At 43.7% G+C, this 144,179-nt stretch overlaps 2 protein-coding genes across 2 annotated transcripts; one reads left to right on the top strand and one right to left on the bottom strand.

Moving 5' to 3' along the window:
* The first annotated feature begins 2,535 nt into the window (after positions 1-2,535).
* Positions 2,536-47,799, top strand: CIB4 (calcium and integrin binding family member 4). Its single transcript, XM_030195124.1, has 5 exons — positions 2,536-2,631; positions 29,182-29,326; positions 37,645-37,754; positions 41,681-41,769; positions 47,453-47,799. Exons 1-5 carry the CDS (start codon positions 2,536-2,538, stop codon positions 47,472-47,474), a joined length of 462 nt encoding a protein of 153 aa, XP_030050984.1. The 3' UTR covers positions 47,475-47,799.
* Positions 47,800-59,557: 11,758 nt separating this feature from the next.
* FAM166C (family with sequence similarity 166 member C) lies at positions 59,558-119,487 on the bottom strand. The gene is made up of 5 exons (XM_030195543.1): positions 119,252-119,487; positions 101,924-102,197; positions 94,954-95,066; positions 69,159-69,213; positions 59,558-59,685 (listed from the first exon to the last, which is right to left on the bottom strand). Exons 1-5 carry the CDS (start codon positions 119,323-119,325, stop codon positions 59,680-59,682), a joined length of 522 nt encoding a protein of 173 aa, XP_030051403.1. The 5' UTR covers positions 119,326-119,487; the 3' UTR covers positions 59,558-59,679.
* Between the last annotated feature and the right edge of the window lie 24,692 nt (positions 119,488-144,179).

The raw sequence follows: 144,179 nt of genomic DNA, 5'->3' as shown, positions 1-144,179 counted from the left end.
GCTGCCTCTTCTTGCCTGAGCTTGCCCTTCTCAGACCATGCTTTCAACCTTCTCTCTTTGCCCAGGCTTGCCTTTCTCCTTCCCAGGTTGCCTCTGGGCTTGCGTTGCTATCTTTTTCCTGCTGTTCCACCCCTCCTGTCCCCTAGATTGGCTTGAAATTCACGCCAATCCATGGGTCAGGCTGCCTTCTGCCACCTCATTGGTCCAAATTCATGCCTTTTACCAGATCCTGGCTCCTATTGGCCACCTTCCACACTGCCCCTCAGGCTTGCCTCACATGCCCCTCAGGCTCCCAGCTCCCCCTGGGGCCTCAGACAGCCAATCTGGAGCCTTGTAACAGACTTCACTGCACACCACCACCCCCCCCCCCCCCCCCAGTTACAAACTCATAAAATTTAAATACACCTCTGGCATCTATGGACACCTGAGTTCTTAGTTTTATAACAGTGCTGGAGCATTTTAAACACTTTAAACATTTTAACTAAAAGGTGTCAGTGCAGTTTCTGGGCTGCCCTGAGACCTCTGTACCTCCCTGTCCTCTGCAAGATGCCCCCCTCTCAGGGAAAGGGGGGCAAGGTAAAGGCTTCTTTTTTTCTATATTTACAATAGTCTCTATTACCTGCGGGCAGCGGCGTACCAAGGGTGGGGGCGGTCCGCCCTGGGTGCACGCTGCTGGAGGGGTGCAGAGAGCAGCTGCATGCCTGTCGGCTCCGCTGGTTCCCTGCTCCCTCTGCCCCGGAACAGGTTACTTCCTGTTCTGGGGCAGAGGGAGCAGGGAGCCAGCGGAGCCAAGAGCCATGCGGCTGCTCCCTGCAGCTAAGAATGCACCTGGGGGGAGGTGTTGATGCGCTGGGGGGTGTCGTGCTGCACCCGGGAGGGGGTGCACATCAGCGATCCACCCCAGGTGGCAGCCGACCTAGGATCATCAGTGCCTGCGGGGAGAAAACACAGGAGAGATTAGTCAGTGTGTCCCCATATCAAAAACTCCTTAAAGTTTAAGGATTATGAGGAAATTGTCAGGCTCAAAGAGAAAGACGCCCATCTTTCGACACAAATTGGAAGATGGATGTCCTTCTCACAGGGTCGTCAAAATCAGTATAATCGAAAGCCGACACCAACTGCTTTCCATTGCAGGGTCGGCCAAAGTTCAAGGGGGCGTATCGGAGGCATAGCGAAGGCGGGACTTGGGCATGCCTAACCAGGATGTCCTCGACCCATAATGGAAAAAAAGGACGTCTCTGACGAACACTTGGACGACTTTACCTGGTCGTGTTTTTCTGACGACCAAGGCACAAAAAGGTGCCCGAAATGACCAGATGACCACCGGAGGGAATCAGGGATGACCTCCCATTAGTCCCCCAGTGCTCACTAACCCACTCCCACCCTCAAAAAATATCTTTCAAAATATTTTTTGCCAGTCTATATGCCAGCCTCAGATGTCATACTCAGGTCCATGACAGCAGTATGCAGGTCCCTGGAGCAGTTTTACTGGGTGCAGTGCACTTCAGGCAGGCGGACCCAGGCCCATCCCCCCACCTTTACATTTGTGGAGGAAACAGCGAGCCCTCCAAAACCCACCAGAAACCCACTGTACCCTCATCTAGGTGCACCCCTTCACCTATAAGGGCTATGGTAGTGGTGTACAGTAGTGGGTTTTAGGGGGGGGGGGTTGGGGGGCTCAGCACACAAGGTAAGGGAGCTATGTACCTGGGAGCAATTTCTGAAGTCCACTGCAGTGCCCCCTAGGTTGCCCGGTTTGTGTCCTGGTATGTCAGGGGGACCAGTGCACTACAAATGCTGGCTCCTCCCATGACCAAAGGGCTTGCATTTGGTCGTTTTTGAGATGGATGTCCTTGGTTTCCATTATTGCTGAAAATCAGAAACAACCAAGTCTAGGGACGAACATCTCTAAGGACGACCAAAATTTCAAGATTTGGATGTCCCTGACCATATTATCGAAACGAAAGATGGACGTCCATCTTGTTTCGATAATACAGGTTTCCTCGCCCCTCCATCGGGATGTTTTGCAAGGATGTCCTCAACAAAACATGGATGTCCCTTTCGATTATGTACCTCCACATTTTCTTATTTGATCTTTTATATATTGCATGCTTCTCTTTTTTATTATTGTTTTCTATGATCTAGGGTATGGGTGGTCAACTCTGGATGTCAGGGACCCCAAACTGCTCAGATATGCAGGGTATCCTTAATGAAAATGCATGAATTTGCATGCACACTGCCTCGATAGTATGCAAATTGATTTCATGCCTATGCACTAGAGTTATACAGAAAACCTGACCAGTTAGGTCTCCGAGGCTCATTCTTCTACGAGGGTATTAATATCCTGTCTTATTTTTGCCAACAGTAGACGTACTCCAGTTTGATTTTAAAAATCCAGAAACTCAAAAGTTCTGGTGATCCAGGCTTTTCATTAGAACTCTTTAGTAAAGTTAATCTTATTATAAGTACTTGACTAGATCTGATCCTGAATGAATTTTTTAAGTCATATGCAGTATTTTCTTCCATTTTTACAGCATGCATGAACTTTTTCTGAATTTATGTCCCATCGGTATAAATCCTAGGCATGCCAAACTGTCTACCAAGCAAGTGTGCTCTCTGCCAGCACTACAAGTAAGCTCAGCAATTTATTTATTTTTCTTTTACATATTACACTCAATTAGCATTTACTTGTTAATCTTAAATAATATAACTACTACTACTACTACTTATCATTTCTATAGCAATACTAGACATATGCAGTGATGTACACTTGAACATGAAGAGACAGTCCCTGCTCGACAGAGCTTACAATCTAATTAGGACAGACAAACAGGCCAAATAAGGGATAAGGTAATTACTAAGGTAGGAATGATAAAACATGGGTACTGAATAAGTGAGTAAGGGTTAAAAGCAGCATCAAAAAGGTGGGCTTTTAGCCTAGATCTGAAGACGGCCAGAAATGGAGCTTGATGTACCGGCTCGGAAGTGTATTCCAGGCATATGGTGCAGCAAGATAAAAGGAATGGAGTCTGAAGCTAGCAGTGCAGAAGAAGGGTGCAGATAAAAGAGATTTACCTAGTGAATGAAGTTTATGGGGAGGAGTGTAGGGAGAGATAAGAGTGGAGAGGTACTGAGGAGCTGCAGAGCGAATGCACGTGTAAGTCAATAAGAGGAGTTTGAACTGTATGTGGAAACAGATAGGGAGCCAATGAAGTGACTTGAGGAGAGGGCTAATAAGAGCATAGTGACACTGGCAGAATATAAGTTGTGCAGCAGAATTTTGAACAGATTGAAGGGAAGTGAAATGGCTTAGTGGGAGACCTGGGAGAAGCAAGTTGCAATAATCTAAGTGAGGGGTGATGAGAGTGTAGATAAGGGTGGTGTGCTCAGAAAGGAAAGGACGAATTCTGGTGATATTATAGAGAAAGAAACAACAGGTTTTAGCAGTCTGTTAAATATGTGCAGAGAAGGAGAGAGAGGAGTCAAAGATGACCCCAAGGTTATGAGCTGATGAGACAGGGAGGATGTTATCCACAGAGATAAAGAATGGGGGAAGAGGAGATGTTGGTTTAGGGGGAAAGATAAGAAGCTCGATCTTGGTCATGTTTAGTTTCAGATGGTGCTGAGACATCCAGGCAGCAATGTCAGACAGGCAGGCTAATACTTTGGCCTGGATTCCTACTGAAATTTCTGGTGTGGAGAGGTAGATCTCTTGGCTCAAACCCTCTACGTCTCTTTGCCACACTGAACTCTCTCCTCAAAGTACCTTCATCTCCAACTCCCCCTTCATTTTCTCCCCAGACTCTGGCTGAGTACTTTCATGATAAGGTTCACAAGATTAAACTTGAATTCTCAACCAAGTCACCTCCACCTCTCCTTCCCTTAGCCTTCACTCCTGCCTCCTTTTCTCCCTTTTCTGAAATCACTGAAAAGGAAACTGCACATTTTCATTCCTTGAAACTAACTACTTATTCCTCTGATCCTATTCCCACCCATCTACTTAGCACTATCTCTCCTACTGTCATCCTTTCTATCTGTCATATCCTCAATCTTTCACTTTCTACTGCGACTGTTCCTGATGCCTTCAACCCTGCCATAGTCACACCACTCCTTAAAAACCTTCATTGGACCCTACCTGTTCTTCCAACTGTCGCCCCATCTCCCTCCTCCCTTTCCTATCCAATATACTTGAACGTGCTGTTCACCGCCGTTGTCTTGACTTTCTTTCATCTCAATCTATTCTTGATCCAATTCAATCTGCCTTTTGCCCTCATCATTCAACCGAAACACCACTTTAGCAAGTCTCCAATGACCTGTTCCTGGCCAGATCCAAAGGTCTCTATTCTATCCTCATCCTTCTCGATCTATCTGCTGCTTTTGACACAGTTGATCACCACCTACTCCTTGATACGTAGTCCTCACTTGGATTTCTGGGCTCTGTTCTTTTCTGGTTTTCTTCTTATCTCTCCCATCATACTTTTAGTGTATATTCTGGTGGATCCTCCTCCACTTCTATCCCACTATCAGTTGGTGTACCTCAGGGATCTGTCCGGGGACCTCTTTTTTTCTCCATCTATAATTCTTCCCTTTGTACTCTGATCTCATCCCATGGTTTTCAGTATCACCTTTATGCTGATGACTCTGCTGCTACTACTACAACTTATCATTTCTATAGTGCAACTAGACGTACCCAGCGCTGTACACTGGACATAAAAAAGACAGTCCCTGCTCAACAGAGCTTACAATCTAATTAGGACAAGCAGGACAAATAAGAGGTAAGGGAATTACTAAGGTGGAAATGATAAAACATGGGTACTGAACAAATAAGTAAGGGTTAGTAGTTAAAAGCAGCATCGAAAAGGTGGGTTTTTAGCCTAGATTTGAAGGCAGCTAGAGATGGAGTTTGACATATGGTGCAGCAAGATAAAAGGAATGGAGTATGGAGTTAGCGGTGGAGGAGAAGGTCGTCCTGGTTCCAGTGTCCTCCATAGCCTCTGCTTCCAACTTTGGTTCCAGCTTCCTGCTTAGCTTTCTGACGTTTGTGAGCCCTTGGCCCAGAGGTGGAAGTGCGAGAATCACTCTACCACATCTGGGTAGACGGAGTCCCACAGAGTATCCCAAAGAACTGGACTGGACTGCAAGTGGAGGTGAACTAAGGTAGCTTTATTGGCAGCAAAAGAAACGCAAGACAAAAGGGCAAACAAACAGCTCGGAAAGACATGAAAGGGAAGAGAACTAAAGCAGCGTAGCTGCACATCCTAACACTAGCTAACGCAAAGCAAAATATACAGCATACAATAATGGCAACACAAGCGCACAAGAGACTAAGCAAGGACCCGCCCCGGCGGGACAATGGAAAACAAAAGGCACTTAGCTGGAATGACCACTAGCAGTCAGATAAAGGTTCATTCGGTTAGGACTCTCATGTAAGCCATGGGTAGGGAATTTGAGCGGACCACTCCGCTCGCGGGAGGCAAAAGAACAGCATAAAACAAACAGTCACTGAGGCGCCCGAGCTGCATGCTCCCAGGGCAAGCAGGGTTTAAATAATCAATGCCTGAGCCACAGCTACCAGGGCTAGAGGTCAATAACAATCTCTGAAGTGCCCAAGCCGAGTGCTCCCAAGGCAAGCAAGTTTTAAATAAGCAATGCCCGAGCCAAGGCTCCCAAGGCAAGCAGGTTTAAACAAAGCAATGCCCAAGCCACTGCTCCCAGGGCAAAATGTTTAAGCAAAGCAATGCCCGAGCTAAGGCTCCAAGGGCAAGCAGGTTTAAACAAAGCAATGCCAGAGCCACTGCTCCCAGGGCAAACAGGTTTAAGCAAAGCGATGCCCGAGCAAAGGCTCCCAAAGCAAGCAGGTTTATACAAAGCAATGCCCGAGCCACTGCTCCCAGGGCAAACAAGGTTGAAGCAAGCAATACTCGAGCCAATACTCTCAGGGCAAACAAGGTTTAATCACGCAATGCCCGAGCTAATGCTCCCAGGGCAAAAGGTCAAAACAATCTCTGAAGCGCCCGGGCCGAATGCTCCCAGGGCAAGCAAGGTTTAAGAAAGCGACGTCCGAGCCAAGGCTCCTAGGGCAAAAGGACACACACAGGCACAGGGCAGCAAACAGGAACCAGGAACAGCCCACACAGATCCCTCCGCGCTCCGAGCATAGCCACCTCATCCAGAGATACTTCGAGGTGCGGCCTTGGCCCCAGTACCTACAGCACTCCATGTCATCCCAGCACACGCAGTCCAGAACTCAGCACAGAGCCTACTCACTGCAACCAGCGACCTAGGACTCACTGCGGACGACTGGAATCTCAGCTGGAGTACAAGTAGAGTTACCATATGGCTCCAGGAAAAGGAATACAGACTGAGCCAGTCTGGGATTTACTTGCATTGCTTTCGATGGAAGCAAAACCTGGACTGGATCAATGTGTCCTCCTTTTTCTGGAGCCATATGGTAACCCTAAGTACAAGAAGCTCTCGGGACTTCAAGGCTTGGAAGCAGGCTATACTGAAACAGAGCAAGAAGGTGAAAGCTCTAACAAAGCTTCAGGCCACGGCCTGACAAGGAGACAACAGTTGGAACTAGCAGAGCCTCAGGCAGGCCTGAGCTCAATCAGGAATTATTGCCAGAACAGTGAGTGTGAGAACACAGAGACCAATTTAAGAAGGGCTCAGCACCAGTGGCGTAGCAAGGGGGGCTGCCACCCGGGGCGGTTCGCCATTGCGCCCCCCCCCCCCGGGTGCAGGACGATGACATCCCCCGCTTCCCCCCCCCCCGACCCAGTGCCTACCCTGAACTCCGTCTAAGCTCCCGCACCCTACCTTTAAAAAAGCTCAGAAACCGAGGCGAGGCATAGCACCTCGCGCCTGCAAGTAAAAGAAGTATGGAGGATCATCTCATCGTCGATCGGGCCTTCCCTCGCTCTGTCTGTCCCACCCTCCGCTGACGCAACTTCCTATTTCCGCAAGGGTGGGACAGACAGAGCGAGGGAAGGCCCAATTGACGATGAGACGATCCATCCATACTTCTTTTACTTGCAGGCGCGAGGCGCTGCTCCTCGCCTCGGTTTCTGAGCATTTTTAAAGGTAGGGTGCGGGAACTTAGACGGAGTTCAGGGTAGGCACTGGGTCTGGGGGGGTGTCATCGTGGTGCACCCGGGGGGGGGGGGGGAGCTGGCAAGAAGCACCCCCCCCCTTGAGTTCACACCCGGGGCGGACCGCCCCTCCCTCCCCCCCTTGCTATGCCAGTGCTCAGCACTGATGACATCACCAGCTTGGCCACCACCAAGAAGGTTTAATAAACAGGAGTGGAAGTGAGCCTATCTAGTCCATTGTAAGCAATGAAGCCAATTAGGACAGTCTGAGTTTCTCCTCAGCACAGCTGTCATCCCTGTTTACTCAAAACAAAGCAAGCAAACCTATGAACTGCTGCATCCATCCACATTGTAATTTTTTAATTGTTGGTCCATCTGTAACAAGTCTAAAGCTTTCAATTGGATAGGCAGTGCCTTAAAAGGTGAAGGTCAATGGTTTGGGGTTTTTTTTTTTTTTTTACTTATTAGACAGCTTTTTAATTTATTTGAAAGTTTCCCATATGTAGACATAAATATAGTGAAATAAGAATTGAATATCACTAAAACAGCTTAAAAAATTATTATAGCTGCTAGAAACAGTAGTTTTAAACTCTGTATTTTGTGCTAATTTTTCTACATTAAAAACTAAATAAATACACTGTATACAATACAGATGGCCAAATTTCATTGAGGATATCCTGTTTCCTGATGGGTTCATCTTAAATGTTGTTGTAATCTGCCTTGGGAAGCCTGGTGTTATAAAGATGATGGAATATATTGAAATGAAATGGAAGTTGAATTAAACTCGCCTTTCATTGGGGCACATGTAATCACATCTTCATCTGTTTTGTAGAACGTTACCTTTTAGATACACAAACGGATTATTCTGTTGTTTGAGCATGTTTCAGGGACAAGTGGTTTATAAGTCAAAACGATAAAAAAACAAACCTCTCATTTGTGAAAACATAACTAAATGGGCTATAAGCCCCTAATGCAGCCCATTAGTTTTCTTATATTTTGTTCTTGTGATGGCTCATACTGTGCCAAAACTGGAAATACAGTGAGACAGAATAATAGAATTTAGTAACATCCAAAACTTATTTTTTATGTTTTAATGATGTTTATTAAAAGCAAAACATGTTGGTTGATAAGCTTCATACAGATCAAGAAAAAGAACAGTAAACCATCCATGGCACAATAAAAACTTTTTTTTTTACCCCAAGAACCCTTCCCCTCCAATACTCCCCTCCCTCCCTATAAGCCCACCTGACTGTTTCCACCTGCCAAAATAACACAACAGATGTACAAATCAGCAGGAATCAAAGTATTTCATAACAAGTTAAGCCATATACAACACAGTTTATACCAAATTGTTTAACTACACTTTGGTTTTGCCTTCGGGTTTAATAAGCAATACCATGTGCATGTAAGGTCTAGATAAACAAATTACTGCTACCAAGTTTTACATATTTAGGGCATATGCCTTAAACATAGGTTGTTTACATTTGTTTAACAATCCATGTTTAAGGCATATGCCCCAAATTTGTAATACTTGGTAGCAGTAATTAAACAGTGATGGAATATTCACATAGCAGGCAGCCAACAGATTTATTTTCCACTGAAAATAATCAACTTTGTATAAACTTGGCGACTAATACTGTGCTGCTTGCTATTTTGTATTTTGGCAGTGCATTGTTTGCTTGCATAATAAAATCTACTTGCAAATATTTTTCTGACATGGCTTTAATTAACAAAAGCTACCATGAGAGGCAGACACGGTCATATAATTAACATTATAATTTTATTTGTATTTGGGTAATGACTGAGAAAAATGCTATTAAAAATTATATAACAAGGCATGAAGTTGATTTGGTTAATTTCTGCTGTATATCAACCAGTAGTAAATATTAATAATAAACAATATTAAGTGCATTTTTATAATATACTACTGCATTCTTCAAAATAGAAGAAGCAAGTTCCTACAAATCATCTAGGCACAGGTAAAAAAAAAAAAAAAAAAAAAAAAGCTTTCAAATGCTCCCAGGTTTCAACCTAATACATGTTAAATGTGGGATATGACTGTCATAAATAAATAAATAGATAGAATGTTAAGCACCTGATTCTCATACTATGATGTCTGTTTTAGTGGTTCGTTATCAGGAGAAAAAAAAATCTCTGCACAAAAATAACACATGCTAGGGTGTTCCTGTAACCAGCCCCTTCGACTGACCACTGATTAAGATTTATAACAAATTTCCACTCTACCTATGAAAAGTTATCCCGTTTTTATGCTTCCTCTGTGTACATCCGTATGCTGCACAAGCTGGCATGTTTGAAAATATAAGTGAGATTTAATAAAAATGCTGCCAACAGTAAAGAATGACAACATAGATGCAGCAGCTCATAGGTTTGCTTGCTTTGTTTTGAGTATACGGGGATGACAGCGCCGCGGGTAAACTCAGACTTACCTAATTGGTTTCAGCGTTTTGACGTCATTTAATCTCCTGTCTATTAAACCTCCTTGGCCTCCACCACTCTACAGTGACCTCACAGGTCACTGACTAGAACTGCAGGTAAATTTAATGAGTCTAGATGGAGCAGGGTACTGACAAGCAAGACACAGACGACAACAACCATGACAAGCTTCAGCTCCCAGCCCTGGTCCCAACTTCCAGTTTAGCTTCAGCTTCCAGCCCTAGTTCCATCTCCCAGCACAAGTTTCAGCTTCCAGCACAAGCTTGAGCTTCCTGTCCTGGTGCCAGCCTCCAGCTCAGCTCCTGCTTCCAGCACAGCTCCTGCTTACAGTTCTGGTTCCAGTTCCAGCACACCTCCTATTTCCAGTCCTGGTTCCAGCATCAGCATAGCTGCTGCTTCAAGCACAACTTCAGATTCCAGTTCTGGGTACAGCTTCCTGCTTCCCTCGATGCCTCTACTGAAGCAGTCTCTTCTGAAAGGACTCATCTACTGCTTGCTATAGTCTGCCTGTCCACTGTCAGGCAGGCAGTACTGTTCCACTGTAGTCCATGGGGTTACTCATCCTGAACTATGACAGTTTGCAAGGCCATGAGTTGGGCAAGTCACCTGCACTGCGGCTGCTTCAACAGTTGGCTCTGTAACCCCAGCAACTGTCCAGAAACTATCTGTTTGTATGGACCGGCTACAGGAATCAGCAGTTCCCAAGGGGCTACTGCTCCTGTTCCAGAATCTGCCTATCCAGTAGGATACACCACTCCCCTGGTATCTGGCTCCCCCGCCTAGGTACGATAGCAACCCCAAGAGTTGTAGAGAGTGCATTAATCAATGTGTTATCATCTTTGAACTTCAGTCTAGACACTTTCTGATGGATCAAGTTCGAGTGGCTTACATTATCTCTCTACTGATGGGCCAAGCACTTGCATGGGCCTCCCCATTGTGGGAGTGGAATGACCCAGTGCTCAACAGTCTCCATGCTTTTCTAGAACAATTCCATCAGATCTTTGCTGAACCTGGGAAGGCTTCTTCAGCAGCTGCGGAGCTCCTGCGTCTTAGGCAGGGGACCACACATTGGTCTCTGAAGTAGAGTGGAACAACAAAAGTCTGATAGTAGTTTGGCACAGATTAGCTCCGATTTCAGGAGCAAGCCCAAGAACGTTGCTCTGTCCACCAGATGGGCCCGGCTCCCAACAGCCATCCCTCTCTTCCAAAGAATCTGCATCACTAGATCCTGGAGAACCTATGCAGGTGGGCCACTCTTCTATTTTGGAGCAAGAAAGGCAGATGCTGAACTTTGAATTTGTGATGATATTGTGGAGAGAAGAGTCACTATGTCCTCAAATGCCCCAAGAAGTTGGGAAACTTTCAGGCCTAGCCCTGGCCAGGGAAACAGCACTAGGTCCACTCTCCAGGATTCCCCTTATTCAATTTCTGGTCCCAACATCATTGGACCTGGGTCAGTATGTCAAGAGCACTGAGACCTTTATTGACTCAGGAGCCAGTGGGAACTTTATCGATGAAGCTATAGTGCGTCATTTCAAGATTCCTGTTCAAGAATTAACAAAGGCTGTTCCGGTCTTCCCCATCTATGGGAACATCCAGAGGCATCTCAGATCCAAAACTGTACCTCTCTGCCTAAGAATCGGGGCTCTTCACAGAGAGGTCATTATTTTCTACATCCTTCAGACCTCTGTCAATCCCATTGTCTCAGGTCTACCCTGGCTGTAGAAACATAGTGCTAGTATAGATTAGGAGAATGGGGAACTGACTACTTGGAGTGATACCTATCATCAACACTGCTTAGATTTATTTATTTGTTGCATTTGTATCCCACATTTTCCCACCTATTTGCAGGCTCAATGTGGCTTACAATTTTCCATCATGACTTATTGTACAGCCCACTGTTACTCTAGCCATGACTGACATAACTTCCTCAGGTACACTCTCGTCAGCACATGCAGCCTATGCTGATGTATTTTCCAAAACAATACACTGAAAAGCTTCCTCCTCACCGGGAGTACAATTGACCTATTGATCTCCTCCCGGGCAAGATGCCGACTTGTTTTGATTACCGGGTTGTCTTTCGCCCAGCTAAGAAGAACCTCTGGGTTGACACTCTCTCTTGGTCATTTCCACATTCTGAAGATACTCCTGAGTTCCAGCATGTCATAGATTTATTTATTTATTTATTTTTGTTACATTTGTACCCCTCACTTTCCCACTCATGGCAGGCTCAATCCCACTAAACCTCTTGCTATAGCATCTGCACTAATTCCACCTGGCAAGAAGGTTGTTCCTAAGTGCCTCTGGGACACGGTACTGACATGGAGACTTGAGTCCAAGGTGACTGGACATCCTAGTATTTGGAAGACACTGGAGCTCATTTCTCAGACATACTGGTGACCAACCATAAAGAAGGATGTGGATGATTTTGTAGGTTCTTGTCTTGTCTGTGCCCACCACAAGCCCTCTCGCTCTCGGCCTTGGGGCCTTCAACCCCTCCCAGTCCTGAAAAACCTTGGACCCACATAGCTATGGATTTCGTAACAGACCTCCCTGATTCTGATGGATTTTCCACTATTTGGGTGGTCATTGACTGATTCTTGAAGATGGCACATTTCATTCCATTACCTGGGTTACCGACAGCTCCTGCTTTGGCATGCCATTTTCTCAAGGAAATCTTCCGTCTCCATGTGTTACCTACTTCTATTGAGTCTGATGGTAGAGAACAGTTTACATCCAAGTTTTGGAAGAGTTCATGTAAATCCCTTCCTATTACCATGAACATTTCATCTGGCTACCATCTGCAAACTAATGGCCAAAGTGAACGAGTCAACCAGATCCTAAAGACTTTCCTAGGTAGCAACATATCTGTTCATCTAAATGATTGGTCTCAATTATTACCCTGGACCAAGTTCAGCTATAATAATCACGTAAGCGAGTCCTTCAGAATGTCTCTATTCCAAGGTTGTTTTTGGACAACACCCTAAGATACCTCTGCCTATAGCTGATACAGTTGTGGTACCAGTGCCAAAGCAGCTGCCATATCCTATATAATAAAAAGCACCTCCAACATTCTGAAGCGGACTCCATGGCACTGTGGTAGTGTAGGGTTCGTAAGTCTGTAGTTCAGCGTTTCATTGGCTCTCACTGTCCCCGCCCTCACCAATCAGACAGAACGGAACTTGGAGGAGGGAAGTGGAGTGGATTGAATCTCTAACAAACAATACAGGGAGGTATGAACATCAGTGGAGGCAAGTGCACAGAACGGAAGGGAAGACAAACATTTAATCACTTTGTCACTCACACACACAACATCACACACACACACACTCTCAATCATTCTGTGTATCTCTCTCTTACACTGTCTGTAAAACAAACTGTCACTCTCAGTCTCTCACATGGGCAACTGTATGTTGCATTCTCACGAGTAAGGAGCTCTTCTGATGTGATTGTTAAACTGATTGAAGGGCCTGAACAAGGAAAACTTTTACCACATTGTAACACAGTTTACACAAAAAATATTGTATATAAAGAAATCGTACACATGTAAACAACAATTATATTCAGAATACAACCGTGGAAACATTAATGGCAGGAACTCATTACATTGCTAGCGCCCGTTTCATTGTGTTAAGAAACGGGCCTTTTTTACTAGTCTTTAAATGAACAGAGGAAGAAGACAAAGAGACTTTTGGCACTAGTTCGTGGAATGTTACTAAAGGCAGGCCAATAAGAAGAGACATCTTGTTCCTCGATTTCAGCCCAGAGATCTGGTTTGGCTATCCACTCAGAATTTAGGACTAAAAGTTCCCTCTACTAAGAGGCATATTTTCAAAGCACTTAGCCTTCCAAAGTTCCATAGGTTTCTATGGAACTTTGGAAGGCTAAGTGCTTTGAAAATATGCCTCTTATAAGTTTGCACAGGCCAGTTATATTCAACATATTTAAAAAGGAGAAAAGAAGGCCAAACAGCTGGCATGGTTAAAAAGTGAGGTGAAGGAAGTTATTAAAGCTAAAAGAAAATCTTTCAGAAAATGGAAGAAGGATCTGACTGAAAATAATAAGAAACGGCATAAGGAATGGCAATTAAAATGCAAAGCACTGATAAGGACGGCAAAGAGACTTTGAAAAAAAGATTGCATTGGAGGCAAAAACATATAGTAAAAACTTATTTAGGTATATTAGAAGCAAGAAGCTGGCAAAAGAATCAGTTGGACTGCTAGATGACTGAGGGGTAAAAGGGGCACTCAAGGAAGACAAAACCATAGCAGGCAGATTAAATGAAATCTTTGCTTCGGTCTTCACTGAGGAAGATTTGGGACAGATACCGGTGACAGAAATGGTATTCAAAGCTGACAAGCTTGGAGAAGAGACGGCTGAGGGGAGATATGATAGAAGTGTATAAAATAATGAGTGGAATGGATCGGGTGGATGTGAAGCGACTGTTCACGCTATCCAAAAATACTAGGACTAGAGGGCATGAGTTGAAGCTACAGTGTGGTAAATTTAAAACGAATCGGAGAAAATGTTTCTTCACCCAACGTGTAATTAGACTCTGGAATTCGTTGCTGGAGAACGTGGTACGGGCGGTTAGCTTGACGGAGTTTAAAAAGGGGTTAGATAGATTCCTAAAGGACAAGTCCATAGACCGCTATTAAATGGACTTGGAAAAATTCCGCATTTTTAGGTATAACTTGTCTGGAATGTTTTTACGTTTGGAGAGCATGCCAGGTGCCCTTGACCTGGATTGGCCACTGTCGGTGACAGGATGCTGGGCTAGATGGACCTTTGGTCTTTCCCAGTATGGCACTACTTATGTACTTATGTACTTATGTACTAAATCTCTGTAAACCTGGAAGATGTAATGGGGCAATATGACAAATTGAAGAGTAGAAAATTGCTTGGATTGAATGGTATTCATCCCAGAGTACTGATAGAATTGAAAAATGAACTTGCGGAACTATTGTTAGTAATATGTAAGTTATCTTTAAAATCCAGCATGGTACCAGAACATTGGAGGGTGGACAATGTAACGCCAATTAAAAAAAAATGTTCCAGAGGTGGTCCAGGAAATTATAGACCAGTAAGCCTGATGTTTGTGCCGGACAAAATGGTAGAGACTATTATTATTATAAAGAACAAAATTATAGAGCATGCTCAAAAGCATAGATTAATGAGGCAAAGTCAACATGGATTTAGAGAAGGGAAATCTTGCCTCACCAATCTACTGTGTTTCTTTGAAGGGGTGAACAAGCATATGGATAAAGGTAAGCTGGTTGATATTGTGTATCTGGATTTTCAAAAGGCATTTGACAAAGTGACTCATGAACAACTCCAAAGGAAATTGGAGAGTCATGGGATAGGAGGTAGTGCTCTATTGTGGATTAAAAACTGGTTAAAAGATAGAAAACAGAGAGTAGGGTTAAATGATCAGTATTCTCAGTGGAGAAGAGTAGATAGTTGGGTTCCACAGGGGTCTGTGCTAGGGCCGCTGCTTTTTAACATACTTATAAATAATCTAGAGATTGGAGTAACTAGTGAAGTAATTAAATTTACGGACAGCACAAAGTTATTCAAAGTTGTTAACATTTCCGAGAGGATTGTGAAAAATTACAAGAGGACCTTATGAGACTGGGAGACTGAGCATCTAAATGGCAGATGACGTTTAATGTAAGCAAGTGCAAAGTGAGGCGTGTGGGAAAGAGGTGCATGTATGTCGGTTCCACATTAGAAGTCACCAATCAGGAAAGGGATCTAGGTGTCACTGTTAATGATACATTGAAACCCTCTGCTCAGTGTGTGGCAGTGGCTAAGAAAGCAATTAGAATGTTAGGTATTAATAGGAAAGGAATGGAAAACAAAAATGAGAGCGTTATAATGGCTTTGTATTGCTCCATGTTGTGACCACACCTCGAATACTGTGTGCAATTCTGGTCACTGCATCTCAAGAAAGATATAGTGGAATTAGAAAAGGTAGAGTAATGGGCAACCAAAAATGATAAAGGGGATGGGATGATTTCCCTATGAGGAATGGCTAAAGCGGCCTGGGCTCTTCAGTTTCAAGAAAAGACAGCTGAGGGGAGATATGACAGAAGTCTATATAATAATGAGTGGAGTGGAACAGATAGACATGAATCACTTGTTTACTGTTTCCAAAAATAGTAGGACTAGGGGGCACGCAATGAAGCTACAAAGTAGTAAATTTAAAGCAAATCAGAGAAAATATTTCTTCACTCAAAGTGTAATTAAACTCTGGATTTCATTGACAGAGAATGTTGTAAAAGCAGTTAGCTTAGCGGGGTTTATGTTTTAATGATTTTTATTGAAAACAAATTTAAGCTACCAACAGAGCTATGCAACACAGTTACATATTATTCGTGCGCTAACAAACATTATGTAATTTAATTAATCCCTACCCTCCCTCCCACGACCCCCCTCCCCCCTCCCCTACCCCACCCACCTCCATGGTAACTAATTAACGAATTAACTGATATTTTTATTGAAAACAAATTCAAGCTACCAACAGAGCTATGCAACACAGTTACATATTATTCGTGCGCTAACAAACATTATGTAATTTAATTAATCCCTACCCTCCCTCCCACGACCCCCCTCCCCCCTCCCCTACCCCACCCACCTCCATGGTAACTAATTAACGAATTAACTGATATTGCCTTCTCGCTGATGGGTGTAAAGTGGTCCAGAAGGTACTCCATGTCTGTTGTAAACGTCTCCCTTCCTCCGAGTCCAACGCTCGGACTCCGCATTGCTCCAGCTTTGACAAATCAATCATAAGGATTCTCCATTGGGTGAAAGTGGGGCCTGTCTGATCCATCCAAGTATTCAAGATCACTTTCTTGCCCATCAGAACTGCTCGTTGCAAAAACCTCCGGTAACCCGGCAATGCAGGTTTAGCATATTTATACACATCAAATAGCATCAGCGGCTGTAACGCAGTCTTTCTTTTCCATTGTATCCAAACTGCTTCAAGTATCTGTCTCCAGAAGTTCTGTGCTCTAGAACAGGACCAAAACATGTGCCCCAGCGTGGCTCGCGCAGAAGCACATCTTGGGCAGCGTCCTGTGGATCCCAAACCCACTCTCTGGGCTCTGTATGGCGATATATACAGGTGAAGCACAAATTTATATTGTAGTTCCCAATGTCTGGTGAAAGGAAAACTGTGTAGGATAGTTAACAAAAAGCTTTGTATCACGTTGTCCGATATTTCTACATCCAGATCTGCCGACCAGTCCCGTGCTCGCTTTTTATAGTCTATGTCCTCTGTCGTGTCTAACAAGTGTCTATGATGATACTTTAAGTGGACTTCATTTTGAGATCCCAGCGTCAAGGCTGAACTGAGAATGTCTTGTACATCCTCACTTAGGTTAATCCAGCCTACCGATGTTGCATAATGTTTCACCTGCATGTAGGCAAACCAATCTGAAGCTGGTAATGAGTATTCTCTATGCATGTCCATGAAAGACTGAAGTTGTCCTTCTTCTGTTACCAGTTGATATAAAAAACATATGCCTTTACTACGCCAACGAGTAAACACTCCTGAGGTCGTACCGACCGGAAAGTCTGGGTTATGATATAGTGACAAAAAAGGTGAAGAACTTGCTGAGAATCCATGTCATTTACAGAGCCATTTCCAGGCTGCCCGAGCTGAAAACACAAACGGGTTGTCAGAAATCTTGATGTCTGTCCTATGTTGAGTGGAGTGTAACAGCCAGCTAAGGTGGATCTTCAGGAATGCAGAAGACTCTATTGAGGTTGCTGAAAAGTCCTGGCAACATGACAGCCAATCTCGTATGTGCCTCATAGAGCTAGAGATGGTAAGGTATCTAACACTCAACAAACCCATTCCCCCGTGTAGTTTAGGCTTTTGAAGGACACTAATGGGTAATCTAGGCCTATGCCCCCGCCATAAAAACCTCTGAATTGCTTTATGTAGTAATTTCTCCTCCCTCTGTTTCAAATATAATGGCAGCATCTGAAAGGTGTAAAGCCACTGAGGAGCCACTATCATGTTAAACAGAGCAATGCGTCCAGCCAGAGAAAGCGGGGACTGCTCCCACAATTGTAGCTTACGCCTAGTCTCTATGAGCAGCGGTAGGACATTGATCGCATAAAGCTGCGAAAGATCTGTAGGTATCAGAACTCCCAAATATTTTAGCTGCCCAGCCACCCATTTCAATGGGAAGTGTCCCCGCCATGTGGTTTGAACTGCCTCTCTCATCGGTAATGCCAAGGACTTTGCTCGGTTTAGTCTGAATCCTGAGAGCACCCCATACTCTCCCACCACCTGAAGTAGTTTGTTCAATGAATTTTGTGGATCATCCAAAATTAGCACAAGATCGTCGGCATATGCCAAGAGTTTAACCACATGTGCCGACAGGTGTGCGCCCCTTATAGCTTCAGTTTTCCGTATTACACACAACAGTGGCTCCAGTGCTATCACAAACAACAGGGGTGAAAGGGGGCAACCCTGACGGGTTCCTCTTTGTATCTCAAACTCCCCTGTCCGTATGTCATTAAGTAGAACCGCTGTCCGTGGTGACGCGTACAATGTTTTAATAGCATCGAGGTACCAGCCCTGTATTCCCACCCAGCGCAGTGCCTCAAACATGAACGGCCACTGCACCGCATCAAAGGCTCATTCTGCATCTAAGCTGACTAATAACCTGTCTGCGCCTGAGTCTCTAGCGTGCATCAATGCTGCCAACAATTTCCGCACATTAAGCACAGACTTTCGCCCCCTGACAAACCCCACTTGATCTTCGTGTACAATAGAAGGCAACCCTGGGGCTAGTCTATCTGCCAATATTCGGGATAGGATTTTAATGTCCACATTGATTAGCGAGATTGGCCAAAACGAACTCGTCTGTAAGGGGTCCCTCCCCGGTTTAGGGATCAGACTGATCAATGCCGAGTTCGCGTGGCGGGGCAGGTGACCTTGTGTGACTGCTGCATTGTATACGTCTATTAACGGCCTCCCCCCACCTGTTTTTTGAGTATCTTATAAAACTCTGCGGAATATCCGTCAGGACTAGGTGCAGAGTGGAGTCGGAGCGCTTTAATGCTGTGCAGAACGTCTTTCGCCGTTAACGGGGCGTTTAGGGCCTCTGCAACATGTGGTGTTAATTTAGGCAGACCTGAGTTATTTAAATAGTCTACCAATGTGTTCCCCGGTGTCTCCCCAGTCTCTGTCTCTGTGTATAAAGTTGCAAAATGGTCTTTAAATACTGCCGCTACCTCTTCCATGTTAGTAGTGACCCTGCCCGACTGGGTTCATACCGCAGGAACAAATCGCAATTTCCTAGAATGTTTCACCACCTTAGCCAAATATCCACCCGGTTTATCCCCAAATTTCTGGAGCCTGTATTTTTGATAAAGAAGGGAGCGGGTCATTCGTTCGTGTAAAAGACTGTTCAGAGCAGCTCCGTCGTCATCAGAGAGTCATACCGGGTAGACGTGGGAAGTTTAGTGTACGCGCTCTTCAACTGTCTAAGCTTACGCTCTAGGGTGACAATTTGTTGATTAATCTGACGATTACGCTTGCAGATGTACGCAATTATATCGCCCCGCAGCACTACCTTGGCCGCGGACCAAAAAAGACCTGGGTCATCTAAATGCTGCTCATTGTGTGTCAAGTATTCATCCCACCTCTCTTGTAGATATTTGTTAAATTCAGGGGAGGAATATAGATATGCGGGAATCTCCAGCCTGTAGATTGTTGAAAAAAGGATTGCGCTGCCAGGTCTACCCAGATTAGCGAGTGATCGGAGATTTCCTCCGGGCCTATCTGAGCATCTAATATCTGAGGGAACAGAATTTGGGATGTTAAGATGTAGTCTAATCGCGACTGCGTACGGTGTACTCGGGATGTGTGCGTGTAATCTCTTTCATCCTGATGGAGTAGTCTCCATTGATCTATGAGCCCAGCAAGGTTACAAAAGGACTCTAGTATGGTCTCTCCCTCTGCTCTACCCTGAGACCGCCCACTTGATCTACCTACCTGTTCATCATATACTTGATTCAGATCCCCAGCTATGATCCGTTTAATACCCAAAACATTCAGCTGATGAAAAACAAGAACCCTCAAATTCAGGGAAACAAACCGTGCATTATTTTCCCTCAGTCCCCTTCAGGACTAATTGGTTGTTTTCCTGAGTCATTCTCCAGCTTCAAGACATAATCCTTAGCTGCTTGTAAGGAGTCACAGATCTTCCAGTTGTTACCTTGCCGGATCTTCAATATGGCAGGGTAGAGGAGCATAAACTTGATCTTAAGTTCAGCCAGCCGTCTGCAAACTGGTGTAAACTGCCTCCTCCTGTCTTGCAGCTGGGCTGAGTAATCCTGAAATATTCGGATAAGATGCCCTTCATATTTCGTCTCTTCTCGCTTTAACCGGTAGCCACAACGTATTTCTGCTTTGTGCAGATAATTATGGACTTTCAAGATCACGACCCGAGGCGTTTGGCGGCCATCTTGTGTGCGTCCCATGCGGTGCGCTCTTTCCAAGCAGAGCGGCCCTGCTGAATCCAACAATGCGAACTTGGAGGACAGCCAACGTTCCAGCGCTGTGGTCAGCATCTGATCTCCGATGGTTTCTGGTAGGCCAACGATCCGCAAATTGGACTGTCTAGACCTATTTTCCAGGTCATCCAGCTTCGCGGACAATGTTTCAACTGTGGCCGAAAGTTTTTGTACCTCCTCCTTCAACGGGGTGTTAGAATCTTCAAGGTCGGATACCTGCCGTTCCAGTTCATCAGTCCTTTCTGTAATCTCGGTAAGCCGCGCCTTATAGGTCTCAAGTTGATTCGATAATTTATCAATCTGAGGCTGCATGGCCTTCATAACTGCCTCCGTAAGCTGTGCCAGTTGCTCCGCCGAGAACGTCTGCTCTGCGTGCGGTGGCGATTTCTCTGCTCCTACCTCCGACGCTCTCGGCTTATCTTTGTCTCGTTTCGCCCCTCTACTCGCCATTCCTTTAGCTGGCGTTTCCAAAGATCTGTCCATGAGCAAACAGCTGCTAAATACTGCCCGAGGGGTATCGAAAAGTTAGCTGAAGCGGGTTATTTTAGATTTAAAGCGTGTCGGGGCCTCGGAGAGAGTAAAAACGCGTCTCACTCTCTCATCGCACCACGTGATCCCCAGCTTAGCGGGGTTTAAAAAAGGTTTGGATAGCTTCCTAAAAGAAAAGTCCATAAGCCATTATTAAGATGGACTTGGGGAAAATCCACTGCTTATTTCTAGTATAATCAGCATAAAATGTACAGTTTTGGCATCTTACCAGGTACTTGTAACCTGGATTTCCACTTTTGGAAACAGGATTCTGGGCTTGATGGACCTTTGGTCTGTCCCAGTATGGCAATGCTTATGTTCTTATGTTATGTTTTGTTTACTGGGCCATATCCGATTCTTCACTAAGTGGGCCAAGTGTCCTATGAATTAAGATTGCCACTTACATTACAGGTGCATAATGTCTTCCACGTATATCTCCTCAAGCCTGTATACATAATCTGAGGAGGAAAAAGTCACCTATTCCTTCTGCAGTATCTGTGGATCTTGATGATTAGTATGAGGTTCAGGACATTTTGTACTCTAGGAAAGTCCACAGCAGACTTCAATATCTCATCGCATGTGAAAGGCTATGGGCCTGAAAAGAATTCTTGGGAACCAGCATGCAGTGTTTATGCTCCCTTGCTGGTTAGAAGATTTCATCACTTCTTTCCCCATAGACCCAAACCGACAGCAGGTAGTAGGGGCCCTTTGGGGAGGGGGGTACTCGGCTCCTGCTTCCACATCTGGTTTCAGTTCCAGCACAGTTCCTGCTTCCAGCCCTGGTTCCAGCTCCAGCATAGCTCCAGCTTCCAGTCTTGGTTCCAGCTCCAGCACAGCTTCTGCTTCAAGCATAGCTTCAGCTTCCAGTTCTGGGTACAGCCTCCTGCTTCCCTAGATGTCTCTGCTGGTGCAATCCCTTCTGCAGCAACTCGCCCACTGCTTGCTACAGTCTATCTGCCCCTGTTCCATCATGATCCAAGGGCTCACTCATCCTGAAACGTGACAAGAGCATAGTCATTTTTCTGATTGCTCTAAGGAGACACTCTACCTCTTAGTGCCAGAGACTTAGCCTTCTCGTACACACTTGTTGCAGGAAAGAAAGCTAATAATCAGGGCTAATTACCAGCTAAGGACTCAGGCCCTCATAATCAAAAGCAAATGCCGGCGGCTGTTAGCACCATACTAGCGCCGGCGTTTGCTACCGCCCCATGATTATAGCCCTCGAGCAAGTGAAACAACGGCTCGAGGGCTCTTTGCGCAAGTAGCATGCAAATGCATACTGAACAGGGCTCAGCACATTCATCCCCAATGATCAGCAACCAGCACACCAAAGATTGGGTCGCTGGCCGCGGCAAACCCTACGCCAACTCCGAGCTGGCATTAGGGTTTGCCGATCATTGGGGAGGAATGGTGAGCCCTGTCCAGCATGCAGTTGCATGCTGGCAGGCCCCCCCCCCCCCCCAAGCAAACCTGCCAGGCTGCCAACAGGGGGCCGGAGGTCCAGCGGACCTCCGGTCCCCCCCTCCAACGATCCCACTCCCCCAGGTTCAGGGAGGCCTGGAGATCCGGTGGGTCTCCAGCCCCCCAAAACCCCCAGAAAATGTCAAGTGGCCACCGTCCAAACCCTCTCCCACCCTCCCACCCAGCGAGCGACGGGTGGGGGGGGGGGCTGGAGGTCCGGTGGACCTCCAGCCCACCCCAACTCCCCCCCCCAGCATTGTCTGACCAATCCTTGGTGGTCCAGCGTGAGGATAAGTAGTAGTGGTAGTGGTAGTAAGAACAACCCCCCTCCCGGCCCGCCTACCTTTAGTTGGAGGAGGGACGCAGCCTGCCTCCCTCCTTTTCCTTCTGTTGATGCGGCCGCAAAATGGCAGCGCCCAGCCTCGCCCATTGCATCCTGGGATGCGCTGGGCGGGGCTACAGACCATGTAAGGGAATCATTCCCTTACATGGTCTGTAGCCCTGCCCAGCGCATCCCAGGATGCAGTGGGTGGGGCTGGGCACCGCCATTTTGCGGCGCCGTCAACAGAAAGAAGAGGAGGGAGGCATTCTGCGTCCGTCCTCGAAATAAAGGTAGATGCTCCACAGAATATTGGAAAGGCTGCAATGCTAAGTACCACCGCATTAGTCTCCCATTATTATTCTTCATCACATTCAACCATTTCAAGGGAGCATGGTCCGTTACCAACTTAAATTTTCTCCCTTCTAAATAGACACTACACTCCTGCACTGCCCATCGTATGGCTAAACACTCCTTTTCTATGGTGGAGTAATGTTCCTCATGAGGCAGGAGCTTCCGGCTTAAATAAAGGACCGGGTGTTCCTCCCCTTCATGCTCTTGGGACAGCACTGCGCCTAACCCCCTCCCCGAAGCATCTGTTTGAAGGACAAAGGGCTTTCCAAAATCAACTGCCTTCAGCACAGGTTCCTGGCACAGGGCCCTCTGCTTCTGTTCAAATGCCCTCAACTCCTCCCCTCCCCACCTCAAGTGGTCCGGATTCTTCCCTCTCAGCATGTCAGTTAAGGGAGTGGCCATTGCGGAAAAATGAGGGATGAACCTGCGGTAATACCCTACCATCCCCAGGAATCTACGCAATTGTTTCTTAGTGTTTGGTCTGGGAAACTCTTGGATGCTTTTAACCTTATTCAATAAGGGCCGGACCTCTCCCCTTCCCACATTATACCCTAAATACTTCACCCGGTACTGTGCAAAATAACATTTTTTTGGGTTCAGGGTGAGACCTGCATCCCTAAAAGCCTGCAGCACTGCCTCTACCTGGTTTAAATGGGTGTTCCAGTCTCCACTATGTATTACCACATCATCCATATAGGCGGCGGCATATGCCTGATGTGGTCGGAGCACCCTGTCCAGCAACCTCTGGCAGCTTGCAGCTGCTGAATTAAGGCCAAAGGGCAATCTTTTGAACTGGTACAGGCCTATGGGCGTACTAAAGGCGGTCTTAGCTTGCGCCCCGGGCGTAAGGGGAATCTGCCAGTACCCTTTTGTCAAGTCTAGGGTGGTGAGATATTGGGCAGATCCTAACCTGTCCACCAGCTCCTCAATATAGGGCATAGGATATGCATCTGCTTGAGAGATATTATTAAACTGGCGGAAATCTATGCAGAATCTCCACTCCCCTTCGGGTTTTGGTACTAACACCACTGGGCTGGACCAGGGGCTATTTGACTCTTCGATCACCCCGAAGTCTAACATTTCCTGGACCTGTTTTATCACCTCCCTCCTTTTCATGGGGGACAGCCTATATGGTTTTTGCCGAACTACTTTCCCCCTTTCTGTTATGATGTCATGCTCCACTAGGTGAGTATTTCCAGGGCAGGCCGTCAACACATCATCAAACCCTTTTAAGAGCCTTCCTATTTCTTTCTTTTGTACTTATGTCAACCGGGGATTAACCCCTGGTTCACCGGGCTTGAAAATATCTCTTATTTGCGGTCCCAACTCCTCTCCCTCCTTTTCCTCCCCTCGGGTCTGAAAGCCTACCCTTGCTACCCAGGGTTTCATCAGGTTAACATGGAAAGTTTGGAGCCTCCCCTTTTCGTTCGCCACCTCATATGTAAGAGGCCCAAGTCTCTTCCTCACCACCCAGGGACCCTTCCACCTAGAGGCAAACTTATGAGGATCCTCTGAGATTAGGATAAGGACCCTATCTCCTATTACAAACTCCCTCTCACGAGTACCCTTATCATAATGTTCCTTTTGACGATTTTGGCTCTGTTCCAGCCTATCCTGGGAATATTCCTGTAACTTATCTAACCTGGCCCTCAGATCCTGTAGGTATTCGACCACTGACTGATCGGAGGTGTCCGGGGGTACCCAGTGTTCCTGTAAAATATCTAAAATTCCCCTGGGCCTCCGTCCAAACATCAATTCATAAGGCGCAACTCCTAATGAGTCTTGCACCTTCTCCCTGTAGGCATATAGCACGAAGGGCAACAGTTGGTCCCAACCTGTCCTATCCTCGCCTAATGCTTTTTTCAACATACCCTTTAAAGTTCTATTAAAACGTTCCACCATCCCATTAGTTTGAGGATGGTAGGCCGCTGTACGGATATGTTATATTCCAAAAGCCTCCCACACTTGCCTTAAGGTACTTGACATAAAGTTGGACCCCCTGTCAGTCAAAACTTCTTGGGGGAATCCCACCTCACAAAAGATTTTTATCAGTTCCCTGGCAATGCCCTTCGCTGATATGCTTCTCAAAGGTATGGCCCAGGGGTACCTAGTGGCCATATCCATAACCACTAAAACATAGAGGAAGCCTCTTCGAGATTTTGTTACCGGGCCAATAATATCCATTGCGATTCTCCTCCCCGGTTGTTCCACTCTAGGAAGGGGTGTTAAAGGTGCCCTAGGCGGTAGCCGGTCTGCCACCTTCTGACAGTTGGGACAGGACTTGCAATACCTCTCCACCTCCCCATAAACTCCTGGCCAATAAAACCGGCCCAATATCTGAGTCAGGGTAGCTTGGGAGCCCTTATGCCCCCCCAAAGGGTGATCATGCGCGAGCCTTACTACTAGGGGACGGAAAGCTTGGGGGACTACTAGCTGTCTCCCCGCTTCAGAGTTCTCCCAATTGGGTACCCTGCGATATAGAATGTCCCCCTCTATCATGAACCCCGGGGCTTCCTGGCCCTCGCCCTGTCGGGCCCGTTCCCAGGCATATTCTAAAGTAGGGTCCGTGGCCTGCTCCCTATGAAACTGGGGAAACTGCTCGCTCAATTCTTTCGGGGCTACTGGCAGATAACTTTCTCTTCTTGCCTGCTCCAAGGCCTCCCGTCTGCCCCTCTGCTCCTTTTTTTTCAAAGCTTTCCCCTTTCTCTCTTTTCCCGGCTCCCCTAAGACCTCCCCTTGAAAAGGAAAAATACCTCCTATTCCCTCTTCCTCAGCCTCAGGGACTCGCCGAGCCTGAGAGCGGGTAGTGACCAACACTCTTTTTTCACTAATACACTCGGTAAAGGGGGGCCAGTCCCTTCCCAAAATCATCTCCTGTGGCAGTCTGGGCAGAACGGCCATGGCTATCTCTATCTCCCCTGTGGGCCCCTTCACGTGAACCCTATGGAGGGTATAACGAGTACTGGCCCCATGTATACATTGAATAGCCACTGCTCCCTCATAGGTATCCTTACCTCCTGTCCTCCTCTTTCTTATTTGTTCCCATAACCTCCTAGAGATCATGGACTGGTCTGCCCCGGAGTCTAACATGGCTACAATAGGTAAACCCTCCACCTCCACCTTGGCGGTATACCGAGGCCTAAACCCTTGGGCAACCTGCGAGGTCCATCCCTCTCGACCTGGGCAATCCCTCCTGAAGTGCCCAGTCTTCCCACACTTATAACAGATTTTTCCTTCATACGAGGGGGCCTTTTTTCCAGGGCCTGAGGGCACTACGGGCTTTTTACCACCCCAGCCCTCATCGGGTTTCCCCCCCTGGGGATCTGTCTTAAAGAAGGAACTTTTGGACCCCCAGCCTCCCTCAGGTCGGGGTTTCCCAGCCTCCAGGTCGGGTCCTCCCCAATGTTGGGCTTCCAAATAACACTCCAACCCGGCTGTCACGGCCTCCACCGTCTTACAGCCCCTTTGGACCAATCCTGCCCTAATCTCCCTGGGGAGGCCCTGCAGGAACTGCTCCACTACTAATTCTTGAAGAATCTCTCCCGTGGTGTGGCGATCCGGTTCCAACCATTTTTTTACCAAGTCCATCAGTCTAGTGGCCACCGCTTTAGGGGTTTCCCCCTTTTCCCATTTAGTGGACCGAAACTTACGCCTATAAGCCTGGGTACTTAGTCCATATCTGTCCTTAATGGCCTCTCTCAACCTCCCATAGTTGGCAGCGTCCCCAGGAGCCAAGTCTCTAAAGGCTCCTAGAGCCTCCCCAGATAATGAAGGCACTAACCGCATGGCCCACTGCTCTTGTGGCCATCCCGCGGCCACTGCCCCCCTCTCGAATGCGGTCAGGAAATCATCTACATTATCCTGCTCAGACAACTTTCCCCAAGTAAGTGAGTTCATGAAAAAAGGGCCTACCGCACCGCCTCCTCCGGGCCCCTGTCCAGTTGCGCCGGCTCCACCGCCTCTTGGAGCCTCGATCCCTCTCTGAAAAAAGTCCTGGAGCATATTCAGCACCGGTTGTTGCTGCTCTCGTGCTGCCGTCAAGGAGTCTTCCACCATCTTCCCCGTCAGTTCTTGCTGTTTCTGGAACTGCATCGTCATCCACGCGAAGATCTCCTTGGGGTCCATCCTTGCTCTGGAACAGCGACTCCTGGTGGGGAAAAAAACAGAGGACACCTCCAAGTTCGGTTTCACTACTTATGTTTCCCCTTTTTCTAGGATCCCTTTTATTTCCCCCAATCTAGGCCCCGCTTACCGGAACCGCAGACGGGTCTGCGCCTTTCTCAGCGTTGGCCCCTCCGTCGGGCTTTTCTGTCCTGCTGGTCTTGGCCTCCTCGAGCGACAGGTTCGCGAAGCGATCCCACTCCTGACACCAATTGTAAAGTGGATCCTCTTTTCTCCTGGGTTGCAGTTCTTCAAAAAAAAAAAAACCAAACAAAAAAAACACACACACCTGTCTGGTTCCCCTTTTTTCAAAGAAAAAACAAAAATAATGATCTCTCCTGGTCCCCTGGAGAGTAGCAGAAAAAAGAAAAACAAACCCAGGGCTCAATTCCACCCTGGTTTCCAAACACAGTTCAATTTTTAGCCAGGCTTCAAAATACAGCTCAGTTTAGTCAGGCTTTCAAAACACAGTTCAGTTCTAGCCAAGCTTTCAAAAACACAGCTCAGTTTAGCCAGGCTTTCCAAAACACAGTTCAGTTCTAGCCAAGCTTTCAAAACACAGCTCAGTTTAGCCAGGCTTTCAAAACACAGTTCAGTTCTAGCCAAGCTTTCAAAACACAGCTCAGTTTAGCCAGGCTTTCAAAACACAGTTCAGTTCTAGCCAAGCTTTCAAAACACAGCTCAGTTTAGCCAGGCTTTCAAACACAGTTCAGTTCTAGCCAAGCTTTCAAAACACAGTGGCTCTGCGCGGGCTCAAAGCCTAGGGTCCCACCCTCTTGGTCAGTCATACTCCTACCTGACCTCCTCCCGCATGACCCGGCTTGGCCCCGCTACTTCCTTGGCTTTCGCTGAGCCAGAGCTGAAAAGTCCATCGGCTCTTCCAGGGTGTTCTCCGGTTCAGTCAACTCCATAGGGCAAGGCTCACTCTCCTCCTCCCTCTCCTCAGGAGCCCAATCCATATTCTCCTCACCCCGCCCCTCTCCCAGCTGCCCACCCTTTTCTTCATTAAAGTTCTGTGGAGTCCCTTCTTTCTCCACCCACTTGTTCCACCACCTCTTCCACCAGGTTGGAGAATCAGCCTTACTCCTTCCCCTGCGGCCCTCCTCTGGTGACTCCTGGGAATGCACATAGTTTCTCTTATCCCCAGGCTCCCTTGGGGCATGCTGGGAGCTGTAGTTCTTTATTTCTAGTTTTTTCCTGGGGAATGCCTGCCTATAACGGGGGTATTCTGGCCTATCCCCGGGTTCCTTTGGGGCCTTTCCTACATACTCTTTACAATATATATATATATATATATATATATACACACATACACACAAAATTTTTAAGTAATTAAATAATTTACCCTTTGTGTAATCACATAGTAATTATCATATGTGTGTTTGCTTGCTGTTTCCACTTAGTATTATATTTTATTACTATCTATATAATAAATAATATATTTCACATCTTGGCATTGTCTTTCTTGGAAAGTACCAGCAGAAAATGAACTTGGTTAGGTGCTGTTTTCCTACTGAATTGAATAATCCCTTAGACAATGACAAACCTATATAATCTCTGTGAATGTGGTCACTGAGCTTTGTTTGCCAATACAGTGATTAGCAGACAGCATACTACTACAAATCCATTAAAGGATACTAGCATATACCAGTAACAGCACACCTAACATTTAGGCACTCACACTTACACACATAAATTATGTTATTTTTTAAGTTACAGGTGTAAGTGGGAGCTCTGTCTATGTCCTGCACATAATCCACCCTTATTACACTTTTTTTACAAATATGTATTAAGGGCCTCTTTTTCAAAAGCACATTAGCAGTCCCTAAAAATAAGTGTACACAAAATGCTAGAGACGCCCCCTATGGGTGTCTCTAGCGTTTAGCATGCACTAATCATTAGTACACACTAACAACGCTACCGCATCTTTGTAAAAGACCCTCCCTAAGTATAGTAAGTTAAGCAGGTATTTGCAGATTAGTGCTTCAACACCCTGCTAGCACTTAACTTAAGTACTGGTATTCTAAAAACTTGTGCACGTAAATATGAGCACCTGGGTTATAGAATTGCCTTAGAGAATGATAATCCTGTGCACGGGTATAGTGACTAGTGGATCACATAGCATGAATAGTGTGTGAATTATTTGATTCTTTGGTTATTTTGATGATGCTATTAACTGGTTGGTTATTATTTTATTTTACTTTATTTTCATTTTGCAGTGCTTCTAAGTAATAGAAAGTCAGCAGACTTCAATAGCTTTTTCTTTACATTCAGGTAAACCCTTTCCGTGATAGAATTTGTAAAGTATTCTCTGGAGACGATGGAACTTTTTCTTTTGAACATTTTCTAGAAATGGCTTCAGTCTTGAGTGACCAAGCTCCTTTCAAAATAAAAATAAAATATGCTTTTCGTGTTTATGGTAAGTCTTCCTAATGAAAATGTTCTACATTATTCTTCAGAGCAAGATTTCTTTATTACTTCTTAAAAAGTCATAATTGATCATTTTTTCAAGTAGTCAAATCAACTTGATTGCATAATAAAAAGAGACTTTAACAAGCACATTTTGAAATAAAAATACTTTGTATTTTTTAAATTATTTATCTTTTTATTTGGTAAGTTTATTGGTACTCATTGATAAAACAGCACCATTGCATTGTGGCTAGAAAATATGCTCACTATGATGACTTCAAAAACAGTTCAAAGACTGAAGTGAACAACTGTTGAAGAAGGAAAAATGAGTAGTATTAAAATGTCCAATACCCAGTGAAATGTTTAGTAGGGTAACGTGACAATTTAAAAATGAGAATAGATGTAATAAAAAGATATTTAATATAGTTCATTTCTGATATGTATATTGTATAAAGACTAAAAATACTACACTTAGCTAAAGCATCTGCCTGTACTATATGCATAAAACTCTGGCTAAGATATTCAGATTCCTGCATGGTTTTTCAACCTTTCATCTTTTCAGGGTAGATAAAAGTTTTACTAATTTGAACAGAGTAATAATAATAACACTTGGGACCATTCTCTTGTTGTGTATAGCCTATGGAATAAAAGATTAAAGAATCGGGCTCTTTGGTGTTAATTATATAGAAGGGTGCTTTGGTTAAGTGAGTAGGAACTATTTGGTACTAGTTTATAGTAGGGTTGCCAACTAGCCAGTTTTTCAATGGCCAGGTCAGCTGCCAGCAGACCTCTAAAACCGTCAATACAAAAGCCAGTTTCTCTGTTCCTAACCATGGTCCCTCTCTCTCCCACTCCTAGTATATCTCTCCTCTTCCCACCCTCTGCTCCTGTCAAGTCCAGAGTTTTTCTCTCTTTCTCTCACCCCCACCCCTACGCCACAAGTTCAGCATCTGTACCTCATCTCCCCCCCCCCCCCCCCCACACCATTCCTCCAAGTTTTGTGTGGGGATATGATACTGACAGACCAGTATCTCAGCAATGAAGTTGTCTTCTGCCCCATAATCTATGAACACTTCAGTGAAGAACTCGGGTTCCAAATCAATAGCAGCTGGAACCAAAAACTGGGTGTTTGGAGCTCGTCGAGAGGGTTCCAGTCCTGCTTCCCCTGCCAGAACTAGACTTGCGGGTTTCCTGACTTCTTAGGGCAGTGGTAGGGGTAGTGCCCTTTCTCACCGCAGTACGAGCACAAATCCTGTGCCTGTCTCTTCTGCTTCTCTTGATCCAAAAGCCCCAGCTGATCCACCTGCATAGGTTCCCCATTGCTGGCAGGTGAAGCAGACTGAGAAGGGGGAGGTGCAGGTTTATGCTGTAATATTGGAGCCACCAAAAAGGCCTAAGACCAGCCATGCATTCTAATGCTCACTCACAGAAGCGGATATCCACTCGTGTACATAGTAGAATGAGATCATCAAGATTTGTAGGGAGCTCACGCTTGGCCAGTTGTCTTTAATCTGGGAAGACACACCTTGCCAGAACAGGGTGGCTAAGATCTTGTTATTCTATTCCACCTCAGCAGCTACGGTCCAGAACTGAATAGCATAGTTGCCTAGGTTCTGCGCCCCCTGTCGTAAGTTCAGTAGCATCATAGCCGCCGAGATAGCTTTGCCAGGTTCCACGAAAATTCTTCGCAAATGGACAAGAAATTCGACCAGGTTATTCAGTAAAGGGTCATTCCTCTCCAAAATAGGGGAAGCCCAGGTAAGGGCAGGACTAGAAAGAAGGGATATGAGAGAGGCCACTTTGGCCATATCAGAAATGAAGTCTCTTGCATCTAATTCAAATACAATTTGACATCAATTCAAGAACCCCCGGCAGGTCTTTGGGTTCTCATTGAAGCGAGGAGGTGGCATGACATGGATCCCCATGCCACTGGGAACAGCCAGCAGTCCAGGTTCCATGATAGAAAGTGGGGCTGCTGTTAGAGCTACCTCTTGCCCTTGGATATTGTCCATCCGATGGATCAACATTTGTACGGCCCCAGATATTTGTTGCAGCTGGAGCACAAACTGCTGCAACAGCTGCAGAGCAGGTGACTTTGTCATTATCATGGCCTTCACAAGCAGTCATGATCCTGGGTGGTGAGCCCTGGAACCATAGCCGGGTTCCTGACCATGGCAGAAAAGTCATCTCTGAAGGAAGAGAAAAGGTAAGCCAGAAGCTGGAGACAAGGCAGAAACTTGGCAGTGTAGGAACCAGGAGACCAGTGGGCTTGGCAGCAGGAACCAAGAGACAAGCGGACTTGGCAGCAGGAACCAGAAACAAGCAAACTTGGCAGCAGAAACCAGGAGACCTGTGGACTTGGCCGCAGGAATCAGGATATAAACGGACTTGGCAGCAGGAACCAGGAGAACAGTGGACTTGGCCGCAGGAACCAGGAAACAAATGGACTTGGCAACAGCAACCAGGAGACCAGTGGACTTGGCAGCAAGAACCAGGAGACAAGCAGATTTCACAGCAGCAACCAGTTGCGAAGGCACTCAAGGTGGGCCTTGGCTTCCCTATAAGCACCCAGGCCCCTGACTCCTGCATGTCCCACTGTTGTCCTGCCACTGGCCCAATAACAGGTGGGCTGCCAGGCACATGCATGCGCTAGAGGGGTGCACTCAACAGCAGGACAATGAAGGACGTTGTCCACCAGGCCACTACCAGAGCGGTCAGTATCAAGGTTTGGGGCTGGGATCACGGCAGCTCCATGACAACCTGAGGACCCTGAACAAAGTTCTTACCAGGCAAAGGGTTAGGATGGGTTTCCTAGGCTCCCTAAGTTCTCTTCTCCAAAAATGGGACTTGCTATGTTCTTGGGGCTTAAAAGATACATATACCTATACACAGATACATCCAAGTCACAGGAATTATCTAAGATTTGTCATATGGAAACAACATTGCCAGTATTGCATTCTGCCTTTCTTTATCAAGTCAGCTACGTTTATCTTCACAAAATGCCTAGGAGTTGAAGCAGTATCTCCACACAAACTGGGGGTGCACATGTTTCCCTATTTGGACAACTTTCTAATGAAGCCCACTTCTTGAGAAGGAACAAAGAAATCAGCGCAAGTAACCATTCAGGGGTTGCAGTGCTAGGGTTTGTCTTAAATTTTCCCAAGTCTCATTTAAGCCACACACATGAACCAGTGGCGTTCCTAGGGGCGCTGACACCCAGGGCGGATCGCCGATGCGCCCGGCCCCCCCCCCCGGGTGCAGCGCCCCTCTCCCCAGCGAAATAACCCCAGGGTGCAGCGCGACTCCCCGGCGAAAGAACCCCCCGGTTGCACGCCGCTGGGGGGGGGAGTGCCGCGCGCCTCTCGGCTTTTCGTTTCCATGCTCCTTCTGCCCCGGAACAGGTTACTTCCGGGGCGGAGCAGGGAGCATGAAAACGAAGAGCCGACAGGCGCGCGGCACCCCCCCAGCGGCGTGCACCCGGGGCGGACCGCCCCCACCGCCCCCCCCCCCCCTTGGTACGCCACTGACAGGAACCTTGCTGGACACAACTCAAATGACTACCTTAATTCCACATTAAAATGTCACAATTTTGGTATTCATTGTGAAAGAAATTCAGCAGTGTCAAGTATCAGCTTATCAAATGGAGGAGTGGCCTAGTGGTTAGGGTGGTGGACTTTTGTCCTGGGGAACTGAGGAACTGAATTTGATTCCCACTTCAGGCACAAGCACTTAACCCTCCATTGCCCCGTGTAAGCCGCATTGAGCCTGCCATGAGTGGGAAAGCGCGGGGTACAAATGTAACAAAAACAAAATGTTGAGGATGCTGGGCTATATGACATTCAAGTTCATGTAACACTTCTGGCATGCTTTAATTTGAAGCAGACTCAATGGCCCTTACCACTCAAAGGAACCTTTGAGACGTGGTATCTGTCAGCAGTCCTTGGCGGGACTCATTTCCTAGTAGATTTCCCATTCCTATCTGGCAAAAGGATTGCCCTTCTAAACTCCTCAACCATTCTCAACCAAGCAACTCTAATGGCAGATGCATCCAAACTGGGATGCTATTGTATTTATTTTAATTTATTTATTTAGTATGATTTATTTACCGCTTTTTTTACAGAATTCACTCAAGGCGGTGTACAGCAAGAATAAGCCAAAGAAAAGCAATAGACAATTGCAGCAGTAAAAAATATTAAAATAGCAATACAAAGCATGGCATAGTATACTACTTACAATGTCAAAACAATGCGTAATAAAACATATTAACAGACAGCGTAGAGTATAATCAAAGATGAAACATATAGATATGTAAGAGAGTAAGAGGAGTTAGAAAATAAGGGGACTAATTTAAAGAAAGTTGCACATGAAGTCAGAGAGGTGCTTAAATATGATCTCAGCTAGAGTAGGGGTGGATAAACGTGTCCTGTAAGTGCACAGTATGTGCAGCCGGTGCCACCATTAAGTAGAGGTAGTCTTGTGTTAAGCAAAGCCTTTCAGGAAGTACATTCCAGAATGCGGGGCCTACTCCAGAGAAGGCTCGCTTGTGAGTATCACATTGTGTAATGTCCTTTGGAGGACCTTAGTATCATTGGAGATATGTAGAGTAGAAGGTGATCCTGTTCTTCAAGTACTCTGGTGTAGGTGAGTTTCACACCCAGGGGGTATGGTTTGCTCAGAAACAATGTCATCAGGTAAAATTTGTAGAGCTAAGGGCAATATGGAACACTCTAAAGGTTATCCTGGTTCAAATGGACAACCAGGTAATCATATACATGTGAATAAGCAGGGAGGAACAGGATTGTACCTTCTTTGTTCTGAAGCTATCAGACTGTGGAAAGGGGCCATTTTGCACCAAATGTTCCTCAGAACTACATATCTGGCAGGGGAGAAAAACATCCTGGTGGACAAATTAAGTTGAGTGTTTTCCCCTCATGAGTGGTTCCTGGATGACAAAGTTGCCTGCAAGATCTTTAAAGAGTGGGGCACCCCTCTAATTGGCCTTTTTGCCACTCTATTCAACAAGAAAGTATCTCAGTTCTGCTGTAGAACTGGGATGCATAGCAAATAAGCCTCAGATTCATTTCTCCTGCTTTGGGGCCAGGGCCTTGAATGTGCATCTTCCAATTCCCCTCATAGCAAAAAATGTTCTGAAACTCAGGCAAGGCCAAGGAACTATGATGCTAATAGATCCTTATTGGCCAAGACACATTTGGTTCCTGTTTCAGCTGGAAATTTCCAAAAGAAGTCCAATAAAACTGGAATGTTTTCCAACAATAATCATGCACAGAGAATGTTGTTGCATCCTGGCATTGTTGCAAGGTTAACGGTAGCTTCTCTGAACTTCCCTGATAGCTTCTCTCGGGTTTTGTTTGCTTCCAAAAGAGATTCAGCTAGAAAGGCATACAAGTTTAAATGGATGAGGTTTTCTGTCTAGTGTGTTGGCAGGGCCCTAGATTCTTTTCATGCCCCCCACAAACACTACTTGAATACATCTACCTCTCTCAGAAACACATCTCAAGACTAACTGTGTTAGGATTCATCTTAATGCAATTGGAGCCATCTCTGTACATCCTATAGTTCAATTTATGCTGGGCTTGCTTCTGTTGAAGGCTCTTATCAAGCCACTTGCAGCGTCATGGAACCCTCAAGGTTGTTCTTACTCAGCTGATGAAAGCTCCATTTGAGCCACTGAATACCTACAGTCTGAAGTTCTTGATCTAGAAGGTCTTGTTTTTTGGTAGTGGTTACTTTAGCTCACAGAGTAAGTGCATTGCAGACTCTAGTGTGTGATCTATCTTACACTAATTTTTGAATAATAGAGTAGTTCTGCACCTCCATCTGGAATTTCCATCTTAGCCAATCAATAGTCCTACCAACCATTTTTTCCCCTAAATCTCATTGGTGAGAGCTATAACAACAAAATAGTTGAAAGTTAGGAGGTAGCCTAGGCAAAGTTAGCATTTCTGAGTTACTGTCTTTCTAAGCTGCATACCCTATTCCTCTTGCACTGTGAGAGGCCTCTAACATTCCTTGTTATCTGATAAGCACAGAGAGGCCAAGATTCACAGTACTAGAATACTAGAGGCTTGTAAAGTCCATAGAAAGTCCACCCAGGATGGGGGGCTGCCGACAGCAAACACACTCTCTCTAATTGGGTAGAAGATTGCATTTTCTTTATTTATGCCTATACAGGTCTGACTCTGTTCATGTTATTGGCTCATAAGATTAGAGCTATAGCAGCGTCAGTAGCCCACTTGAGATCAGTCTCCTCTGATGTGATTTGCAGGGCTGCAACGTAGACCTCTGTCCACACATTCATAACCCATTATTGTCTAGAACAAGGCTCCCAATGGCAATGTGGCCATTAGAATATATTTTGGATTTAGAATCCAACTCTATCCCCCCATCCCCCACAGGCCCCAGCTGCAAAGGACTTAAATATAAGCAGGCATACGCCACCACCTTCTCCTACAGAAGTACACAGTTATGGAATGGGTTACCCCCAGCCCTAAAAACTATGGACAATCTAAGCAACTTTCGCAAATCTCTGAAGACGCATCTCTTCAATAGAGCCTACAAAAAGAACCCATAAAGACACAAATCACCTCCTAAACTATCCAACCTAACACCATCTTCCCTAACCCCTCATCCATCTTCTGTTTACTTTTGATTGTATCCAATATCCTGTCATGACTTTGTCAAAACTATACTCTGTAAGCCACATTGAGCTTGCAAATAGGTGGGAAAATGTGGGGTACAAATGCAATAAATAATAATAATAAATAATAATTATATTCACTTCTAGGCTGCCTTCTAAAATTTTTAGTTATTAATTTTTTTAAGAAGAAGGAAAAGTTATAGATGTTGTAAGACATGGCTTGTTTCTGTCAAAAACAGTTTTGGTGTTTGCTCACTGCAGCACCTCTGGGTCTGATTTTTTCTTCTTTCTATTGAAGGAAACCTGTTGCTAGTGTGTCCCATAAGTAAAGTTTCATCTATCTTACTTGCTTGTCTCCAGAGAAAACTGTTACTTAGCTCTAGCAGATGTTCTCCAAAGATAGCAGGTTATGAGTTCATACAATCCTCCCTCTTCCATGAGGAGTTGAATTCTAAGAGCTTGCAATGAACTGATGGGTTTACATGTTACAGCTGCAGTCAGGAACAGGTGAACATGTGCAGTGAGACATTCTCAAAAGCTCTGTAAAAGTGCTGGAGAATTGTTTCAAGTGCAGGCTTAGTCATATGATGTCATTCAAATTTAAGGATTCCTATCTGCTGTTCTTGTAGAACACCTGGTATAGGTAACTGTTTTTTATAAAGCACATCAAAATGTAATAAAAATGTTTAAATTAAAAAATGTTATACGCTCATCCATTTATTGATACTGAAAGACATAGGATTATGTGAGGATCTTTTCTATCTGAACTTCATGGAGAGGAAAATAGGAAGGGAAGGGGGATGATCTTAGTAAAGGGCTATGTGGGTGGGGGAAGCCCATATGGAGTTCTGATTATTTAGTGAAATGTGAGGAAACAATTAAAAGGAAAGGAAGTTTAAAGGTAATAGAGAAAGAAGAAAAATAAAACCAACATCAGGATATTGCAGAGTCTGCTTTTCTGAAAGAGAGGATGCATCAGAGCAATATGATAAGATGGAGGAGTCTGCTTGCAAAAAAGAGGGGGAAAGAAGACCTAAAAGGAAAGGGATCAATAGGGTCAGTACTTGAGACAAGTCACAGTGTAGGTCACTGAAGATAGCTCTTGACTGGATAGAATAACAGGCATCTGTCAATTCTTCAGTTATCATAGAGGATCATATGCAGGGGTTGACCTATCAGATCACAGATTGTAAGATCAATCAGGAAGTGACAGTGAAGAAATGAAAGACCTAGGCTCTGCGGAGAGGGAGGAAGAGGTCACATGCAATGAAATGACTACTAGGAGAAATGATTACACACTAAGCAGGAAGTAACTACAGTCACATGCTGAATTATAATACACACAATACACTACACAAACACTCTGGGGACAGAACAATGGCAGTATTAGGGAAAATTGCTGTGTGTATAAAGCTCCACATATTCATTCAATTCTGTGCCTCCAGATATTTGAAGAATGAAACCTTTTGTCTTTGTCACCAGTTCATGGTGTCTTACCAGAAGAAGGAAAAGAATAGAACGAGATATGAAAAATTGTAGTAAATGCATAGATTCCAAATATTAGTCTGTTCGCCAGCTTGATCTGTTTGTCAGATAAGGTAGATTAGCAAATTTTAAATAAATGATAATAAACAACATTCCTCTCATTGACTTCTGTATTTTTAAAACAGATTTTAATGAAAATGATTATATAGATGAAGAAGATATTAAAACTATTGTCCATCGTTTGACACACAGTGAAGATATTGAAGAGAATGACATAATACAACTGATTGACCATGTATGTTTTATTTTGGGTTTTTTTTTTTTTACAATCCTTTAAAGTACATAGATAGTATGAATGTGCATCCGGAAAATGGTATGTTGTTCCTTGTTTTATTCTATTTTGTTTCCTAACTTTTTTTTTTTTAATTAATTTCTGTCATTCTGATATTTCTGCAGTGGCTTCACTGGGGTTTGTTTAGATCATGGGGGTCACACACACATGTTACCGAGCATATTTTGGATCTGTTTTTTTTTCCAGGCCATACAGTAAATTTGGGTGCAGTAAATCTATGTGAATTTATGTCCATACCCTGGTCAGACCATAGATTGATTGTTCTCAGATTAAGGGTACCAGATTGGTTTTTATCAAGTGGCTAATTTTGAAGTGCTGAACCCTGCTTCCCTTGTTGACAAATGAAACATTTCCATTATGACTGCCTTGGATATTGTTGCCCCTTTTCAGGAACAAAGATTTAATGGAAGGAATATTTGCTTTCTATGGTACTCTGGTCAATTATCCAGAGTATAAACTGCAGATGTAAAGAGCTAAGATGTAAAGAGCTAAGCGGTAGTGGAAGAGTAGTCAGCTGCATGAAGATGTTATTTTTTCAGAGGATAAGCAGGACACTATCACATATGGGTGACATCATCTGATGGAGCTGGGTGTGGATGCTGCCCAGCATAATATCTCTAAGAGGTCTTTAGCATGTATGGGTGCCTTCCCGCCCAATGCGCAAGTGCGGGACTAACAGTCTTTTGTTTTCCACAGAACAAAGAGGTCACCTCTGTGATCTGTCCTCAGAGTATCAAATGTTTCTTTTTGTGGTGTCTTTCCTTGTGGGTTTTTGCACTCCTTTTTCACATCTCTTTTATTTTCTCTACTTCAGTGTATGCTCTAGCAGGTTTTATGCATTTCTGACCTTTATTTAAAATTTTCAACCCTAGGACCTGAGTTGGACTGAGCTGTTTTGATGGTTTTCGCGCTCAGTTTAACTTTACTCCCCTCAACCACTGAGCCTTTTGATTTGGGACATTTCCCCCTACATGTCCAAGAAGGTATCGAACAGCTGTAACAAGGTTTCTTTTTTCAGGTACTGACCCCCATAACTGGTGAATCCAGTGCTTGGGATAAGACTGCAGGGGTCTTAATTATGTTCTCTGTCAGCCTAAAAAGCCCTGGAAGCTCAGCATGAAAAACTTTTTGGCACTCAGTCCGGTCCTTCAATGTCAGCATTGGTAACATTGGGCCCCAATAGCAGTTAGGTCTGCTCCAGACATGGGTTATCTTAATAACTGAATATGATGTCTAAGTTTGATTTTGGCGCTTTGGAAAAAATGTCCAAAAATCCAGTAGTGAACAATGGTTATTTCCAAATCAGAAAAATGTCCAGCTTTTTGTTTTGAAATGGCCATTTGCTAGAAGTTTTTGTGCTTAGTGCGTCCATCTCTTAGGACCATTAAAAAAAATCCATGGGAAATACGCACAAAAACAAGCCATTGGGATGTATTGGGGGGGGGGGGGGAAGAGGCCAGCATTCTTAGTAGATTGACCACACAGACATCCCAGCAGAGCAGTTGGGCACCCTAAGGGGCACTGTAGTGGACTTCACATAAAAAGTCCTAGGTACACATCTCACTGTTACCCCATTATAATATATGGTGAGTCTTCCATAGCCCACCAGAAACCTACTGTACACCACTACAATAGCCTTTATGCCTGCAGGTGTCACCTATGTGTAGGTATAGGTAACACCTAGGTGACGGTAGGTATTTAGTATTTTTTGGAGGGATCACATGTTCCGCCACAAGTGTACCAGTTACAGTGGGTTATGGGCCTGTGTCCCCTTCTCTACAGTCCTCTATACTGACCTCCAGGCTACTCCTAGGACCTGCTTGCTGCTCTAAAAGGAATGACCATCATATCTGAAGCTGTCATAGAGCCTGGTATGTACTGTCATTGTCACATTTTAGGGGGCTGGGAGGGGGTCAGTGACTACTGGTAGAATAAGCGAGTTATGCTTTAATCCCTCCAGTGGTCATTTGGTCATTTAGGCACCTTTTGGTCACTTAGTCATGATTGAAATAGGTCAAGCCAAAAACATCTTATTCCTTAGCAACAGCAGCAGATGAATCCAGAGACTAATGGGTTGTGTCCATATACCAGCAGGTGGAGATAGAGAGTGCTGAAGTACTATATAGGACAACATGCCCAGTCAGTATTCTCTATCTCCAGTAGGCGGATAGATGTTCCCATGTGCTGCTGGCTCCTGTGCTAAGCTTAGTTCAGTGCAGCCTTGGGATGAGTGGCTGTGCGATGCTGCCTTTAGGGGGTACACCTAGTCACCCCAGGTCCCTCCCCCACCCATCTCCCCTCTCTTGCTCTTCCTCCCTTCTCCTTTCCCATGAGGCAAAAAAAAGAGCCTTAGCAGGCTTAGTAGTCAGGATTTGATTTCCGTCTGAATCCCTGACTTGCTCTGGAGGATTGCTGTTTGGCAGTTATTGAGGGCATAAGAGAGTGGTGTGAGTACTGCAGCAACTGTCTGATCTTCAGAGCTTTAGTCTTCAGCTGGGTGAGTTTCTGTGCTAAGCTTCTCTCTGTAAGCTTCGTTGAAAAAAAATGGTGTCATGGTGGCAGAGCTCATTAAGTACTGAAGAAACTGCAATTTAGGGTTTATGTTTAATGTTCTTTGTGGGATTTACATCTGGCACCTGCATAACTTCCAGGGCCATTGAAAATCTGGACATTCAATGCCAGTGTCCAGAGATAGACCAGTATTGAATGACTGATTGATTAATTGTCATCAAGTCAAAGTCAACTCTAGGTGACCATAGATTGATTTTATCCAGAACAACCTGCCTTCTATTTGTGCGCAGAACCTTTTAATAGAGCTTTCATTGATTTTGTGATCGTGTTAATTCATCGTATTGCTGGTCTTCCACACCCTCTATTTCCAGGGACTTTGGCCATCAAGTAATATGAACAACAAACAGCATTTAGAGCCAACACCCATATAACTAATTGGGCAAAGCTAGAACTGAATATCTCCTGTGACTGCATGCCTTTATGTTTTCTCCAGACTTCCCTTGCACTGACCAGAGACTGCTGCAACAGTCACACCGGAGACACTGAATATCAACCCCTATAGGGGTGCATTGCAATTCAATTCCATATCATGCCATCATGAAGGTGATGCTCTATATAGGGAAAGGGACAATGAGGATTATATATTATATATTGCAGTGACACTGATAAAAATCATGCTATTTTGAGTTCAGGCCATCTCAATGTCCTATGCAATTAAGATTTACTTGCATATGTGTAATGAATATGTTAGTAAGCTCTCTAAACTTCAAGAGCTATTCACTCAATTATATCATGCTGCTACCATCATCTGTCAGTAAGGATTTGATATCATGCTTACCCTCAGAGAAAACAACATTGCTTATATGTAAGGTATTCTTTGAAGTCAGCAGGATATATCTTCACTTTACCTACCTGCCCCTCCCCCTAGGAGTTGGATTCCTTTGTATTTCAACTGCTATTTGCTTGCTATAAAATTGAGTGGGCTGTGTGCAGCATCATAAGAACTCCAAAAATATATCATTGAACATAGTAAAAAGCTCTCTAAGTTTAAAGAACTAGTTATTCATTTTACTACATTAGGCTCTATCAGATAATATCACCAATTAATGAGAGATTATATCATGCTACCCTTGGACAACACACATTACAGGTATTCAACTTTGTTTTACTCAAGTATAGAAACTGTTTTTATGCATGTAACCTCTGTTTATGCATGCAAATATGTTTTAAAATTACCAGCATAATGAGAATGTTTATTCATGTGTTTAGAAGTAAGATAACTATTCAAGGAAATACAGTTGATTTAACTATTTCCTTTGGTTCTTATTTTTATTTCCTTCCCTCTCATTTACTTACAGGTGCTGGATGAAGCTGACCTAGATAATGACAGTATGCTGAGTTTTGAAGATTTTGAAAATGCCATGTCCAAAACCCCTGATTTCTTAAAGTAAGAACTGTTATACTCGTATCTTGAATCTAGGTTCTTGATTGGTTAACTAGAGGCATAAGCAGAATCCATTTTATGATGTTGGTAGGTTAGACAATGCAGTAAATGTACCACAAATATTTAGAAGCTGATGTACCAAACTGTAATAATGTTTGAAAGATACCTCAGGCCAAGGACAAAAATCATAAGAACAGAAGAATAGCCATATTGGGGCAGACCGATGGTCCTTCTAGCCAAGTTTCCTGCTTCCATCAGTGGCCAGTCCAGGTCACAAGTACCTGGCAGAATCTCAAATAGTAGCAAGATTCCATGCTATCAATCCCAGGAACAGCAGTGGCTTTCCACATTTCCAGCTCAATAGCAGAATATGGACTTTTTCACCAAGAACTTGTCCAAACCTTTTTCAAATTCTGATACCCTAACCTTTGGTAATGAGTTCCACAGTTTAACTATTCGTTGAGTAAAAAAATATTTCATCTTATTTGTTTTAAAAGCATTACCATGTAACTTCATTGAGAGGCCCCTAGTCAGTTCTTTTCGAAAGAATAAACAGTCTTCATGTTTACCCATTCCATACCACTCAGGATTTTGTAGACATCTATCATATCCCCCCTCAGTTGTCTCTTTTCCAAGCTGAAGAACCCTAACCTATCAAGCCTTTCCTCATATGAGAGCAGTTCCAACCCCTTAATCATTGTGGTCGCCCTTTTTTGAACCTTTTCTAATTCCACTATATATTTTTTGAGATACACCAACCAGAATTGCATACAATACTCGAGGTTGCACTATGAAGTGATACAGAGGCATTATAATATTATTTTTCTTATTTTCTTTCCCTTTCCTAATAATTCCAAGCATTTCTGTTTGCTTCTTTTGGCTGCCATCACACACTGGGCAGAAGATTTCAGTGTATAGTCCAAGATGACACCTAGATCTTTTTTTTGGGTGCTGACTCCAAAGGTGCAACCTAACATCAAGAAGCTATGATTTAGATTTTTTTTCCTCCAATATACATCACTTTGCATTTGTCCACATTAAATTTCATCTGCCATTAGGGTGCCCAGTCTTCCAATTTCGTAAGGTCTTCCTACAGTTTTTCACAGTCTGCATGCATTTTAACAACTTTAAATAATTTTTTCTCATCTACAGATTTAATCACTGCTTTGGTTGTACCCACAAAAATGCAGTATATCAAATCCATGACCTTGACCCTGACCTCACTTGTTCCCATTTCTAGATCATTTATAAATATGTTAAATAGTACCAGTCTAAATACAGATCCCTGGGACACTCCACTATTCACCCTCTTCCAGTGAGAGAAATAATCATGTAACCCTATCCCTTTTACTAAGCTGAAGTAAAAGGTGCCTTTCGCTACCTGCAGGAGCCATTTTTGCTGTGCACTGTGTCTTTTTTACCACAGTGGGTAAAAAAGGCTGAAAATAGCCATGGCCGATGTTTCAACTAACAGGTCATTGTGTATCTGCTGAGGGCAATTAACCCGAGTCCCTGATGAAAGTACTGAAACCCGCGGTATTGGGCGTAATCAGGGGAAGCCCAAGTGGATTGTAGCATTAAGAGACATGGACACGGCTTCAAAGATAAGATAAGTTTATTATTATTTAGAGCACATGTAGTTTGAGCACTTTTACGTGTTTGCAATAGCACTTACAAAAAAATGAACTAAGGGATAGCCCAATGAAGAGATGCTATGCCACTAGGCAAAAGATTTAATGATATTGTCTTTATAAGTGGTATCTTCCGAGGGTTCCCTTATACAAGTATAAGATTATATCACATCATGAACATGCATAACAAACCAATGTGTAATGAGAAAAACTACAGGTTTTGCTATTTGCAGACAGTTAGTTCTTATTTTTGGTTTTGTAGTTTATTTGGTGGCTCAGAGGTAACAGTGATGTGCTAAAGGGGCTCTGTGGTGCAATGGAGAATGTGCTGAACTTGTAGTCTGTTGAAAAGATTCAAAGATTGTGGGTTTAAGTCCCACCAAAGTCATTTGTTGTGCCTGTAACTCTTGTTTAAAAATATTACAATTACTAAAATACAAGAGCAATAAGTTTTAACAAGTAATAAAAAGTTTTCTGTTGCTTGTGGTTTATATAGAGCTCTGGTGGTGCGGGGGAGGGGGTGTGAGAGGCATGGGATGCCTGCCTGTATAGTATGGAAACTGCTTTGCTGGTAATTGTCAGCGAGGCAGTGTATCAACTTACACTCCCTCGCTTGCAGTTTACTGGTTTCCCTGCCTCTATCTACTTCGCTGTATGATTCCTAGAAGTGTGGACACTGTATTCTTTGGAGATTGGATGGTTCCCTTTGCCTTCAGCATGTTTTTGGTGCCTGAGGAGTTACGAGCTTTGCTGGGGGAGCAGGCGGAGGACCTGCATATGTCTTGCATTTCCTGGCTGTTGACTCTGGTTTTTTCATGGGGAGTGGTAAACTGTTTAGGGGTGATTATTGCTGTAGATTGGTAGAAACCAGTGATTGGTCAGAGAGTTTAGTTTGTGGGCTTGTGGAGGGAAAATTGCAGTTGAGAGTTTCAGTAGGTGAGCCATGTTTTATTTATTTACTAGTAAAAAAGCCCCGTTTCTGATGCAAATGAAAGGGGGCTAGCAAGGTTTTCTTCTGTGTGCATGTGGGAGTGTGTGTGTCCCTGCCCTCTGCCCTCTCTCCCTTCCCCTGTGCTCTCTGTCCCCTCCCCCCTCGGAGTCGAGTCCTTCAGTGTTAAGTTTCCTGCTGTGTTTGTGTTACAGAGAGAGCGAGGGCGGAGCAGACACTCATGGGGAAACCGGATATCTCTCCCCCTTCACACTTCCAGCTGGAGGCTTCATTTAGAACATTGGTGGTGCCTTTTATATATAGAGATTAGGATTAATTTACCGCCTTTTTGAAGGAATTCACTCAAGGCGGTGTACAGTAAGAATAGATCAAACATGAGCAATTGGCAATTTCCGCAGTAAAAATAGTCAAATAATAATAAATATCAGCTGACAGATCACATTTCTGTGATACTGAGTAAGCATTTTACTAAATCTATATATATAAAAGGCAACCCCAACGTTCTGAAGCCTCCATGGAAGTTGAGGCGCCCGAGATATCCGGTGTGCCCTGGAGTGTCTGCACCGCCCTTGCGTCAAAACGTCATGACGCGTCAAAACGTCATGACGTTGAGGGCGGAGCTATTGACACTCGAGGGCCGAAACGGCCCACAGCAAACAAGGCAAGTAGCTTCGAGGGACGGAGGGAGGGGGCCACTTGCTAGCGCCCATTTCATTCCGCTCAGAAACGGGCATTTTTTCCTAGTGTCTTTATAATGACCGACTCACTACAGCCAGTTTCTGCATCACACATCTTCTATTTTTCATAACCTGTACATTCAAGACTCCTAAGGCAGGCACATTATGCTGAATCACAGTGCCATGTCGAGTCTTTATTCAAGACCAATAAAGAATGTTTTCTTATATTTGGGTGTCCTATGGTCATCTTGGAAGAGCTGCCATCCTTTTCCCACTCCGTTCTTCCAGTGATGTGACCACACCAGCAGCTACACAATGGGATTGTAGCAGCCACCTGATACCTGCGAACTGAAGTACCTGACCTGGAGGATCTTATTTTTGGTGGTAGTAAATTCAGCATGCAGAGTGAGCAAGATCTAGGCCCTAGTAACTGATCCACCTTACACTAAATTCTACTACGAGAAGGTGGTTCTGAGCACTCTCCTAAGGCCCTTCCTAAGGTGGTGTCTATAATTTTTCCCAGGCCTCACACTCACAAAAGTAAAAGCACCCTGCAGGTTCACTGCACACATCTGATTGCAAGAGAGCATTGGACTTTTATTAGATGCAGACTAATCCCTTTGTTAGTCTACTCAACTTTGTTTCATTTGCCCTAATAGGATGGGGCCTACTGTCAACAAATGTCATTATCTAACTGGCTAGTAGGCTGTACTTTTACTTATGCTCAGGCAGACTTGAATCTTGAGAGACATAATGTCAGAGTTATGGTGGCATTAATAGCTTACTTGAGATCCGTTTCAATGGAGGAGATTTGCAAGGCTGCAACATAGACATGTTTATTTATTTTGGATTTTGCTCACACCTTTTTCAGTAGTAACTCAAGATGAGTTACATTCAGGTACACTGGGTATTTATGCATTTATAGCCCATCATTGTTTGGAAAAGGACCTGGACACAACAATAGGTTTGGCCAGTTAGTCCTTCAGAATATCTTAGAACATAAGGGTTGCCTTACTGGGTCAGACCAAAGGTCTATCTAGCCCAGTATCCTGCTTCCAACAGTGACCAAGCCAGGTCACAAGTACCTTGCAGAATCCCCACAAGTTGCAAGATTTGACTCTACTGATCACCAGGAATAGGCAGCGGCTTTCCCCTGATTTACCTTAATAACTTTACCTCCTAGGAACTTATACAAACTTTTTTTTTAATCCAGTTATGCTAACTGCTTTTATCACATCCTTTGGCAATGAGTTCCAGGGCTTAACTATGCATTGAGAGAAAAAAGACTGAGTTGGTCACGTGTGACAGCAGGAAGCAGTGGCTTAGCCATGGGGGGGGGGGGGGGGGGGCTTGAGGGTCTGAGGCCCCCAAATTCGATTCAGGCCCCCCAAGGTCTGCTAGTTTGGCTGGCGAGGTCCCCAAATCCTGCCAGCAGAAGTCTTCCTCCAACACTGTTCGCCTCTGCGCTGCCTGACCTGCTTCCCCCACCCATGCATGCTCAATTAAAACCAAGCATGCACGCCACGGGGGAAAGCAAGGCAGGCAGTGTGTGGCAGCAAACAGCGCTGGAGAAAGGCTTCTGTTGGCAGGTCTTGGGAACTTCCGCCAGCCCAGGTTTGTAGGGTTGCAGCTGGGGGTGGAGAGCAGCAGGGAGGCAGGGCAAAATGTGCCTCCCCCCCCCCCCCCCACACACTTTTGGCTCAGCCCTCCCCCCCCCCCCCCCCAATTTTGGTGTGGCTGCACCTGCACACTTGACAGGAAGTGGTGCACATAAACAGTGAAGCGGCTCAAAAGCTTTTTAGTAATAGCTAAGCTGCAGAAGCTTTCCTGTGTGTTCCCTATGGGTAGCATCACCCATGCTGTGAGGACTTGTTTCATGCTGTCCATGGAGAACGTCTGCTACAGGTAAGTAACTTGGGGACCCTTTGACTAAAGTGCATTAAGCAGTAAATGAGTGAATTAGTGTGCACTGTTACCATACAAATGCAGTTACTTTTACTGCACTGGAATGACAGCACCTATTAAATTCATGCATTATCTGCATGCTGTGATAAAAGGTGGAAACTGGGCGGGTTATGCATAGAGAATGGGCATGGACAGTCAGTTAGCACATGGTACTTTCTGTGTGCTGTCACTGGTGCAGTTAGCACAGATGCACTTACTTCCTAATTGCAAACATTATTAACATGACAAATGTGGTACCTACAGAGGACATGCTGGGTACCCCCTCCCAACAATCACTTAACACCTTTTGCACTTCATATTTTACTAATTGCTTTTAAAGCACATTAAGTACAAAAACTTACCACACTTTAGTAAAAGGGCTCCTTGGCTTTATTTAGCAATTTTTCCTAAGCTGTTTGAATGAATTTTGTATAACTTGGCGAGTAGACATTGCAAGTGTCTAACTACAACTATTTTTTTTCTAGTTCCTTTAGAATTAATTTCTGACTAAATGATGAAATATTTATACCTGAAACACTCCTGTCTACAGCAACATACAAAGACAATGACTGGAACCTATTAATCATCATTTAAAGGGTTTACCTGAAACAGGTGAAGGAAGAAAAAGGTCTCTTTCAAATTACAAAAGAGTTTTTAAAAAGTATGATTATATGGACCTGATTTAGAACACACATTAAGGGGTGTAATTTTATAAAGATTTGTACATATACATGTCTAAATGCTAATATTCAGATACACGCTGTTCTATATAGAAAGGCACCTAAATGTGATGGCATGTAGTTTGAACGTGGGTATACAAATAGGTGGAGAATTGTTGGGGCACATAATACATATAGAATACTATAATTTATGCATTTTTTAAAAACAATCCAGGGGCCCTGTTTACTAAGGTGCACTAAAGTTTTTAGCGCACGCTAAAAATTAGCATGCGCTAATGCTAGAGACACCCATGGGTGTCTTTAGCGTTAGTGCATGCTAATTTTTAGCATGCGCTAAAAACTCTAGTGCACCTATAGCACAGCTTAGTAAACAGGGCCCTAGGTGTAAACATTTACACCATTCTACGGCTAGTGTTGTGCCTACATTATATGTGTGTCTTTTACCTGTTAAGCTAGTATTTGATAAAGGAAAGTTGGTGCCTTCTTTCCTTTATAGAATTATAGACACCCCTTTAGAGAATTGCTCTCCAATTGCAGAAATGGGTGTTCACTGCATCCTAAAAACATGTTGTCACATCAAACACAGTGTGGTCCATGTAATTAGTTCTGTCACATGTAAATGCATTTCAAGCAGCTGATTAACATGGCAACAGAGTAGTGCAAAAATTTCACAAATACCCCTACTACAGGAACGTTGATCATAGCTTAAAATGTTAACTTTTCCAGTCTAAGGTGCCAAATGATGAGGTGCTGTAGAATTCCCTTCCCTCTTCCACCCCAAAGAAAAAGGCCATGGTGGCCTTTCCACTCATCCAGCATATGCAAATTCCAAACAAAGCCCCATGATTAAAACTTCTTATTCAAATTCCTTACCTGGGAATGCCCTCCAGCCTTTAGACCTCTCCAGGTTACTCCATAGCCCCCAGTCCAAAGAGGGTAGAAACAATCCCTGCTCATTCCTTCCCTGCCAGTGCTGTATTTCAAGCTTGCATCAAGGAATCTACAGTTCTGCTTTCCCCTTATATGCATTTGCAGACTGGAGCAATGTGGGATTCACAAAACTGTGGTACTTAGCTGTGCAGTTTAGTGAATCCCATGGGCATTTGACTTGCTTTAAAACAGTGTGTATAGCACTATTTCAACATAGTCTTGCCCATCAACATTCAGCTGGCAACTACATGTTAGTAAGGCGGGTGCTGACCAATAGTCAGTGCCAATACCTGCATAACTAACTGGGCAAAGGTTTTGCTTTCACCTGTATAACTCCCAGGTCACCCCCATTTCTTCCCCTGGAATTCCCCTCTTGCCTGGATTAGAGTTGGCTGCTTAGTGCCAATATTCACTGGCATTGCCTGGTTAAGTACCGCTGAATATCGGTGGCCAGTCCATTGTGCCACTTAAATGGTATTGAATGTTGGACCCTTAATATTTTTCCATTTCTTTCTTTATGTGAAAAAGCCTTCTCAATTGGTATACTGTTGCTATAGTCATATTTAGTCAGTGTATTTTAGAAATAAACTGATGATTTTCTTAAGTTTAAAAGTTATACTGTAAACAAACTTGTCAAGTTTATAAGGAATGATTCTGATCCAAAGATTTATTCTGACTGCCACTTTCAAATGAGGAAAGAAGTGGCATCTTTTCCATTTCTTGTGAGAGGTAATTGGAAGCAAATGTTTTAGTTATAAAATTTTGATTAGCACAGTTACTATGTTTCACAAAAAAATGAATAATTCACTCTACTGTGCTAGTTTTTTTGTATCCCTTTATTGCTTCCTTGGAGTAGGGCACTACCTATTCAACACTACAAAACATTTACTGGATTAAATTGCTTGTATCTATATATTATAAATATTGTTTAAAAATTGACTTCTGTTGCCTGTTATATGTAAAACTTTTTAAAGTAATAAAAAGAAAGCTGAAAAATAATAATCATATATTCAATGCTTTCTTAGTTGAGCCTTTTTTCACCTAACTTCTCCACGACTGTTGTACTATGTATATATTTGTTGTTTATATTCTGTAAACACATAAAACCACAGCATAAAATATACACACAAATATATATCCATCCTCTTTCTTCAGTTCAGCAGTCTCTACTATGAAATATAAAGCATTTCAACTTGCCAGAAGACAATGGGGCTCAAAGTTCAAGGGGGCATATCGGCAGTGTACCGAAGGCTGGACGGGGGGCGTGGTTAACAGATGGCCGGCTTCGGCCAATAATGGAAAAAAGAAAGCCGGCCCTGACGAGCATTTGGCCGACTTTACTTGGTCCCTTTTTGTTCAAGACCAAGCCTTGAAAAGGTGCCTGAACTGACCAGATGTCCACCGGAAGGATTTGGGATCACCTTCCCTTACTCCCCCAGTGGTCACCAACCCCCTCCCACTCAAAAAGAAAATTAAAAAACATTTTTTTGCCAGCCTCTATGCCAGCCTCAAATGTCATACCCAGCTCCATCACAGCACTATGCAGGTCCCTGGAGCAGTTTTTAGTGAGTACTGCAGTGCACTTCAGGCTGGCAGACCCAGCCCACCCCACCTGTTACAATTGTGGTGGTAAATGTGAGCCCTCCAAAACCCACCCGAAACCCACTGTACCCACATCTAGGTGCCCCCTTCATCCCTAAGGGCTATGGTAGTGTTGTACAGTTGTGGGGAGTGGGTTTTGGGGTGCTCAGCACCCAAGGTAAGGGAGCTATCCACCTGGGATCATTTTGTGAAGTCCACTGCAGTGCCCCCTAGGGTGCCCGGTTGGTGTCCTGGCATGTGAGGGGGACCAGTGCACTACAAATGTTGGCTCCTCCCATGACCAAATGGCTTGGATTTGGCCGGGTTTGAGATGGCTGCCATTAGTTTCCATTATCAGCGAAAACCAATGGCGGCCATCTCTAATGTCGGCGATCTCTAAGGGCGGCCCAAATGTTGAGATTTGGCTGGCCCCGACCATATTATCGAAATGAAAGATGGCCAGCCATCTTGTTTCGATAATACAGTTGGGTACACCGCTTAACGGGGCCATCATTAGAGATGGCCGCTCTTATAGATGGCCAGCCCTGTTCGATTATGCCCCTCCACGGTACTTTGTAAGTCTAAGGATGCTGTTTACTAAGACGCGCTGTAGGTGCTCTAACATTTTTAGCATGTGCTAACGCTAGAGACACCCACATGTTCCCATGGGTGTCTCTAGCACTAGCGAATACTAATTTTTAGCATGTACTAAAAATGCTAGTGCACCTTAGTAAACAGGGCCCTGGAAGTGCTTTGAAAATATGCCTCTAAGAAAGGTCATTTCTCCTCGACATAACCCCTTTATCTCACACATGGAGCAGCATCTTAGAAAGGACATACAAATCAGAACATCACAAATGGACATCCATCTCACATGTATTTTAGAACAGGATACAGCTTGTTCTAAAATACATGAAGGAATTCACTTGACGCGGTGTACAGTAAGAACAGAACAAGCATGAGCAATAGGCAATTGCAGTAGTAAAAATATTCAAATAACAATACAAAGTATGGCATGGTATACTACTTACAATGTCAACACAATACGTAATAGAGCATTTTAATTGATAATGAAGGGTAAAGCAAAGATGTAACATATAGATAGGTAAGAGAGTAAGAAGAGGTAGAAAGTAAGGTGACTGATTTAAACAAAGTTGCATACGATGTCAGAGAGATGGTTAAATATTATCTCAGCTAGGGTAGGAGTGAATAAACAAGTCCTGCTGCGTGTAGCCCAAGTCACTCCCTGTGTGTGTGAGTGAGACTAACAAGTTAGTTACTTCTTCCATTAAAGGCCTGGTTGAAGAGCCAAGCTTTCACTTGCTTCCTGAAGTAGATAGTCTTGTGTTAAGCGGAGCCTTTCAGGCAGTGCATTCCAGAGTGTGGGGGCTACTCTGGAGAAGGCTCGCTTGCAGGTATCACGTCGTGCAATGATAGATAGATACTGCCCATAAAATCAAACATGAAATAAGAAGAAAAAGCAAAAAACAAAACAAAGTGCAATAGCCAAGAAATTAATAGTGCCAGTGTGGTCTGCCTACACACTCCATGAACCATTTGAACAAGCAAATTGAAATTGAAATTCACATAGAAGTAGAAACTACCCAAAAAGTTATATGTACAAAAAGTGATTTTCAAAAGTACTCTCAGAAATAATAAAGAGAAATAGTCACTTACCAATGTGTAGAACTGAGAATGTTTATGTGTCAAAAAAGGCAGCATAAGAACGTGGAGGGTGGCAGCAAACCAACAGAAATAGTGAAAAAAAAACAAGGCTCTCTGTGGTGTGAAGCAGTGGAAAATCAAGCCTCATTATGATGTGAAACAAGCCTCACTGTTGTGTGAAGCAGTGAAAATTCAAGCCTCATTTTGGTGTACAAGCAAGCTATGTGGAAATATGCCAAGTGAAATAGACTCCTGAGGCAGGCTTTTGCCATACTGAAATGCAGGACTGTGTCAAGTCCATTCAGTGTTCTTGATATTTTGGACATCAGCTTTTGAGGCCCTTTTACTAAGCCACATAAGCATCTATGCGTGCCAATTTGGAGTTACTGCCTGGCTACTGCATGGCTCTTGTGGTAATTTCATTTTTGGTTTGTGTCTGATATGCGCATCTGAAAACTAATATTTTTATTTTTTTTGGTGCGTGTCCGCTATGCGTGCCAAGTGGCACTTGACATGCATAGGTCATTACCGTCTGGTTAATGCGTGAGACCTTACTGCTAGGTCAATGGTTGGCGGTAAGGTCTCACACCCAAAATGGACGCATGCCAATTTTTATTTTGCCACACGTCCATTTTCGGCAAAAATTTTAAAAAGGCATTTTTTGCAGCCGCACTGAAAAATGGATCTGCATGCACTTAAAACATGCGCCTACACTACCGCAGCCCATTTGTATCTTACATATTTTTAGTATTATCAATAAATTGTTTCCCCTGGTTGGAATTGCATTGGTCTCCCTCAATTTTTTTTCTTTATTCCCTCTCGTGGACAGCTGCTCAATTAGAGAACCTTTCTGTAACCTGAACACGACAAGTCCCAGATCTAAATATGGACGTCCATCATTTTCGACATGGATATCACTTCCTCTTTTGTGATTGTAGTTGAATGTCCATGTTTTGGGCCCTCCCTAATTCCATCTAAAACACACCCAGACCATGCCCGCTTGCCATATGGATGTACTGTAGTGTTAGATGTCCATGTCTAGCCTTTGTATGATTGGGATTTGGACATGTAAATGCCAGTTTACAGATGTCCAAAAATGATAGAGCTTCTAAAATAACCACCATCTCTTGTCTGTAGTCTAATCACATCATCATTAGGAAAGCTAAACTATTAATTTCAGAAAAGAAACTCAAACTTGGGTTTACATTTCTGAAGCACACAGTATATCTCCTTTGCTACAAAGCAAGGTCATAGGGACAACAGAGCCATAACCTCTGAATCTGTATTTACACTTCTGTTTCTGTTTGGTTTTCATAACAAATAGTGTATTTATATTTATTAAGTTTAACAGTTTTAGCCAAGAGAAAGAAACAACACCTTTGGAACAAGACATAATCCAAAAGCCTTCATATAAACAAGGGGGAAAAGGTTTACACAAGATTTACAAATCAGATCTTTGCTTTTAAAGTCAAGAACATGGGAGAGATCCAACCATTATTTAAGCAAAACAAAACCTTAAGAAGATGAAAAAAATCATAGACTGGCAGACTAGCAATAGATGCCCTTCCTTATCAGTGCATATTAAACATCCAATTATACTAAAATTGGGGAAACATTACTGATCTCTCCTGAGCAATGTTGTTAGAATAAAATGTAAATTGTTCAGGTTTATAAAAATATATCTTATTCCCGTATTCTCAATTGCACATTTACAAGGAAAATGTAGCCAACAGAGTACTCCAAGCTCCAAAACTCCAGATCTGAAAAAGAGGAATTTCTTTGTCTTGTTCTGGATGGCCTTAGTCATTTCAGAAATCATTCTAATTTTCATCTGATAAAACAAACCATCTTTATGACAAAAGAAAAATCTTAACAGGCTGTCTTCAAGTCTAGGCTTAAAGCCCACCTCTTTGCTACTGCTTTCGACTCCTAACCATGACTCTCTTACTCAACACCCTCACTTATCACCCCTACCAATGCAATTTCCCCACCCCTAGCTGTCTGTTCGTCTGTCCAATTTAGATTGTAAGCTCTGTTGAGCAGGGACTGTCTATTCATGTTAATTTGTACAGCGCTGCGTAAGTCTAGTAGCGCTATAGAAATGTTTAATAGTAGTAGTAGTAACAGGTAATCCCTATCTGAATCAAGAACCAAATTAACAATGTAAGTGCCTTCCACAGGAACTTCTTGAGTGCTTTTCATAATCACAGTCAGATTAAACATATCATAAGATTCTTGAACTGTTTGACCTTCACTTCACTCTTTATCTTGAACAGAGGAAATAATAAGCTTCAAAATCATAGTTATAACATTCTCTCTAAAGGCAACAGGACAGCAAATTCTTATAGATGAGGTGACATCTAAAAGAGCCTGCATGAGAAAAATGCCTCTCCAGCTAAAAAAGTTCTGGAAGTCTTGATTGTCTCCATTATATATGTATGCAAGTTCTCACTTTGCACTATTGGGTGAGGCCTAATCAGTCTCAGTTTTTCTGCAGAGCCATTCAGACATACCCACTCTTCTTTCCTCACTTTAAGGTACATTTGTTTTCTTTTTCAATCACAGTTTCACACATACTTCTGTTTCTGATTAGGAGGTAATTTTCTAAGGGTTAGGTGACAGTTACACATGTAAATGGGTACATACATGTCAGTAATGAGTTTAGAAAAGCCATTAGCTACACATGTATATCCTCAACATTTGAGTGGAACTTATTTTTGAAGTTTGTAAAAATGACTTTTTTATCCCATAATTTTGTTGGTATATGAAATGAAGAAGCATTTCAGGCAAAACATCAGTTAAATTGGTGAACATTTACTGGTAGCTCAGCAACACATGCTCTGAAGGCATCAAACAGCAATAATTCTGCAATCCGGATTTCTGAATGTGGGCAGTTGTGTACCAAATTAGGAGTAACATCATCTCAACAGGTTCCTCTCTTTATTATTATTATTAGCATTTGTATAGCACTACCAGACGCACGCAGCGCTGATCACCTGAAACAGAGAGACAGTCCCTGCTCAATAGAGCTTACTTGAAATGGTTTCAAAAATACTGTCCCCAAACTCCCCTCTCTTGATTTCTACTTCCTCACTCCATACTGCCTCTCTTCCCAACTGCCTCCGCACTCCCCTCCTGCCTTCTGTTTTGACCTTCCTCTACCGCCCTTTCTCCTTAACACATTCTGAACTCCCTTCTGCCCCCACTTCCTCTTCCTCCTCTCATCCTTCAAATTCCCCTCTCTGCTCCTCACCCTCCTATTTCCCCTCTTGCTCTACCTCATTTCTGCCCTTACTAACCTCTTCCCAGCACAGAACAGTTGGATTGCAGCCAAATCTCCACACACTGAACTCTCAAAGCAAAAATAGCAGTCTCTCCGTCAAACACTGAGCATTTCCAATGCCGGGCATCAGGTGGAGGCTAAGAAGCATTGACATCAGTCTCCTTTGAGGAATTGCAGCAGGAGCTCCGGGGCATTGATGCTGTCAGTATCCAAGATGCATCGATGCCATGAGGGCTGCTCTCTTTTCATGAAATTGTCACCAATATGTCAGCCTCCTGTGTGCTGGGACAAGGCCTCTGATTTCACCCCGATACCTTCTGTGAACCTAACCACATTGGCGCCGGTACAGCCTTCCTTGAAATCTGACTTCGATGAGCGGCTCTGGGTTATTTTACAGGAGAAGCTATCATGGTTCAACACAATATCAAGGCTTCAAGGGTGTCGGTGTCAACCTTGGTGCTACCCTAGCCCATACTGGAGACCCATGTCCTGCCTGTTGGCTGTGCCTCAACATCAGTGCCCAAAAGGGCGTCGAACTCGGCACTGCTTGAGACAGTGTGCCTCTCCAGTCCCTATAGGGACGAAGCTCACTCGGGCCCCAAGAGAAACTATTTTCTCAACACTTCCACATAATATCTGGACATGAGTCCAGTAGACTGAAGCAGGCCTAGACTCAGACATCCCGAAAGGAGTATTACCCTGAGTCTGATTTGGACCACTTGTGGGAGTCTGATCTGGAGTCAGAGGTCCTCTTGGAGGAGGGATCCTTTGGACTCTCATCAGACTCCTCCCCTCCTCATCAAAAGAGAAAATCTCCCCCTCAGGAGCTCTCCTTTACCAATTTTGTTAGATAGCTGAGACCATCCCATTTTAGTTGGATATTGAGGATGAGCCCAGGGCAGAAATGTTGTACATCCTTGATTTTGATTCTCCTCCTAAAGAAGGTGTGACAGTGCTTGTTCACAACATCTTTAAAGCAGTATGGATGAAACAGCGGGAGACCCCCTTCTCTGTACAGCCTATTCATAAGAAGGTCAACTCTATGTATAGAATCCAAAAGGCTCCCAGATTCGAGACGCTTCAGCTTCTGCACCATTCTATGGTCATCAAATCCACTCTCAAAAGAGCCAGAAGCTCCACGACTCACTCCTCAGTGCACTCGGGGAGAGATGCGAGGACTTTGGAATCATCTGGGAGGAAAGTTTTTCAGAATGCTGTACTATCCTCCTGTATACATTCTTACCAGCTCTTTATGAGCATGCACTTGAAATTCTTGGTGAACAATATGGCAGAGTTTGCAGATACTCTACCATCTGAGCAAATTGCCCAGCTCCACCAGCTAGTAGCCAAGCAATGGCAGTGTTGAAAGCACATGGCATGGACAGCCTAGGATGCTTTTGATGTGGCATCCAGAACCTCCGCTATGAGTATTGGTATGTACAGATGTGTTCATCAGTCATCATTGAAATTATCCAGTCCCTAAACATCTAAGTCCCTTTGAATATATGGCTCTATGTTTTCCTATTATCTAGTTTTATGTATTTATATGCCAGGGTAATTTTATAAGAATCTACTTCATTGTGTAAAATACAGTTCTACATGCTTGTCACTTATAAAATTACTCCCTGTGTTAATTATATAAGTAGCTTGAGTGTGCAGATCATTGTAGACTCCCTGCAAGGGTTCTAAGGTTTAGTTAAGAAGCATTTCTTAATAGTCCCTCCTTATTTGTTGGTAATTTAAAAGATGCTTGGAGGAAGGCTTTCTCATTTGTAGCATATATGTGGAATACTCTCCCTAAGGAGATTTGGGTAGTAAATAACTACCTTTGATTTTATGTTATAAAAACATTTTTATTTACAGAATCTTTTAAATAATTTAATTACACAACTGTTTGATCAGACATTAATGTCACTTCCCTGCACTCTTCCTGCTGGGTTTAGGGTCTTTTAATAAGGTGTGCTAGAGTTCTTAGCTTGCACTAGAAATCGGGTGGTGCTAAACGCTGAGACGCCCATTATATTCCTATGGGCATCTCAGCATTTAGCACCAGCTAATTTCTAGCGTGAGCTAAAAACACTAGCACAACTTAGTAAAAGACCCCCTTGGTTATCTCTTTGGCCTTTGTTCCATGGTTTAACTTTGTTGTATGCTTGTTGATTCATTCCCTTTGCATTATTGCTTATAATAATTTACTCTGTTAATTGTAAGTTGTGTGTTTTATTTTCCTTTTCTCTATATATTCTTGGAAGTTTTATTGTATCCTACGAATCTACTGTTTATTTGGTGTTATAATTATTTTCATTGTATATTAAAAATCACTTTCGGAGTCTTCTGTTGCAAGACAATACAGAAAGACTAACGTAAATAGATTCTATTTTTTCTGATCTCCGAGAGTGATAGTCTCTTTTTGCATCATTGGATGATGGGGCTTATTTTCAAAAGAGAAAAATGTCCAAAAAATGGCATAAATCTGAATTGGACGTTTTTCTCACAAAAAAAAGTCCAAATTGGTATTTTCAAAACCAATTTTTAGATGTTTTTCTACGAAGTCTGTCAGAAGTGCATTCAAATCACAAGGGGGCATGTCAGTGGCATGTTAATGGCGGTATCTGGGCGTTCCTAACACTTGGATGTTTTTCTGCTATCATGGAACAAAACAAAAACATCCAGGGCTGTAAGTTGGAAGTTTTGGTCTAGACCTGTTTTATTAACAAATAAGCCACAAAAAGTGCCCTAAAATGACCACTGGAGGGAATCAGGAATGACCTCCCCTTACTGCCCCAGTGGTCACTAACCTCCTTCCACCCCCCCCCCCAAAATGTGATTAAATACATTACTTACCAGTCTCAATGCCAGCCTCAGATGTTATACTCAGGTCCATTAGAGCAGCATGTACATCCTTGGAGTAGTCTAGTGGTGGGTGCAGTGCATTGTGGACAGGTGGACCCAGGCCCATACCTCTCCCTACCTGTTACACTTGTGGTGGAAACTGTGAGCCCTCCAAAACTCACCAGAAATCCACTATACCCACATATAGCTGCCCCATCACCCATAACGGCTATTGTAGTGGTATACAGTTGGGGGTAGTGGGTTTTGGGGGAGTTTTGGGCAGCTCAGCAGACAACATAATGGAGCAATGGTGAGATGTGTACCTGGGAGTATTTATTTGAAGTCCATTGCAGTGCCCCCTACAGTACCCCATTGCTCTCCTGGGATGTCTGTGTGGCCAGTCAGAATGCTGGCTCCTCCTACATTCCAATGACTTGATTTTTCTGCATTTTTCACTTGATCCTTTTTTTTTAATGGATCAAAAAGATAAATGCACAGATCACAAAAACATCTAGCAAATAGCCATTTAAAAAAAAAAAAAAAAGATAAGACGTTTTTCGGTTTTGAAAATGGCTATATTCTCGACTTGAATTTTGGACATTTTTAGCAAACGTCCAAAGTTGGACTTAGACGTCAAGTCGAAAATGCCCCTCAATATCACCTACTGGTATGTCTTATTTATCTTACGGTCTACATAGAAACCTCAATGCAGGCAGGCAACTTTGCTTATTTGTAGAAAATGCTGCTTAAAAAAATTGCAAGGGCCTCTGTGGGCAGAGAAGACAGAGCTGGGGGAGGGGCTGTACACTTTGCCCCCAATACTTTGTAAGATATGAAATTTCTGTGGCCCTGGCTGCCAGTGTATTTTTAAAGGGGAACTCCATGAGAAAAGAGACATGCAGAGTCACTCAAAATTGCCATCCAAGGTTAGCCATACAGAAAGGCCAATTTACTTGGGTACACTGCTGGGTAAATGGCTTGAAAATAAAAGGACTGAGGAGGTCTTTTACTAAAGGTTAACTTGAGTTATCTGCAGCAGGTCCCATTTTATTCCTATGGACCCTGCTGTAGATAACTTGAGCTAATCTTTAGTAAAAGACCCCATGAGTGAAGTACTGCAGGTGAGAAAATTGTAATAAAATGGGGATGTAGGCAATGAATGAAACAAAAAGGAGAAAATGAAGGTAAAAAGGAGGTAATGAGATATATGGGGTAAAAAGTAGAGTGGGTTGCAGGTATGCTTCCAAACCATTTACTCTGAAAGAACAGTTCTTCATCCAGCTTTAGCAGTTCATGTTATCTGTACATTCGTGTTATCAGTAGTTCAATACTATTCATATCTCTTGAACACTCTTCTTCAATATATTGGTAAATTATAGTATGCAACTGAAGGAAACAATTCCTACAAAGGTTATATCAAGTTCAATATTGAGCCCACTGGGAAAATGTTTGTCTGCATATGAGTGGTTTGTAACTATTCTCCACCTCTTTCCTATCTTTCAACAATATTCTTTGCTCTCTTATCTCAACACTAACAGAGGATATTGTAGGGAAAACACAAATTAAATACACCTGTTAATGTGATGCAACCAGTATGCATTTATTGATCAGAAATAGTAACTCTGACACATGATGTTTTCTAAACAAGAATGAAGATACATCCACAAATACATCTGAAGAACTTTCTTTAATACATGGAGCAGGCCAGTGAACACCATGTGACCAGGAATTCTCATAATTCTTATACCTGTAAAATAAACGAAAGAAGGTTACCGGAACAAAATTAAAAGCAGACATAATATAGTCAGCTAGCTTCAGCCTGAGCATGCTTGACGCCACTGAAGAACAGGCATTTCAACTCAGGATTTGTAGATGCAGTTCATCCTTCTTTTCTATCAGAAGCGCTATAATAGAATTATGGCATCCTTAACAACGGGTTGATACTAGGTTAAAGGAGGTCAATGCACCAGTGCTTATAACTTCATTTATGAAAAAGAGATCCCACATGTGATGTACATAAGCACCTGATAGGTGAAGCCCTATTTCACATAGAATGGGGGACATCCAGATTGGGATGTGCACAGTCAGTGGCATTCCTGGGGGGGGGGGGCGGTGGGTGCGGTCCGCCCCGGGTGCACGCCGCTGGGGGGGGGGGGGGTACTGCGCGTGCCTGTCCTCCGTTCATTCCATGCTTCTTCTCTGCCCAGGAACAGGTTACTTCCTGTTCTGGGGCAGAGAAGAAGCATCGAACGAACGAAGGACAGGCGCGCGTGGCACCCCCCCCCAGCAGTGTGCACCCGGGGGGGGGTTTCTTTTGCGGGGGGGGTCCTTTCGCTGGGGGGGTCGCGCTGCATCCGGGGGGGGGGGGCACGGCACCTGGGGGCGGGGCGCATCGGCGATCCGCCCCAGGTGTCAGCCCCCCTAGGAACGCCACTGTGCACAGTTCCAATGGTATGTTAAAAAGGGAGATGCCAGGGAAGACGAAGAGTAGGAAAAGAATCAGGCTCTTCAAAAACAGACCAAAGACACTGAATATGAAGCATAAATTTAATAAAAGATGACTCAACAAGGTAACATGTTTTAGCACTGCAAATGCCTTCTTCGGGAGTCTATACAAATGAAAACATATGTAAGCATACTGAATGTGTATCAAAAATAAAAAGATAAAAACATGAACATTGAATATTAAACAAAGAGCTAAAAATTCTAAATTGCAAATGAAAAAATATGAATATATATTAAAAAAACAAGTGTATGTATGTATATATATACATATACACACACACGATTGGTTTTTAAATATATATTCATATTTTGTTCATTTGTTACTTAGAAGTTTTTAGCTCTTTGTTTTAATATTCAATGTTCATGTTTTTATCTTTTTATATAAACAACCACAAAACAAAACAAAACAAAAAGCCCATCAAATAAAACGATGTTACAAAAGAGGACAAGCAAAAATACAACATTGTTTAAGTGAAGAGTGAAAAACAAGTGGTCTTGAAAAAACCTACTATTGTTTAGAGGCAAATGTATAACGATAAATTGATCTTTATACATTTCTGATCCAAGAACTAACTTTGGTAAATGTGTCTGGCAATCTTTGTCTTCAGAAAAGAATCTTTAAAAGTGAAACATATTGGTCTGAAAAAGAAATGGTGAAACTAAAATATGGATGCAATGCGATGTGAGTGACATGGACAAAAAATGTCTCATGAAAGAAAAACTGCAAAGGAACCAGAGTGAATGAATGAAACACTACAATTGTATAGGTTTATTATGTATCTGTGGGACCGAAAAAAGGTGGTACTGAAAAAAGGTTATATGTCAGAGTTGAAACGCACACGATAGCAAATGCATATACTGAAAAAAACACACAGACTGATTGTCAAACACAACAGTATAATGAAAAAGCTGAAGAGGAAAAAAATATATATGAATGTATTTATAATCTGGTGCTATATTAACACCCTATGACATAGCGATGTGCTATAAATGGTTCAATAAAAATTAACATATCTCACCTACTTCAGGCAATAAATATTAAACAAAAGAGCTAATAACAATAAAATCATTTAATAAAAGGATATTTTAAAAAGAAGTTGAAGTATACACAGCGCCGATCTGCCATAAACTGCACTAATTGTAAATGAACTGGAAATCAGTAATGGGTAACCGGATAAAATGCTATGTTGTTCTGGATTTATAACAACTATGTGTCTTTATAAAGGTTAGTTGCAAGAGATATTACTTCTAGATGCCGCTGTAAGGCATGAAAAAAGGACTGTGTGTTGGAAGTGTTTAAACGGACTGAAAAAAGGCGCCAAACCAATACAAAGTGAATGACATGGACAAAATTATCCAAATACTCTAAGAAGTTTGAAAAGATTAGTTTGTGTGTCTCTCCCCCTTGTACTGGAAAGATTTCAATCAGGAAATCTGTAATCAGAATTTATACAACCGGAACCTCAGAGCTCCAGATAGGGAAAATACCAACAGTATAAGACTTACCACTATCAAATTTAGGAGTGAGTTATTATCATTGGTTCCAAAAAGGAGAAAAAGAGAAAAAAGAATCATCCGCAAAAACTCGTACTTACACGAGAAAATCGGATGATTTAAAAAACTCTTTTACTCCTAAAACCCAAAACAAGTGAGAGACACCGCACAACAAACCGACTTTCACGGGAAACCCCGATCTATACTACACACTTTCAATTCTATAAGCAGGGACAAAATTATATCATAAAACTGCAAAGGGACCAGAGTGAATGTGTGATACGTTTCGGTTGTATAAGCACACGTTTCAGTTGTATAGCACATTATATATTTCTGTGGGACCAAACAAGATTGTGAGTGAGAGTTCAAACGTACCCAATAGCGAATGTATATACTGAAAAAAAAAGACTGATGGTAAGACACAGCATTATGCAAAAGAGCTGAAGAGGACATTGGTATGCTTATAATCTGGTGCTATATTGTGTATTACAACAATGTGAAGAGTAAAATCGCTCTAAAATATGTGTGAAAAACACCCAACAAAAACATATTGCAAAAAAAAAAAAATAGTGTGAATGTGTATCGTTGAAACAAGTGCTATGTGGAAAAAGCGATTAAAAAGGTGACTTAAAAAGGACAGTAAATGCTTATCATTGTAAGTCTAATGTCTAAATAAAGCTGAAAATAGAACATGTGGAAAGAAGAGACCTGTATAAGCAATCAAAACTGGAAAAAATAAAGCCCTAAGTGAAAATAATAATTATTAAAGACTGTGACAATGTGCCTCAATGAACTGTAGATGGATTTTTGAAATGTCCACTAGAGGGTATAATTGTACCAATAAAGAGAACTTAGAATACAGAATACATTCTGTTTGATTTAGACTTGAAAGGGAACATTTCACAAAAAATATAAGGGATAAAGAAACATAAATATACAAAGTTATTGTGGTGTAGTACAAAATAAAAGTTGGCAAACATACATATTTGTAATGCAACAAAGTGTATGTTGACATGAGAATATTTGGCGGGCTTTTCTGTACCGACAGCATTTTTTGCACTGACAGCGTTCTTTGAGTTAAGAGATACTACCCACATTACCACATTAGAGATATTGTATCCCGCCTATTTGGTTATACATACATCTCTGAGAAAGTCACGAACAGGGTTTTCTGACCCCTGAAGCAGGCGCCTGTGTGCTGAAACACGGCCCATGTCGGGTCATCATTCAATAAAGGAGGACATTGATTATCCCAATCCTGGAAGCCCAGTGTTACTTTTTTTTTTGTTTCTGTATTATTTTGCATGCTGTTTTACCCTCTCTTTTGTGATTGTGTGACATGAGAATAATAAACATCAATGTTTTATAACCCAAATCAATGGGTGATGAAATACATCATTGTTGTATAGCAGGAACAAGCTAATCTACAATATGAGAATAATTTATATATAGTAAACATCAATGTTGTTCAACCCAAAATAATATAATTCATGCATATCCCCCAAAATGCATTATTGCTGTACAGCAGGTGATAGCTAATCTATTATATAATAATAATGCATGTTAAGAAAACTAGCACATTGTACATATACAGCAGTGTATATGTGTGTTAGCCTAAACAACCTCTAGTGATGAATGATGAAACGTAAAAGTCAATCCTGCTCTTGTGAGCAATAGAAAAAGTTTGATATCATCTTTGGAAAGTGTGTGTATATACTGAATGATACATACCTGTAGCAGGTGTTCTCTGAGGACAGCAGGCTGATTGTTCTCACGACTGGGTTGACGTCCACGGCAGCCCCCACCAACCGGAACAAAAACTTTGCGGGCGGTCCCGCACGCAGGGCACGCCCACTGCGCATGCGCGGCCGTCTTCCCGCCCGTGCGCAACCGTTCACACTCAGTTGAATGACAAACAAAGGAATGAGGAAAAACGCAGCTTCAAAGGGGAGGAGGGAGGGTAGGTGAGAACAATCAGCCTGCTGTCCTCGGAGAACACCTGCTACAGGTATGTATCATTCACTTTCTCCGAGGACAAGCAGGCTGCTTGTTCTCACGACTGGGGTATCCCTAGCTCTCAGGCTCACTCAAAACAAGAACCCAGGTCAATTGAACCTCGCAACAGAAGGGCATAACAGAAGGGCATAACAGAAATTGACCTATGAAGAACAACTAACTGAGAGTGCAGCCTGAACAGAACAAATCGGGTCCTGGAGGGTGTAGTTGGATTCAAACCCCAAACAGATTCTGCAGCACCGACTGCCCGAACCGACTGTCGCGTCGGGTATCCTGCTGGAGGCAGTAATGTGATGTGAATGTGTGGACAGATGACCACGTCGCAGCCTTGCAAATCTCTTCAATAGTGGCTGACTTCAAGTGGGCCACTGACGCTGCCATGGCTCTAACACTATGAGCCGTGACATGACCCTCAAGAGCCAGCCCAGCCTGGGCGTAAGTGAAGGAGATGCAATCTGCTAGCCAATTGGAGATGGTGCGTTTCCCGACAGCGACCACTTTCCTATTGGGGTCGAAAGAAATAAACAATTGGGCGGACTGTCTGTGGGGCTGTGTCCGCTCCAGATAAAAGGCCAACGCTCGCTTGCAGTCCAATGTGTGCAACTGACGTTCAGCAGGGCGGGTATGTGGTCTGGGAAAGAATGTTGGCAAGACAATTGACTGGTTAAGATGGAACTCCGACACCACCTTTGGCAGAAACTTAGGGTGAGTGCGGAGTACTACTCTGTTGTGATGAAATTTGGTATAAGGAGCATGAGCTACCAGGGCCTGCAGCTCACTGACTCTACGAGCTGAAGTAACTGCCACCAAGAAAATGACCTTCCAGGTCAAGTACTTCAGATGGCAGGAATTCAGTGGCTCAAAAGGAGGTTTCATCAGCTGGGTGAGGACGACGTTGAGATCCCATGACACTGTAGGAGGCTTGACTGGGGGCCTTGACAAAAGCAAGCCTCTCATGAATCGAACGACTAAAGGCTCTCCAGAGATGGCTTTACCCTCTACACGATGATGGTAAGCACTAATCGCACTAAGGTGATTCCTTACTGAGTTGGTCTTGAGGCCAGACTCTGATAAGTGCAGAAGGTATTCAAGCAGGTTCTGTGCAGGACAAGAACGAGGTTCTAGGGCCTTGCTCTCACACCAAACGACAAACCTCCTCCACTTAAAAAAGTAACTCTTTTTAGTGGAATCCTTTCTAGAGGCAAGCAAGATGCGGGAGACACCCTCAGACAGACCCAACGAAGCAAAGTCTACGCCCTCAACATCCAGGCCGTGAGAGCCAGAGACTGAAGATTGGGGTGCAGAAGCGCTCCGTCGTTCTGCGAAATGAGAGTCGGAAAACACTCCAATCTCCACGGTTCTTCGGAGGACAACTCCAGAAGTAGAGGGAACCAGATCTGACGGGGCCAAAAAGGCGCTATCAGAATCATGGTGCCGTGGTCTTGCTTGAGCTTCAGTAAAGTCTTCCCCACCAAAGGTATGGGAGGATAAGTATACAGGAGGCTGGTCCCCCAATGGAGGAGAAAAGCATCCGACGCTAGTCTGCCGTGTGCCTGTAGTCTGGAACAGAACAGAGGCAGCTTGTGGTTGGTCTGAGAGGCAAAAAGGTCCACCGAGGGAGTGCCCCACTCTCGGAAGATCTTGCGTACCACTCTGGAATGGAGTGACCACTCGTGCGGTTGCATGACTCTGCTCAGTCTGTCGGCCAGACTGTTGTTTACGCCTGCCAGGTATGTGGCTTAGAGAAGCATGCCGAACTGGCAAGCCCAACGCCACATCCCGACGGCTTCCTGACACAGGAGGCGAGATCCAGTGCCCCCCTGCTTGTTGATGTAATACATTACAACCTGATTGTCTGTCCGAATTTGGATGATTTGATAGGACAGCCGATCTCTGAAGGCCTTCAGCGCGTTCCAGACCGCTCGGAGCTCCAGGAGGTTGATCTGAAGATCCTGTTCCTGGAGGGACCACAGACCCTGGGTGTGGAGTCCATCGACATGAGCTCCCCACCCCAGGCGAGATGCATCCGTCGTCAGCACTTTCGTGGGCTGCGGAATTTGGAATGGACGTCCCAGGGTCAAATTGGTCCGAATGGTCCACCAGTGCAGCGAATTGCGGCAACTGATGGACAGACGGATGACATCCTCTAGATTCCCGGTAGCTTGACACCACTGGGAAGCTAGGGTCCATTGAGCAGGTCTCATGTGAAGGCGAACCATGGGAGTCACATGAACCGTGGAGGCCATATGACCCAGGAGTCTCAACATCTGCCGAGCTGTGACCTGCTGAGACGCTCTGGTCTGAGAGACAAGGGATAGAAGGTTCTGGGCCCTTGCTTCGGGAAGGAAGGCCTGAGCCGTCTGAGAATTCAGCAGCGCTCCTATGAATTCCAGAGATTGGACTGGCTGGAGATGGGACTTCGGGTAATTTATCACAAACCCCAGCAGCTCCAGAAGGTGGATAGTACACTGCATGGACTTGAACATTATCTAAATAGAAATAACCACTTCATGACCACCATCTACAGGAAACCCACCAATCGCAATGCATTTCTACATTACACCAGTTATCATAACAAAAGTCTCAAGAAAAACTTGCCTCTTCGGCTGAGAAGAATTTGCTCTAATATTGAAAATTTCAACATACAAGCACAGAATATGTCAGATAGATTTTCCAGTAGAGGATATCCATCAGAAGATATTGCTGTGAGATTAGTTAAAGCACAAGCCAGTGACAGACAAGCCTTTTTGCAGACCAAAACTACAAGAGACACTCCAGGTACTGTATGCACTCTCAGATTATCCAGTTGTTCTGTGGCTCTTCTGAGTGTACTGACAGAATGAATCCTTTTCTGAACCACTAGTGGTGTTTCCTCTGTCAGCCAGGGGAAACACTTCTGTCTTTGTCCCGCTAGGGCGGGCCCTTTGCCTAGTCTATTGTGTTCTACTGTATGCCATATGTTTGCATTGCTCTGTTAGTATTGAGATGCGCAGCTAGGCTGCTTATGTTTGATTTCCCTATACAGCTAGGCTATTCCACTTTACCTTTACTGTATACTTTATGCTTTGCATTGTGTTCGCTAGTATAGAGATGCGCAGCAAGGCTGCTTATGATACAGCTAGGCTGTTTTACTTTACCTTTACTGTATACTTTATGCTTTGCATTGTGTTCGCTAGTATTGAGATGCGCAGCTAGGCTGATTATGATACAGCTAGGCTGTTCTACTTTACCTTATTCTATGTTTTTGTTTGCCTTGCTTCAGTTAGGTTAGACTGTATAGCTAGGCTGCCTGTTTTCCTTTCTGTGCCGTTTGGCTACCCTTTTAGCCCAGTGTTTTTTGCTGCTAATAAAGCTGCCTCAGTTCATCTTCACTTGTGGTCCGGTCCAGTTCTTGGGACCACTCTTAGTTCTGAGGGGACTTGGTCTACCCAGAGGTGGTTGGGTGATTCTCACGCGGCCAACTCTGGGCCAAGGGCTCACAAACGTTACACTCATGAGTGTGACTAGTAAAATTTGTGTTCAGAGAAAAACTATAATAAATGTAAAAGGCCTTCAAGACCTTAGGTTCTGTTGACTGTATCTTTAGAATCCTGGGGGGTCGATATTCAGGTAGTGGTGAGCGATTTTTAGCTGTTGCCAGTGTTATTCATAAAATTTAATGCCAGGCCATGTTCAGGCACCAGCATTGAATATCCGGGTTTATGAGGCCGGCTATCTCTTATGTGGTTAAGTGTGATATTCAGTACTTAACTTAATAAATGACACCAGATATAGATAAGATTGCCTTTTATGGAATCTAATTTGACCGCTAAACTTAGGTGGTTGAGTGCTGAATATCAGCCCTTAACTGCATAACTGTCAACTCCGCCCCCAGATCACCCACAAAATAGTTGGTTTTGAGTTTAGCAGTCTGTGGTGATATTCGACAGCACTAACTGGTTAAGTGCCACTGAATATCAGCAGATAGCCTTGAACAAGCAATTTAACTGACCGGGAGCCATATCTTCTGGCTGGTTAAATTGCTTGGAATATCAACCCCCCTGGTTTATGTTGTTACTAGCCGTTGAGCCCGAAAAAATGGGCTAGTAAAGGAAGGGGGGGGGGGGTTTGAAAGCCCCCCCCCCCGGATATGTCACCGCCGCCCCTCCCCCCCGGAGTCACCGCCGCTGCCGCCCCCTCCCCCCCGGAGTCCCCCCCGCCACCCGGGCTGGGTACCTGGCTTCACTATTCAAACTGCAGGAACGCAGCACACAGCTCGTCTGAGCTGCCGTCAGCCTTCCTTCTTCTCTGCGTGTGTTCTGCCCTCGTGTGACGTAACGTCTGCGAGGGCGGGACACAGGCAGGTAAGGAAGGCCAACGGCAGCTCAGATGAGCTGTGTGCTGCGTTCCGGCGGTTTGAATAGTGAAGCCAGGTACCCGGACCAGGTGGAGGGTGGGTGGTGGCGGCAACTCCGGGTGGGTGGGGGGAGCGGTAGCAGCAACCCTGGGGGGGGGGGGGGGGGAGGGGTGGCGACGATGGTTCCCTCACTCGCAGGTGCGCAGGTTCCCTCTCTGTCACACCCCCGTCATCACGTATTGACGCGGGGGCGGGACAGAGAGGGTCTCTACTGCGCATTTGCGAGTGAGTACGCCTCTTGCCATTTATATGTTTGATAGGAACGCCTTGATGTCTGCATTCTTTTAACCAATGGTTCCCTGTCTTTTATGCTCTATGGGGGTGATTCTATAACTGGATACCAGGTATAAGCCTATTTTATATAGGAACATAGGCATCTATTTTCCCTTACAGAATACTAGCATAACAGCAAAAATGCATGCCTATAAATTATATGTGCACACTTATGCCAGCAAAAGAGATGGTGTAAATGTGTATACCTAAGGATTAGAGACATACCCATAAACTACAGTATTCTATAAGTTACACACCTAAGTGTGCATCCCATACATGGTCTGCCCCAACTTCACCTGTATGTCTACATGTAAAATACATGCTATATTAGATACATGTGCATATATAGAATGGTGCTTAGGAAGAATTTTGGCATTTATGTGCATATGTGTGCACATACACATGTCTATGCCATTCTTTTGATGAAATATGTGCATAGTTGGTACAGAACTGTGAGCAAGTACTTTATAGAACTTCCCTGTAAATAATTTCCATGCAAGAACATTCCCTTTCTGGAAGAATAAAATAAACATTACCGTTTGACCCTCATTAAACACCTTTTGTACGTATTCCAGAAGTTTTTCATCCTTTCTGCAACAATAAAAAAGACAAAAGATACAATGGGTGAATCCACTGAGGCTGACTTTATATTCCAGGGATGTGGTAAAGAAAAGCACTTATCCACAAGAACATATGTCATCACAAGTTAATAAGTTAAGGAAGACACAATTGGGCTCATTTTCGAAAGAGAAAGGCGCCCATCTTTCGACACAAATAGGGAGATGGGCAACCTTCTCCCAGGGTCGCCCAAATCGGCATAATCGAAAGCCGATTTTGGGCGCTCTCAACTGCTTTCCGTCGCGGGGATGCCCAAAGTTCCTGGGGGCGTGTTGGAAACATAGTGAAGGCGGGACTGGGGCGTGCTTAACACATGGGCGTCCTCGGCTGATAATGGAAAAAAAGAAGGGCATCCCTGATGAACACTTGGCTGACTTTACTTGGTCCTGTTTTTCTTTATTATTGTCCAAGCCACAAAAATGTGCCCTAAATGACCAGATGACCACCAAAGGGAATTGGCGATGACCTCCCCCTACTCCCCCAGTAGTCACTAACCCCTTCCCACCCTAAAAAAAAAAATTTAAAAATATTTTCCAGCCTCTATTGCAGCCTCAAATATCATACCCAGCTCCATGACAGCAGTATGCAGGTCCCTGGAGCAGTTTTACTGGGTACTGCAGTGCACTTCAGGCAGGCGGATCCAGGCCCATCCCCCCCCTACCTGTCACACTTGTGGTGGTAAATGTGAGCCCTCCAAACCCCACCAGAAACCCACTGTACCCACATCTAGGTTCTCCCCTTCATCCCTAAGGGCTATGGTAGTGGTGTACAGTTGTGGGGAGTGAGTTTTGGGGGGAGGTTGGGGGACCCAGCACACAAGGTAAGGGAGCTATGTACCTGGGATCTTTTTCTGAAGTCCACTGCAGTGCCCCCTAGGGTGCCCAGTTGGTGTCCTGGCATGTCAGGGGGACTCGTGCACTATGAATGCTGGCTCCTCCCACGACCAAAAGGCTTTGATTTGGTCATTTCTGAGATGGGCATCCTCGGGTTCCATTATCGCCGAAAATTGGAGACGACCATCTCCAAGGTCGACCTAAATGTGGAGATTTGGGCGTCCCCAACTGTATTATTGAAACAAAAGGTGGCCACCCATCTTGTTTCAATAATACAGGTTTCCCTGCCCCTTCGCGGGGACGTCCTGCGAGGAACCCCTCAGGAAAATTTGGGCACCCCGTTCGATTATGCCCTTCCACGTATTATAATTTTTTTTTTTATTCTTTGTTTTATTCTTTATCCTAAAAGAAAGTTATTTTCTGTTCTTGCCTGTTGGAGAGGTAGCACTGCTACTGACCTGAATTAGATGCTAATTAAGGTATGAGGAAGTAGAATAGTTGCAAAGGTTTCTAAGGGCAATCTGATTACTGGGTTAGCTTCAAAGGGTCTGTTGGAAACAGTCCTCTTAGCATCCAAACTATATAAAGAGGAAAGGTCCCATTTAACTTTCTTTCTGAGAAGTTCTGAGAGAAAAGGACATTTCTCTGGGTAAGTGACATTATTTTGCTCTGTGCTTGGTAACATAAAGAATGGGTTTAAAACAGGAATTGTAGGTTATTGATAAATACAGTTAGAATTTTTAAAAAAAGAGGAAAATTTTATTAACTAGTCTCCATACCCTTTTCCCCATAATTTTAAAACTTGAATTTTTCTGCCATAAAATTAACAAATAGACTCTAGAAGGCACAGAAGGGTGTAGTTCAGTATTCATTCCCACCCCTCAACCCTAGCTCAACTCTTCATTTATAGTCAATTATTCTAATTAGGACAACAAGAGGAGAGTTTTAATTAGAGTTTTAATTACATTTAATTTGTTTCTGAGAAGCAACCACTAAATAAATTACACATTATACCATATAATCTTAAGGCTCTTTATATTCATCTGATTCCCTAGTGCCAACACTATAACATCGCTAACCAGGAGAGCTGAGCGTGGCGAGGACAGACCGGCACCCGCAGCGGCATCTCCCTCCATATACTTCTTAAAGCGACACACACCATGTGGCGCACCGCGGCAGGAAGGCTAAACCGAAACAGATCACCAGATCGGTGATTAACCCTCGGGACCCACCAAAACCTGAATCGGAGAGAGACAAGAGAGCCAACCCAAGGGAGGTAAGCGAACAAGTGGCGGAGACGACATAACCCCGGACCTAGTTGTGATCTAATTTCCAGCATTGCTGATAATGTGCATTTTGCAGATGTCTCCTGTTAGACTCTGTACATCTTAATACTGTGTCTGTTCTGAGTTCCAATACTGTTGACTGTGTTTCCGGTACATTTGAACACTGTTCCTTGCTCAGAGTTCCAGCACTATTAACTGTGTATACTTTACTGTGTATATTTTACTGTATATATTTTACCGCTGTCTCTCAATAGTTCTTTCATCAACCTACTGCCCCCGTGCCCCATCCCAACCAGACTAACAAAACAATCCACCCCTATCTCACCTATTCCTCAACCGAACCAATAACAAATCCCTAAAATGTTCCTTTTAAACATACTCATCATAAACCACTCACTCGCTCTCATCCACGCAACACTCAATGCCCCCCCCCATCAGAAATCAACATCATCCCAGTTCTAAACTACTACAAAAAAAACGACAACAGCCAAAGAAACCCAACATCACTCAAACTGCCTCCTCCAAAAACCGAAACAAAATCAACCAAATCTAAAACATCAAAAACAAATCATCTTATAAATATTCACCCATCGTCTCCAAGTGCTGACCCATACCTACCCATCAGAGTGGGCTACATCAATGCCAGATCAGCAGTTAACAAAACCGAAATCCTCACAGACTGGATCACATCTGACAACCTCGACCTACTCTTCATCACAGAAACCTGGATCCGCTACTCAAAAGATCCAGTCATACTTGATCTATGTCCCCCTGGCTACAAAATCACTCACTGGACTAGACAAGACAAAAGAGGTGGTGGTATAGCGCTCATCTACAGATCTAACTTCTCCCCTGAGCCCATTCAAGAGTCCATTACACTACAACTCGAAATTGCCTCAATCAAACTTTATTGCCCCTCACTATGCGACCACCTAACCTGCATTCTATTTTACAGACCTCCCATCAACTGGAATCACAACCAATCCACATACATGGACTTTATATCAAACGCATTCATCAACAACTCAATGTATTATTAATTGGTGACTTAAACCTACACTTAGAGGACTCAAACTCCGCCCACACCCAGGAACACAAAGACTTCCTCCACCTATGTGACTTCAAACTCCCTACAATTCAACCAATCCATGTCAAAGGCCACTCACTTGACGTCATCTCCTACAAATTCTCCACGGACCAAAACTTCATCATATCCGACATCTGCTGGTCTGCTTCCCCCTGGTCTGATCATCACATAGCGTCCTTATCACTACACTGGCGTAAAAAGGGACAACCTAAAACACACCACCCAATAACAATCATCACGAGAGGACGGATAGACAAGGAAACTTTCTGGCAACAAATCTACGACAACAACTGGACAATAAATCCAAACTCAACTCACTTCCTCACAGAATGGAATAACTGGTGCAAACTTATTCTGGATGAAATTGCTCCACTACACACCAAAACTCCACATAAACGCAACCCTTCACCATGGTTTAACGAACTATTAAAAAACCTAAAATCACAAACCAAGAAACTAGAAAAAACCTGGAGTAAATAAAAAAACGTTATCACCCTCAATGCATGGAAACAGGCACAAAGAAACTACAAAAATGCCATTAAACGAACCAAAAGAACATACTATACAGAAAAAATTACACCCTGCGGATCAGACATAAAAAAAACATTATCAACTTATAAAGAATCTTCTTAACACCAGTCCAGTCACAACATCACCCTCAAACTATCCATCTGCCGACCAGCTGGTCAAATACTTTAATGACAAAGTCATCAATCTTTGCAATACAATTCCCCAAGATTGCACTAGCTTCGACACTTTTCTTGACAAACTGGACCCCGACATGGCAGGGGCATAGCCATGGGCGGGCCTGGACGGGCCCAGGCCCAGCCACTTTCCCTCCAGGCCCGCCCACCCATCCCTCGCATGTCGCTTGCTGCCTTTTCTCCAGCCGTCCAAGAGCATCCAGCTTTGCCTGCAACAGAAATTCATGTCCTCCCCGCCGGCGCAGCCTCGGTCCCCGCATGCTACCCTCGGTCCCTGAATTATTTTCTTCACTTGTCGCCGGCAGCGCTGCCATTCACGCAAGCAGCTCCGCTCCCCTCTGTCACGTCCATCTGGCCCTACATAAACAGGAAGTGCATCAGAAAGGGCCAGATGGACGTGGCAGAGGGGAGCGGAGCTGCCTGTGTGAATGCCAGCACTGCCGGCAACGAGTGAAGAAAATAATTCAGGGACCGAGGGTAGCATGCGGGGACCGAGGCAGTGCCGGCGGGGAGGACAAGAATTTCCTTTGCAGCCACGGTGGGACGCAAGGGTGGAGAAAGAGGTAGGGAAGGGCACGGAAGCTCGCAGTGATTCCTCAAGGCCACCACACTACAGTAGTGGCCAGGAGGAGAAGCTAGTGGTTGGGCATCAATATCATTGCCCTGGGCCTGCCCCGTGAGAGGGGGTGGGGTGGAGAGAGTGAGTGAGTGAGTGAGAGACGGGTAATGCTAGGTGGGGTGGATAAATAATTGTTTGATATAGGGGAGGGAGAGATGCAGGAGGAAGAGAGTGAGAATTGTTTGATATGGGTGTGGTGGGGAGAGGAAGAGAAAGGCTGCAGAGGAGTGGCAAAGGACGATAGAGGAAAAAAGTGTTGGACATGACAGTCGAGGAAGGGGGTGAGAGATGAGAGGGGGAAATATTGAACATGGCTGGAGGGGAGAGAAAAAGATGTTAGACCAGGGGCTCAAGGCAGGGAGAGAGAGAGAGAGAAAGAAAGAGATAGTGGACAATATGGGAGAGATGTTGGACATAGAGGTGGAGCAAAGGGAAGGAGAGATGCTGCACAAGAGAGGGGGGAAGAGGGAGATATTGGATCCCGGGGCAGAAGGGAGATATACTGGACAATGGGTAAGAGAGAGAAATGCAGGACAATGGAGGGAGGGATAGGAGTGAGGGGACAGGCATATGCTGGTGGGGGGAGGGGGTAAAAGGGAGAGGGAGATGTCAGGCTATGAGAGTGAAGAGAGGATAAAGAGAGAGGGGAGATGGCAATGAAATGAATGAGAGGATAGTGATTACAGATGGTAGAAATATGGTAATGGTGCGTAGATTGAAGATGGGAGGGAATGGAAGGCTGGGAAGGAGTGAGTTTGGATATGGTTGAGCTAGTGGGTTAAAGGAGATGGAAATTTGATAGATATCTGAAAAGTAAAAAGAAGGAAAAAGTTTAGAAAGAGGGTTACATTTGAGTGGACAGAGGCAGAAAAGAACAAAAAACAGAAAGGAAAGAGCTAAAATGGAAAGATCAATATTTCAGAAGCAGTTGTAGTGAGGAAATGGAACGAGAGGAGAGAAAAGACAAATGGACAACAATTGCTTGAAGAATTAGCAGAAGACAACGGGAAAGTGGGAAGGAGAAACTGAAACCAACATGATAGAAAAATAAAACATTCAGACAACAAAAGGTAGAAAAATAATTTTATTTTGAATGTTTTAAATGGAATATGTTAGCTTTGGGAAATGTTCATAGCGGATGTCTTTTTATTGTGTTCAGTAGAAAAGGAAATGCATATTTGTTTTTATTTCTCCAGTGTTGCAGTAAATGTTGAGGTTCTCAGTTCAATTTTTGTCTACATATTTTTATTTCTAATTTGTAATCCCTTGTTCTGTATTTGGTGATGGTCTGTCAGGGTGAGACTGTAATGGCAGATGGGGAGATTAAAGAGGAGAGGGCTTCTTTATTTTCTGCCCTGGGCCCCAGCATGCCTAACAGCAGCCCTGACCCTTGCTGTAGCTGGTGGGGATCCCCAAGCCCTGCTAGCTGAGGACCTCCACTGAAGGTGGCCAGAACTCCCTTCTGCTGAGCTTGGCAGATGGGGGCAGTATCCTTGAGCCACTGACAACTAAGCATGCATGGGGTGCCACCATCGGTGGCTCAAGGAGTTGCTGCTGCCAACCAAGCTTGGTAAAAGTGAATTCTGGCCATCTTTGGTGGAAGTCTTTAGGTGACAGAGCTTGGGGATCTTCATCAGCTAAAGTATTTATCTTTTGTGTTGGGAAATGCTGGGGGAGGGGGTTAGAGAGAAAATGTTGTGCCCACCCACTTTGGGTTCAGGCCCACCCAAAATTGGCTGTCTGGCTACGCCACTGCAACATGGACAACGTTCTGGCTGACCGTTCCTGAACAAACTTCACCTCCTTACCACCAAGGAAGTTTCCACAACAGTCACCAAATTCTCCAGGTCCTACTGCCTCCTAGACTCATGCCCTAACTATCTAATGAAAAATGCCCCTGCACGCTTTATTACAGACCTTACCAACCACCTAAACTTCCTGCTTCAACAAGGTTCATTCCCCACCAAACATGGCAACATTCTACTCACACCAATACCAAAAAACCCCAAGAAACCAGCAAACGACATCACCAATTACCGCCCTGTTGCCTCCACCCCACTACTAATCAAACTGATGGAAAACAGAGTGACTTCTCAACTTAACGAATTTATACAAAAATTCTCCATTCTACATGAGTCGCAATCGGGCTTCCGTCCAGCCCACAGCACAGAAACGGTACTACTCACCTTAGTATCCAAGTACAAACAAGAAGTATCATTTGGAAACAACATCCTTCTTCTACAATTCGACCTATCCAGTGCATTCGACATGGTAAATCATAACATTCTAACAAAACTACTGGATAAACTAGGGATCGGCGGAAATATCATTAAATGGATAAAAAGCTTCGTCACCACAAGATCCTACCAAGTCAAGTCAACTTCATCAATCTCACCTCCCTGCTCATCAGAATGTGGAGTACCCCAAGGATCTCCTCTATCCACGATTCTCTTCAATCTTATGATGATCCCCCTAGCCAAATCCCTATCCAAACATGGCCTCAACCCCTTCATCTACGCAGACAACGTTACCATATTCATCCCCTTCAAATCCAACTTATCAGAAATCTCCGACAAAATAATCACTGGCATGAATACCTTAGCCTCCTGGGCCAACACCTTTAAGATGAAAATGAACAAGGAGAAAACTCAATGCCTAATCTTATCATCCCCACACTCCTCCCAACTACTCTTAGCACCCCTGACGTCACGATCCCCATATCCGACAACCTGAAAATTCTAGGAGTAACAATAGGCAACCATCTATCTCTTGAAAATCACGCAATAGCCACCACGAAGAAAATGTTCAATATGATGTGGGTGCTGAAACGTGTCAAACCATACCTCCCCATTAAAACATTCTGCAGCTTGGTACAATCCACAGTACTTACCCACGCTGACTACTGCAATAGTATTTTCATTGGTTGTAAAGCCCAAGTCCTGAAAAAAACTCCAGACTGTACAAAACACGGCAGCCAGACTCATTTTTGGTAAGTCACGATTTGAGCAAGCAACACCTCTACGCGAAAAGCTCCACTGGCTCCCTATCAAAGAACGAATAAACTTCAAAGTACACACACTGATTCACAAGATTATCCACAGAGAATCCCCAAGCTACAAGGACCAACTAATTGACCTTCCACCCAGAAACGGATCAAAATCTTCGCGAACCTATCTCAACTTACACCTTCCCTACTGCAAAGGACTCAAGTACAAAACCTACTATGCATCCAACTTCTCTGTCATAGGCAGCCAACTCTGGAACTCCCTACCAAGATATATTCGAGCAATCAACGATCACCTAACCTTTCGGAAACTGCTGAAAACCCACCTTTTCAAACAGGCTTACCCAAATGATCCAACTTAAACTTATGTACCCACCCATACAACACCCAACCAAGCGTTAATGACAATGAACTAGACCCCCTCCCACCAGTCTTCCCACAACCTCTTCCCTTTCCTTACTCTCTTACACCAAATCCCCCGACTAATACAACTCATCCCCTCCCTAACTCTCCCACCTGTACTACCCCTTCTCTTGTTATATCACCTAACTACATTTATCATTCTACGTTACTACAGCTTTACTACAGCTTGTACTTCTCTCTGCTATACACTGAAACCCTATCTACTATGTAAGCTGCATTGAACCTGCCATGAGCGGGAAAGTGCGGGGTACAAATGTAATAAATAAATAAAATTAACATGCAAACAGCAGTCCAGCAGCAAGAGGGGTGCTATTCAGTCTTTTGCACTGAGTGTCACATGTACAATTATCTCCCAGTTGGTGAGAGGTTATATGTGTGTTCTCAGTGCAAAGAACTCCAAGCTCTCAGAGAATGAGTCTGTTCTCTTGAGGCTAGAGTAGTAGACTTGAAGAAACTGAGGAAGACAGAGAGGTACATAGAGGAGGCCTACAGGGATGTTGTAGAGAAGTCCCACCTCCAGTCTGGCAGCCCCCATGCTGCCTTGGAGGAGGGAGGTCTTCTAAAAGGATAGCATCACCCTGGTGAAGCTGGAAGTAATCCTGTAGCCAGGACCAGCCCACCAGGTGATGCAATATTCTATCGAACCAAGAATGTGTCTCCAGGAGCTTCTGCCCAGAAGGTAAGGGTTAGGATGGTTGTTGTAGATGGTGATTCGATTATTAGGCATGTAGATAGCTGGGCAGCTGGTGGACATGAGGATTGACTGGTCTCTAGCCTGTCTGGTGCGAAGGTGGTGGACCTCACGCATCATTAGATAGGATTTTAGATAGTACTGGGGAGAAGCCGGCTGTCTTTGTACATGTGGATACCAATGATATAGGAACATGTGGGAGGTAAGTTATGGAAACCAAATTTAGGTTTTTAGGTAGAAAGCTCAAATCCAGAACCTCTAGGGTACCATTTTCAGAAGTGCTCCCCATTCCACACGCAGAGCCCAAGAGACAGGCAGAGCTCCAGAGTCTCAATGCATGGATGAGGCGATGGTACAGGGAGGTGGGTTTTCTATTTGTAAGGAACTGGCAACATTCTGGGGAAGGGGGAACCTATTCCGGAATGATGGGCTCCACCTTAACCAGAGTGGGACCAGGCTGCTGGCATTGGCATTTACAAAGGTAATAGAGCAGTTTTAAACTAGAAACTGGAGGAAGGCTGACAATTTTTCAAAAGCAAATGGTTCGAAACAAGGTATCTTTCAAATATATCACCAAAACAGGGAAGATAGGGTATCCAGATGGTGAGGTAGCAATAGAGATCATAGTAGGCCAGGTGTCTTTAAATAAAAAGCAGACAAAAGATTGCAAATTATCACTGTCAACTTCTGAGTGAGATGTAAATAGGAACAACAAACAGAGGGCCCTGTTTACTAAGCTACGCTGTAGACGCGCAAAGTTTTTAGCGTGCGCTAAAAATTAGTACATGCTAACAATAGGGACATCTAAAGGAAAATAATGGGTGTCTCTATCATTAGCATGCACTAAAAAGTTAGCGCAACTACAGCACAGCTTAGTAAACAGGGCCCTAAGTTTGAAATGTCTCTATGTGAATGCCAGAAGCCTAAGATGGGAGAGTTAGAATATATTGCACTAAATGAAAAATTAGATATAGTAGGCATCTTTGAGACCTGGTGGAAGGAGGATAACCAGTGGGACACTGTTATACCAGAGTACAAATTATATTGTAGTGATAGGGTGGATCAAATTGGTGGAGAGGTAGCATTGTATGTTAAGGAGGGCCTTGAATCAAATAGACTGAAAATTCTGCAGGACACAAAACACATCTTGGAATCCTATGGATAGAAATTCCATGCGCAAAGGGGAAAAGGATAGTGATAGGAAGGTAATACCGTCTACCAAGTAAGGATGAACAGATAGATGTAGAAATGTTATCAGAAATTAGGGAGGTTAACAAGCTAGGGAACACAATAATAATGGGTGATTTCAATTTTGATTGAGAGCTTCATGTGGAAAGTTGATTTTTGAAAAATTGTGATGGTAATGAAATGAGGTGATCATCTTTGACATTTGGAGAGAATATACATTCCCCTGATGCAACCCATTGGTGGTGAAATAGGGAACCCCTGTCAGGATTGAAGAAAATTTCTCAAGATAAGTAACTATTAAGAAGATAATATGTTTAAAGGTATCACAGTTAGTACAAGCTTTCCAAATGAAACAGACTATTCTGTATCTCAAAAAGTTTTTTGGTTATTTATAGTAACCGAGTGGAGTTTTTTTATAACTAATGATTGGGGGAAAGCCACCCATGGATATGAAGGTTTACCTTACAAGTGGATGAGAATCTCGTAGTGTCTGAAGTCTTTTTTTCTCCACAGATAAGTGATTGATATATATCACATGACCCTTCTAGAGATACAGAATAGAAAAGTGGAGAATTATTGGTGAATTGTGATTATTGTCTCCACGGATTCGAGTGTGGTGTGATTACCGACATACAGAATCAATATGACATAGACTTGGAAAACAGGACTGGGTTTCTTACCAGAACAGCGAGAAGAGATTTTGAGAGCACCAGCTTTATTGGCCACGGGTGAGGCTACACTGAGTACTGATCCCTGGATTGAGATTTTGAATGCTCAGAAATTGTTGTCTCGTTTAGAGTCACCAGTGCATCCCTAGTTGAATATTGTAAACAAGAGATCACTCCTAGAGGACTAAGGATGTCTCGTGCCCCCAAAATGTTTCAAGAAGAAGAGGAATTCATTCAGCAATGGAACATGATATTAAATCATTGTTCCCTGCCCTTGATGGTGCTGCTGGTGAAACAAATTCAGGAACAGATTACCTCAAAACGAGTGCAGTGTGAACAATTATTGAAGAATCAAGAAGAATCACTTCATTATGCAGATGAATTTAAGGATTTAACTTATAAAATGGAAAACATTCAGAAAAGAATCGAGAACACAAAAGATAAAGAAATTCCAGCGTGATGGGTATATATACCCCTGGATGAGGAAGGATCAACCGGATAATAGAGAAAAAAAAGCAAACTCGTTTTCAGATTTCTACGGATAGTTCAAGCAGTGGGGAAGACACTAGGGACCCTTTAGGAGAGGATGCACAAGCAGGACAGTTTTGATGTAAAAAAAAACAATTGGAGAGGTCAAGGCAAACGTGGAAGGGCTACAAATCAAAGACCACAAACAAGATCTCAACATCGGAATCAACAGTGGTGAACATTTCCAACAGATTTCTCTCGACTGATGAAACTAATGTGTTATCTAAAGGATTATCATTCATACCATCTAGTTTCCAGGATTCTTTCCAAGTATGTATGGACATTGAAAAATTTGTCTGTAAAAAGCAGTTGAGATTATTATTTTTTAATACAGAGGAAAATAAAATTATGGATCGGTTGGTAGTTAAAGAACCCTCCACGTGGACTCCTTCGGAACCACTTGATTCTGCTTTGTCCACATTTAAGGCCCTATTGTATTGGGAAATGGAGAATTTAGAAGAACAACTGCCATGGCGTAAGTCAACCAGAACGACTGGCCATAACTAAATTGAGAGATGACTCTTCGATTGTAATCAGAGGAGCCGACAAAGGGGGTGCTATCATGGTGCAGAACACGAAGGACAACATGGCTGAGATTGATCAGCAACTATCGGATACCTCTGTATATCAGTTAGTTGATAAAGATCCTTCAAATGAGATATACATGAGAATTGTTGCAATTATACAGGAGGGCAACAAATTAGGTTTTCTCACTACTTCTAAGTATACCTTTCTAAACTTTCGGTTCTTTAAAGTTCCAGTATTCTATGCATTACCGAAAATCCACAAAAATTTGCAAGTTCCCCCTGGCCGTCTGATTGTATCAGCCAGGGGGTCCTTATTAGAGCGGACTGCCAAATATATTGATAAACACCTGCAACCATGCCTGTCACGGGTTAGATCAAATATACAGGATAGTGCTAGTTTTTTGAGGTACCTGGCTTCCCATACAGGACAGATGTGTGAATCTATTATTATGGTTACATTTGATGTCCGTTCCTTGTATACTTGCATACCACAAAGTGAAGCTCTAGACGTTTTGGCTACTGTATTGGAACAACGTGACAGACCTCATTTAGTCCCAGGAGAATTTATATTAGCACTCACAAAGGTGACTCTTTCTTATAATAACGTCACATTTAATCACAGTTATTACATTAAAAAAACAGGCGTATCCATGGGAGCAGCGTTCTCCCCAACCATCACAAATCTGTACATGGATTGGTTTGAGACTAAATGGATTTATTCGTCTAATTTTTTTCAAGATATAATTAGCTGGTGGAGATATATTGACGGCATCTTTGTGTTATGGAAGGGTACTCATCAAAATCTGGAATGTTTCTTACAGTATATGAATGGACACCATAATACCACTAAATTTGATATGCAGAGCAGTACCTCAGTTTTCCATTTTTAGATATCTGAATATCTTTGAAACAGGGCACATTCAAAACATTGGTTTACGTTAAACCTACCGATAGGAACACACTGTTAGGGTACACGAGTATGCACCCTTCTCACTGAAAGTCTAACATACCCATTTTCACAATTCTTGCAATATCGCAGAATTTGTTCCTCCACATCTGAGTTTAGACAACAGTTGCCAGTGTTAATGGATAAATTCATTAAAAGAGGATATCCTGTCTCTACAGTGAAAAAAACAGGGAAAAGAGCCCTCTATAACCACTGTCTCCAAAGCAGAATCGATCCACGGAGCATGATATGTTAACTTTTGTTACTAAATACAAGGCAGTGAAAAAATGTTTACCGGTATTACAAGTTCACCCTTGTTTTCAACAACATCCAGTGTTATTTTCTTATCAAAGAAATAATAATCTGAATGACATTTTATGTACATCAGAGGCTTGGAATAGAGGTATCATCAACATGAGAAGTACAGGGCGTCACGCACCTTGTGGGACCTGTTCAGTGTGTTCAATAATGATCAACTCTAATCAATTTGTAGACAGCCATACAGGCAGAATTTATCCCTTAAGTACAAATACAACATGCAATTCTATCAATGTCATATATTTGTTGAGATGTCCATGTGATTTATTTTACATAGGGCAGACTTCTAGGGCTTTAAAAACACGCTTGATAGAACATTGCCATTGTATTCAAGTGACGAAACTAAGTGAACCTTTGGTAACACACTTTATAGAAAAACAGCACCCTTTTGCAGAGATCCACTGTATTGTGTTGCAACAGTTGCAAATCACTGAAAGGAAAGGAAAAATCAGACGTGTACTCAGACAGCGAGAACAAAGATGGATCTATTGTTTACACATGGTAGCGCCCCATGGTTTAAATGTCGCGCTAGAATGGAAGGCTTTTCTATGAGACTGACGTCAAGGGGAATTAATCACTGTTGACGTCACCACGTCACTATAAAATGAAGGCGTTGTTTGGAAGAACCCCGTCACCATTTTGATTGAGAGCTTCATGTGGAAAGTTGATTTTTGAAAAATTGTGATGGTAATGAAATGAGATCATCTTTGACATTTGGAGAGAATATACATTCCCCTGATGCAACCCATGGTGGTGAAATAGGGAACCCCTGTCAAGACTGAATAAAAATTCTCAAGATAAGTAACTATTAATTAAGAAGCTATTGTGTTTAAAGATATCACAGTTAGTACAAGCTTTCCAGAAATTTAAAAAAAACAAAGAAATAGACTATTCTGTATCTCAAACGTTTTTTGGTCATTTATATCAACCGAGTGGAGTTTTTTATGGCTAATGATTGGGGGAGAGCCACCCACGGATAGAAAGGTTTACCTTACAAGTGGATGAGAATCTCATAGTGTCTGAAGTCTTTTTTTCTCCACGGATAAGTGATTGATTTATATCACATGACCCTTCTAGAGATACAGAATAGAAAAGTAGAGAATTATTGATGAATTGTGATTTCAATTACCCCAATATTGACTGGGTAAATGTAACATCAGGGCATGCTAGGGAGGTAAAATTGCTTGACAAAAGCCAACAAAAGGAGGAAAAATTCTAGACCTAGTCCTTAGTGGATTACATGATTTAGTGCAGGAGGTAATGGTGCTGAGGCCGTTTGATAACAGTGATCATAATATGATCAGATTTGATATTGGTTCTGGAGTAAGTACACAGAGGAAATCCAGTAGAACTTTCAAAATGGAGACTATGATAAAATGAGAAGAATGGTGACTACTAGGAAGAGTGAATCAAAGACTTTCCGGAACTTCACTCCCTTGTAGGGCAGTGTGGATATGAACAGTTGGCCCCTCAGACTTAGGGAGTGTGCTAGGCTTAGGGATAATATCTTTGTTAGGAGAGCTGAGGTGATGCCATAGAGGATCTGGAAGACCATGCAGGCGGCTTTGAAGTGATGCGGTCTTTCATGGGAAGCCAATGAAGTTTGGTCAGGCATGCTGATACGCTATTGGATTTATTTAGTCTGTAGATCAATCTTGCTGTGGTGTTCTGAATAATTTGTAGTTTCCTGAGAAGACTAACTTTAATATCGAGAAACAAGATATTGCAGTAGTCTAGGTGGGGGAGAATAAGCATTTGGACCAATAGTATGAATGATTTCTGGTAAAAAATAAAAAAAAAAGTGTATCAGGCAGAGTTGTCTCATTTTAAACAGTGTGGTCCTCTCCAAAGGGGGAGAATGTTAAAGGGGAGTCAAGCATAACACCGTGGACTTTGGCTTCTGATTCCACAATAAGAGACTTACTAGACTTTATAGGGAGGGAGGCTGGTACTGGTACTCCTGTGTTTCTGAACCATATGAGCTTGGTCTTATGTGGGTTTAATTTGTTTGTTCAATAGGGCCCAGTTCTGGATGGAATCTATCCCCGCTGTGATATGTTGGGTTACATCGCAGTTAGGTTGGCTATAAGATAGAAGGAGAAGTATGTCATCAGCGTAGAAGAGAAGATGTTCTCCTAGACCTAGGTGTAGCGGCCCTAAGGATGACATGAAGAAGTTAAATATGATAGGGGAGAGTGGAGATTCCTGTGGAACCCCACACTCAGTCACCCAGTATTGGGAAAGAAGCTGGTTTTGTCTGACAGTATAACTTCTGTTTGTTAGGAATTCCCTGAAGCAGTTGAGAACAACTCCTGATATTCTAATTTGGTCCAGTCGTTCGAGCAAAAGTGCATGATCGACTGAGTTGAAGGCCGCGGATATGTCAAACTGTAGGAGAATCACCTGATCACCCTTACACAAATGATATTTGACGAATGTGGTGAGGGTAAGTAAAAGGGATTCTGTGCTATGTGCTGGTCTGAAACCAAATTGAGAGCGGTGTAGTATTGCAAAGATTTCCAGGTATGTAGAGAGTTGTCTGCTGACATATGTTTCCAAAATCTTCGTGCCGGGGGGGGGGGGGGGGATGCTGGCTACTGGGCGAAAGCTGGCAGCTATGGTCAGATCGAGGTCTGGAGCTTTTAGCAATGGAGTATGGGCAATTTTGCCCATGTCTGGGGGAAGTGAGCCTACTTCTAGGAGATCATTACATCTGTCAGTGAGCTATAATGCAACTTCAGTAGGGATTTATGAGAATATGGATGCAGGGTGGCAGTCGAGGATGGAGTGAGAGCAGCAACAATTCGCCAGTAGTGTATTAACTTCTTCCACAGAAAATGGTTGAAAAGTGTTCCAATGTTGATTGGCCTTGACTTCTAGGGGAAGGTAGGTATTAGAATGAGAGCACATTGCTGAGGAAAGTGGATCTCCTTCTTGAGGCTTGGATAAAGATACTTCGAACCAGATTTGGATGACCTTATTGGCAAAGAAGTCTGCCAGCTCTTGAGCAGGTGGAGTGGTTTGTTGGTTGGTAAAAGTCTTTATGGATGTTAACTTTTATACTAGAGAGAAGTATTTGTTGCTTGGGAATCCATGACTTATCAAGGCACTGTAGTAAAGTTGTTTTGCTTTGGCTATCTTCATCTCATATTGTTGGAAGGCCATCTTTATCCATGGCTAAGCGGCCCTTTCTCCATTGTTTCTCAAGCCGCTGGCATTCTAGTTTTTGTTTAGCTAATTCATCCAAAAACCAAGGTGAGTTCCTAGATGGTCTGACCAATTTGGTGGTGATGGGTGCAATTTTGTCCAGAATCATGGTTACCTTTTTGTCTCAAAAGGATTTAACAGATTCTTAATTAGGTCTCCAGGAGACGAGAGAGTCTCAAAGAGCAGACCAGTTTGCAAGGTTTATGTTTAGATTGCGGTGACAGGCACATGTCTATAGTGAAATCTAGTTGGTAGTGGTTGGACCATGGAATAGCATGCCATTGGACTGAGTTGATGATGTTTGAGGGGTGAGAAGCGAGATGATCCAATGCATGGCCTTGTATAGTAGTTGGGCCTTTGGAAAGGAGCTTGAGTTTGCACATCGCTAAGACAGATTTGAAAATACAAGAGTTGTTATCTGCATCATCCTCCAGGTGAAGATTTAAATCAGCTATGATGATCAAACTGGAGAACAGTGACACTAAGGAGGAGATCACTTTGGTTAGCAGAATTCTATCCTGAACCACAAGCCTGGTGGCCTGTACAAGAGCAGAATGCCAATCTGGTTGGAGCAGTGTGAGTCATCAGTTAGTTTGTACAACATGTAGTCCATATTGGGGGACATATGTGCTGTAACTAGTGATATGGAGAAAAAGCTCTTGTAGATGAAGTCAAGACCCCCTCCTTTTCTGCCCAGCCTGTGGAAGTGGAAGTTGTTGTAGCTCATGGGCATTAAGTAAGGAATGAGTGGGCTCTCGGGATCAGTGAACCAGGTTTCTGTTATAAATAGGAGGCCTAGGTCAGATCTTCTAGAAGGTCTCTGATTATCAAAGTCTTGTTTCCCACTGATCTAGCGTTAATATAAATTGTGGGACTGGTGTTAGGTAAGAGAGGGTTTGGGGTGTGAGGTTTTGTCTGGGTGGATTAATAACTTGGCATGTATTGCGGCGGTCAGTGGGGGTGTGTGAGCAACTTGGTGGGAGAGGAAGTATAGTATTTACAATGGTGGGTGATGTGATGGAAGTAGGGTTGAAGTGTCAATACCCTGTGGCTGGAGAGTCATAAAAGGTTTTGGTTATTTTCTATATTTTGGTTTCCTGTACAAGTTGTGAACTGTTGGAATACTGTGGAGGTCAGAGAATTCTGTCTTTTTCCCATTAATGGCACCCAGGACAGCAAAGCAAACCAAGACGAGACCCCTCATGGTGGCGAGATTTCGTGGGTAGGTAGATCCAGAGACAGTGGTGGTTCGTAGGTGTAGTACTTGCGAGCAGTGTGACACACTGCTCCACCCAAAGCAGTTGTGGGAGAGAAGTAGAATGGTGGTCCTTGAAAATCGGACTGCCAAGGCAGACCCTGGCCCTGCAGCTTAGTTACTGTAATTTCTCTGGTACCTTCACTTCCCCAGTTGCTTCACAAAGGCATGTACTACTGAACAGAAGCGTGGCATCGGTGGGCAGTGGGCGTGGCTACCACTTCTTCCTTTCTCCCTCTCTATTGTGGTTGTAGGGGGGGGGGGGCTGGTCAAGATGTCAAGTTTTTGTCTTCCTCGCTGTGGAAGTGGGGAATCCCTTTCTCTGGTAGGTAGTAGCGTGGCGTCAGTGGGCAGGGCTACAGCATCTTCCTTTCTCCCTCTGAGGATGGGATGGTCCAGATGTTGGGTCTTTGTTCTTCATGCTGTGGAAGTGGGGAATCCCTTTCTCTGGTAGGCAAACAGCTAAAAGAAAATCCTTTAGAAAATGGAAGAAGGATCCAACTGAAAATAATAAGAAACAGCAAAAGGAATGGCAAGTCAAATGCAAAGCACTGATAAGGAAGGTAAAGAGAGACTTTGAAAAAAAGATTTTGTTGTAGGCAAAAAACACACAGTAAAAACTTTTTTTAGGTATATTAGAAGCAAGAAGATGGCAAAAGAATCAATTGGACCACTAGATGACCGAGGGGTAAAAGGGGTACTCAGGGAAGACGTGGAGGGGCATTTTCGAAAGGGACATCCAAGTTGTGATTTGGACGTCCTTGCAAAACGGCATAATCTAGGGGCCCGTGTTTTCGAAACAAGATGGACGTCCATCTTTCGTTTCTAAAATACCATTAGGAACATCCAAATCCTTAAATTTCACCATCCCTAGATTTGGACGTCCCTAGACATGGACGGTTCTGATTTTCGGCTATTTTCAAAACCAAAGACGTCCATGTCAAAAACGGCCAAATGCAAGCCATTTGGTCATGGGAGGAGCCAGCATTTGTAGTGCACTGGTCCCCCTGACATGCCATGACACCAACCGGGCACCATAGGGGGCACTGCAGTGGACTTCATAAATTGCTCCCGGGAACATAGCTCCCTTACCTTGTGTGCTGAGCCCCCGAAAACCAACTACCCCCAACTGTACACCACTACCATAGCCCTTACAGGTGAAAGGGGACACTTAGATGTGGGTACAGTGGGTTTCTGGTGGGTTTTCGAGGGCTTGCTGTTTCCTCCACAAACATAACAGGTAGGGGGGTGGAATAGGGCTGGGTCCACCTGTATGAAGTGCACTGCACCCACAAAAACTGCTCCAGAGATCTGCATACTGCTGTCACGGACCTGATTATGATATCTGAGGCTGGCATAGAGGCTGGCACAACATATTTTTAAACATGTATTTTTGAGGGTGGGAAGGGGTTAGTGACCACTGGGGGAGTAACGGGAGGTCATCCCCAATTCTCTCCGGTGGTCATCTGGTCATTTCGGGTACCTTTTTGTGCCTTAGTCATAATAAAAACGGGTCTGGGTAAAAACGTCCAAGTGTTCATCAGGGATGTCCTTGTTTTTTCGATTATGGGTCAAGGATGTCCAAGTGTTAGGCACGCCCAAGCCACGCCTTCGCTATGCCTCTGACATGCCCCCTTGAACTTTGGCCATCCTTGCGACGGAGTGCAGTTGGGGACGTCCTAAATCGGGTTTCGATTATACCGATTTGGACGTTCCTGGGAGAAGGACGTCCTTCTTCTGATTTATGTCAAAAGATGGACACCCTTCTCTTTCGAAAATGAGCCCAAAAGTCATAGCGGAGAGATTAAATGAATTCTTTGCTTCAGTCTTCAACAAGGAAGATTTGGGACAGATACCGGTGCCAGAAATAGTATATTAATAAAAATTCAAGTCAAGCTACTGAAGATGGAATATCTAAGCTTAACAGTGCAGTTGCACTAGTGTCGTGGCGTGTGTTTGATGACTGATCCCAGACCTCCTGAGCCAGAGGTTTATAATTTGTTGGTGCTTAACCTTGGCCTGCAGCTGAGCATGCCTGGCTCCATGGTGCTGTGCGATTGAGGGAACCTGGCGTTCGTGTAGCAGGATTGTATGACCGTGCCGAAATCCAGATGAGGATAAGGTATATTTTATTAATTTTAATACCATTCGCTTTTTCACAAGGAAGGAATCCGATGCAAAGAAGGCTAAGATCATCAACAGACAGTATAGCGACAACTATCTGCATTTCGGATTCTCGTGGACAGGCGATTCTTCATGCACAGTGCCGTTATGCCTCGTATGTGGTGAGTCACTTTCAAATGAGTCCATGGTACCAAGTTAAAAAGACATCTCAACACTAAAAATTCATTGTTGTCACACACAGATGTACAGTTTTTTGTAAGTTTGCAAGACCAGAACATAAAGAAAGTGGTTTATGGCTGGTGTAAAATGTTTCTGAGAAAGCACTGGAAGCCAGCGACCTCACTGCTGAGCTTGTTACAAAGGCCAAGCACCCCACATGATAGCTGAAAGTCTGATAATGCTGTGCTGTCAAGAAACAGTCAGTTATTCTAGGTGAAGCTGTAGCTAAAAAAAATTGTGAAAGTGCCTTTGTCTGACAGTACGATCAGTCGTCAAATTGAAGATATGTCAGGTAGTATCTTAGCCCAATTTTGGGTAAAATTGTTAGCAAGTGCAGACTTTGCTTTACGACTTGATGAGTCTACAGATATAAGAGGAAAGGCTCAGCTTTTGGTATATGTCAGATATGTCAACAACAATTGCATTGCTGAGGATTTTCTGTTTTGCAGAGAAATCCCTGGTCATATAACAGCGGAAAAGATGGTTTTCAAATTGACTGCAAAATGTTTTGAGGAAGAAGGTCTGCAGTGGAAAACCTGCATTAGTATTTGCACAGATGGAGCAGCTGCCATGACTGGTAAAGTGAAGGGATTCCTGGCCAAAATGAAACAGCAAAATCTTGGTGTAAAAATTAATCATTGTTTTCTGCAACAGGAGGCCCTAATTGCTAAAACTACTACTAGAAGTTAGAACTCAAATCAGTGCTTGATTCAGCTGTAAATATTGTCAGCGTTATTAAGTCCCGTCCACTGAATTCAAGACTATTTGAAGCACTGTGTGAAGAAATAGGAGCTGCTCATAAAAATTTGTTGCTGCATACAGAATACATTGGTTGACAACAGGTGAGGTTATTTTTGGCTTTTGAACATTTTATCAGTAATGATATGTGGTGAGCAAAACTTGCATATCTAACAGACATTTTTCGATATCTTAATGATTTAAATACAAAGATGCAGGGTAGAAATGAACCTTTGCTGTCTATTACAGACGAGCTTCATGGCTTCCAGTTGACGTTAGCACTGTGGTGAGAAAAGATTGCTACAGGGAATGTTAGAAATGCTCCTGCTTGCAGCAACTGATCAGGCAGGCAGGAATTTCATCATGAACACTGGACAACATCTGGAGAGTCTTCATGGAAGATTTGCTGCTTACTTTCCTGACACTGATGTTGTATAGTATGATTGGGTAAGGAACCCGTTCAGCCAGTCTGCTGTAGCAGGTTCCACTGAACTAGTTGACTGAGCTAAGTATGGATCACACATTGTTGTTCAAATTCAACGAACTAGACTTGGACAAATTTTGGCTTACCATTAGCAAAGAATATCTAGGCATTGCTAAACATGCTGTTTTATTTCTTTTTTCTTTTTTTTATTAAATTTGCAATTTTAATTTACAAGCCATATACAAACTTCAACAGGCAATGCGGATCTTTACATTGAAGTTTTAACTTATACAGATAATAAGGAAAATTATTCCTATCCTCTTTAGACCACAAAAAAAGAAGTTTAGGACACATGAAGGAAACATAACAGGAGAAATCTTAAAGCAAAACTATTATAGCATTATATAGCTTAACACGCACCTAACCATTCACATATTCTCTCGACTTTGGTTCTTACCAGCAGACAATTTCTTAATTTTAATAAATTCGCTAAGATGTTCAGGTTGAAAAAAACACATATTTTATCCCTAGGAACTTAACCACACATTTACAGGGGTAATTAAAATAGAATAATGCTCCTAGAGCTAAAGTTTCAGCTCTAAGAGATAGAAAGGCTTTCCTTCTCTCTTGAGTAGATTTAGTTACGTCTGGAAACATCCATACCTTTTTACCTAGGAAAAGTGTTTTTGCATTTCTGACATACAGTCGTTTAATCACTTCTAAATCCTGCTCAAATACAAAAGTTACTAATAAGGTAGATCTTTCAGAGTCTTCAGTCATTGAAGTTTCAAGAAAATCAGACAAATTCATTATAATCTTATTTTGTTCAGAAGTCTCTGAATCTGGTTGTAAATCAGTAGCTTTTTTTTTTTTGTTGTATATAGTAAATTTTACTTATAGTTGGAAACATTTCTGGGGAATAATGTAGAATATCTTGCAGGTATTTCTTAAAGGCATCCAATGGACAGACCCCCAAAGATTTTGGAAAATTCAAAAAGCGCAATGTTAATCTGCGGTGAAAATTTTCAATCTGTTCTATTTTCCGGTGGATAAAGGTCTTATCTTTAACTATTGTTAAATTAAACTCCTGTATAGTCTTAACTTCTTGTTTCAAATCAGTCAACTGCGAAAAAAAATTCTTGTTTTGTGTTCTCCTTAGTGTTAGAAAGTAAATCCACTTTACTCACGAGAGACAAAATCTCCTTTGTTGAATTGGCCACTGATGTATCCAAACGCTGGAGAGCTACCCAAATGCTCTCCAACGTCACCGCCCCCGGTCTGATAGCTGGAGCTCTAGGCTCAGGAAGGGGGAATTCCCCTTTCTTCCCTCCGTCGGGTTTTGCCACCTCCGCACCTCGATCTAGGGGCTCTTGTGTAACCACTTCCGGTCCCAAGGGCCCCCGTTGAAGATAGCGCCCTTCGGGTTGGGGCGGCGGCTCGAGATCCAGGGGGGATAGAGTAACATCAAGTTCCAAGCCCCGATGTTCTCCTTCTGAAGAGGCAGCAGGACTACTCCTGGAAACCAAGATAGGTGCCGTTGTGGCGTATCTCTCCATTGATTGCTGCCCAGCAGGAGGTCTGGGCGTCGAGGTGTCACCCCTGACCGAACCTTTTCGCTTTGTATGTGGCATTCTTCGAGAGGTAAAAGGTTTTTGGGAAACAAAGTTCAGGAGCTCAGAAGCCACAAACTAACGTGCTGCCATCTTGTCACGTGTCCACACATTTCCTACCTGAGATGCTGTTTCATTTCTGTTGCCATTTTCTATCCTTACTTACGCGAGGCAGGTTTTTCTAGCCTCACTCAAATTAAAACCAAATTCAGATCTGAACTTCAGTCAGTGGAACACAATTTAAGAATGTGTTTATCCAATATTCCTTCATGAATAAAGAAGATCTGTGCCTCCAAGTAGGGTTACATTTCATATTGAAAACAATGCCCATTGAAAATAGCATTTAGAACTTCTCTAAAATATTTTCATTATTGTCTCATCTTACAATAAAAATATAATTATATTGTAACAGAATTTGACTATAGTCAATATATGTAATGTAAATTGTAAAATGCTTTAATTGTTTACAGTTAATTACTTCAGATTGAAGCATTAATAACACAGGTGTGCCGCGATAGAAATGTGCATTTCCAAGTGTGTCGCAGTCTTAAAAGGTTTCAGAACCACTGCCCCATGGGGTTCTTTTATTAGAGGGTATTAATCTACTACTACTAATAATCATTTCTATAATGCTAATAGACATATGCAGTGCTGTATACATTATATGCACATACTTTCTCTGTCCCTAGAGGGCTCAAAATCTAGATTTTAAGTGACTTGCCCAAGGACACAACGAGCTACAGTGGGAATTGAACCCAGGTCACCAGGATCAAAACCCACTGCGCTAACCATTAGGCTACTCCTCCACTTTTAACGTGGTAGTTTGTCTGGGGCTCTTTTACAAAGGCAAGTAAGAGCCTACATGCGTCCAGTGTGCAGCAAATCAGCATTACTACCCGGCTACCGCGTGCACCGGACGATAATTCTCAATTTGGTGTGTGCTGAAAATACGGGGTAGAAATTATTTTCTATTTTCTACCGTGTGGTGCTTATCTGGTAGTAAATGGCAGTGGATGCTCGCTGCATGCCTATCATCCGGGTAGTGCATGAGACTTTACCGCTAAGTCCATGGGTGGTGATAAGGTCTCCAGCCGAAAATGAATTTGCATTGGTTTTTATTTTGCCGCATGTCCGTTTTCTGGCCCCTTTAAAAAAGGCCCTTTTTCCAGGACGCAGCAAAAACTGGCCTGGCGAATGCCCACAAGTCACACTTGCGCTTCTGCAAGTCACTTCTTGCTTAGTAAAAGGACCCCTCTGTTTACACAGTTTAACCCATGTGTTAGTCATTTTTAAAAATTATTTTTGGCATGTCTGTGTTAATCGGCTAGTGCGTTCTGATTAGCATGCTCTAATTGCATAATGTAGACAATGCAAAAGCACTTTGTGTCTCTTAAATATTTCTAAGATAAGCAGCATAAAATCTGTTTTACTGTTCTGGGATCTTGCCAGGTACTTGTAACCTGGATTGGCCACTGTTGGAAAGAGGATACTGGACTCGATGGACCTTCAGTCTGTCCCAGTATGGCAACACTTATGTTATTATATAATTTCTTGCAGGTTTTGTGCAACCGACCTGCAAAGAATAAAACAGAAATATGCCCTTAAAAGTACCACTTTAAATCTGGGCTTAGTGCGCAGGAAAATCCCAAATTAGAATGTGCTAAGCCTAGATTTTAGTTCACTATCATAGAAGAGCTTGTATATTTGGTATTGCCCACTTATAATAATTGTAGTTTTTGGGTTTAGATTTTAATTTTGTAATTTTAATTTGATGTAATTTTGGGGGTAGATATTCAAGTGATTTAATTGGCTTGATATTTAGTGACACATAACCAGTTAGTGACTCTTATTTTACAACACACCCCTAAACTGAAAGCTAGCTATTTTGGGGGCAGTCCAGGGGCACAGTCAGCACTTATGCAGTTAATTGCCGATATTTAGCACTTAACCGCCTAAGTTAAGCAGCAAATTCGGACTGCATAAAACACAGTCCTATCTTTATGTACTGTCGCTTAAGAGGTAAAATGCTGAATATTGCACTAGTATTCATTATGTTATCCACTTAGAACCAGATTTGGTAAAATTGGAAAACTGTAACTGTTAACCAGATAAGAGATAGTCAGCTGTAATTAACCTGGATATTAAGAGCTGGTGCCCAGACATGGCCTGGCATTGAATATCTTGGAATTATGCCAGGAGGAGGAGTTGCCTAATGGTCAGCACAGCAGGCCTTGATCCTGGCAACCTGGGTTCAATTCCCACTGCAGCTCCTTGTGACCTGGGGAAGTCACCTAACCCTCCATTATTCCAGGTGAAAATAAAAACAACACCAACCCCCCCCCCCCCCCCCCCCCCCCACACACACACACACACATACACACAGATTGTGAGCCCTCTAGGGACAGAAAAAGCACCTGCATATAGGGGGAGATTCCACATAGGACACCTAACATTCCATGTCTAAATCTAAGCGTATTCCATAACAATGCACAAAACTTAATTGTCTTAACAAGCCATTCAGCATTGTTAACAGCACTTAACAAGCAATAATGAGCAGTAATTGTCAATAAGTAGAAGTTATATGCATAACTCACTAAGCATATGCTGTAATGAACTGCACCTAAATTCTAAAGTACGCAATTCAAAACAGGCATGGCTAAGGGCAGGGAAATGGGTATTTTGTGGATGTTCCCAAATTTACACACATTGTTATAGAATATGGCCCAGTCTGCGTAAATCTACACACAGGGATTTATGCCACGTTTTCATTGGTATAAATAAAGGCACATAGTTTTAGGCACTGGGCTATCAACTAAGCGTATTCTCTATACCACTCATAAATATTATAGAATACGATTAGGCAAAAATGATTTCCACATGGATTTTCCAGGTTCCATATATGGAATCTCCCCCATAATAAGTACAGCACTGACTACATCTAGTAGCACTAGAGAAATTATTATTATTAGTAGTAGGGCAGCTTAAGACACTCATAACTACTGGCTGAATATCCACCCCTTTGTGTTTAAGCTGTAACTTGTATACCACTCAGCTCCCTATATTAGGTATGCCATGGTCTATAACAATTTGTATTAAATAAAATTAATTGTCTTGTCTTCTTCCTCAATGATACCCTACTTTATCCTATTCTTCCTGTTTGGTTTCTATGATATTATGCCTGCATTACACTGTCAAGTCTTATCAAACAACAAATGGTATTTCTGGGTCTACCAAGGGCTACCAGTGCCTATTACAAACCACCAGAAATAGACCCTGTAACTGAAGGGTATGGCCATATTGGTTCAGATACTCACAGGTACTGTGGAGCAATATATCTGTCCTCTTCTTTCACAGGCAATATGAAGTATGGAACCATATGGATGGTGCCAGTCCTGTCAAGATATTGACCACGATGTTTCTGAGACAGCTATGGCACAAATAAGATAGATATTGAAAATACCAGCTCAAAAGAAATATGTTTATGTTTATTCCAAACTTGATATGCTGCCTAAGCCCCCATCCAGACCAACCTCTTGATCAAAACCCTCACCCTGGTCATAAGCCCCCCCTGATCTGAACTCACCCCAATCAAAACCCCCCACTGAGATCCATATCAAAACACCATCTTTCAGTTAGACCCCCCCACCCCCAAGGACCTACCATCCCATATCTGGTGGACTACAGGTCCTTGGGCAGGAGTGGCCCTTATGCAGGAACATGACCACCAAGTCATGTTTCTGCATAAAGGCCACCAAAGACCCCCTAGATCACTAGGTATGGTCCGGTAGGGGGGGGGGGATCCTTTGGGGGATGGGGGGCTTGTGATCAGGGTGGAGATTTGGATTGGGGGAACAAGATCAGTGAGGGGTGCAGGTACTGCTCAGGGCAGTGGAGGGACAAGACTGTGGCCCCTTTAAGATGCAGCCCAAGAGTATCAGGCCACGCTTTCAGGCTCCATATTTCCAGGCCAATGGATTGACGCTGCATGTGAGGTGGCTCACAGGCAGCATTATTAGTCCTTTAATATGGGAGTCAGCAACCTTCGGTACAGAGACTCTACAGATTGGTGACTCCCATGATAAATCAAGATGCAGTAAAAGATCATTTTTTTTTACTGCACCTTGAAAACTTCCTCCCTTAATCGGACTCTTTCTTCTTTATAAAACAGATGCAGCACATACCTTGCACCAAATCACAGCATATAAAGAAGAGTTCAAAATCAAAGATTAGAAGCCACACTCCTATATAAAACATAAAGATATAATATAAATCATATCGTACAAAACTTTAAAAGGAGACTTTTCCTACCATATAATTAAAAATGAACCCTTTTAAAGTTTAGTTTAATGTAATTTTATATTGTACATATCTTTATGTTTTAAATACAAGTATGGTTTCTTTTCTTTTTAATTCAATTTTAAAGTACATAATCAACAGAAGCACTTCTACAGAATAGTAATTTAGAAAGGGAAAAGCACAGAACAGAAATAGCAACAACAGGGGGACTCAGGTGAGAAAATTTAAGACTGAACTCCCCCTGCCCCCAACGCACATACACAGATCTGGGATGGCTCTACACCCCCTCCCCCCAATATTTGAGCGGAGTGGAGTTATCAACATAGGTTAGTGTTAAGATGGGCAATTTTATGGTTAACTCTAGTTATTAGTAACTAGGTCCCACTTCATAAAATGGGACATGTGCTAAAATAGGAAAAGTTAGTGGTAAAACAACATATCTTAAACGGTAGCCCACATTGATAACTATGCCCCTGAATGTAACTTAACCACACGTTTGCAAAGAAAATTTAAAAACAAAGCACCTAGTTGAAGAATGCCAGGCCTAAGAATAAGAAATTACTTCCACTTCTTTTGAGTGCTTCTTGTGACATCAGCAATTATTCTAGCTTGCAGTTCATAAGACTGCAAGCCCTCTAGGGACAGAGAAAGTACCTGCTCATAATGAGGGCCTCAGTCGCAGAACTTTCTAACGGTGAGTTTTCTGCAGTGCTGCTAGAAACCCAGCATCAGCCATGTGCAAGAACCACACCTTGCCAGGATCACGTGCTGAGTTGGTGGGAAGGCCCCCTCACCTGCTGAAAATGCCAGAACATGTGCCCCATGCCCAGAGGCCCCTCATCCATCTATGATAAGGGGCTGCACATCTCTGACACTCCCCCACTTATGCAGAGATGCCACATCACCCTGTTCCAGGCTGCACATTTTGGGACAGTTCTGGATATATCACCACCCCATCAATGGGTACCTTTCCTGACTCACAGTCGGGTCATGCTTTAGATTTTCTGTTCACTCTCCAAGATTCCTCTCTCTTTTCTGGTTCTCTCCAGTCACTTCCTCTTTCTTGGTCTGATCACATTTTTCTTCTCTTCAAACTTTCTAGTCCCAGTGTCCCTCAGACATCAGTACCTTTGCCCAATCTTTGGTGATAAGCGCTCTCTCATCTTGAGATTGATTCTCTCTCCCCATCTTTGTTCTCGACCCCTCCCACCTTTACCTCTGGCTCCTTGAATGCACAAGTTGAAACTTTGCACTCAATTCTTGAGTGTGGTCTTGATACGATTGCCCCTATAACTTTTCTACAACCTAAATCTTCTTGCGGCCAACCCTGGTTCTCCTCAGACTTACGCTTACTTAGCTGTCAATACCGTCAAGCAGAAAGGTTCTGGAAAAAGTCTGGATCGCCTTTGGACCTTCAGAAATGCAAGGCTCTCCATCTATTAATATAATCGTCTTCTCAAAAAAGGCAAAAAGGACTTACATCTCAGATAAGCTCTTGAAATCCCCTAATTCCTCTAAAGATCTCTATTCAATTTACCGGCAGTTATCCACGCCATCAAAAAATGTTCTCTTACTTAACGCATCTCTTTCTGCAGAATTCCTCTCTTTATTTTTTGTTAACAAAATTGATACTTTGCATAAACTATTCTTATCCCCACCTGGCCTAGCATCCTCTACCCTGTTGCCCACTTTTGTGGCCGATGCTCCTGCCCACTCTCAAACTGGAACTAGTAACTGGTCCTCTTTCTAACTGCAATCGGTTCATTCACTAAAAATGCTTTTGGTCTCAATGAAGTCTACCTATTGCCTAAACCAGTGTTTCCCAAGTACGGTCCAGGAGTACTCCTTGCCAGTCAGGTTTTCAGGATATACACTATGAATATGCATGAAAGAGATTTGCATATAATGGTAGCTGTATAGGCCAATCAAGTTTACGCATATTCATTGTGGATATCCTGAAAACCTGACTGGCAAGGGGTACTCCAGGACTGGACTTGGGAAACACTGGCCTAAATGACCCAATCCCATCCTCATGGTTTAAAATACCCCACCTTTGTCTGCTACCCACTCTCTCGCTTATTAATCTCAGCCTATCATCTGGTAGTTTCTGACTGAGCAGGGACTGCACACCTGCCCCAGTCTGGCTCCCCTCAAATTTCACAAGTTGTCTGAGGGGGCATTACAAGACATGTGCAGCTACCGAGGGCCACCACCTGAACCCTGTCTCCACCAACATGTGTTTTCCAGGTGATTTGGCATCCACCAGGACTTGGAGATACTCCAGTGCCATTTCTGCAAGATCCAGAGGTAGGACCCAGGGCTCATCAGGCGCATGAGCAAGCGTCTCCAATCCCAGGCACCCCCACAGCAGATATCCCCTCCAGTAGCTCTGAGCCTCATCCTGTATGGATGTGTCATGGGACAAACATGCTCTCTGCATTACTGGCATGTCATCTCATAGGTCAAACCAATGACCTATGAGCCACCCACATACAGTCCCCCCCCCCAACTACCCCTGTACTTGCCTAGCGCTGCCCACCTGAACTATAGAATGTGTGTGATTCATATCTGCACTATGTTCACACACAGGTCACCCTCCAGCAGCAGCCGTAGGAGCAGGGGAAGAGGGAGAAAGAGGAGAAGGGTTTTCTACCCCTGGCTGCCCAGAACCCCCCCCCCCCCCACCAGCCAGCCAGCGCCCAGCCTATAGCTGACTAGCCAGCCACCCCTCAGCCACCCACAAAGAACAGCCAGCAGGAGCTGGTGCTAGAAGATCCAGGCCAGTGGGAGGTGCCCTACACCCCAGAGGCTGAAGCTGCAGGAGCCACAGGAGGCGGCTGTGGAGGACCTGTATTTAGACATGCATGATGGGGGATGAAGAGGCAGCAGAAGTGCCACCTTAGGCTGCACCCCTGCTGACCTTACCAGCTGCTGCCCCTGAAGCCATGCCTGCAGGTAACTACCCACTGGCGGGTCTGTTGGGCCATATCCTACAGCAGGTGACTGGGCAGTGCAATAACATTCATTAGAGGTTTGCTGCACTCCAGGCCACCCTCCACAGCCTCGCAGAGGCCATCATGAGGCAGCAGCAGCAGTAGGGGCAACTGTTATGACTGGGGATGTGAGCCCTTGTGCCCTGACTGAGCACGGTGAAGATGGAGTGCACCGCACTCGGTCAGGCAGCCAGGCAACCCCTAGCTTCACCTGCACTTAGCCACTATTCCCCAGGAGTTGAGACCCTGGGTTCAAGTGGCCGGCAGGACTTCCAGAACCGGCGGGGTTGCAGGACCACCGACCAGACAGGTAGCCAACAGACACAGTCCAAGAGCCAGGAAAACAGTAGAGCTGAGAATAGTCAAAACACAGTCCAGGGTCAGAGGCAGGCAGCAACACAACGCATGGTCAGGAAACAAGCCAAGGTCTGGAACACCGAAAATACTGGACACAGGATAACCGACAAGGAACACGAATGTGGACCACGACCTCTATGCAGCAGAAGCCGAAACAACGAAGGGCTGGAGGCAGTGCCTTAAGTAGGGAAGGAATTAGGCTCAAGCATGTGCAGCTGATCCAAGATGGCTGCCCCCATCAGCAGAGTAGCACAATGCCCAAATATGGGCTTCCTTCCTGTTCTCATAAACAAGATGGCTGTCCCCTCCTGAGCTAGCCAAGATGGCTACTGTCCTTGATCCAACCAAGATGACGGCTGCCAGAAATAGGAAACAGAAACAGACCCATCCTGGAGAAACCACATCCAAAATAGCCGGCTATCTCTGCCGGACCGCGCCTCGCTGGCGAATCGGCCACACAGGCCTGGAACCAGGTGAGGAACGTAACAGCAACTGAATTGAAACAGGATGCAACACCTCACTGTAAGTAAAAACAGTGTTTATTTTTTAACAGCCAAATACAGCTAATTTGTTGTGTTTCTAGCACAGCTGTACAGCTCCATTATTCTGAAATACATATGCAATGGCTTGTGATGCTTACATCAGCTGTGGTCACCAAAGTCAGTGCATGGCTGGGAAAAGGAAACTGAAAACGATGGGGTGGGAGAGAGGGGAGGATAAATTGTACAATTTGAACTCTGTGCTCACGTTCATTGCAGATACTCAGCACTTACCAGCGTCCCTTCAGAAGTCAGCCAAACGGAGGGTGAGGGTATGTGGGTGGTGTTCGGGGTGCCATCCAGGGAATTTAACCTGCCACCATACGGTGTATGTCAATGCTAAATGTAATTGATTTTCATTCAAATAAACTTCTTCATTTGAAGTGGAGTGGAGGAGTGGCCTAGTGGTTAGTGCAATGGACTTTGATCCTGGGGAACTCAGTTCAATTCCCACTGCAGCTCCTTGTGACTCTGGGCAAGTCACTTAACTCTCCCTTGCCCCTGGTACAAAATAAGTACCTGAATATATGTAAACCGCTTTGAATGTAGTTGCTAAAACCTAAGAAAGGCAGTATATCAAGTCCCATTTCCCTTCCCTTTCTTCAAAATATTTCTCATTGGACAATCAAAATCTCAGAACATTTAACAATAGAAATATCCAAATATGGGAGGAAAAGCCTCAGAACCCAACGTGGGACTTTTCAAGTGTCCTCACAGACCTTTATGGATTACCTTATAGGCATAAAAACCTCCCATCTGTAAATCAGTTAATTTTTGATTTTTTTTTTTTATGTATGCTTATAAATTCAAAAGTGATTAGATATCTGAAAATCATTACAAACTTCTGAGCATACTACTGAAAGATCCCACCAATGGTGGCCAGAGTTTCGCAAAAACTGCTGCTTCAGGGTATTCGGGACCAATTTAGTTTTGTCTGTGGCATTACTGCTCATGATGCTCAGAATGGTGCTCAAAAGTTGTCGTTGTCATCGTCGTCGTTGCCCCCCCCCCCAGCTATAAAAACAAAAAAAGAAGACCCCAATAGCCCCAATCCCCTCCCCAACTCAGAATCCCCACCACCTGTTTAAAAAATGAACCCCCTTTTAATCCCTTCAATATCTACCTGTTCACAGGCTTAACTGAAATTTCCTAGGATCTAGTGGGGTAGGTGGTGGGGTGGAGTGGGAACAATCCTTATTTGCTCCTGCCTTGCTAGTACCATTTTCCAAAATGGCACTAGCTGACCACTTACACTATTTTGCCCTATAAAGAGAGGGTCTACTTTGCTCTGCTAGAAAGGGTGTGTTAAGTGCTATTATACCCTGAGGGCAAAATAGCACTTAGTCAACCAGCACTATTTTGGAAAGTGAATCTGGTAGGGCAGAAGCAAGCAGAGATCATTCCTGCCCTCACTAGACTCCAGGAAGTTTCAATTTAGTATGATATCTCTGAGGGCTTGAAAGCAGTGGTTCAGGTTTTGAATAAGGGTCAGAGACTCTGCATGGGGGCAAGACTTCTGGGGACTTTACCATCTTTTTTTTTTTTTTTTGCAGCCTAGGTAGGTATGTGGGGGTACAGGAAGTCCCACAGACCACCAATAATTTTGAACAAATGGGAATAGGAGGACTTCTGAGGTCCATGCTGGGCCTTTTAAGTACCACCTCAGGAACATCGGTATGCATGGTAGTGTGTAAATGCTCCTGACGTAAAGCTAATGACACCTCTTCTGATGTAGTTAGGTTTCCCAGAATTATGCAGCTTGCACTTTACTGCAAGCTATACTAGTCCAACTGTACAATAATGAGCTACTGTGCATGCATTTACATGCAAAGCAGTTCATTTCCCTACCATTGCTGCCTCATTGTGGGAAATAAAGCATAGAACTTTGCATTAATCACAAATTTTGCACAATGTTTTCCTTTTTGCTGTGGTGATGCCATTGCCTGGACACTAATGCTTTAGCACACAGCTTAATAAATAGGCCTCAAAGTGGTGCTTTTGGATTTTAAATTGTTGCATTCCTCCAAAATTGTATTTCATTTAAGAATTCGGTTAATACAGATACACCTCTGATTATCAAAATTTGACAGGTTTCTCACCTTATGAAACTCATTCAGCTCTTGCATCCGGTCAAAGTCCACATTGTATCTGTACCAGTTCGGGGTGTGCAGCCACCTGTCCAACTTCCGTGACCTGTTACCTATAACAAGGTCTGGGTTGTTTGAGTAAAGGGTAGGAAACTGTCCCCCCTTGCAGTATGGGCTTTTGCTGGAATTCAGGGCAGCAGAGCGAAGATCTTGGAAATATTTCACACTAGCATTTCCCAAGGTATTGCCATAAGTAAACAATCTGTTGGGGAGGTACCCACAATACCTGTAGAATACAATAACAAAACAAAACACATACATTGCATGTCACGTGTTTACCCAGTTGCTATGTATACCATTTTTCTATTTACCTCAGTCTAGAAGAGAAGCAATCAATCAGAAATTGGACCAATGATTCATTCAACCAGTATGAAAATATGGCCTAGCATTTACCAAGTCAAGTGAAATGAATTGTCTATTAGATACCTTCCAAGAGCAAATAATGTATTATGCACAGGGCTTTTTATCTATCTGTACATGATGGTTAATGGCACTATATACCAATACCTTTTTGTCTCTGCTTCAGCTCCTAGGAAATGATAGAAGGGGAAGAAACGTCTCACACTTTTCCCTCTGAACTTTGCAAGGTGTTGCCTTTTGGTGGGGGGGGGGGGGGGGGGGTGGAGGGGAGGGGAGGGGAGGAACTAGATGGAGAAGGTTGTTCTCTGTACTGGCAAATAGAATTGGGGCACTAGCCCTCAATGCTCAAGACTGGCCCTTCCACTAGACAGACTAGGCACGCTCCTAAGGCAGAAGAATTTGGGGAGCAGCAGTGCATGAGTTTTCCCCCTGCCACTCCCCTCCCATACCAACCCAGAGAACATAGGTCACTGCAGGGGCCTGAAAAGCATAGGCCAGCCCTGAAGCACTGCTTTGTCATTAAAGCACACAGAGAAAGAAGGCGCACAGACAAAGGTCTTTCTGAAGCCAAAACTTCACAGGTGCAGCTCTGACGAAGCAGAAAAGTGAAACAGCAGCGCTCTTTTGAGCTCACCGGACAAGTAGAAAGACACATCCAGTCAAGTGCCTGTTTTAATCATATGACAACACTAACGTAAAAACTAGTGAAAGTCGGAAGGAGAAACGTTCCTCAAGTATATACAAAAAAATTTTAAAAATATAAAAAATAAGATTTAAAGAAGATTACTTGACCAATAAGGAGGTTCGCCCAGCTACTGTGGTAGATAATAAACTCCACAGGCTGAGCTTCTGAGGTCTTTTCCTTCAAAGAGTAAAAAAGTACTAGCTTGCTATCCCGCAGTAAGTATAATATACCACTGCAATCCACATAACAAAAGGAGCAAGTTCCCACATGCCATCTTTTTCTTTTGATGTAGGCACAGGAAAAAAAGATATTAAATGCTCCCAGGTTTCAGCCTAATTAATGTTTGTTTGTTTTTTAATTGTACTTTTAAACAGTGTCTGATTGTTAAGCACCTGAAAACATCTCTGCATGAATACAGGGAGTCCCTCTAACCAGCCCATCCAAATGACACGATTTACAATTTGTTAGTAGTACTCTAACCGATGAAACCAATACTTCCTCTATATACAGTGGTGGAAATAAGTATTTGATCCCTTGCTGATTTTGTAAGTTTGCCCACTGACAAAGACATGAGCAGCCCATAATTGAAGGGTAGGTTATTGGTAACAGTGAGAGATAGCACATCACAAATTAAATCCGGAAAATCACATTGTGGAAAGTATATGAATTTATTTGCATTCTGCAGAGGGAAATAAGTATTTGATCCCCCACCAACCAGTAAGAGATCTGGCCCCTACAGACCAGGTAGATGCTCCAAATCAACTCGTTACCTGCATGACAGACAGCTGTCGGCAATGGTCACCTGTATGAAAGACACCTGTCCACAGACTCAGTGAATCAGTCAGACTCTAACCTCTACAAAATGGCCAAGAGCAAGGAGCTGTCTAAGGATGTCAGGGACAAGATCATACACCTGCACAAGGCTGGAATGGGCTACAAAACCATCAGTAAGACGCTGGGCGAGAAGGAGACAACTGTTGGTGCCATAGTAAGAAAATGGAAGAAGTACAAAATGACTGTCAATCGACAAAGATCTGGGGCTCCACGCAAAATCTCACCTCGTGGGGTATCCTTGATCATGAGGAAGGTTAGAAATCAGCCTACAACTACAAGGGGGGAACTTGTCAATGATCTCAAGGCAGCTGGGACCACTGTCACCACGAAAACCATTGGTAACACATTACGACATAACGGATTGCAATCCTGCAGTGCCCGCAAGGTCCCCCTGCTCCGGAAGGCACATGTGACGGCCCGTCTGAAGTTTGCCAGTGAACACCTGGATGATGCCGAGAGTGATTGGGAGAAGGTGCTGTGGTCAGATGAGACAAAAATTGAGCTCTTTGGCATGAACTCAACTCGCCGTGTTTGGAGGAAGAGAAATGCTGCCTATGACCCAAAGAACACCGTCCCCACTGTCAAGCATGGAGGTGGAAATGTTATGTTTTGGGGGTGTTTCTCTGCTAAGGGCACAGGACTACTTCACCGCATCAATGGGAGAATGGATGGGGCCATGTACCGTACAATTCTGAGTGACAACCTCCTTCCCTCCGCCAGGGCCTTAAAAATGGGTCGTGGCTGGGTCTTCCAGCACGACAATGACCCAAAACATACAGCCAAGGCAACAAAGGAGTGGCTCAGGAAGAAGCACATTAGGGTCATGGAGTGGCCTAGCCAGTCACCAGACCTTAATCCCATTGAAAACTTATGGAGGGAGCTGAAGCTGCGAGTTGCCAAGCGACAGCCCAGAACTCTTAATGATTTAGAGATGATCTGCAAAGAGGAGTGGACCAAAATTCCTCCTGACATGTGTGCAAACCTCATCATCAACTACAGAAGACGTCTGACCGCTGTGCTTGCCAACAAGGGTTTTGCCACCAAGTATTAGGTCTTGTTTGCCAGAGGGATTAAATACTTATTTCCCTCTGCAGAATGCAAATAAATTCATATACTTTCCACAATGTGATTTTCCGGATTTAATTTGTGATGTGCTATCTCTCACTGTTACCAATAACCTACCCTTCAATTATGGGCTGCTCATGTCTTTGTCAGTGGGCAAACTTACAAAATCAGCAAGGGATCAAATACTTATTTCCACCACTGTATATCCCTTTGCTGCACAAGCCAGTTGTTTAAAAATATAAGATCAAATAAAAATGCTACCAACAATAAAAAAAACGACATGGATAGAGCAGCTCCTAGATTTGCTAGCTTTGTTTTGGGTAAATGAGGATAACGGCTGCGCAGAGGAAAGCGAGGAGACAATACATACCTGATGGGCTTTCAGCGTTTTTACTTCAACTTCCTTGTTCGCACTGCTGCTTCCCAACTTGGCTGCAACCAAAATGAAGCCGTGCACAGGGCCATAGCCCTATAAGCGCCACTGGCGCCTCTGCCGGTTTCCTTCCTCTGTTCCCTCCCAAACAGGAAGTTACATCATGGGGGCATGGAGGAGAGAAATTGACAGAGGTGGAAGTGGCACTCATAGGGCTACGGCCCAGCGCATTTTGTTGCAGTGGCTTGAGTGACTCAGTCAGTGAGGGGCAGGGAAGGGAAGCTGGCGGTTCCTCCAGGTTGCTGCAGACTCAAAAGGCAGCAACTAGGAGGAAAAGACAAGTTAGTTGTATGAGGCGACTTTGGGGCATAGGCTCCATTTTCTCTAAAGATCTGTTTGGGGGAATGACCGCTCCTCCCCAGGTACGCCGCCCAACTGGGTTAAGATTTACCTTCTCGATTTAAGGAGAGAGGCAGCATAACTGTCACAAATAGTAGAAGCAGCTTATGGAGGTTGCTTGGATTTGGGGAATCAAAGTAAGTGTTGAATCTATCTGTATTCCAAGGTTCCTGACTTGTGATTTGAAGGGGAGTTCGTACTTCCCAAAAGAAATTTTGATGTCAGGTATGTATCCACTTGTGTTAGGGACCCAGAAAAGTCGTTTTACTTGGGTTCAGGCAAAGTTTGGTGTGTTTAGCCCATTCTTGAATTGATGTTAGACAGGTAATCAGTTTATTCAAGGCTGTAGGTAAGTCAAGTTCAATGGGTATGAGTAACTGCACATCATCCGCACAGATGTAGAACTGAGTGTCCATTGATCGAATCAGCTCAGCTAGTGGCTTGAGGTAGATATTGAACAGGTGACAGTATTGATCCATGTAGTACCCTGCAGGTCAGTGCCCATGGTGGTGATGAGTTGCTGCCAAACATTATGAATTGTTGCCTGTCTGATAGGATCTAAACCAAGCAAGTATTGTTTCATTGATACCTGTTTCTGTCAGTCATGCTAGCATGATATCATGATTCATAGTGTCAAAAGCTGCTGAGAAATCTAGCAGTAATAACACCAAGGCGAATCCCATGTCTCGGTTTCTGTGAAAATCATCTAGTAGGGATACGAGGACCGTTTCTGTTCCATAACTGGGTCTGATCCAGATTGACATGGATCTAGCCAGTTTCTCTCTTCTAGCCAATCATTCAGTTGAACACAGACTGTTTGTTCTATAAGTTTCTCTAGAAATGAGATGTTGGATACTGGCCAGTAATTTTCAAGTTTTGTCCTGGTCAAGGTTGTTTTTCTTTACCAAAGGGTGAACCTTTGCCCTTTTTAATGCTGTTGGTAGCTGCCCATTAGAAAGAGAGGAGTTCCCAATTTTGTGGTGCCTTCTATGAGGCCTACAGACTTGCCTGCTGCATTATCTTTGATGGTGTAAGGGGTTACTGAGAAGACGGTCTCAGGGAAAGCGAGAGCAGCCCCGGGGAGGGAGTATAAGACATGTGCAAATCCCTTATAGATGGGGAATGCGCCCTCTGGTGGTCAAAAGACCAATTTGAATAAGGGATGAGCCTAGGAACCACGATTCCCACAATGCACCTGACCCAACACAAGACTCACAGGAATTGGAGGGGGAGGAGCAGGATTGGGAGATGGTCTCTGATCAGGGTGATGAAGAGCAGCTGAGGGAGCCCTGGGAGGAGGTAGAGGAGATGGAATGGGATAAAAAGGAGGAGAAGGAAGAGGAGAGGATGGAGGTGGTGGCATGTGCATAGACTGCTGGTGCTAAGGTGAAGAGCTTCCTGCCTAAGGTATTGCCTCAACTGTCTAGAAAGGGGAGGACAGGATTGATACAGCTGGGAAGAAACCTGTGGCAGCAAGTGCTTAAGAAAGCTAAGGGTATGAGAAGTTAAATATTGTGTGTTGCAAAGAACTGCTGTGGAACTTGATACTTAGCAACTAACTGAGAGTAAAAGAGAGAGGGGTAAAAGTCATTGAACTATACTCAGTGAATTAACAGGAAATCTCTGTCTGGCATTGTGAACATGAACTTGTTAAAGACTGCAAAGTGAGATCGTTGTACTGTATTGCTGAATTCACTACAATTGAACGGCTGTGAATAAAAGTGAATCCCTTTATTATAAGACTACTGGAGTTTCTGGCTGTTTGTTGGGGGTCATTATTGAATGGCAAACTAAAAGAAGCCGTCCTTTGTGGAAGCTGTGGCGGAAGGGCCAGGAATTGAAACTAACAGGTGCTACAAGGCAGGAAGACCAGCAGTGAAGCATATCTACTACTACTACTACTATAAATCAGTTCTATAGCGCTACCAGTCGTACGCAGCGCAGCGCTAAGCAGGGTTGACCTGGACCAGAGAGTGGAAGGGTGACCTGCTGACAATGGTCAGGAGGGGGTGAGTTTGTGCACTCCTGGTTAACTGATTAGAGACTGGGTGGGATTGCCTGTAAATCCTGGTGAAGACTTCTAATTTTGTTGGCAAAATCATTGCAGTTCAGTTTAGACTGGGCAGGCTGGTTCTGTTGTGGGGGTTGCAGTAGGTTGTTTACTATACTGAACAACTGCGTGATTGAATTGGCAGCCTGTGCAATGCATTGAGAGAAATAATGCTTTCTGGTTGCTGTTAAGGTTTGGCGGTAATTTATCATGTGCTTCCTATTATTATTATTATTACTAGTAAAAAAGGCCCGTTTCTGACACAAATGAAACGGGCGCTAGCAAGGTTTTCCTCGGAGAGTGTATGTTTGGGAGAGTGTATGTGAGAGTGACTGTGTGAGAGACAGAGTGAAAGTGTGAGTGTGTGTGTGTGAGAGAGAGAGTGAGTCTGGGTGTGAGTGTGTTTGTGAGAGAGTGTGTGTGTTAGAATGAGAGTGTGTGCAAATGTGTATGTCAGACACAGTGTGAGAGAGAGTGTGTGTGTGTGTGTGTGTGTGCGAGAGAGAGAGTGTGTGTGAGACACAGATTCTCTGTGAGAGTGAGTGTATGAGACCAAGCGAGTGTGTGAGTGACTGTGTGGCACATAGAGAGTGAATGTGATACAGTGTGAGACAGTGTGTGAGAGCAGGGCCGCCGAGAGGGGGGGACAGGGGGGACAAAAGTCCCCGGGCCCGGGCCTCCAGGGGGGCCCGACGCCGCATGCCCATAGCTCCGCCCCTCCCCTCCGAGTTCCAGGGCCCGCCCATCATCCGTCGAGTTCCAGGGCCCACCCGTCGTCCGTCCCTTTCACCCGAGTTCCAGGGCCCACCTTCTGTCCCTCCCTCCATCCGAATCATGTGAAAAGCGATCTTCTTGTTCTTATCTGACCTCGTGGTTACGGCGCGAGCAGCACGCAGTGAAAATCGTGCAGGCTCGCGCTTCAGCCTTCCTTATTGTCTGTCTATCAGCTGAGGTCCCGCCCGCCGCCCTTGCAGAAACAGGAAATGAGGGCGGGACCTCAGCTGATAGACAGACAATAAGGAAGGCTGAAGCGCGAGCCTGCACGATTTTCGCTGTGTGCTGCTCGCGCTGTAACCACGAGGTTAGGTAAGAAGATCGCTTTTGACATTCGGACGGAGGGAGGGGGGGGGGGCCTTGGATCTCTAAGGGAGGGCTTGGATCTCTGAGGGAGGGAGGGCTTGGATCTCTGAGGGAGGGAGGGAGGGGGGTCTGGATCTCTGAGGGAGGGAGGGGGGCCTTGGATCTCTAAGGGAGGGCTTGGATCTCAGAGGGAGGGAGGGGGACCTTGGATCTCTGAGGGAGGGAAGGCTTGGATCTCAGAGGGAGGGAGGGGGCCTTGGATCTCTGAGGGAGGGAGGGCTTGGATCTCAGAGGGAGGGAGGGGGCCTTGGATCTCTGAGGGAGGGAGGGCTTGGATCTCAGAGAGAGGGAGGGGGGCCTTGGATCTCGGAGGGAGGGGAGGGCAGGGGGGGAGAAAGAACATATGGCTGGACAGGAGGGGAGAGAAGAGATTGCTGGACAAGAGGGGAAGGCAGGGCAGGGGGAGAGAGAAGAGATTGCTGGACAAGAGGGGAGGGCAGGGGGGAGAGAAGAGATCGCTGGATAAGAGGGTAGAGGCATGGGGGAGAGAGAAGAGATCGCTGAATAGGAGGGCAGGGGGAGAGGAGAATTGCTGGACAGGAGGGGATGGCAGGGGAGAGAGAAGAATTGCTGAACATGGATGGATGATTGGAGGGGCAGGGGAGAGGAAATTTACTGGATATGGGTGGATGGAGGAGAGGGAAGTCAGGAAGGAGATGCACATGGATGGAGGTGAGGGAAGAGAGGAGAAATGCTGGACATGGATGGAGTGGAGGGCAGGGAAGAGAGAAGAAATGTTGGACAAGGATGAAGGGAAGGAAAGACAAAGGAAGGAGATGCACATAGATGGAGGGGAGGGAAGACAGGAAGTACATGGATGGAGGGGAGTGAGGAGAAATGCTCATGGATGGAGGGGAAATTGCTGAATTTAAGGGCTGGATCGGAACACTTTCAGGGCAGATGCTGAAACTGGAGGAATGATAGGGACAGGGCTACAGATGGTAGACAGGACGCATAAGGACACAGGAGGATGGTGGACATGGTGAGAGAAAAAAATATCAAATGGAAAGAAGACACTGCATAAAACAGAAGACACTGGGACCAAAGCGAATAGAAAAACTATGATCAGACAACAAAGGTAGAAAAAGTATTTTATTCAGAATTTTTTATGTCAGCTTTTGGAAATGTGTATCTGTGATGTTTTTCATGTAAGTTTCAATTTTTCTAGTATTGCTGCATGCTGAGTCTGACTTCTTCAGGTAACTTTCTAGTTCAGTATTTTGCCTTCATATTTTTTTTTATTTCTAGTTCTTTGTGTCATATCTGTTGCCATGTGTTTTTCATGTGTGATAAGGTACAGTATTCTGCTAGTGTGTAGTATTTGCAGCCCTTTTTGTTTTGTTTTTCATTAGGTTGTGTACTGGTGTTTTAGAGCCCGGTGTAATTATAGTGCTGCCTTTCCATGCATAAGGTTGTAGCTCGTCCTGTCCTTGGAATTAGTGCTGTTATGGTTTGGTAAGGTTATGAGTAGGTTTTTGCACAAGTTTGTGTATAGTGTTTTGCAGTGGAGAGATTGTGTTTTGACCTTACTGAGGTAGCACCAAAACAAAAGAAAAAGTGTAGAGCCTAAATCATGACACACTACCTCTTGAAGGATTTACATATAGTGCAGGGGCCCGGCCCGGTGGCGGGTGGAGCAGCCGTGACCTTGGGGGGGGGGGGGGCCCAGGGGTGGCCTTGTCCCGGGCCCGGCCCAGTCTCTCGGCGGCCCTGTGTGAGAGTGTGAGTCAGAAAGACATTGTATATGAGAGAGAGAGTGTGAGCCCTGCCCTCCCAATCCATGCCCATCTGTCCCCTGCCCCCTCCATTCATCCTTTTCCAGCAATTCCCCTCTCTCCCTGAGCCCTGCCCTCCCAATCCATGCCCATCCATGCTACTCTGTCACCTGCCCCCTCCATTCATCCCTATCCAGCAATTCCCCTCTCTCCCTGAGCCCTGCCCTGCAATCCATATCCATCCATGCCCATCTGTCCCCTCCATTCATCCCTATCCAGCAATTCCCCTCTCTCCCTGAGCCCTGCCCTCCCAATCCATGCCCATCCATGCTCCTCTGTCACCTGCTCCCTCCATTCATCCCTATCCAGCAATTCCCCTCTCTCCCTGAGCCCTGCCCTCCCAATCCATATCCATCCATGCCCATCTGTCCCCTCCATTCATCCCTATCCAGCAATTCCCCTCTATCCCTGAGCTCTGCCCTCCCAATCCATGCCCATCCATGCTCCTCTGTCCCCTGCCCCCTCCATTCATCCCTTTCCAGCAATTCCCCTCTCTCCCTGAGCCCTGCCCTCCCAATCCATGCCCATCCATGCTCCTATGTCCCCTGCCCCCTCCATTCATCCCTTTCCAGCAATTCCCCTCTCTCCCTGAGCTCTGCCCTCCCAATCCATGCCCATCCATGCTCCTCTGTCCCCTGCCCCCTCCATTCATCCCTTTCCAGCAATTCCCCTCTCTCCCTGAGCCCTGCCCTCCCAATCCATGCCCATCCATGCTCCTATGTCCCCTGCCCCCTCCATTCATCCCTTTCCAGCAATTCCCCTCTCTCCCTGAGCCCTGCCCTCCCAATCCATGCCCATCCATGCTCCTCTGTCCCCTGCCCCCTCCATTCATCCTTTTCCAGCAATTCCCCTCTCTCCCTTCCATGAGCCCCCCCTCGCATCCATGCTCCTCTCTCTCCCATGTCCCAGCCTGGCCCGCCCTCTTCTCCCCCCCCCTTCGCATCCATGCCCCCCCCTCGCATCCATGCTGTCATTTCTCCCCTGCCCTCCCACTACCATTGTTCAACTTTACTGCCCACCCTCTTCTCTCCCCCCAACATCCCTTTTTTTTTTTTTTCTTTTTAAATTTACCTCCGTGGCGGTTCCGGCAGCTTGATGTCAGAAGAAGGCGGAACACAGCGAAGGGAAGGCTAGATGTCGGGAGCGCCGCCTCCTTCCCTGACGCTGCGCTGCCAGAACTGCCACCACGGAGGTAAATCTTCTAATATAATAAAACGCACCGTTAACGTTCTGAAGACAACGTTCTGACCGCCCTCGACGTCATGACGTTTGACGCGAGGGCGGGGCAGAGACGGCTGGCTGGCTTCACACCATGAATCCACGAACCCTACAGCCAGGGAGTGTTTGAGTGACTTCAGAACGTTGTCTTCAGAACGTTCACGGTGCGTTTTATTATATTAGATTATTATTATTATTATTATTATTATTTGTAGCATTTGTATCCCACATTTTCCCACCAATTTGCAGGCTCAATGTGGCTTACATTTGCAGTAATGGCGTTGCCATTTCCGGGTAGCAGAATTACAAATGGTATTGCATTAAGGTGCATACATACATGGTAGTAGGCATGGAACATAACGTATATGGAACAGATCATGGTATCTATATACAACATGTGCATACATACATGGTAAAGAGGAATAAGTTATGGTAGTGCATGAAGGTTCTTGTGTAGTAAATTGGATAGTAACATACATTAGGTCTTCGACTAAAGAGAGACCCTATTCAGCATAAGGTTTAAAGTGGTATTGCTTAATCATTAATATCAAAGAGGTTAATCAGTCATGTGATAAGAGTTCGGTTTTGTATAGGTTGTGTATAGTTTTGTTATTTAGTATTAAGATGGATGCTTATGGTATGCCTTCTTGAAAAGATCTGTTTTCAGTAACCTTCGGAAGATGGTTAGGTCTTGCATTGTTTTTATGGCCTTCGGTAGTGCGTTCCATAGCTGCGTGCAAACGTATGAAAAGCTGGCCACGTATGTGGATTTATATTTTATTCCTTTGCAGTTAGGATAATGGAGATTAAGGAATGTGCGTGATGATTTTTTTTGCATTCCTAATAGGCAAGTCTATTAGGTCTGACATGTAGGTCGGAGCTTCTCCGTGAACGATTTTGTGGACCAGGGTGCAAGCTTTGAATGCAATACGTTCTTTTAGTGGGAGCTAGTGTAGTTTTTCTCTTAGGGGTTTGGCGCTTTCGTATTTCGCTTTCCCAGATATGAGTCTGGCTGCTGTGTTTTGAGCGGTTTGAAGCTTCTTAATGATTTGTTCTTTGCATCTGGCATAAATGGCATTGCAGTAGTCTAGGTGACTGAGCACCATTGATTGTACTAGGCTACAGAATACTTCCGTTGGGAAGAAAGGTTTAATTCTTTTGAGTTTCCACATTGAGTAGAACATTTTCTTTGCTGTGTTTTTCGCTCGGTCTTCGAATGTGAGATTTCGGTCAATTGTGACTCCCAGAATTTTCAGGCTGTCTGAGATCGGAAGGGTGTAGTCTGGGGTGTTTATGGTATTGGGTTTGTTTGTGTTGTATTGTGAGGACAGGATGAGACATTGTGTTTTTTCTGTGTTTAGCTTTAGTTGGAATGCGTCCGCCCATGAGTTCATTATTTGGAGGCTGTGTGTGATTTCATTTGTGATTTCAGCTATGTCTTGTTTGAACGGGATGTATATCGTGACATCATCTGCGTAGATGTACGGGTTGAGTCCTTGGTTGGATAATGATTTGGCTAGAGGTGTCATCATTAAGTTAAAAAGGGCTGGTGAGAGCGGTGATCCTTGTGGTACTCCGCATTCAGGTTTCCATGGTGTTGATGTTTTTGAGTTAGAAATCACTATCCTACAGTTTAGCCTGTCTTCATCCAGGCGAGATTTATGCCATCTCCTTTCAAATTTCCGTCCTTCGCATTTAAGGATCCAAAGCTCTGGAGAAAACCAAGGAGAGAGTTTGTTAGTGGGGCATAGGACCCTTTTTTAGTGGTTCTGTTTTCTCTAAGGTCTTAGCTAAGTGTGTATTCCAAATGTCAACCTGTTCTGAAAATGTAGTTGTCTTTTCATCCACATGTGGATAGTCCAAGGCCTCTAGGAAATTCTCAACAGTAAGCTGTTTTTTGTCTCTGATCTCCTTCCAAACTCTGGGAGGTGCCATTTGTTTCAGGTGGTCACTTATATAACAAAGAACCCATTTTTTAATCACAGTTTATAACTATTTAGGGGAAAAGGACCGCAGTAAGCACAATCAGCAGACTTATGCTTTTGCAACTGTTGAACAACCATGGTTCCATTATCTTTCATTGGTCCTGAAAAACCCCAAAGAGCTTTTAATTTTTGCAATTTTTTATTGCTCAATCTTTATGGGCCCTGTTTACCAAGCAGCTCTAAGGGCACCCTAGTATTTTTAGCGCACGCTAAACATTAGCCCGCACTAAATGCTAAATACACCTATAGGAATATATGGGTATCTCTAGCGTTTAGCGCACTCTAAAAATGCTAGCATGTCTTAGTAAACAGGGTCCTATATTTTAATATTCAAATTAGTAGTGCAAAAACCAGCCATGTCCGTAATTTCTGCAGTGTAAAACAAAAGTACTTAATGCCTTTAATTCAAACTCCAACCGATTCAGCAGGGCCTGTTTCACCTATTGACCAGGGTTCATCAGGAAATATTATGTGGCTTGGTATGTTCATAAAATGTGCTTCACACTGCCATTGCTTTTTCTTTTCACATTACAAACGGGTTTAAGGGACATTATAGTGGGATCCACTGTAGTTGAGATTCGGGGGCTGGATAGTTATTAATTGGGGGGGGGGGGGGGGGGGTAGGACATTAGTTTTTGTATATGTTTATTCTTTTACGGAGGTAGTGGGGTTGGGATGGAAGAGTCTTCCTTTGAGCCAAAAGGTTTTCTGTAAGGAAGGGACAGGGAATTTTAGTGGCAGAAGGCGGAGTGATTGGAACTCTGGATTGGGAAAGGGGTGGGGGTGGGGGGATTGGGATTGGGATAATTCAGGTTGTTTTTTCTGACTTAGCATTGAGATATTGTGGGGATCTGGTTGGTGGGGAGAAGTGTGCTGTGGGTGCATTTTGGCTATGGGAGATTTCTTGTTTTGGGGAGAGGCCTATAAAGCAGAGGCAGAGTTAGGGTTTGGTGATGGCTGGGCACCAGGTCTTTTAGATATTTTGGAGTTATTTTGTTATCCAATTAAATACTTTGAAATGGGATCACCCTCCTTGAAATTGTGTTCCTAGAATGTATTAGGATTAATTCTCCAATAAAGAGATCTAAAATACAGCAGGAACTTAAAAAGAATACCGCAGCTAGACTCATATTTGGGAAAACAAAATATGAAAGTGCAAAACCCCTGAGAAAGAAATTACACTGGCTCCCACTTAAAGAACGTATCACGTTCAAGATCTGCACGATTGTTCATAAAATCATTTACGGAGATGCCCCGACCTACATGCTAGACCTAGTGGACCTACCACCCAGAAACGCTAAAAAATCTTCCCGCACCTTTCTCAACCTATACTTCCCCAGTTGTAAAGGATTAAAATACAAACTAACACACGCGACCAGCTTTTCTTATATGGGCACACAGCTGTGGAATGCACTTCCAACTCACTTGAGAACGATCAACGAATTAATTAACTTCTGCAAATCTCTGAAGACTTACCTCTTTGACAAAGCCTACCACGAGAACCCATAACTAACTATAACACAACAGCTTTCCAACTTTATTCAGAATGTATCTCTCTACAACTGCTTGATCAAATCCTCTTGTCTTCCTTGACTTCTTTGTAACACCAAATGTATACTTCATCCTGGTATGGCGATGCCACAAAAGGTCTTTGTAAGCCACATTGAGCCTGCAAATAGGTGGGAAAATGTGGGATACAAGTGCAATAAATAAATAAATAAAAGAAAGACATCCATATAGGGCTAGATTCTATAAAAGGCGCCTAAAAATCACTGCTGAAAAAACCCATTTAATTGGTATTCTATAAGTTGTGCCTAAAGTTCAGTGCAGTTTATAGAATGAATGCTTAAACGGCTAGATTGCATGTAAATTTAGGTGCCACTATTTGCACCAACAAAAATATGGTGCAAATGATCGCACCTAAATTTATGTGCAGAGCACCATTATTCTATATATTTTCTACTGCAGGAAACAGAAACTCCAACTTTGAAACTAATACAGGGTGCCCGCGCTACCCCTGCAGTAATGCTGATTTGGCACGCGCTACCCACGTGTTAGTACTACCGCTGATTAAAAAAAGAACCCCTGAGTATTCAAAAATATACCTACCTGTTTACTAAGCCACGCAGCAATGTTGACAAAGCCCAAAGTGAAATGTGCTGTGTCAGCATTAGCACATGGCAGCCAGTAGCGCAGCTTAGTAAACAGGGGGATTACTATATGTAAAACATATATATCAAACTGATAAAAAAAAACGAAGGGCCCTGATTATTAAGCTGTGCTATAGGCACGCTATCGTTTTTAGCATGCGCTATAAATAAGCACGTGCTACTGTTCGAGACACCGATAGAATATATATGTGTCTCTAGTGTTAGCGCGTGCTAAATTTTAGCATGCATTAAAAACAATAGTGCACCTTAGTAAACATGGCCCAAAGTTTATCTATATTTCCAACAAATGATGATGGAGCTCATAACAGTAGGACTCAACACGATGCTCTGATTCAGTGAATATGCTTGAGTCAGGAGTCACACAGTCTAGAAATATGCTTACATATATGCATTTACGGTATCATATTGATATACAATAAATTTATAAATACTGATAAACGTGCTCCTTCCATACTGTTGTGCGTAGAGAATTGCTTGCACTGAGAAAAATGTGTACTAAAAAAAAAGTATATAAATATATAAAATAATTGTTAATACATAGTAACATAGTAGATGACGGCAGAAAAAGACTTGCATGGTCCATCCAGTCTGCCCAAGACAAACTCATATGTGTATACCTTACCTTGAATTGAATTTGTACCTGTCCTTTTCAGGGCACAGACCATATAAGTCTGCCCAGCAGTATTTCCCGCCTCCCAACCACCAGTCCCGCCTCCCATCACCGGCTCTGGTACAGACCGTATAAGTCTGCCCTCCCCTATCCTTGCTTCCCAACCACCACCCCCTCTTCCCCCCACCTGCTCCGCCACCCAATTTCAGCTAAGCTTCTGAGGATCCATTCCTTCTGCACAGGATTCCTCTATGCATATCCCACGCATGTTTGAACTCTGTTACCGTTTTCATCTCCACCACCTCCCGCGAGAGGCATTAATAATATTAATAAAAATGAATAACCACAGGCAATGAAAACAGAAATCACAAAAAATGAAATACAATATTTTGTTAACTTCTAGTTTTCATTTTTATGTGATTTCCTGTTTTCACGCATTCATTTTTTATTTCTCCATATTATTAACAGTTTTATGTATATACTTTTTTGTTTACACATTTTTCTCAATGCAATCAATTGACTAGACTCAACAGCATGGAAGGAGCACTTTTATCAATGCTTTTTATATCTCGGTATAATATTGTAATGCATATATATATTAATTTTCATATTTCTAGACCATGTGACTCCTGATGCCGGGGTTTTCACCGAAACATAGCACTGTGTTGACTCCTACTTTTCCCTGTTGGAATTTCAGTGACATTGGGGCTCATTTTCAAAGAAGAAAAATATCCAAAAAATGGCATAAATCTACATATCAATGTTTTTCTCAAAAAACATCCAAATCAATATTTTCAAAACCGATTTTTAGATGTGTTTCTATGAAGTCCATCAGAAGTGCATTCAAATCACAAAAAGGGTGGGATATAGGCATTCCTAACACTTGGACGTTTTCAGTCATAATGGAACAAAACAAAACCGTCCAGGACTACAACTAAGGCCCTCTAAAACTCACCCAAACCCACCCTACTGTACCCACAGATAGGTGCCCTCATTACCCATAAGGGCTATTGTGGTGTACAGTTAGGTGTAGTGGGTTTTGGGGAGCTCAGCAGACAAGATAAGGAAGCAACAGTGATATGTGTACCTGGGAACATTTATATGAAGTCCACAGCAGTGCCCCCTAGGGTGCCCCATTGCTCTCATGGGATGTCTGGGGGACCAGTCTACTAAGAATGCTGGCTCCTCCTACATCCCAATGGCTTGATTTTGTGCATTTTTCACTTGGACAATTTTTTTTCCAAAATGGACCAAAAAGATAAACGCAAAGAGCACAAAAACATCTAGCAAATAGCCATTTTCAAAAACAAATGATAGACATTTTTCTCTTTTAAAAATGGCTATATTCCCCACTTGAATTTAGGACATTTTGATGAAAACATCCAAAGTTGGACTTAGAAGTCATCAAAAATGCCCCTCATTGTCTCTTAGCTCCATCATCATTTGTTGGAAATACAGATAAACTTTGGGGTTTTAAAAAATATCTTTATTGATGCCTGGGCAGAAGCAATGTCGTACAGTTACCATACGAATTACAAGGCGTATAAAGAGTAAACTAAACAGACATCAATAATAACAGCTCATAACCCAACGACGGGTTTTTATTAGTTTGATCTACATGTTTTTCACTTATTAAACTTTTGAATACTCATTTTGTGGAGAAGTCTTATATTTATTATCTTTCTTTGAAGAAGCCCTTTTGTACTAGGTCTTCTCCTTTGTTTTTGCTTTTGTTATTATTATTATTTTCCCATAGGGAAATTGTCCTTTTGTCGTTTTTGTCATCATAGTGATTTCACTGTATATGTGGCCAGGGCTGGCAAACAGGGCAATTGCCCTGGGTTTCATGCCACAGGGGCCCCAAGCCTGCCTCAAGATGGAGGCATAGCCTGTGGGCAAGCTTTGGGGGGCCCTGCGTGTTTAACTGCAGCCCTGTATATGGCATTTTTAACCTGTTGTTCACAAATAACCTCTTTGTAGTCGTACCGATAAATAACCTTACTTTCTCCTTCTTCCTCTCAGCCTATGTCCCGGCAGCTGTCAGACACTCACTATCCATTCCAGAAGCCAGTCTTTCTTCTTCTGCTGGGATGCGGCTACTTCATCCTCTCTTCTCCCTACTTTTATTTCTTATCACACTTTCCTCCCATCACGCTCTCTACCTTAATACCGCATCACCCACTATCTCCTTCCCTCACTCAGCCTGTTCCACCTTCCTCATTGGTGCTACTTGAGCCCAGGCGGCGCTATTCCGCCTCAGCCATCTGGGTTGATTCACTTTTGCTCAAAAGAAACAATCAGCTGCCGGAAGCGGAGACAAGCGGCAATAATAATACTCTGTCTCTGTCCACGACATGGAATACAGAGGGTTATATACCCTTTACTCCTTCCCTTCCAATGCAGATACATAAAGCCAAGGAGGTTAGATCGAGAATATAAAGCTTTCCACCTGCTTCCCTCCCACAAGTTAACGTGCCTTAGGAGCCAGATCTGTGGGTGCTTTTGACCAACCTCTTTCACTGTGTCCAGGGAGGGGTAATAATTTGTATCATGTTTAGCACCCCCAATTATTTTGCAAAATTGGCTCCCTTTCCCTCTGCTTGCGTTTGCCTTACCCGGGCATTAAAGCTGGCGGAATGTAGGAGGTAGTGTAGGTGGTGACTAGAGTGCCCGCTTGTCTAGTAGCCATCTGTCCCGCTTAGATCCCCGCGCTAACCAATCGAAGAAGAAAAGCGGGTCGCGGATAGGCAGCAGCTCGTCGTTACTTTTTTCTGCGTGCACCGTGCAGCTCCAACCGCAGCACTTCTGCTCTTATGGTGTAGCCGGGTAGCTCGCCTGCCCCTGACCACTGCAGCAGCCCTAGTCCCGGTAATGGCAACAATTAGTCGCCAGGCAACAGTTGAAATCCCCGCCCCACCTGCTTAGGGTTGGCGGCCGCTCGCCGTTTCCTGCCTGGGTTAGCCTGAGCTGGAGGCGGAACCGGCACGGGGGCGCAGTACCATATTTTCAAAGCACTTAGCCTTCCAAAGTTCCATATGGAACTTTGGAAGGCTAAGTTTCTATGGAACTTTGGAAGGCAAAGTGCTTTGAAAATATTTGGTGTCTTAGGTGCTGGGGCGTTTTCTGGCTTTCATTGGTCATTTCTGGCCGTCTTCAAATGTAGGCTAAAAGCCCACCTTTTTTGAAGCTGCTTTTAACTCCTAACCCCTGTTCACTTGTTCACTACCCATGTCTGTGGTATCATTCCCACCTTAAGTAATTTTCTTATCCCTTATTTGTCCTGTTTGGCCCGATGAGATTGTAAGCTCTTGTCAAGCAGGGACTGTCTCTTACATGTTCAACTGTACAGTGCTGCATATGTCTAGTAGCGCTATAGAAATGATAAGTAGTAGTAGAGTGGTTCTATAAATTTTGTTGGCTATTTTGCTGTGTCAGAATGGAGATGTAGACATTTGATATTAAATCGGGGAACAGTGGGACACTAAGATTGGATTTATTGATGTGATGTACCGCTCTATACTAATGTGTCTGAGCGGTTTACAAAAAAATTATAAACATACACCATAAAGGGGTTCTTTTACCAAGATGCGGTAAAAAGGGTCCTGCGGTAGCGGCAAGGGCTGTTTTTGCCGTGTGGCGAGAGCCCCTTTTTACCGCAGTGGGTAAAAAGCCCCTAAAAGAGACATGGCCATGCGGTAAGAGTAGGGTTACCATATTTGCTCCCCCAAAAAGAGGACACATGCCCCACCCCTGTCACACCCCTGCCCTGCCCCTGTCACATACCACCCCACCCCTTTCACATCCCCCCACCCCGTCACATCCCCCTAAGGGTGTCCTATCCTCCCCTCCTCTCCCCTTACCTTACTGTACCGCCCTGGTGGTCTAGTGACCTCTTCAGGGCAGAAAAGAGCCCCATCCTTCCTGCCCGGAATGGCTGCAGAGACTGTCTTGCTCCCTCCTGTATCGGTGCCAATTCAAAATGGCTGCCCAGAGTGACCTTGCAAGACTTCTGCAGAAGTCTCGCGAGACCGCTTCACCTCTCGGTGGCCATTTTGAATCAGCACCGGGACTGGAGTCAGCAAACAACAGTGTGCAGGCCCTCCAGGCAGGAAAGAGGGGGCTCTTTCCTGCCCCAAAGAGGTCCCTAGACCACCAGGGCAGTACAGTAAGGGGAGGGGAGGATAAGACACCACTAGGCCCACCCACCTCAGCCTGCCCATTTGTCTGCAAATCCAGACAAATGGGCAGGATGGCAAAACCTGCCCGGTTGCCCGGCCATGTCCTCAAAAAGAGGACATGTCCAGGTAAAACCGGACATATGGTAACCCTAGGTAAGATTATTTTTACCGTGTGGCTATGGGTTGGTGAGCACTTACCGGAAGGGCTGCCCGGTCCACTGCCGGGTTAGCACTGTGCTAGAAATTACGGAATTATTTTCCATAGTGCTGGAAATGGCGTGCACTTGAGGTGAAACTACCGCCAGCATCCGCGTTGGGCCGTCGGTAGTTCCTGGTTGCCATGTGGCAGCCCTTTAGTAAAAGGGCCCCAATCATGTGCAAGCAATACAAAAACTACTACATTAAAAATTTTGTACAAAGTTATCTGAAGTGTTGAAACAGTAAGATCTTTAAAACTTTCCAAAAACCATAACACGAACAGTCAGAAAAAAACTGCAACCATGAATTCCATAGGGATGATCCTCTATAAGAAAATGCTCGCCTCTGAGTTGAAGTTAGTCTGACAATGTCCAATCCAGGCAATTTAAGAAGCCCTTTCTGAGAAGAGCTCATTTCACGTGATGGACAATACTTAATTAACTTTTTAGACAAGTATTCAAGGCTTTAAAAACGAGGGACAGCATCTTGAATTCCATTTGTTTTTCAACAGGTAACCAATGCAGTTCAAGTAATATTGGTGTAATATGATCTGCATTTCTGGCTCCAATAAGCTGCAAGGCTGTTTATTGGAGCCAGAAATGCAGATCCTATTACACCAATATGATGTAATATTACTGTTGATTGAAGAAGGATCAAGTAAACCAGCCTCTGATCTGCTGTCGCCCTAAGTTATTTTTTATGCCATGTGGAGCAAAGGTTAGTCAAACCCATGGCCTCGGGCTCTGTTCCATTGCTTATGCCTTTTAAATTTTTTTCATGCTTTGTTATTAAATTATTTTCCTGCTTTGTTGTTAAGATTAAATTGGCCTGCAAGAAATCAGAATTGTCATCGTTCAAATGTTTTTATCACAAGCTGGTAACATTGAGCTTGGTTAGGTTAAGGATTATGGGGAACGATTTCCTCCTGCTCAGCCAGAGCCAGGACAATCAGGTTCACTAGCTCCATAATGATTTTTAATAGTGTCACTCCTTCCAACCTCTTTAGATCACTTAGGGGCCTGTTTACTAAATGTTATCTCCCATTTTGGGCTAGATTCTATATATCATGCCTAAAGGATTAGCACCAAAAAAACACACCTTGGCATATTCTATAAAGTACAACCAAATTTAAGCATACTTTATAGAATATGACTAAATTTCGGCACGGTACACTGAGCGCCCATCCAAGCATTAAATTTAGTCATGGGCAGTTATGCCAAGTAAAACTTGGTTTAAATGTTGATGCCTAAATTAGGTGTGGACTGGGTGTATTCTATAAGAACACATAGATTTTAGAAATATCCACGACCCGCCCATTCCATACCTGTGGCCACACCCCCTTTTCTGCTATTCGCCTTAGAATTTACACACATCATTTACAGAATACGCTTAGACAGTTGTATGTGTAAATTCTAATTAATGCCAATTAGTGTCAGTAATTGCTCATTAATTGGCCATTGTCAGTGCTGATTGGCGTGTTAGCTAATTAAATTGCATGCACAACTTAAGCTGTGCTATATAGAAAACAGGGGTTGTGCCTGAGAGAAAATGCTTAGCAAAGAGGCCCTAATAGCTGGATAAATCTGGTCTGGGCTTCAAAGATCTATAGCGTAAAAACTGGATAACCTATCTGCAATGTGAATCTTGGGAAGATAGGGTTAAAATCTCTTGGGCTTAAATGCTCACAATTTGTCTTTAGTGAGTTGTTAATGGGCAGATTCAGTAAATGGCACTGAACAATAGCTGCTGGGAAAGTGCTCAACACTATTTTATAAAGGGCGCTCCAGGATGAGTGTCCTTTATTGAAAAATGCCTAGGAGTGATTCCCGTGTCCAACTTTGGGCGTGAGGACACTTTTAGTGTATGCTCTGGTGGATCCTCCTTCACTTCTATCCCTCTATCAGTTGGTGTACCTCAGGGCTCTGTGTTGGGACCTCTTTTTTTCTCCATCTATACTTCTTTCCTTGGTGCTCTGATCTCCTCCCATGGTTTTCAGTATCACCTTTAAACTGATGTCTCCCAAATCTACCTCTCCACACCAGAAATTTCAGCAGGAATACAGGCTCAAGTCTTAGCCTGCCTGCCTGCCTGACATTGCTGCCTGAATGACTCACCACCATCTGAAACTAAAGATGGCCAAGAATGAGCATCTTATCTTTCCCCCTAAACCCATCTCTCTTCTTCCTCCATTTGCTGTCTCTGTGTATAACACTCTCATCCTCCCTGTCTCATCAGCTCATAACCTTGGGGTTATCTTTCTCTCTCCTCCTCTGCACATCTCCAACAGACTGCTAAAACCTGTCCTTTCTTTCTCTATAGTATCACCAAAACCTTTATCCACCTCCTATCACCTCTCACTTAGACTACTGCAACTTGCTTCTCACAGATCTCCCACTAAGCCATATCTCCCCTTCAATCTGTTCAAAATACTGCTTCACAATGTGTGTTCCGCCAGTGTCACTATGCTCACATTAGCCCTCTTCTCAAGTCACTTCATTGACTCCCTATCCATTTACAAATACAGTTCAAACTCCTCTTATTAACTTACAAGTGCATTCACTCTTCAGCTCATAAGAATAGCCATCTAGCCAAATATCCTGTTTCGAACAGTAGCCAATCGAGTTCGCAAGTACCTGGCAGAAACCCAAATAGTAGCAACATTTCATTTTACCAATCCCAGGGCAAGCAGTGGCTTCCCCATGTCTGTCTGAATAGCTCCTCAGTATCTCTCCACTCTTACATCTCCCTACATTTCACCCCCCCCCCCCCCCCCCCCCCAGGAAACTGCATTTATTGGGTATATCTCTCTTATTTGTTTCCTTCTCCACTGCCAACTCCAAGCTCTGTTCCTTTATCTTGCTGCACCATATGCCTGGAATAGACTTCCTGAGTAAGTACATCAAACTCCATCTCTGGCCTTATTCAAATCTAGGCTAAAAGCCCACCTTTATGAGGCTGCTTTTAACTCCTATTCCCTTGTTCAGTACCCCTGTCTGTTTTATCATTCCCACCATAAGTAATATCATAATCCCTTATTTGTCCTGTTTGTCTTGATTAGATTGTAAGCTCTGTAGAACAGGGATTGTCTCTTACATGTTTAGTGTAGAACACTGTCAGGCTTATTTTCGAAAGAGAAGGACGCCCATCTTTCGACACAAATCGCAAGATGGGAATCCTTCTCCCAGGGTCACCCAAATCGGCATAATCGAAAGCCGATTTTTGGTGCCCCCAACTGCTTCCTGTTGCGGGGACGACCAAAGTTCACGGGGGCATGTCAGAGGCGTAGCGAAGGCGGGACTTGGGCGTGCCTAACACATGGGCATCCTCGACCCATAATCGATAAAAGAAGGGCGTCCCTGATGAGCACTTGGACGACTTTCCTTGGTCCTTTTTTTCTTACGACCAAGCCACAAAAAGGTGCCCGAACTGACCAGATGACCACCAGAGGGAATCGGGGATCACCTCCCTTTACTCCCCCAGTGGTCACTAACCCCCTCCCACCCTCAAAAAACATATTTAAAAATATTTTTTGCCAGCCTCTATGCCAGCCTCAAATGTCATACTCAGGTCCATCGCAGCAGTATGCAGGTCCCTGGAGCACTTTTAGTGGGTGCAGTGCACTTCAGACAGGTGGACCCAGGCCCATCTCCCCCTACCTGTTATACTTGTGGTGGTAAATGTGAGCCCTCCAAAACCCACCACAAACCCACTATACCCACATCTAGGTGCCCCCCTTCACCCGTAAGGGCTATGGTAGTAGTGTACAGTTGTGGGTAGTAGGGTTTGGAGGGGGTTTGGGGGGCTCAGCACACGGTAAGGGAGCTATGCACCTGAGAGCAATTTTTGAAGTCCCCTAGGGTGCACGGTTGGTGTCCTGGCAAGTGAGGGGGATCAGTGCACTATGAATGCTGGCTCCTCCCACGACCAAATGGCTTGCATTTGGTCGTTTCTGAGATTGGTGTCCTCAGTTTCCATTATCTCCGAAAATCAGAAACGACCAAGTCTAAGGACGACCATCAAACTTGGGCGTCCCTTTCGATTATGCCCCTCTGTGTACATCTAGTAGTATTATAGAAATAAGTAGTAGTAGTAGTAGTAATCCTTGATCATCCTCAGTTCAAAAGGTAAATTATTCCACAAATGAAACACCATTCTGAAATAGGAGCAAGTCATGGAACATTTCAATCAATCTGGCTGAAAGCACACCCGTTCCTGTGCTTCATTTGAGCGTTAAGGCCTAGAATGAGCATATCTGGAAACTTTATCACTCAAATGTTTGAGTGCCTCTCCTTAACAAGAGTGATTGACCTGGCAAGACCAAATATGATCTTGAAGTTGTAACCAATATAATGAACAGTGTGCAGGGCCGTGGGGGGGGGGGGGGGGGGGGGGAGGGACAAAATTCCCTGGGCCCGGCCTCCAAGGGGGGGCCCAGGCTGAGGCCCGGTGCCAGCAAGCTAAGCTTCTTCCTGCCTGCCTCAGGGTCTATCCTCTTCTGCTCCTGTGTGCCAGGAGTCAGGACCCGGATGATTGCATTAATGCAATATCACATTAATGCAATCATCTGGGTTCCGACTCCCGGCACACAAGAGCTCTGGAGCAGGAGAGGACAGAGCGAAGGAGCAGCGCAGCAGAGACTCAGAGACAGAAATGTGTGGGTGCAGGTGCAGGTGGTGACCCGGGGGGCGCACGCACAGCAGTCCAGTCCTGCCCCGGACTCATCTGTGTCTCTCAGCGGCCCTGCCTTGTGCGCTATGGCATAGCTCACACTGGCAGGGCCGCAAAGAGACACAAATACCATATTTGCCATGATAAAAAAGAGGACACCCATCATACCCTTGCACTGCAGTGCCACGAGCCCCCAAGAAAACAAGTTTCCCCCCCATGTATTTTCCCCAATCTTTTTTCCACTCTCTCTCCACCCATGTTTTTTATAGCTCACTCCATCCACATCCCCTCCCCTCCCATATCTTATTGTGCCTGGTGGTCTAGTGGCCTCTTTGGGGCAGGAAAGAGCCCCCTCTTTCCTACCCAGCACAGCTGTGGATTTTTTGCTCCCAGCGCCACTTCAAAATGGCTGCCGAGGGTTCAAGTGGTGACCTCACAAGACGTATGTGGATCTCTCATTAGGCCACCACTTGAAATCTCTGCAGCCATTTTGATGCGGTGCTGGAAGCAAGAGGTCTGCAGAAGCACCGGGCAGGAAAGAAGGGGCTCTTTCCTGCCCCAAATAGGCCACTAGACTACCAGGGCACGATGGTAAGGTACAGGAGGGAAGGGGAGGACAGGACACCCTGTTGCCTGCTCGCCTGCCTGCCCACTTGCAAGCCAGCCTGCCCGCAAACCCTGACAAATGGGCAGGCTGGCAAAACTTTAAAAAAGGACACGTCAGGATAAAAACAGATGTATGGTAACCCTAGGCTATGTGTTATTATCTTCACCACAACATTTTGAATCCACTGTAATCTATTCAGCAGTAACTTTTCATAAATAACATTACAGTAATCTAATTTGACCCTTAAATTATTATTATTTACTTGGATTTTGCTCACACCTTTTTCAGTAGTAGCTCAAGGTGAGTTACATTCAGGTACACTGGGCATTTCTCTGCCCCTAGAGGGCTCGCAATTTAATTTTATACCTGAGGCAATGGAGGGTTAAGTGACTTGCCCAAGATCACAAGGAGCAGCAGTGGGATTTGAACCATCCACCTCTGGATGTCAAGACCGGTTCTGTAGCCACAAAACTTGTACAGGTCCAGTCGGTAAAAGAAGTCTCTTCCTGTCCTGATGTGCCAGGTGTTTACCTTGTTAAAGATTTTTTTACATAGGCTCAGAATAAGAGGAATCATTGGGTAGATCAGGGCTATTACTATCTGTTCCTAGTGAATTTAGGGAGCCATTTTACTAAGTGTTTTAAGCCCTAATGTGGACATAGCATGTCAAAAAAGGCTAACACGCTAAAATGTCTTGCTGTAATTTCCCTATTTGCGTGTGCTAATCATGCGCTATTTTGTTAAATCTAACTTTGGGAGGGGGCATGGTATGGGCAGGGAATGGGTGTGGAAGTGTTATTCAGCTAGTGTGGTCACATTAGCGAGCACTAAGGGCTAGATTCTATTTATGATGCCTAAATAATTGGGGCCAAATCAAATACACATAGGTGTGTTCTATAACCCACACCTGAAGTTTGGTGAAGTTTATAGAATACACCTAGCACCCGTCCCTGCGACTAAATATAGTCGCGGCCATTTACGCCAAGTAAACTTCGTGTAAATTCCCATGCCTAACTTAGGTGCAGAGCGGGTGTATTTTTACAACACTTGCACATACATGTAAGGAATGCCCACAACCCGCCCATGCTCCTCTCATACGCCCCTTTCTAAGATCCACATGGTAGAATTTACATGCATCACTTTATAGAATATGCTTAGCAAGTAGTATGCATAAGTTCTAATTAGTGTCATAATTGCTTGTTAGGGTCCAATTAGCAGTGCTGATTGGCTTGTTAATCAATTAAGTCTGTGCAGCCAGAATTGTGCATGTAACTTTAGACCACATATATAGAATTTGCTGGTAACTGGATAACATGGACTTAAAGCGGGAGCCCTTAGCACATTCTAAACAGGAAGCGGCAAGTGCTCCCATGTCATTTTTTTTGCAAGTCCCACACACTAATTGACAATTTATTCCCAAGGACTGTTTTCCGTAACCTGGTACAATCAATGGTGCTCAGTCATTTAGACTACTGCAACGCACTCTACGCCGGCTGTAAAGAGCAAATAATCAAAAAACGTCAGACAGCCCAGAGCACAGCAGCTAGACTCATATTCGGTAAAACAAAATATGAAAGTGCTAAACCTCTACGAGAAAAATTACACTGGCTCCCACTTAAAGAACGTATCACGTTCAAAATATGCTCCCTAGTCCACAAAATCATTCACGGAGATGCACCAGCCTACATGTCAGACCTGATAGACCTACCACCCAGAAATGCCAAAAGATCATCTCGCACATTCCTTAACCTGCACTTCCCTAACTGCAAAGGTCTGAAATACAAACTAATGCATGCTTCAAACTTTACCTACGTGAGCACACAGCTATGGAACGCATTGCCGCGCAACCTAAAAACGATTTGCGAACTAACGAACTTTCGTAAACTACTGAAGACCCATCTCTTTAACAAAGCATACCACAAAGAACAACCAATGTGAATATACACAACTCCTTCATATATAATCAGAACTGTTTTATAATATTCTGCTTGTTATACCATTATCATGTTTTTTCCTTATCATATTGCCCAAGATCCTTCAATAATACAAAATGTCTATTTTCTAATGTATTTCCACCATTCATGATGTATTGTAAGCCACATTGAGCCTGCAAAGAGGTGGGAAAATGTGGGATACAAATGCAATAAATAAAAAAATAAAAAAATTAGCACAGGACCTGAAAAACTAAAAATAGAAAATGCCCTATTTTACTGCTATGGTAAAAATGGGTGTAGCATGCGAGAAAGTCCAGCGGTAGGATTCGCAAAGCCCATTTTTTTTACAGAAGCGTAGTAAAAGGGCCCCTTAGTGCTTGTGAGAGATGACAGAGGCAAAGTCCTTTATTTATCCAGAACTTGAACAGCAGCAGGGTAAAGCTCCACATGCACCTCTGTGGATGAGGGGGAGGCTAAACCAGTCCTCATGCCTGCAGTCTGTGGTCTCTGTACTGAGGCTGCTGGTAATTAGTGCCAATTTGTAATATTATTTGTTAGCTGTCTTGACATCTCTTCACAGGAAACTGAAGTGTAACCACCAACCTATTTGGTATTACTGACCTGAGCAAGTTTTGAACTGGTGACTTTAGAGATGAAAGACTCTAACCTCGTTCCAATTTCCTTGAACTGTCCATTCCTGTATGACACCTACTGTTTAATTAATTCATCCCATCTTCTAGTGCTTATTATAGCTGCCAAAGAAGCACACACCAAGCATCTGTTGTATTTTTCTCGGTTGGTTTCCTGACATAGCAAAGAAACAGTTTTCCTTTCTAATAAAATGAATTTCCTTACATTTCTTGTTTTGTGAAAAAATTCTTAGCACTTCATTTTTTTTCTATGAAACAGTTTAAGAAAAAAAAAATAAAAAAACAGACAGAAAAAGTGAAATACTTGCAAATTGAAATAGATGGTTTTGGTAGGAACCAGATGGTGAAGAGGGAGAGGGGAGATATTGTGGATATATAGGGAAGCTTATTCACCAGCATGGGATGTAGAAGTGAAAAAAATATGGAACCCAGATGTGGCTTGATTAATGTGGAGGAAGTAGAGAAGTGGATGTGATTGGGAATGAAAGAAGGAGTGATGAGAGGTAATGAGTTATGAATACATTTCAAAGTAAGAACTAGTAGTTTGTAAGGGTAAAAATGCTCTTGCTGGCTTTGAGCTGTTAAGATTAGATATTCAGCCAGCAGCGGTGAGTGTTTTTATAGCTGCCATCGACTTTAACCCTGGATATTCAATGCCAGCCCATATATGTCATACATACGTGTGACATGACCACTGCCACTTTCCCTAATCACCAAATATATAGTGTGGGAAAGCTCGATTTTGGATTTTTCTCTTCATCTCCTCTCATGGGCAGGAAAGCAAACCTGAGCTGAGAGATGCTGTGTTGGCTAGCTCCTCTCACCTGAAATGGTAATGGCTGACATCTGTTTACAATAAACATAGTCAAAGGCAATGCACAGCTAGATGTCCATTAGACAAGCTACATGTCTGAATAGTATTGAAAAATGCAGACTATTATATGAAATCATGAGCATCATAGCTAACATGATTCTTTTCTAGTTGAAGGGGGCTGGGAGGAGAAAGTCAAAGGCATGACCATCCCTGCATTATAAATGTTTGGCCATGACTGGAGTTGGGGTGTTAGTTGTCTGCTAACTTTCTCAATCTGGAGTACCTGATAAGTAATAATGGTTTCTATATGGTCAATACTGATGACACATAGATGCCATGCAAGTTCTTATGCATATATCTTACTACTAATAATAATCATTTCTATAGCATTACTAGATGTATACAGCAATGTACACATTATATGCAGGTAACTTCTCTGTCTCTAGAGGGCTCACAATCTAAGCTTTTTTGTACCTGGGGCATTGGAGGGTTAAGTGACTTGCCCAAGGTCACAAGGAGCTGTAATGGGAATGAAACCCAGGTTGCCAGGATCACATGCCGCTGCACTAGCCATTAGGCTACTCCTCCACTCCATCTTCCTTTTGCAGCCATGGTGGTAATTGTAGAGCTGGAACCAGCTTCTTCTGAGCCTGGGGGAGAAGTTCAGAATTACCCACCTTCTCTTCAGCCCCCCAACACACACACACACACACGATTTTGCATTTGAATGGGCTTAAGTTGTGGACCATGTGGTTTATCATGTATTCCAGGCAAAACACTGAGCCTTTAAGAATACCAACATTACTAATATAATGTAACAGTAATGAGTCAATATAAAAGAAAAGAATTACCTGGGTAAAGAAGACAACCAGCCTTTATTTGTTTCAAATACAGTGTGTGAGTCAATTAGAAAACTCAATATCACAGATCTATAGCCAAAATAATCTACTGGCTCATTGATGCAATTGCAAAAATAAGCATGGGTAGAGTAGTGTGGTTACCATATTAGACCACCTAAATGCACAGAACTAAAGGATTATAAAAACAGAACAAAATAGATATAAAGTGATATCTTTTTCTCTAACAATATATTCTTTGACAAACTGGTGCAAACATTAATTTCCTCAGGTCAGAGAATATAAGCAAAAGACTGCAATACGAGAAACATAAATGAATTATCAAACACATTCCAATGATAGTACGAAAGGGAAAGAGAAAGGGGACAGGAAGTGCATGGATAATCAGAAAGTGAGAGGCAGTAGGCTTTGGGATAAATAGGTTAACACAGTACAATATGTTAAGACTTAATTAAATAACAGCTTGCTTTCTTGTCATTTCCAAGGTATTTCACAATTTTAAGCCTTAAATCATTGGTGTTAACTCTAAGACTCCCAGTTCTCAAAGGCCGCCAGTGGGTCACGTCTTCAGGATATCCATGACGAATATGCATGAGAGGGATTTGCACACAATGGAGGTAGTATGCACACAAATCTATCTCATATCTATTCATTAGGTATATCCTGATTCGGACTCATCAGTGGTCTTCAGTGACTGGGAGCGAATAGCACTGTTCAGTCTTATGCATGTAGATTGTGTTAAAATTATTTGATTAGCGCATGTCACCCAAAATCCAGGGAGTTTAGATACTTCGGGAGCTGGGGGGAAGGGAACTCTCAAACAGGCTCCTAGCATGTAATCACAAACACTTCCCACTCCGTGTCCTATTGTGGATAGGCATCAAATCACAGTGGAGGAGAAGGACAAGTCTCAGTTCCTTTGAAGTCAAATAAGCTTCCCAGGGCAAACTGAAAAGGGTTGGGTCATTTCCACCAGGAAAAGCTGAGGAGTAGTATGCTGATGGAGTCTAGCAAGCAGAACCTATGGAGGTAGAAACAGTTTTGGAATCCCCCTATAACTGAAGAGCTAAACTCAATGAAGCAGTTGTAGACACTTGAAAGAATGATGCTTTAGAGGAATGCAAAAGGTGAACCATTTTCTTATTTGTTTTTCTTTTCAGTGCAAAAACAGCCATGGGGTGGAGGATAGTCCTTGATAGTGGTTTCTTTCTTAGGCTAAACTATCTCAAGCTGTATTTGAGACAAAGCCAGCCTTTAAGCACTATATATACAGAATTAATTCAAGAACTGTGTGGTAAATACTGCTAAAGAAATGGAGAGTTAACTAACGGACTAAAAGCTGAGTAACCTATTTGAGGTGCAGAAGCAGAGAGACAGAATCCATGGTGTCTCATTGACACCTTAATTGCCAAGGTCTGAAGTGGTTAGTGGAACTAATTTGCATATTTGCCTACTTATACCAATCTGCCTTTTTTCTCTTCTTTGTGGAGAAAACAGACTCTGACAGTTACTAAGAACTGAGAAGTAAACTGAAATCATCCACAGTTACTTTCCCATTTTATATTTGACTATCTGAAGTTCAACTGAATTTCAGCCAGTGAAGAAAAGGGAGTGAGGAGAGTGTTTTTGAGAATTCCTCTACTTGTGTACTGTGAAGTTGAGTCCTCTTCTCCTCTGCCTATGGCTCATACACCTGATACCTGATAATAAGGTCATGGATGCAGTGGTGGGGGTGGTTCTCTTTTTAATGTCTTTATTTAATTCAGTAAGAAATAACAAAATAAAGAACAGAAACAAACAAGCAAAAAGACAAGTTTAATACCTACTTAGGGCAGCCTGACCCATAAAAAATAAGTAAATCTAGCATTCCATAGACAATTCAGAATCCTACACCTTATCTAAAGCATGTTCCTACAAATTAGAGGCTGACCGAATTTCAGTTTTGGTTTTGGTTAAGGTGCCGAAACTTGCCTCAAATCCTTTTTCTGTCCGGTTTCTTCTGAAAGACTATTGCCATGGTCTTGGTTTCGGCTAAAACTGACCATGTGCTTTGTCCTGTTTGTCTCCCTCACTCCCCCCCCCAAACAGGATTTGCCTCTCCCCCCGCCCACCTGTAGGTGCCCCCTCAGGCTTATCTTACAGTCCCTGTCAGTCTAGGGGTGTAGTCAGGGCAGGACTGATCCCTAGCTGCTCCTGCCCATGCTGGCTCTGCTTTCAAAATGGCTGCCATGACCTCCAGTGACAATCTCATGAGACTACCATAAGATGTTACGGCAGCCATTTTGAGAGTACAGCTGACAAGGGCAAGAGTACCTCATGCCCTGAGTATACCACGTCCACCAGGGATTCTAAGGTAGTCTTGGGGGGGAGGCCCTACTCTTTGTGTGTGTGTGTGTGTGTGTGTGTGTGTGTGTGTGTGTGTGTGTGTGTATAATGTGATTGCAAGTAATGCATTTATGATCTTGCATAATAGTTGATATGGTAAATACAGTGCTCCAAATAAATGCATTTGGTAGAAAAGTTTAGCAGGAATTTAATTCTGTAAGGTGGTCTTTTTCTAAAGCTTATCTTTAGTTATCTGCAGCAGGGCCCATTTTATTCCTATGGGCCCTACTGCAGATAACTTGAGCTAAGCTTTAGTAAAAGACCCCCTCAATTTGGGATGATAAGCTCCTTCGGAATTAGCCTCTCTGTGGAGATATGACATCAGCTGTCACTCCAAATGTGGCGGAAAGTCAGCCATTGTAAAAGCACTGTGGTTTTAGTTTCAATTTTTTTAAGAATTTGCAATATATACATAATATGCAAAGAAAATTAGCATAAACACAAATCATCATTCACTAACAAAGCAATCAGAGTAAAAAAAACAAACAAACGCCAAGCAGCCCATGTTACGGGATCCAAGCTGTTCAATAAAGGAAAATTCATACATGAAATCACAATAGAGCAAAGGTTCCTAAAATCATAGAGAACCTCCTCCAGAGGGTTAGGAGTATAATCTAATATAGAGAAACAAAACACTCTGCCTAAACAATCATGATGTATTTTGATTGGCTTCCAGAAAAGTTTCTGAGTTGGGTCAAAGAAAGCAAAATGAGGCATGAAGCAGCAGAAATCTACAAGAAGAATTTGATGAATAGCTGTGATTTTTGGGGAAGTAGAAAGCAGGTAAAATTACAGCAGCAACATGCAGTTTTAAAACTAAGATGCAATCTCCTTCCTTGTTTCCCTGTACGATCTCCAGTTACAAGAAGTGAGGGAAGGATATGAGAGACCACTAGTGCTGGAGTGAGTCACAAGACTTTGACCTGTAGTGTTCACCAAAGGTGTCAAATGCATGTGGTCAGACTGATTGCAAGGACTGACTAGGTGCTGTTTTCTTCCTTTGCTTTGCCTCCTATGGACAATACAAGAGAGATATGGAATAAGTTTAGAGTCAGCTAAATCAATATTACTATACGGGAAGGATTGTTTTGATTTTATATATATGGTAATAATATCTAATGTTAAAGTCACAAAGGCTTTGCAGTGGTAAAGAATCATTCTAAATTACATATTGAGTTGGACAAAGAGATGAAATAGTATGTTTTGAAGGTTATTAAGATTGTGTTAAGAAAGGTTATTGCTTTTTTTAATATTTGATACAAAAAGAACCATGGAGAATAAAGAGGGAAAAGATATACAGCCTTGTGCTGTCATTGTTTTATGATCTAACCTTAAATGTGGCTTCTAAGAAATTAAACAAAGGGACAAAACATTATTCTAAAAGCCTTTTTTGGAAACATATGAGGCTAGAAAAAGAATTACCAGGCGTGTCAAGATGGCGGCCTGAGCGCCTCTGAGCTGTTTTCTGGCGTTTCTTCTACTAGTTTCATTACCTAATGCCTCATACTAAAAGGAAGGGTACTGAGAAGGGCCAACTACCGCTAGCCAGAACCTCATCCCCCATCCAGCAAACTCTAGACAGATACGCGATGAACATCCCACCGAATACCGAAGTGTTGAACCCTGCTTTGAGCGCCGACGGAGGAGCGACGGTGCTCGTGGGGACTGAGACATCTTTATCTTCTCCGGAACGTAATCCACCACCATGACCTGCGTACCTTTGGGGTATAGAGGAAGGCCCAGCTGAATCGGGAGTCGGTGGCAGCAAGGCCTTGGTCGTCAGCGTTCTACCCCAAACCGCAGAGGAAATGAGCTTGGAGCCTGATGCTCCCATGGCGGTTTCATTGGAGTCTATTTGGAGGGCAGAATCAAGCTGTACAGATGCAATCAGAGGTTGAAAATTTAAAATCTATTACGGATGTATTGGTTAAATATAAACTTATGACATGTCGGAAAATAGAGCAAATAGAAAACCACAACAGGTGTCTAAATCAAAGAGTACTGAATTTTCCTATGGCTACAGGAATAAATGCGATGGACTTCTTTAAAAAATACCTAGTAGAAATTCTTCAATATCCTTCTTCTGCTATTCCTCCATTCAACAAAATATATTACTTCCCATTATGTCCTCGAACTGGAATGGAGCCACTGGGCTCTGAGAGTTTGCCTCAAGTTCAGGATCCTGGGCTGGGAATCCAGGATATTTCTGCTGTACTCGAAGAATCTTTGTCAGAAGTAACAACGCGACAGACTTTAATAATATTGTTTGTATTTGAACAAGATCTAAATTCAGTAATGAAGCTATACTTTAAGAATTCATTAAAAACATTTTGTGGTCATAGAATATGGATTTTTCCTGATGTGACAAAGACAACGCAAGACAGAAGGAAATTATTTCTAGCTCTCAGGGAAGAGATGAGGGCATTAGGAGCAACATTTCTCCTGGTATATCCATCTAAATGCCTAATTCAGTTCTCGGGCAATAAATATGTTTTCTTTGAACCAGAACAACTTCCAACATTTTTGGATATGAAGAAACTGGTCAAATTGACTGATGGAATGATAGTTGGAATAACTGATTAAGAAAAAAGAATAGGGTGGGAATATTCAGGCCAGGCCACTTACCTATAAGTTTGTTTCTGTGTATTATTTTTGGATCTCCTCATCTAGTAATCTGTCCCTCCCAGTGGCGTACCAATGGGGGAGGAGGCGGTGGGGGTGGTCCGTCCCGGGTGCACGCCGCTGGGGGGGTGCCGCGCGCCTGTCGGCTCTTCGTTTTCATGCTCCCTTTGCCCTGGCAGGCGGGCGGCACCCCCCCCAGCGGCGTGCACCCGGGGGGGGTTCTTTCACCGGGGGATCAGGGGTTCTTTCGCCGGGGGGGGGGGGGGGGGGCGTCGTGCTGTTCCGGGGGGCGGGGCGCATCAGCAATCCGCCCCGGGTGTCAGCCCCCCTAGGAATGCCACTGGTCCCTCCCTCTATTGCTAATAGTGGTCTAAGAAAGAGATTGGTTGTAAATTTCTTTAAATTACTCTTTTATTCTTTGCAAAGTGTTTAGTTTATCTCTGTATTTCAGTCTGCAAGTCAAGCTTGTAATAGAATATAAATGTTATAAATAAATAATAAAAAAAGAAAAAGAATTACGTCCTACAATTGCCCAGTTGAAAGAACAAATACCACTATACATGCAGATGGTAGGGACAGATACACCTCTCATATTTAGAAAATAAATACAGTTGGAAAGCTGTGTTCCATTGAATACTGATAAATTAGTTCCAAAGGCTTTCTTCAACTCCGGCTCTATCTCAACAAAAGCAAAATGCACTTATCATGTACTCCTAACTCTTCCTCCTCTCCACAATATTTATGGGAAGGGTATGTATAGGAAGAGTTTATGATGAGAGCATTTCTTTCCTGATAAGTGCACATCCCCAGTCCAGGCAGCTCTCTCTTTCTCTTCCCCTTTAATCCCTACCCCATTTTGGTGTAGTCATTCTCCTCCCCCCTCATTTTCTCTCTGAGTCACCTCTACTTCTTTCTCCTCTCTCCCCATCACTCATTCACTCCCTCCTTCTACTCTCTTCCCATCTCTTCACACTTAAGCACCCTCAATTTGTATCCCTTACTTTCCTCTTCATCCCTTCATTCCTGCTTCACTTTCCTCTACCAGCCCTCCATCTCACCTCCTGTGTATTTGTAATTAGTGTGGATACATTAGGGTCAGATTCTATATATGGCACCTAAAAACTCCACGTGGAATAAATTTCTGCCTAAGCATATTCTGTAAGCAGCACCTATATTTAGACACAGTATATAGAATACGCTTAGTTGATATCATGACACCTACAATTACGTGCATCCATTTACACTAATGGAAACATGCCATAAATACCGGTGTGTAGATTTAGGCGTTCAGGGGCATATTCTATAACAGTGCATGTGGGAGTCACATGATACAGTAAAAGGAGCAGGGCGTGCTTTCTTGCTCTCTTGGGGACCTGCGCCTGACCTGCATCAAATTTATTCTTTTCATAGCCATAATTGTTGGAAAGAGACTATTTATTAGCGCCTCGCTACCCATGGACAAATATGTGCGTAGCTCTGTTGGAGAAATGTCTGGCAAAGGGTTCAGGTGGGAGTGAAACAACGGAGCTCAGACTTCAAGCTCGAAGGCACTGTAATGGTGGGTCCTTCCTTGTTTAGGAAGGAGCAGCTCTCTCAGCTCACGGAATTGGTGGGTCGTGTATTGCAACCCCAATTAGGTCAGTTTACCTTTCAAATTACGAACATCAAAGTACTTTTGGCTGACACTAACTGTCGAGCAAGGGAGCTAGAGGAGAAAGTTTCAGCCTTAGAAGACACGGCGCCACCCACAAGCTAACTGAATTGGAAAATCTAGTCCACAGTCAAGCAGAGAAAATAGAGAACCTAGAGGGCACATCATGCCGCAATAACTTGCAAATAATCGGCATCCTGGAGAATCTGGGGGATTGTGTTTTACACACCATCTTGGAGCAATGGCTAACTTCGTAGTTCGTGCTTTTGGACCATGCGGAGCCCATGAATTTGGAAAGGGCTCAACGCGTAGGTGCCGGACGCGTCAAGCAGTAGTGAAAATTCATAACTGTAATCATAAAGTTGAGATTTTACGGGGGTTTTGACAAAAGAGGGCAACTTTGACTTATGAGAGTCATTCCATTAAGATCTTCCAAGACTATTCACAATCTCTTCTGGAGAAAAGGCGCAAGTTTACTCCACTGTGTATGACACTATATGAGCAACGGATTAAATTTTTGCTTTTATATCCAGCATTGCTCAAGATTTACAGCAACGATAGTTGGAACACTTTTGATATTGTGGAAGCAGCACAACCATTTATTGCAGAACTCCTGCAAACACCACAAGAAACCACATGAAAGAAATCTGGTCAGAAACTTACTATTGGTATCCCATAGTACACACTAATGTCATCATATAATTTAGTTTGCTCATAGTAGTGTATTTATCACTGTTTAAATGAAGCTTAAGAGTTTAGCATTTGGTATTACTTTTAATAGGTAGTATGTATGTTTTCTATGTCTCTCTTTGGTGGGTGAGGGAGGGCGTGTGATTTTTCGTTTCCACTGCTCCAGAGTGTGGTGGAATCCTTGGTGAATGGAAGTGGGAAGGGTGGTAGGGGAGGCAGGGGGAGGGTATAAACTTTATGGAGCAATTAGTGCACTTGGTTTGGGGAGGAGGGGGGACTTTCCTAGGAGAATGGATCTGAGTAATTACATATCATGTTATAATGTTTTATTTTCTTGGAAGTTGACCAGGGATGAAGGCTGGGAATCTTTTTTTTTAATATTGATTATAACCTTTGTTTTGGATCTCTTGGTTCGTGACATTTGCAATGAACACGGTATGTAAAATAATCTCCTGGTATTTGGGGGGGCATAACTTCCCCAATAAAGAGATCCAAAATTTTGACAGCATTGAATCGAGGGAGTCAGATATAGCCTATATACAAGAAATGCGACTCACTGAGGCTGAGCATAAGAAACTGAAGATGTTGTGGGTAGAGAAGGTGCTATCGGTTTCATTGTGGTCCTTATATAGAAGACCTTGGCCTGTAATTTGCAGACCCTCAAGGGAAATTTTTATTACTTAAACTGTGAGTGCTGTTCAAAAATACTATCCTGGAAACCCAGGCCAGTTATATTCCATGTATTAAAAAAGGAACAAGGAAGGCCTAGTGACAGCTGGCATGGTTAAGGTGAAGGAAGCTATTAGAGCCAAAAGAAAATCCTTCATAAAATGGAAGAAGGATCCAACTGAAAATAATAAGAAACAGCATAAGGAGTGGCAAAATTTCTGGCAACAGTTCACTATGGAGCTTATTTGTACATGTAGCAAACCTTCATTAGAAATAGACTAATATATCATCCTCAAGTTGACTGAATTTATATTTTAAAACAACCTCTGAAAACTCTCCCTTGCATCTTCCTCTTAACCGAAAGACCAGAAGTACATTTTTTCCATGAACATCTTATCTCAGATTACAGGCACTGATATCAGGAGACTGTTTAAACCCTTGAAATGAGATGATAAGCTTTTAAGCTAACAAAACTGTTTTCAAGAACAGATTTTATGTTGTAAAATAGAAGCAAGTTGTACTTGAAAAGGGGATATTATACTATCAACCACTAGATGGCACTTTCACAATAATCTTCTACACCTCTTTTCAAACAAAAGTGAAGTCTTAAATTCTACATTGGGAAAATGTATGGGAGGGTTATTCTCATCTGTCAATCTGTGATGCAGGTAAAGGATTAATCAATATGGCAGGCCTCAGCTCTGCAAATAAACAAGATACCGATAGTCAAAATCATTGATATGCATGATTATTATCTAATTTTAAAACATGTATGTGTATTTGTAGAACCACATAAGGACAAGATTAATGCATAAGCAAGGTATGCAGGTGTCTTGGGCCCATACTGTTCATCTGCCAAGTTTCCCACCTGAGAATAGTAAATTCTTGACACATGTAAACTCATGGCCAGAGAAGACATGCCAACCAGTGACTGCGATTCTAATTAACGGAGACCAAAGGCTGACAGAATCTTTAAATTGCCACTAATTGTCAATAATCTGCAGACTCCTGCATCCCTAACAGTACATATGCCTCACTCCCCTTACTCTCTTTATGTACCTCCATTTCCTCCCCAGGACCCCTGAATTCACATTTCCCTCCCTGCCTGCCTCTACTCTTTCTCACTTCCTGTTTACACAGACAGACCCCTCCCACAACTCATCTCTCCAAAACTGACCAGGGATGCTGCAGGAGCTGATTGTAAGTGAACAGTCAGTGTGCCCTCATACACCTCAGAGTAGTTCCTCCTGCATTCTATACAGGAGGAGGGACCCCTGAGCATTTAGATTTAGATTTAATTTCTTTTCCAAATCCAAACTCAAGACCAGTTACCAATTCAGGTGTAGTTGGTAGGTCCCGTCTCCAGAGGGCTTGTATCAGAAGAACAAATGAAAACTTAGTAAGTTTCCAGTTAGAGTAGTAGGCTGAAAACCAGGGGAGTCAGTTTGGTTCTCACTGTGGCTTCTCATGACCCTGGTTAAGCCTCCACTGCCTCAGCAACAAAACTTAAGATTGTGAGCCCACCAGGGACAGGGAAAGTACCTGTATGTAAACCACATTGGTTGTACCACAGAAAGGCAGTATATCAAATGCATGACCCCGACAAGACAGCATAATAATATCTAAAGAAAAAGACGTTTTGCACACTTGCAAGAAGAGACCAATTTAGTCCTCCAGTGCATAAAGGGAGAGGACTGGTGGTCTAAAGGAAAGAACAATATATGATAGAAGCTGCTTGCCAATTCTCAGATTGAAAAGTGTACCCTCAGTTGGAAGCTGCTCCTACAAAGGGAAAGGGGAAAGGGAATGGGACTTGATATACCGCCTTTCTGTGGTTTTTGCAACTACGTTCAAAGCGGTTTACATATTGTATACAGATACTTATTTGTACCTGGCACAATAGAGGGTTAAGTGACTTGCCCAGAGTCACAAGGAGCTGCAGTGGGAATCGAATCCAGTTCTCCAGGATCAAAGTCCACTGCACTAAAGATTTGCAGAATGCAATACAGTAGAGTCTCGATTATCCAACGTAAACAGGACTGGCCTGTTGTCGGATAAGTGAAAAGTCAGATAATACGTAAAAAAAAGGTAATCCCTCAAACAATGCACAGAAAACATACTTTATGCATTTGAGTGGAGGAGTGGCCTAGTGGTTAGGGTGGTGGACTTTGGTCCTGAGGAACTGAGTTCGATTCCCACTTCGGGCACAGGCAGCTCCTTGTGACTCTGGGCAAGTCACTTAACCCTCCATTGCCCCATGTAAGCCGCATTGAGCCTGCCATGAGTGGGAAAGCGCAGGGTACAAATATAACAAAAATAAAATAGATACTATTGGAGATTCTACATGGAATGTTGCTACTATTGGACATTCTACATTCCTATTCCACTAGCAACATTCCATGTAGAAGGCTGTGCAGGCTTCTGTGAGTCTGTTGTCCTGCACGTATGTGCAGGACGTCAGACTCACAGAAGCAGAAGCCTGCGCGGCCACATTGGTGATCTGCAAGGGCCGACTTCTAGTGGAATAGCAACATTCCATGTAGAATCTCAAATAGTAGCAACAAGGTGGTGGACTTTGGTCCTGGGGAACTGAAGAACTGAGTTTGATTCCCACTTCAGGCACAGGCAGCTCCTTGTGGCTCTGGGCAAGTCACTTAACCCCATGTAAGCCGCATTGAGCCTGCCATGAGTGGGAAAACATGGGGTACAAATGTAACAAAAATAAAATAAGAACAGGCATAGGGTATCTTTAATTTTAAAACATTGTTTATTAATACTAATCAGCAACACAAAAATGAAAAATAAAACTGTACAACATGCAATTTGAGCACAAATACAGAGCAGTATGCACAGCAATTGTACAGCAGGCAATGTGAATAGAAATACTGTACAGGTGCAGAACCGAGCAAGAGAAACCATATTTATCAACTGCATATTCAGAAATATAGAATCAAGCAGAGCCCCATGTCTCAAGGCAGCAGAACTTCAACTGGAAACCATTCCAGATCTAAGAATGAGAGTAAGTATAAAGAAAGTGCTCTAAATGTAAATGAACAAACAAGAATACAGTAGGTGTACATACGGTACTGTAAAAAACTCATTGTACACAAGAATTTACCATGGTTCACTTCTGTCTCTGCAAAAGCACGGCCTCAGATCAAAAATGGATCCCTGGCAGGAAAAGCAGGCTCTCAGGTCACATAGTACAGGTCCAAAAATATCTGCAAAGTCAGGGTCTCAGATCAAAAATGGCTCCATGGCAAGAAAGCAAGGTCTGAGCTCAAAACATCTTCAATGTTCACTTTCTTTAGCACTTCCTTTCTGCAAACGTTTCTGCTCTATAGACAAAACAACTTTTTGCCTCTTGTGCTTGACCAAAAATTGATACCGTGCTGTAAAACAAGGTCTCAGCTCAAAACTTCTTTTCACGGTTCCCTCGTTGCAAAAGTAGGGTGCCTGGCCCAAAAATTGCTGCAATGGTTCCCTCGCTGCAAAAGCAGGGTCCCAGATCCAAAAATTATGGTTCCCTTGCATGGAACCATGGTCTCATTAAAAAAAAAAAAGCATGAAAGCATGGTCTCAAATTTTAAAAATGGTTCCCTCACTGCAAAAGCGAGGTCCCAGATCCAAAAATTAATGTGCAGAAGCGTGGGCTAAAATCACAAAGAGAAAGAGAAGCCACGTGCTTCTTAACTTGGATGAGGGGTGCATGAAAGACTACCAGCCCATGTTCTCTTGCAGAGAAGTACAATCTCAGATCAAAACATGGCTTCCTTGCATTGTGTGAAGCAAGAAAATAGGAAGCGAAGCCGCACACATCTTAATAGCAACGTGATGACTTCACCGGGGGGTGGGGGGGTCTGTTGGATATGCCAGATGGTCAAATTAGCAGAGGTCGGATAATCAACAAGACTATACTATAATTTGTATTGTGGAGAACACTCGGACTAATAATACTTTTGACAGATAAAGAAGCAAAATAGAAAAGAAGGCAAAGTCCAACTATAGTATCAGATACAAGCAGAAGAGCAGCTGAGAAGCCAGTTGTCATTTTTCTCTCTTCCTTCCCGTTTTCTTCACTTCCTCCACTATATTACTGTCCAACACTGAACTTTTCCTTTCAGCTTTCTTCCATTTATTTTCCTATCCCTCTGTCCAGATTGCATACAATCTAGTCCTCAAGTTCCCTCTTTTTACTAGGTCTACCTACAGCTTTTCATATCTCTCACCCCAGCCCGTCCAAGTCTTTAACTCTATCCTCTCCCTCCTCCATCCAGCATCTCCCTCTCTCTCTCTCTCTCTCTCTCTCTCTCTCTCTCTCTCCCTTCCCTTTCATCCAGCCAGCAGCAGCAGCAGCAGCAGAACACCTTTCTGGTTGGAGGGGCAAAACAAACCTATCTCCAAACCTGCCTCCAAACTCTTCAATTGCTGATAAGTATTGCATACTGGCAGTGGCGTAGCTAGGGTATTTGACACCCGGGGCCGGTTATTTTTTAATACCCCCCCCCCCCAAAAAAAAAAAAAAAAACAAATCCTGTACTAGGCATACCGAGAATATAAAACACTTGGGACCTATGGAGCAATTCTACCATACCATAAGCAGTAATTTCTATGAGTCACACAAGGAAAATGAAAGCATCTTAAACACAACAGTGAGCACTAGAACATCAATTCACCTATTGTAAAATGAAACCAGACAGAATAGTACAGATCGTCAATCCTGCACAGTCAATGCCAACAAAAGCCCTGTCTTTTTCACAGACACACCCTAATCCACTATAGAATAAGTAATCATAAACTTTCTATTTAAACAAAAATTAAACTGAACCCCCAAGATGCCAGATTCTGCATACAATGCAACATACAGAAACAGAAAATGGCCCCTAGTACTGTGCAAAATATAAAGATAGCAGATGTAAATTTGAAAAAAACTAACAAATACCAATCACCACTTTACAAATTAACAAATAGAAATAAAACAAATATAGAAAATAAAATACCATTTTATTGGACTAATACATTTAGCTTTCAGAGGCCAAAACCTCCTTCCTCAGGTCAATACAGTAAAGTGCTGTTACAGTATCCTATCCTGACCTGAGGAAGGGGGTTTTGCTCTCCGAAAGTTAGTCAAAATGTAATAAAATGAGTCCAATAAAAAGATTACCTTATTTCCATGTTCTATTTATAAATATTTATTAACACAGCTACAATACTACTTTATCCTAAAGCAAAAAAGGAAAAAAATATATTGTATTTACAGTTTGTTGTCTCTGGTTTCTGCTTTCCTCATCTTCGTTTCACTGTCTCCCTTCCATACAGTATCTGTCTTCGCTCTCTCCCTACCATCCAGTGTCTACCTTCTCTCTCTCCCTGCCCCTGCAATCCACTGTCTGCCCTATCTCCCCTGTCCCCTCCATCTACCATCTGCCCTCTCTCTCCCTCTGCTCCTTCCAACCACTATCTGCCCTCTCTCTCCCTTCCATCTATCATCTGCCCTATATCTCTGTCCCTTCCATCCACTATCTGCCCCTGCCTGCCCTCTCTCTCTTCCCCTTCCATCCACTGTCGGCCCTTTCTCTCTGCCCCTTCGATCCACCATTTGCCCTCCCTCTCCCATCTG

Source organism: Microcaecilia unicolor, chromosome 3 (assembly GCF_901765095.1).
Source record: "Microcaecilia unicolor chromosome 3, aMicUni1.1, whole genome shotgun sequence".
Taxonomy (NCBI): domain Eukaryota; kingdom Metazoa; phylum Chordata; class Amphibia; order Gymnophiona; family Siphonopidae; genus Microcaecilia; species Microcaecilia unicolor.
Note: the sequence above shows the minus strand (reverse complement) of the source record. Positions and strands in the feature narration are given on the sequence as shown.

What these genes read in the sequence shown, in the direction of transcription:
- CIB4 (XM_030195124.1), top strand. Translation starts at nt 2,536, where the DNA reads ATGCATGAACTTTTTCTGAATTTATGTCCCATCGGTATAAATCCTAGG. An exon ending in ATATGCTTTTCGTGTTTATG is followed by an intron (nt 29,327 to 37,644) that starts GTAAGTCTTCCT and finishes TTTTTAAAACAG; the next exon opens with ATTTTAATGAAAATGATTAT. An exon ending in TAATACAACTGATTGACCAT is followed by an intron (nt 37,755 to 41,680) that starts GTATGTTTTATT and finishes ATTTACTTACAG; the next exon opens with GTGCTGGATGAAGCTGACCT.
- FAM166C (XM_030195543.1), bottom strand. Translation starts at nt 119,325, where the DNA reads ATGGCTACTAGACAAGCGGGCACTCTAGTCACCACCTACACTACCTCC. An exon ending in AGCTGAATGAGTTTCATAAG is followed by an intron (nt 95,067 to 101,923) that starts GTGAGAAACCTG and finishes TTTGTGCCATAG; the next exon opens with CTGTCTCAGAAACATCGTGG. An exon ending in TATATTGCTCCACAGTACCT is followed by an intron (nt 69,214 to 94,953) that starts GTGAGTATCTGA and finishes TTATTGTTGCAG; the next exon opens with AAAGGATGAAAAACTTCTGG.